A 124,439-nucleotide genomic window follows, 5' to 3' on the forward strand; every position below is an offset into this window, starting at 1 on the left:
GGTAATGGGCCTTCCAAACTCATTCCAGAAGCATGAGTTTGGGGCCAGGCTGGGTGGAAGATCTGGGGGTCATCGGTGTCCCTAGGAAGCCGCAGGAATCAATGAGGCAGCTGGGAGAGGATGGAGTGTGGGGAGAAACAGGCTGGAGACAGAATCCAAGCTCTCAAGGCATCACTCAGAGCCCACGCTCAGAAGAGCCCCGAGCTTAGTTCGATGCTATGCTGTCGCCACCCTTCTCAGAAATTCCTACCGATTTTTCAATTATTAAGAATCAGGGGCCACATTTTCGTTTTGCACTGGGCCCCGTGAACCACGTGCCCAGTCCTGCCCCCCACGCTGTCCTTCACTCCTAGGGCAGGGCTGCAACATGGTGGGCACCAGGTGCCCACGGAGACGGAAGCATGTGGTCAGATGAAAGAGGTGCCAGGAGCCAGCAGAGTGGCGGAAGTGGAGGAGAGGGTTTCAGAGGGGAGGTGCGTCTCTGGGTTCTTTGCCCTGGACCACAGTGAGGATGGCAGAGCATTTGCCCCCAAGCGTGTGGTCCTGCCAGTTGAGGCCGATGCCCACCAGCGAGTGGAGTGGCTGCTATTCTCACACTCTTTTTCCACTCAGACCCCTCCATCCTCCCACACTGAAGACAAAGCAGGGTCTCTGATGAGGGGCTGATGTTTGTTTCCACCCAGCCCGTTGACACAACTTCGGATTTTTCTTTGGGGAGCTTCTTTCTCCAGAAAGCGCTGCTGGTACTGATTACACCCTGACTGGGGGAAATGACCACCCGAAAGATATCAATCCCCGTGGACTTCCTCGCCCCTGCAGGGGAGGTCTCCAGCTGGGCCAGCTCAGGCCCCATCCTGAGTACCCCTTCCGTAGCGGGCTGGAAGCCCCAGAACTTCTCCCTGAGCCATCGCAGCCAAGGCGACAGACCTGGTTGGAAAACAGGTGCTAACAGCCCAGAATGTGTCATCAGCCTGGGCTGAGATTGTAACTTCTCCCCACGGACCCCTCCCCCATCACCATCGGCACCACCAAAGGAGGGAAAGAAAATACTCCAGAGGGACTGGATTAAGGTCTTTCAGCTCAGAAAGAGGGGGATTAGGCAGAAGCTGGTAAAGAGATGGTCTTCTGGGAATTCCCTGGCGGTCCAGTGGTTAGGACTCTGCACTTCCACTGCAGGCCTGGGTTTGATCTCTGGTAGGGGAAGTAATATCCCACAAGCCATGCAGCATGGCCAAAAAAGAGATAGTCTTCCTTTCCAAGAAGAACTGAGCCACAGGAAATGGTCTTAAACATCCACAGGGAGGATTTTGATCAGGGGTGAAAAAGAGTTTCACAACAGCACAGATCTTGAGAGGCCTACAGAGAGCACCAAATGAGAAAATGGACCTGTGCAGGAGCACAGGGGGGAGTCTGTGTATTCCACGAAGCCCCTCTCGCAGGCTTTGCATAGGTGGTTGGTAAGTAAACGCCTGAAGTTATGCGTGAAAGCTTTTCTAAGATATCCCAAGAGATACCAGCTGCATTTCCAAGAACCAGGCTCTCCAAACAAAAATCTGGGTCCAAAGTCCTCTACGTAATTTTGAAAGTAAATTTTCAGTTCTTGGATCCGGAGGCTTTGTGGCCTCATCTAAGTCTCAGATTCTGCACAGTCACAATTTCAAAAAATAATACAGTGTTCCCAGCGGAGACGCTCCGGGACTGGAGGAGGACTCTTTGTAACCCAAAACCTGTGAGGAAACTTAGTTCTGGCGCCAAAGAGAGGTTTCCACTGAAAGGGAACAAAAACAGGCAAAGAGGTTTTGCAACAGGCAAGCGCTCTGTTTAAAAAAAATGCAGGGACGTCAGGAAACTCCAAAGAACTGGCTAAAAACAAGATTTCTTTAACCTAGAACATGGGGACTTCAACAAGGCATAGGAAATTGGATGCTGGAATCCGGCCCCACCAACATTCTCAATTCTAACCTTCGTCGACCTGCTGGAAGGGAGGTGGTAGGTGAGGAAAAGGACATTTCCTTCATCTGGGATGGCATCTTCATCAGGACTGGTCTCTGGTGTTTTGCAGACAAAGCTCCATTCATGGTGCTTGGAGAAGGAACTATCAGATACTGATTCCAACGTGAGTTTCATTCATTCATTTATAAATCTTACAATTATTTGTTGACTGTCTGCTCCCTGCCAGGCACTAGGCTGTTTACTGGAGATGAGAAACACCTGCCTTCAGGTAGCTACTGTTCAGTGAAAGCACCAACAGGTGGGCTGCAGAACTGAAACATCTCCAGGACCAGAGATCCCGAGTCACCCAAGAGATGTGGGGTGCATCACAACTGCCCAAGCTACATCATCGTGTGTATTCCCAACACATGAAAACCTCAGTGTTGATTAGGCTTTGAGAGGAACCAAGTCCATCCCTTACTGTGTTACATCTGATGATTGCAAGATTTTTCCCCAGCCCAGCCTCAAGCTCCATCAATGTCGAGTCTCATTTCTCTTCGCCACCCCGTCCTCCCGTGCCCTGGAATCATCGGATGTCTTCATGTGGCAGAGACCACAGAGCGGTGGTGGGAGAAGCATCCCGGAGGCCGTTTCTCTACCAGAATGTGTGTGGATAACGTGACTGTACACGGAGTCACTGCAGCCTGCCTAAATCAGGGAGGAAATTGAGGGCAGCCGTGACCGACCGCACCTACAAATTGTCTGCAAACACGCCACGGGAGCACCTTGCGGGGACACTCCCGGGCTGTGGAGGGAGTCGCCCTACGAGGGTCCGGAAGCAGAAGCTTGAGTCTACTTTTCCCCAAGGTCAGTGCAGGTCTGGGGGAAGGTCTACATGTTCCGAGAAGTCATCTCGGTGGTCGAGATTCTCGGCCCCGCAGGTCACCTCGGGTCTGCGTCCAAGAGTCGCAAACATTTAAATCAGGCTCTTCCTAAATGCCAAGAAAAGATGTGGTGATGCCAATCCTGTGCCCTGTTTTTAGATCTAACTTCCTCTCTCCCTCCATGCCCCCCCCATCCCCTGATGCGTGGGCTTCTCTCTGCCAGACCTCTCGTGCTGTCGGTTTTCTGTTTCTGATTCTCGATGTGTTTAACTCTCTTTCGAAGCCTTCTCATCGTTTTCTTTCCATTCTTCCCTCGTTTAGACCTGTATTGCCCCGTCTTCTCTCCTCCGTCTCTTTCTCTCTCCTCCTCCCCCCTGCTGTCACCAGCATCTCTCTACTTTAAGATCTGCCCCCTCCATCCCTCCTTCCTTTTACTCTAAGCTTTCCCTCAATTACTTATGTCTCTGGTCTTCACATCCCACTCTGGACTCTCCCGCCCGCCCCCATCTTTCCCTGGAGCTTCCACTTCTTTCCAAATACAACCAACCTCCACTTCATCCTGACATATTTTTCCCCCTCTATTCAGTAGTTGTTTAAGAACTTGCTCTCGGGACACAGCCTTATTGCAGTCTGTTTTTCCTTCCTGTGGACTGAAAGCCCTGAGCAGCCTTTCCCTTCAGGCTGCAGGAGGGGAGCAAGGCCAGGAACAGCAGGAGCTGGTCTGGGGCCCCTCGCCCCTGTGTTTGCAGGCACTGCCCTAGAGGGAGGGGTTTCTTGGGATGTCCTCTGTCTCAGACATGATGGAGAAGAACATGTCGGTTAGTTGGAAATCCCTCTTAACTCTGTTTTTTCTCTAATTCCCTCTAATTCTGTTTTTGTCTGACTTTCTACGGAAACCTATACCTACATGTTCATCACTCCACTAACAGGTTCTACTAGAACACCCTCTATGAGCCATAAAGAGCAAAACAAAGTCCCTGTCCTCAAGAAATGTACAGTCCAGGGTCTATGGACACGAAACTATCACCTATAAATAGTCATCTAAGTAATAAAATGTACAGTGTTGACCATATGGGTGCAGGTCAGGGAGGGGAGAACCCAGCCTGAGCCTCAGGACTGGAGGTTCCCAAGGAGACAGTGAGAGACAGGGCAGCAGGTCCCCTGGGAGCCAGCTTAGTGTTGGGGGGGGGATTGGGAGTCACAGAGAGGCGAGGAGGAGGACCTTTAAATTAAGTGATAGTGGAGGGAACCCATTCACCCCCAGAGCTCTCGGTCCCTCCCTGACACACCTGCAGGTTCCACTCCCTTCCAGCCACTAGGAAATTGGGTTATAAAATCCAACTGATATCCTGATTCTTGGGAACTTCTTGATTACAACCACCTGCTTTGGGGATTACGGACCCAGAAGGGAGGGGAAGAGCCCGGAGGAAGGTGTATGGCAGACATCCAGGGATTTGTCTTCCCCTTTCGGGTGAATCTTTGGATTTAATATCCATATTTTCCTCACCGGAAATGAAATTACATGGTGCGGTAAGTACTCTTACACTAAAAGAACAAATTGGAACTTTCCAAAAAAATCCAAATTAGTTACCTAATAATCCCAATTATATGCAAAGGCTTCCAGAAATACCTGAAGAAGAGCAGTTTTTGCAGAACCTTACCCACGGGCACAGCACACTTCAAATGCCTTTTAATGCCATTGTCCTTCTATTTGCTCTTCAGTGAGAGAATCACGAACGCTTAAAAGCAAATCATTGTAGTGACCCAAGAGATTAAAAAGCCCAGCTCCCTCATGAGGAGAACATCACTGTAACATGTACACAGTTCTTAGCATTTGCCAAGGGCTTTAACAAATGCTGGCTCTGGCTTATTTAATACAACTTGGATATTATTATTCCCATTTTATAGATGCTGAAAATGAAGCTCAGTAAGAATAACTGAGATGGCTGGATTGCTGTGTTAAGTAAATGATAGCCCAGTTTTTTGAACCTATATCCTACACACAAGCCACTGCTCTTTTTATTAAAAAAAATAATAATAAGTTTCTGATCATAAAAGCGAGATTTTTTTAAACTTTAATTCAGAAAAAGATAAGGAAGAAAATAAAGAGCAGTCAACATTTGGTGTATAGCTTTCCAGGATTTTTCTCATGTAGATATGTGTATATTTAAAAAATAAAACTGGGATCACACTGTGCATACATTTTCTAATTTATATTTTTTATGTAACAGTGCATCCATGAGCATTTTCTTTCAAGATATAGATACCAAGATAGATCATATTCTGTGCCAGAAGACAAATCTCAACATATTCAGAAAAATCTTAACAGAATATGTTTTCCAACCATATGGAATCAAATAACAAAAAGAAATCAATAACAAAAAGATAATAGGAAAACCTCAAATCACTAAATACACATCTAAACAATCCATGGGTCAAAGAGGAAGTCTCAAAGTCAATTTTAAAGCAACGCATTGAACTGGATGAAAATGAAAACACAATACTTTGAAACTTGTGGGACACTGCTAAAGCAGCACTGCAAGGAAAATTTATAGGACTAAATGAATATATTAGAAAAGAGGAAAAACCTCAAATTAATAACCTAAGCTCCCACCTCAAGAACCTAGAAAGAGAAGAGCAACATAAATCCAAGGAAAGCAGAAATAAGGAAGTAACAAAGAGAAAAGCCAAAATAAATTAAATTAAAAACAGAAAAATAGAGAAAATCAACAAAACAAAGGGCTAGTTTTTTGGTAAGATCAATAAAATTGACAAACCTCTAGCAAGACTGACAAAGATAAAAAGAGAAGACACAAATTACAAATAGGAACAAAATAAAATAAAATACCACCACAGACCCTAGAGACATCAACAAGATATTGATGGAATGCTACAAACAATTCTCCCACATAAATTTGACAACTGGACGAAATGGACCAATTCCTTGAAAAACACAAACTACAACAACTTACCCAAAATGAAATAGATAATTTGAATAGCCCTATAACTATCAAAGAAATTGAATTTGTAATTTTGAAACTTCCCCCAAAATAAATCTCCAGATCCAGAAGATCTATACAATCTCTTACAGAGAAGAGAAGGAACATTTCCCAATTCATTTTATGGAACCAACATTACCCTAACACCAAAAGCAGTGCACAAAAAATGAGGAAACTATAGACCAATATCCTCAATGACTACAGATGCAAAATCCATTTTAAAATAGTAGCAAATAGAATTCAACAATATATAAAAAGAATTATACACTGTTACCAAGTGGGGTTTATTCCAGAAATACAAGACTGGTTCAATGTGCAAAATCCATTTTAAAATAGTAGCAAATAGAATTCAACAATATATAAAAAGAATTATACACTGTTACCAAGTGGGGTTTATTCCAGAAATACAAGACTGGTTCAATGTTCAAAATCCATTGGTGCATATAAAAAAATTAATTAATTAAATTAATTTTTTAAAAAAATTCATTGGTGTAATTCACCATATTAATAGGCAAAAGAAGAAAATTCACATGATCATATTAATTGATACAGAAAGAAAATTGACAAAATTCAACACTTATTTATAATTTTAAAACTATCAGAAAAAAAGGAGTAGAGAAGAACTTCTTCAACTTGATAAACAGCATCTGCAAAAGCCTACAGCTAACATTATACATAACAGTGAAAGACTGAGTGCTTTTCCCTAAGGTCAGGAATGTCCACTCCAGACTGGGAGAAAATATTTGCAAACCACATATTTGACAAAGGACTAGTATCTAGAATCTGTAAAGAACCCTCAAAAGTCAACAGTAAATAAAATCCAATCAGCAAATAACGGGCAAAAAACATGAGGAGACATTTCATCAAAGAGGATGCACAGGTGGCAAATAAGCACATGAAAAGATGCTTCATATTATTTATTAGGGAAATGCAAATTAAAACCACAATGAGACATCATTATGTATCTTCATGATTGAAATAAAAAAGAGTGACAACACCACATTGGCAATGATGCAGAGAAACTAGATCATATATGCATTGTAGGCAGGGATGTAAAATGGTACAGCCACTCTGGAGAACAGGTTGGCAGTTTCTTAAGAAAAAAACTAAAAACCGGGCTTCCCTGGTGGCGCAGTGGTTGAGAGTCCGCCTGCCGACGCAGGGGACACGGGTTCGTGCCCGGTCCGGGAAGATCCCGCATGCTGCGGAGCGGCTGGTCCCGTGAGCCGTGGCCACTGAGCCTGTGCGTCCGGAGCCTGTGCTCCGCAATGGGAGAGGCCACAACAGTGAGAGGCCCGCGTACCGCAAAAAAAAAAAAAAATGAAAAATAAGAAAAAAACTAAAAACCGGGCTTCCCTGGTGGCGCAGTGGTTGAGAGTCCGCCTGCCGACGCAGGGGACACGGGTTCGTGCCCGGTCCGGGAAGATCCCGCATGCTGCGGAGCGGCTGGTCCCGTGAGCCGTGGCCACTGAGCCTGTGCGTCCGGAGCCTGTGCTCCGCAATGGGAGAGGCCACAACAGTGAGAGGCCCGCGTACCGCAAAAAAAAAAAAAAACTGAAAACCTAAACATGCAACTACCATACAACCCAAGTGGTTGCACACTTGGGCATTATCCCAGAGAAATAAAAACTTATATTTTAAGTACACAAATGTTTATAGTAGCTTTGTTATGCTCTAAAACTGTAAACAGCCTGATGTCCTTCACTGGGTGAATGTGGTCCATCCACACCATGGACTATTACGTGGCACTAAAAAGGAATGAATGATTGATACATGTAACAACCTAGATGAATCTCCAGAGAATTACGCTGAGTAAAAAAAATTGAATCCCTAAAGGTTGTATACTGTACAATTCCATTTATATAACATTTTTGAAATGACAAAATTATGGATATGGAGAACAGATTAGTGATTGCCAGGAGTTAAGATGGGAATGGGGACAGAAAGTGGGCATAGCCCTTAGAGGGCATCCTGAGGGATCCTAGCAGTGATGGGAACGTTCTGTGCCTTATGTATTAATATCAGTATCCGTTGTGGTGTTGTACTATTTATAGTTTTGCAAAACATTACCATTGGGGAAAATTGGTGAAGGGTACACAGGACCTCTCTGTATTATTTCTTAAAGCTGAGTGTGAACCTACAATTATCTCAAAATAAAACATTTAATTTTTTTAAATTAGAAAAAACTGGGATCATGCTTTACATATGTTTTACATTTTATTTTTTATAATATATCATGAGCATTTTCTCTTGGTCTAAAGTAGTCTTATATTTGCTGACTGCTTATATTTCATCTATGGATATACTATAATTTTTTAATTATTTGTTTTTCCTAGGGATCTGGATTATTTTTAAATATTTTGCTATTATTTTAAAATTCTGAGAACAGCATCCTGGTGTCCATTTTTTTAAAAACAGCTCTAATGAGATACAAATAACATACCATACAAGTCACCTGTTTAGAGTGTACAGTTTAATGTTTTTTAGTATTTTCAGTGTTGTACAACCATCACCACAATCTAATTTTAGAATGTTTTTGTTCCCCCTAAAATAAGCCCTATACCCATAGCAGCCAATCTCTGTTCCTCCCCGCTCACCTGCCCCAGCCCTAATCAACCACTAATCTACTTTCTGTCTCTATCAATTTCCCTATAGAGACAAGTTCTGGACATTTCATATAGATGGAATCATACAGTATATGGTCTTTTGTGAGAGGCTTCTTTCATTTAATGTTTTCAAGGGTCATCCGTGTTGTGGGAAGTGTCAGGGCTTCATTCCCTTTATTGCTGAATAATATTCCCTTGTATGAATATGTCACATTTTATCCACTCAACAGCTGACCAACATTGGCTTGTTTTCATTTGAGTGGCAAATATAAACAGTGCTGCCATAAACATTCCCATATAACATTTTTTTTATGGACGTATGTTTTTATTTCCTAGGAGGGGAATTGCTGTGTCATATGGTAATCCTATGTCTAACTTTTTAACCTAGTATCCATTTCTGATTATTGCTTTAAGGTACATTCTTAGCCATGAAAATAACTGGTCAAATCATAGCGCATCTTTAAAGTTTCCGATGCACAGTGCCAAATTATGCTCCTAAAAATTCTGCCCTGACCACAGCAGGCGGACACTGACAGTACAAATCCGGGCTCCAGAGGTTCTTCCAGGATTGGTCCCACAGTTATCTGCTTGGAGCTGCAACAACTGCCGAGGCAGCCCACTCCTTTCCGGGACAAGGCTTAGTAGAGGGAACCAGAAGACCCGCCTTCCTCTCCCAGGCCTGCTGCTTGCTGGCCATGCAACCTCCGGCAAGGTATTTATTTCCTCTTTTGCAAAACGAAGTTAACGCTCGTCTGCCTACCCCACTCAATGTTGGCAGATCAACGTAGCAACTCGGTGTAGGAATGCTTTTCCAATGTGGACATACCCAGACACGAGTGAGTCTGGCCAAGGGATCACTTTTTGAGAAGCGCTGCTTAACTGGGTTGTCCACTGAGCCTTGATTTTGGGGTGGAACTTGGTAGTCAGGGGTCAGTGTTTGGTTGGCTCAAGATATATCTACTTTAACAGAACCTGAGGACAAAAAAAGCTTCCTTTTTTTTTTTTTTTTTACCATGGATGTGATTGCACAGCACACTTTTGATGTGTCATTAAGCTATACACACACACACACACACATCCCAGCAGTAGCTCAGTTAGGGAGGGACAGAGAGGGCCGAGATGCCAGGGAGTCCGTACCTCGATTGTAGGGTTTTCTTATTATTGATAGAAACTTCTTCCCACCATTGGGATAAAATGTGCCCTCCAGAAATTCTCACCGTTAGTCCTTACTCTGCCCTCGGTCCTGTGGCCATGGCAAGGTTGCCTTTCTGAGACTCTTCCCACAAGGCCAGGGCCTTCCTCCGTGGCCCAGTAGACAGTGGGCCTGTACATGAGCCCGAGGAGAGCTCTGTTCATTTTAACAGATGAAGAAATGGAGCTTATAATGGAGAGGGAGGAGAGCTCATAAACTCACAGGGTTGCCTCTGAGTCAAGACAGAAACTACTGAATTCTTCCTTCTCTAGCTGCCTTGGGCCTGAGAGCTCTGCCCCATCAGAGCCCCCCAGAAACACTCTCCTGTCTGCCCCCTAAGGATGGTTCCCCTGTCCACACACCCACCTCCCCCTAAGCCCAGCCTGGCTAAGAGCACAAGGGCCTCCCCAGCCAGGGTGTCTGGGACTGAGAAGCCCTTACTTCCTCGTTTCTTTCCACACGGCTGGGCCCAGTTATACTAGATCATGTGCGTTAGGAGCCCCAGTCTCAGGAGCAAAGGCATAATTTCCCCCCAAGGGCATTGTTCCACGCACGCCAGAGGGATGAATTGACACTATTGGATTAACCCTGGAAGCAGGCCCGCCCTGTTCCCTCTCACAGGTTGTGCGCTGCACAGCTTCAGGGGTGCCAGGCATACAGTGACCCGCCTAGAGGGGTTTATGATTTCATGGGAACAAACAAACCTTAATATAGATCTCTCTTTACTGTAGACAAAAGGGTCGGGAACAAGCAGACTGTCCACATCAGTTCAGAAATGACAGTGGAGGATCCCAGGCTAAGCCCGAGCTGAGTCCCAAGTGACCTGCTTCCAGCCCCAGCTCAGCCAGGGACCAGCTGGTTAACCTTAGGCAGGAGCCTTCAACAATACAAAACATGCACAAGTACTGCAGAGCTATATAATTTAATAAGTATCACGTATCATTGTTTGCAAAATTAAAATTCAGCGGGACTAAAGACCTCAGAAATCCCTGCTGGCTGGGTGGCTCTGGAGTTCTCTACGGCAGACGAAGAGGGTTAATTGGTAGAGGACTCGGGGTGGGACATGGGGAGGGAAGCCAGGTGGTTTTACCTAAACACTAAAAGCAGAGAAACAAGCACACACCCTCTCCCAATTCTGTGATTTTTTTTCACCCGTCTCAGCTGGAACAAAAAGCCTTTTGTGAGCTTAGTGGAGCCTGACTTCGCACACTTTTCTGTCTCCTTCTCCTTCTGTGTGGGAAAAAACAAGCCATTCCATTCTGGTTTGCTAGGTTCCTTTGAAGGGCTTGCGGCTTTGGTTCAGGCAAACAGGAACCTGGCCGGGCCGCCTCCGCCCTGGTGAGGGAGCTTTTTGGCAGGACTTTCTCCCGGCCTCCTCGTGCAGAGATTGCAGAGGGGGAGGGGAAGGGGAGCACGAGATGGGCGTGGGGGGAGAGCAGGGCTGTAGGTGCTGTGCCAGGCGAGGGACCTGAGTGCTGAGCAAGCAGGGCGCTGGGCCCTTTTTTTGTGTGATGGGAACCCACTGACATCCCCTCACTGAATGCTCTCCTGCTCCCAGGGAGGCGGGAACCACGGCCTGGTTCCACATCAGGAACCGAAGCTCGCAGGGCGGCCTGCCTTTGCCAGAGGCCACACGGACCAGGTGAGTCTCACCCCGTGGCCTTTGCTCCTTCATGGCCGCCGTCCGCTCCCCAGAAAGTCCCGGCCTCCCTCATCCTTCGCAAACCCAGAACCGGGGCCTCCACGGAGGCAGCGGGATAGCGGAGCCTGAAATCACGTATCAGTGACTGGAGACTGGGGTCAGTTCCCCAGCATCGGGGAGGAGAGCAGGTTCACGCTCAGACTCCAGGTGCTGTGAGCCCGGTGCACTCTGCTCACGCCCCCGCCCCGGGGCTGCTTCCACTCGGTGCCGGAGGGGGGTCGGCCCCGCGCGGCCTGCCCGTTGCATGCTCACACTCTTACGCTCACTCACACTCATATATTCACACTTATGTGCACTCGCACTCAGCCGCTCACCCACAGTCACACACACACACACCCCTCCCAGCGCACCACGGGGCGCTAACACCCAGGCACCTTCCAGGAGCGCGGAGCCTCTGTCTGCGCGTGGGGTGCGTCGCGGTCGGTGCACAGCTCAGCAGTCACGCAGGGTGACTACTGCTGGGTCAACCCGGAGGATACACGGGGGCCTCGGGGTGGAGGGATGAAGTCAGTTTCACGCAGTATCCTCTCATCGGAGTGGAGTGCCTGAACTAAGGGGGAGGGGAGGAAGGTCTGTCAGGAGCCCACATTTGGGGCAGAGGTCTGTGAGGGGCCCTTGCGGGAAATCAGGACCGCACTGGGAGATTCAGCGGCCTCATAGCGCCCATCCCTGTACACACACACACACATGCTCACACACACATGCACACTCACACAGCAGCTGCACGGCCTGGTCAGCTCCCCGAATGCTGCAGGGCTGAACAGATGAAAGAGCAGCGTTTCTGAATATCCTCATTATGACCAGCATTCACTGAACCCTCAGTAAGTGCTCGGCTTTCTGCCGCTCTTTCCATGCAAAAAAGAAATTTCCAATTAATTCGCATGACAACCCAGTAAGGTAGGCACCGTTGTCCCCATTTTCCAGATGAGGCCACTGAGGCTTAGGGCTCTGGTGACTTCTCCAAGCTCCCACCGCTGATAAGGGGCCAGAGAGCCACTTGGTAACCAGCTCACTCGTCCCTCCCCTGCGGAGCCTCTCGGGCACCGTGAAAGCCCCTGCCGGCTGAGCACCTGCACTCAGAGGGCAATGCCCAGCGCCCAGAGCCTGACTTTAAGTCGCTGCTTTTAGCCGTTCAGCATTTCTGTGCCACAGTGGATGGACTTGCAGAGCAGGACGAGGCCTTTCTTCTCACTGGCCCCCCACTGTGGAGGCCTAGTGGGGACGATGTGGAAGCAGTGGCTGGGTGGGAGGCCGGGACACCTCCTATCATTTGCTTCCCCAGCAGCCTCTGATGATTTGTAAGGAGGCATGAGTTAGGGAGCCGGAATGGAGAGGGGAGTGGGGCTGAACCACACCATACCTCCCCAAAGATGTCATGCTAATCCCCAGGCCCTGGGACTCACAAGGCAAAAGGGACTTTGCAGATATGACGAAACGAAAAGTCTTGAGCTGGGAGAATCCCTGGGTTATGCGGTTGGATTATAGCCAGTGTGACCACAGGGTCATCGCACGTGGGCCTCCGTCCTCCCTGCCCTTGGACAGCAGCTCCCCTGCTTCGGGTTTGGACTGAAACTACACCACCAGCTTTTCCTTCCAAGGGGCAGGCAGGAGGGTCAGGTCAGCAGCAGGAGCTCACGGATGGTGGAGTAGGTGAGGAAGGGGCCACGAGCCAGGGACTGCACAGCCTCTAGAAAAAGCCAAGGAAACGGATTCTCCTCGACACCTCCAGAAAGAACCAGCCCCTCAAAACCTTGGTTCTAGACTTCTGACCTCCCGGACCGTCGGAGAATGCATCTATGTTGTTTGAAGCCACTGAGTGTGTGGTAATTTGTCACACGCAGGAAACTAATACAGAGGGAAACCAGCGCAAGGAGGATTCAAATCAGCTGGAGAAGATGCTGGGGACCGGTTTAGTCCACTCCGGCTGCCATACCAGAGCACCACACGGGGGCTTAAACAACAGACAGTCACTGTCTCAGTCTGGAGTCTGGGAGTCCGAGATCAAGGTGTCAGCACAGCTGGTCTCCTCGGAGGCCTCTCTCCTTGCTGTGTAGGCAGCCACCCTCTTCACGTGGCCATCCCTCTGGGCACACGCACTCCTGGCTTCTCCCTGTGTCCTAATCTTTTCTTATAGGGACACCAGCCAGATTTTGGGCCTCATTTTAACAAATCACCTCTGTAAAGACCCTGTTTCCAAATAGTCACGTTCTGAGGTGCTGAGGGAGGGCTTCAACATGGGAATTCGGGGGCACGTAACAGGGAGCCTCCAAGCCTGCCTCATTCCTACAAGGCCCTCACTTTTCTGACAGCTTCCAGACCTCCCTAGGGCCCAACTTGAGCCCAGGCAGCCTCAGCCTGTAGAACCAGTTAGAGCTGCCAAGAGAACAGGTCGGGGCAGTCCAGGGGTGGGTGGGTTTGCAGAAGGGACCTGGAGTTCCCTGAGGACTGGTGGTCAGGACAGGACCCAGGCACCGGGCATGGAGGAACTCAGTCTCTCCCAGGCCAGACCCCAGAGCCACTCTCCCAGTCCTAACAAGGACCGCTGAAGGCACCGGGGAACAAGTGGCAGTGGTGGGTGGCAGGCAGCGGGGTCGGGAGTTAGACCTGCTCTGGTGACTTGGCTCTTTGCAGGGACATTGACACGGAAGGGCCAGAAGAGGCAGCGAAGCATGCAACACGCAGCCCCCAATGCAGCCCAGGACTGAGAGAGGAGAGGTCTCCTGATTCCTCCCTCTCCCGACACCACCCAGGCCCCTGACCACACGTGGCCCCAGAGCCTCAGGCAGCAGGAGTGACGCAGACTGCCTTCCAGACTTCCTCCTCGCTGACCTGTATCCTCCAGCCTCCACTGGGCTGCCCTCCCACCTCCTCCAGGCCGGGATGGACTCGCTCACACCCACAAACTGCAAAGGCGCAGGGCGTGTTTCAGACAGAAGACAGCCCACGCCAGGTATGCGAATGGAGAAGATTCGATACATATAGTTACATAAGGTATAAAATTGCTATGCTGGTGACTCAAAAGGTAAAGAGAACTTGACAGTATCACCCCCGAGGCTGAGCCAGCAAAGGGAACAGCTGGGATTATTAAAACGCGGAAACATGGGCCTGGGACCCCAACCTCGGAGGGAGGGGGTCTGGCGGATGCTGGCGTGTCTGAGGTGCCATGAAGTTGTTTTTACAAGTGTTGGAAAAGCCACAAAGGGATTCAGCTCCCCACCCCGACCCTCTGCCTCTGAGACGCTGAGTGTTTCTACAGCTTCTTCATAAAAACACAACTCACATCCACGCGGAGAGAATCACATCCTTCCCGAACTCTTTCCTCCTGCATCACCACCGGCCTGTCTCAGCCAAGGGTGAAAAGTCTTGGAATCTAATAGGGTGACCGTTGAACCCAACCCTGACCCTTTTTCTCTCTTGCTACTTCAGCTTGTGTGATGGTTGATTTTAGGTGTCAACCTCATGGGGCTGAATGATGCCCAGGTAGCTGGTAAAATATGATTTCTGCCTGTGGCTACGAGGGCGTTTCTAGAAGAGATTCACATTTGAATCGGTGGGTGAGGAAAGCTGACCCCCCTCCCCAAGGTGATGGACCACGTTTAATTCTTTGAGGGCCCTCGTGGAACCAAAGGTGGAGGAAGGGGGATTCACTCTCTCTGTTGAGCTGGGACGTCCAGCTTCTCCTGCCCTCAGACGTTGGTGCTTGTGGTTTTCAGGCCTTTGGACTTGGATTGAATCACACCCCAGCTCTCCTGGGCCTCTCAGATGGTGGGACTTCTGACTTCTCAGCCTCCATAATCACGTGAGTTAATTCCTAGCGTGAATCTCCTATATCTCTATATACCCTGTTGGAGAACCCTGGCTAATACGCCAGCAGTGTCTCTCTTTGCCTTGAAGACGTTCATTTTATTTTTTATTGAAGTAGAGTTGATTTACAATATTATATTAGTTTCAGGTATACAACACAGTGAGTCAATATGTTTATAGATTATACTCCACTTATAAAATAATGGCTATATTCCCTGTGCTATGCAATATATCCTTGTAGCTTATTTATTTTAGACATTAATAGTTTGTATCTCTTAACCACCTACCCCATCTCACCCCTCCCTGCTTTCTTCTCCCCAATGGTGACTACTAGTGTGTTTTCTATATCAGTGAGTCTATTTCTGTTTTGTTATGTACATTCGTTGTTTTTTACATTCCACATATAAGTGGTAACAGAGTATTTGTCTTTCTGACTTATTTCACTAAGCATAATACCCTCTAGGTCCATCCATGTTGTTGCAAATGGCAACACTTCATTCTTTTTTATGGCTGAGTAGTATTCCATTGTGTATATATAGCACACTTTCTTTATCCATTCATCTGCTGTTGGACACTTGGGTTGCTTCCATTTCTTGGCTATTGTAAATAATGCTGCTATGAACATTGGGGTGCATGTCTCTTTTCAAATTAGTGGTTTCGGTTTGGTTTTTATTTTTGGATATATACCCAGGAGTGGAATTGCTGGGTCATATGGTAGTTCTATTTTTAGGTTTTTGAGGAACCTCCATACTGTTCTCCATAGTGGCTGCACCAATTTACATTCCCACCAACAGTGTAAGAGGGTTCCCTTTTCTCCACATACTCACCAATATTTGTTGTTTGTAGACTTTTTGATGATAGCCATTTTGAAAGGTGTGAGGTGGTATATCATTGTGGTTTTGATTTGCATTTCTCTGATGACTAATGATGTTGAGCATTTTTTTATGTGCCTGTTGGCCATCTGTATGTCTTGTTTGGGAAAATGTCTATTCAGGTCTTCTGCCCATTTTTAATCAGATTGTTTGGTTGTGTGTGTGTGTGTGTGTGTGTGTGTGTGTGTGTGTGTTGAGTTGTATGAACTGTCTATGTACTTTGAGTATTAACCTCTTATCGGTCATATCATTTGCAAATATTTTCTCCCATTCAGTAGATTGTCTTTTTTGTTTTGCTTGGTTTCCTTTGCTGTACAAAAGCTTTTAATTTTAATTAGGTCCCATTTTGTTTATTTTTGCTTTCATTTCTTTTGCCTTAGATGACAGATTTTTTTTTTAAATGTTGCTTTGATTTATGTCAAAGAGTGTTCTGCCTATGTTTTCTTCTAGGAGTTTATGGTTTCAGGTCTTACAGTTAGGTCTTTAATCCATTTTGAGTTTATTTTTGTATATGATGTGAGGAAATGTTCTAATTTCATTCTTTTACATGTAGCTGTCCAGTTTTGCCAGCACCACTTATTGAAGAGACTGTGTTTCCTCCATTGATTATTCTTGCCTCCTTTGTCATAGATTAATTGACCATATAAGTGTGGGTTTATTTCTGGGCTCTCTATTCTGTTCCATTGATCTATGTGTCTGTTTTTGTGCCAGTACCATGCTGTTTTGCTTACTGTAGCTTTGTAGTATAATCTGAATTCAGGGCCTGTGATGCCTCCACCTCTGTTTTTCTTATCAAGGTTGTTTTGGCAATTTAGGGTCTTTTTGGTTCCATATAAATTTTAGGATGATTGGTTCTAGTTCTGTGAAAAATGTCATGGGTATTTTGATAGGGATTGCATTAAGTCTGTAGATTTCTTTGGGTAATACGGGCATTTTAACAATATTAAATTCTTCCAACCCATAAACACAGGATATCTTTCTATTTCTTTGCATCATCTTCAATTTCCTTCATTATTGTTTTACAGTTTTCAGAGTGTGGGTCTTTCACCTCCTTGGTTAAGTTTATTCCTAGGTATTCTTTTAATGCGATTGTAAACGGGATTATTTTCTTGCTTTTCTTTCTTATAGTTCATTATTAGTGTATAGAAAAGCAACAGATTTCTGTATATTAATCTTGTGTCCTACAACTTTACTGAATTCATTTACTAGTTCTAATAGGGTTTTTTTGGAGACTTTAGGGTTTTCTATATATAGTATTGTGTCATGCAGCAGGGTCTCTCTGGTCTGGCATCCCCCTACCTGTGGCTGGGGGGCTGGGTACACATAGGACCATGGGAGGTTTTCAGTGTAATTATCCAGGCTGGGTCCCTGGGACAAATGATTTCCAGTTAGTCGCCTGCACTCGGTGAGGGATCCCAGGAGATAGGCTGGCAATCCTGTTCTCATCCACGCCCCTGTGAACCCAGTCATGTGCCCACGTGTCCTACCCAGCACCAGTCCAGAGTGTGGGCCGTAATTCCATATAATACTGTGGCCCTGAGCCCCAGGATTTTTTTTAACTTTTCATCACTTGTTTGCTCTCCAGCACATGTGTTTGAGGAGCTTTGTTCTTAGAGCAAGACACTGTCAAACCTCACTTATAGGAAAGTCCAGAAAGGATGGTTTTCCTATTAGGATAATTTGAGGAGGGCATGATAAAGGGACTGGTTATGAAGGGTTAGAGGGTAGGTCCCTGGAGAAAATCTACCTTTCTGTAAACTATACCTCTTGGAAAATGGCATTGCTGCTCCAAGGTGACCCCAAGGGCTCTCACCCAAAAAGCCCTGATGGACACAGGACAGCCCAGAGTCCCAAGTGGAGTCCTAGGGAGACAAGGGTGGTTTTAGGGTCTGAGAATGATGTGGACCATTCTGTGGGTCCCTAGCGATCCAGACCTTGAGCTTGAGAACGAGTGGGTTTCCCTGGCGTTATCCCCTCTCTTTCCAGCACATTCTCTGTGGAACGTTGGGATTTCCATAGGCTGCTTTGATTTAAAGCCAAATCTGAGATGACCCGGTGGGACCATCCACCTACCTCGCTCTGTGTGGCTCGGTGACCCCCATGGATTTCCCTCTGAGGACCTGAGGCTCCTGCCCTCCCCCACATCAAGAGCTGCCGTAGGGAACACGGGTCCCGTAATTGATGGGGGTCAGCTCCCCGCAGGTCATTCTCCTGGAGTCACCTTCCTCTCCAGCTAGCAGTCCACACCCAGAGAGCAGCACCCCTCACCCAGGAGGGACGAGTCTGGGTGGCACTGCCCCCCGGGGCCGACATTACCCAGCACCCCTTTGCATGTCCCTCGAGGCTCCTCAAGTGCACTCGGCACTACCAGTCGAGGGCAAGCACAGGGCCACGTTTCCGCCTTCTCCGGGCCGGCATTCAGGCTGGAGCCCAACACCCATCGCTCAGCTCAAAACCAAAAACAGTCCTGCAGGAAAACTCATCAGGCTCGGCTCCAGGCCAGCCAGTTAAAAGTGGATGCTGGTCCCTCAGAGGCTCACACAGATCATTTCTGCTAATGAAACAAATATTTTTCCAGACCAGTCTCGGTTTCCGCTACCGCCGTTGGCCCCAGTTGCTGGCACGCCATTGGACCTGTGCCCTGAGGAACAGCACAGATCAGGGGACAGCCAGAGCTCTGGGGGCAACAGAAAAGACGTGTCTTCAGAGCAGAGGAGTCTGAGTCCAAGCAGAAAGAAGGGCGAGGGAGGAAGCACGGATACTCCAGCCCTGAGCCACAACCAGTTTACAAATCCCAGCTCATTCACACACACACACACACACACACACACACACACACACACACACACACAAATAAGCAATCTAGGGCACAATAATGATTCCAAATTCCGAGGCTTGAGGGCATTTTGTTTCCCCCCTGAAGGAAGCGCGAGGGCAGCTCAAGAAGTTACTTGGAGAAAGGAACTAGGAGATGAGGTTCAAGGTCTCCATGTAGCCAACATCAGTAGGGGTTTTGAACCCCTCTGGGAGTGTAATTATCACAGTCACCTCCCACTTCCCCTCACCTGACAGCCCCTGCATCCCAGAGAAATGTCCACACACATCACATTTCCGCACAAGGTCAGGAAGTGCAGGACCCTGAGGCCGGCCAAGAGCAAACCACTGATAGCAGGTCCAGAATCCCAGTGCCGGAGCGGTTGGTCCCTGAATGGGAAATGGTTTGTCCTCTTTCTGCCCCCCCCAGGACCCTGACTGGAAGCGCTCAGCTCTCCGGAGCCTCCCATTGCCATGTCCCCACAAACCTGAGCCACCCTTTACACTTGGGACCCCTGGCTTTTCTCAGAAAAAGCAGAGCTTCTCACTGCCCCATCCCCATGAAGACCTGCCAGGCCTGGCTGCACGGAAGGAGTGATGCCCGTGAACTTTTTCCCCTCTTGAACCAGGTCTGTAAAGCAGAGGTGCTCCGGTTGAAGAGGGGGGTGGGAGAAGACCCCCCACTGACTCCTAGGTCTCTGGGAAGCACAGTTAGAAAATGCTGGACTAGCAGATTCCTAAGTGCCCTGCAGCCCAGGAATGTTATGATCAGAGACCCTGGATCTAAAACACCCCCCTCCCTACCATCCCACGACCAGTCACCCATAAAACCAACACTCGCTTGACTAGTTATGCATTCCTTCTTTCCAGATCATTCCATTGTAGTGAACTGATGAACTAGCCATGCTTCAGGGTTCAGAGGGTGTTATTAGGTTAATGACCCAGTCCAGCCCCTAAGGGAGCTGCATAGTAATGGGAATCACTTTGCTCTAAGTGAGAAATGTTAAAATATATTTTTTGCATTTTTTTTTAATGTTATAAGCAACTGCTATACCATAGAAATACATTGCAAGAGAGGTGAAAACTCCCGCTCTCCTCTCCCTCCAAATCCAAGGCCTGGGATAAAGCAGTACTTAAGTGATGAGCACTTGGCAGGCCTGGCGATTCATGCCAGGAGAGCTGGGTACCTCCACCCTCCTGGGGCTCTGGCCTGTGCACGTGCTGCTGACCAGGGTTCTTGGTCCCCTTAATCAATAGAAATTGATCAGAGGCCACACAAGACATTCAGGCAAGGCTTTATTGGGGCCCCTGCTGCAGCAGGGAGGAGTGAGAACAAACAAGTTCCCTTGCTTGCTTCCCAAGGTGGGGCGCGAACCTGTTCCTTATATAGGTGAGGGTAGGGGTGTGTCCATGGGTCCGGCTGGAGGGGGGGCTTAGGTGTTCTGCCCACCCCTTTGGTGGTGTTGGGTGCAGGGGGCACGCACAGGACCCTGCTTTTGCTCCCGACACCCTGTTTTGCTCCCTGGCTCTTCGGGGGTGGCAGTTGGGTTTTTTTGGTCTCTTTGTATCTTGTCCAGAATTTGCCCAAATTCGCGAGCAGGCAGGCACGCAGTTATTTTTAGTCCCTTATAGTGTCTTTGTATTTTGTTGCTTGAGGAGACGAGGAGAGGTGTGTCCAGAGGCAAGCACTGCAGCACTGCAGGAAAGGGTCCCAGACCCCAGCCTGTCTTACAGGTGCTGCCGTGACAGCCTTTCCTGGAGGCTCATAAAACATAGGGTTGTATGAATTTCAGCCCTCACTCCCTAAACAAGTGCAACTCTGAGCCTGTCACTTGCTCCTGCTGCCTTCCTGAGATAAAGGGTTAACCTTTATCTGACCCCGCAGGGAGAAAACCAAACCATAAAAGCATCAGTCTCATGAAGACCAGACAATCGGGGCTGAATAATCATCAGCGCTTCCAAACCACCAGGGGTCTGAGGTCTCTACAGACCTACGCTTCCAGGAGCTTTGAATTTATCAGGACTGGCAAGAAGCATCGAGTCCAGCACGACACGTTGTCTTGTGCAGACTCTACTTGAACACTTCTGGTGACGGGGAGCTCTCCACCTTGCGTTGGGAGAAGGTCCTGATAATCAGGAAGCCCTCCCTCACAGGGAGCCCAGACCCTCTTCCCAGGTTGTGCACACCCCCTGGGGCATCTGCTGGGCCCCGCACGAATAGGAGCTCCCCGCGCAGTACGCTGACACCTCACAAGATAAAAAATGCCCATCTCACATCAAAGAAACTTCTCTGCATTATGAGTCACCCGGCATCTTTCAGGCTGGACATTTTCTCCCCTAATAACCAGACCTTCCTTGAGCTCAGCCAGGCCAAATGTTTCATCTCCATGCGTGTCCTGTTTGAGCACCAGGGGAAGTCGTGGGTACATCTGATCTTAGAGCTGGGAGCAAACAATACATCAAAGGCAGCTCCTTTTGAAAGTAGCGACTGCCCTGTTACAATCCAGCGACAAATTCCACCTGGCATTCCAGGAGGAAATCCCAGCTGACCTCTCCCTCCTCAAGATCCTCCGGAGCTTAACTTACTGCCCGCACCGTCCATCAGACAGTTCATCACATGCTCTTTCCAGGCGTCTTTTGTCCTGGAGAGAGTCTGAGTAGACAGAGCATTTCTCCTTCCCCAGCCCCACATTCTGATCACAAGCAAAGTGTGGGGCCGCAGAGAACTCACTGAGTTTTCTGGCTGAGGAATCACACCCCAGAGACCCTCGTGGTGCCACTGCTGCACCACAGCGCTGGGGGGTGTGGCCTGGAAGAAGACTGAACTCAGCGCCTGCCTGGGGTGGGGGGGTCTCCCCGCAGGACAAGGGGAGCCAGCTAGCACGTTCGGATGGCACTTCTGCATCGTGGCGTGGGAGGGTGGCACGAGCCTTCCCATTAGCTGAGCGGACGCGGCAGAAGGGACAGGCTAACCCGGAAGGCAGGCAGTTCCTGGGGTGCAGGGGTGCACAGCCGGAGCAGAGCTAAGGGAAGGAGACAGGAGCCCAGCTAGCGAGGGTGTCCCCCACATCGGGGAAAGCTGTTGTGCTAGGGACTCACCCCTGGAGAAGGCCAGCAATGGTGCCTGGCATGACGAGACCACTCTGGACCACAGCACCACTGCCCCCTGCATCTCTCCTCTTCATCCCGACCCCGAGGAGCCCGGAACCGAGGCAGGAGGCTCCAGCCCGAACCTGGGAGGGCAGTGGCCAACGCTGGACAGGGCTGGACCTCGCTCCTACACTTCTGGGCACACATGCCCCGACGCTGACAGGAGCCCCGGGCCCCCTCCTGGCGTGGGGAAGGACACTGTGCCCTCCAGCTGCCTGCTTCAGAAGCGGGGTCCTGGGCAGAAACAAGGGGCAAGGTGATGGTCTCCATCTGGACACAGGAAGGAGGCACCATCCTAACCATCCATCAAGGACACCACCTGTTAGGGAAGGTTTCCCCTGGGCTCCTCCCAGGGGACTTGAAACTCACTGTGTGTGGTATTGATCTCACCTTTGATTCCCAAATGCCCTGGAATGTCTGGCACAAAGAAAGTGCTTCCAAGATATTTACTGGATTGAGTTTAACAAGGAGCCCAGTGTCTGGGGACAGCTCTGGTGTTTTCAGCATCACAGATCAGCCAGCTGTCTGGTTCTATCACCCTTTACAAGTGACAAGGGCATCCTGCCTGAAATCACTGTCTTGGAGGCGGGAGAGACTTTGGAGGAAGGAAGTGTAGTTCCAAGTCAAGATCGTTACATACTTCAGTGTATTGGGGCCCAGATAAATCACAGTTGATACAATCTGAAATTCTCTCCCAAGCGTCCTTATAGGAGAGATTCATTCTACAGCCGTAACTCAGTTTTACATAGATGCACTTTTTTTGGTAAGTGCACGAACTTTTTTATGGGTCTTCCCCTCCACAGAGGATGCCTCAGCGAAGTGCTTAATAAATTGAGAGAACCGTGTCAGCACATATTTTAGAGTGTAGACCCTTGGTGCAGTTTTGCACTGACCATAGCCATGGGTGAACCTTTGATCTTTGATCAAGTGGGCTTTTTTTTTTTTTAAACTCTTCCCCAAGATCCACAATACCTCTGGGTAACCCGGACCATATAAATATTTAACCAAGTTGTTCAACGTGGGATTTTCAAGTATGAATGATGCAATCTCCCTCGTAAGAAAAATCTATGTTCCCCTGATTTGCAGTCACAACCCACCACCCCTGCAGACCCGCCCCCACCCCTCGCACACTGCCTTTTTCTTACCACACACACACTGTCTGGAGAGAGAGCCAAGGGACCTCCGGGGAGGAAACTGCGAAGAAACGGAATGTCTAAATAAAGTCAAGTCTTCTCAGAGCACCTCGCGTTCATTATTCAAAGAATATTTCACACATAACTCTCTCGCTCTGTACAAAGCACACCTTCCCCGGTGGCTCGGAAAACTCACAGGCAGCCAGGGCTAATCAGTAGACATGCACATCCATAAATATCTGGTCCTTCAAGCCAGCCTCTAATGTAACTGCAGCGTTGGGAGGAAAATGCAAAGAATATTTAAACTTTAAACAATGTCACATCACCAAAACTAACGGGCAAGGGCCAGTCGGGTTCTCATCTAAAATTAAATGTAGTGTTGTTTGCAGAATCTTTATTCAAGTCCCTTCAGATTCTTCCCCGAAATAGATTTGAGTCTTTGCCTCTCGCTCTTGGCTTTGTCTCCAGACAGCTTGCACTGATGGCAAAAGGGCGGCGTGGGTGCAGGGGGACGGGTCTTGACCATAAGGCTGGGGGTAATGGACTGATCCCATCCAAAGATTCTTTGGAAACAAGTTGGAAATGATCTTCTTAAGGATTTGGACACCTTAAGAGAAACACGTTCTATTTTATTTAAAACAGTCTTGCGAGTCAAGCAATCCATCCGTGGCTGGTTGTTGAGATTAGCAGGAACATGACCACCCAACAGTGCCTCTCAAAGAGCCGGTGATACAGTTTCCGGAGGTGAAGAGCTGAGTTTACTGGTCCGAGGCTGGGGAGAGGTCAAGGTCCAGCCCTGCCATGTACTAGAGTTTGTGCCTTGCTGGACAAGTTATTGAAGGTCAGGTTCCTCATCTGTAAAATGGGGATGAGCTTTGTTGGGAAGGTTAAGTGCAGAGGTACCCAGGGGCCTGGCACGTACCAGTTCCCTATAAAGGTGGGTTATTACTATCACCCATAAATAATGCTCCGAGGTACCAGGTGACATAGCAAGTAAGTGGCACCGTCATTAAATTCATGGAAGCTCAGTGGTGGAGAGATCGGGGTGGCACAGAGAGGAAGGAAGGTGTCCACAGAGAAAACGTTGAGCCGTGACTACAATTTCAGAGATCTGGTCACTAAACATCCCAACCATGACCCTCGCTCCTCCTTAGGCTTGGTTTATTCTACTCTTGGCCAGACGGGATGGCTGTCTTGTAAAGGGTGGGATTTGGGGCCGTCTGCTTCTGTTCTGCTGGCCTCCCCTCCCACCCTGGACACCACATCCCAGCGAGCGACTCGAGATGGAAGGGGGGCGGTCCTCAGGCTGCCCCCAGAGCGGGGCTGCAGAATGTCTTCAGTGGCCTTACTGTGAGATGACCACCAGCTTCCTTTCCCGCCCGTGAGGAGGACCCAGAAGGATGGGCGGGCAGAGTGGGGAGATCCTTCCACACTTGCAGTTAGAATCCATTTGACCCATGCATCCCCACCCTTTGACCAGCCTGGGAAAGGACCCAAGTGGACCCTGCATGTCGTATGAATCCCGGATGAAGGGCTGGCTGAGGGTCGTGGTGCACAGCCATTTGGGGAGGGTCTGGGAGAGTCTGCGTTGGGTTCATTACCTTCTTTGTGCAACCTGCTGGTTGAGCATCTGCTGACAGGTCGTCCAGTTCTGTTAGGAGATGATGGGAAAGGTGAGTCAGAGCACATGGGGGCTCGAACAGGTGCCCAGGATGCTGGACTTTACTCGGTGGACAATGTCCCTTCTGGCTTCTTACCACCGTCAGCATCCCATCAGTGATAATAGTAATGCAAATAACAACAGCAATACCTAGCACTGCCTGCAAGCTTAGCGTGAGGAGTTGTTTGAAGATTTTGCATGAATTAATCCTTCAGTCTTCAGTACACTCTATGGGGAGAGTCTTCCATTTTACAGATGAGGAAACCGAGGTGCAGGAAGGTTAATGACGCTTCCCAGAGGCAAAAGCTCCGAGTGGCAGAGCGAGGCTCCCGACTCTGCCTCTCCTAACAGTCCCCTCCCAAGTTCACATCACCTCCTCGGCCCCCTCCTTGCTCCCGATCGCGACCACTGCCCCGTGCTCTGGTCCTAACCCTCCACCCAGGTTTATCTCTACACCCAGCCCGTCTTCCCCATAGCCGCTCTCAGGGCTGGAAAGCAGTCTGACAGCCCCACCCCTGTCACAAAAGGTGGAACAACCCTTAGAGGCATCTTGTATGCTCTTTAACTATTCATCTGCTCCCATCAGCGGCAGCGCCTGCCACCTCCTTGGTCCCCCAGAGTAAACTCGGAGGCCCTGGGCTGTGTTTACTTCATATTGTGTAGCCTGGACATAGCGGGGCTCAGCACAGGCCCTGATGAGTCCTAGTATAGAGCCCGTGCCAGTGCAGTGTGCCAGCCCCAAAATGGTTTCCCTTTCTCAGGGATGTGGACATTTTCTTCTTTGAAACCCTCGAGTGACAGCAGCCAGATTCCTCTGCTCTTCCTGTACCTCTGTCCCCAGAGTCGTGTCCTCACACTTCCTCCCCACCTGGTATGTCTCCATAAAGGAATGAGGAGGCCCTGAAGGGACAGCCCCCCAGCAGCAGAAAGGCCTGTCATCGCCACCTTCGTGACCCCAGCCACTGAGGCTTCATGACCCCACAGACCAAGGCTGACCCCTGGGGAGAGAGGACATGGACATTTCAAATAACACAACTGAAATCTCAATGAAATGAACACCAAAGGCGATAGCCCAGAGTTCCCCAAAGGGAAGGAGCTTTGAAGCTGGGGAGATCTGTGTTTTTACTACGTATTTTTTGGTGCCATTTGTGTCATACATAAAGCGTGTATAATTCCTGCTGTATTCGTCCAAGGAAGTACCAGCTGCTGTAACAAGCATCCGCAAGCCATGGCGACTAACTTCTGTCTCAGGCAAAGCAGAGCGATCGTGGGGTTCTCCAGGTGGCTCTGCTCTGCCCTGCGGCACCTGCTCCTCCACCAGACCTGCTGCCTTAACCAGCTGACTGGGGGAGAGGGCAAGCTAGAGAGGAGGGGGCCTGGGGCCAGCCTGGAAGAGGCGTACGTCGCTTCAGCCACGTCCCCCATCTGGAAGTAGGGGGAGGAGGAGCAGGAAACGTGGAAAACGAAATGATTTGGAGAACGCCTGCACTGACTGCTTCTGTCTCGTCTACCTGACAGAACTGTGTTTATCAGAACAACACAAAGAGGCGATGAACAGGGTCCTGGCCCGTGGTAGATGCCAAAATAATACATTTCCTTCTTTCTTTGCCTTTGGTGGTTGATTGGGGCTGGACGGTTTCTAGAATGATGCCTGTGCGTAGATGAGCCCTAGGTCTTTTTTCTTTTTCTAAGGACCTGCTAATGAGGCTTTTTGCTGCACTAGCCACTCATCAGAGGCCCAGGGGTGTCCGGGGCGGGGGGTCACCCTGATTTTCCGGAACATTTGGAAAGCTGTGCGCTGCGGACCACGATGACATGTGCTCCCACACCTCCATCCACCCCGTCAGCCACAAACACACATCTGTCCTGCTCCGGAAGGAGACGGAGGCTCAGGTGACTGGATTCCGAATTTCCTCAGTGCAGATTAAAGAGGCTCGAGGAGTCTGTCTGTGCGGATGGGGCCAGGGAATGAGCTGTCTCTGGCTGAGAAGGTGTGACTCAGGGTAGAGTCAGCTGTTCCCTGCCGACGCTGGGAGGCTGGTGGGACGAGACACAGGGGAGGTGAGAAGCAGAGGCTCAGACTCTTCCCTCACCTCCCCTTTATCCCTTCCTGCCCTCACCTGAGGCTTGTTGATGTAGTAGGGGAGGGGATGGAGGGGGCTGTTGGCCAAGGACCCGGTGTCTTGGGGGCAGAGACAAGGTGCTGGTGAGGATGGGTAGCCTACAGGGCTTCAGACCACCTCCAGGGAGCAAACGGAGCTCAGTATCGGCAGACAATCGGCTGCACAGAAAAGGAAGAGAAGCAACTCAACACAGCTTGTGGGGGAGCCCATCCCCACCGTGGCCCATGGTTCGTTGTCTCTGAGAGTCTTCCTGCCAGGCTGAGGGAGCTTTCTGTGAGATTCACAGGTTACCGGCTTCCAGGAGGAGCCCCAGTACTTTCTCATCTTGGTTTGGGACATCCCGTTGCTATTGGTTGCAGCAGCATCCAACAGCAGCTGTTACGTGTCCCTTCCATAACCGTGTGATAGGTCCTCCTCTAGGCCTTCAGATGCTCCCCCAGCCTTCCTTTCCCACTGTCTCCCAGATCCGCTCTCTCCCTCCTTTTAAGACTCGTATTTCATCTTAAGCCAGATTTCTCTTTTCTCCATAATCATGATGACTGGCCATCACCGTGACAACCCTCTCACCCCTCCAGCCTCCTCTTAGGAATGGGCCCACAGGCAGGGGCTTGTCCTTGTCCTGTGTTAGTCAAAGTGAGTCACAGCTCAGCTTCCACCAGGATCCACGCTGAGTGCACCTCCCATTTGTTTCCTCGTAGCTAGGATGACTCCAGCACTGATGAGCTTTGGGTAGGGCAAGAAAATCCTTCCCTGGGAGCAGGAAATAGGTTATTTTCCTTTGGCGTTGGCTCATCCAGTGATAAAATGGGGCTGCTCTGGGTCCCTGCGCAGCACAAATCCCACAATGCAAGATCATAAAGCATCTTAAAATATATATATTTAAAACAAATACATATTTTAAATATATGTCTAAACATAAATAGATATATATTTTAAATATACTTAAATATAAATATATATATATACACATATACATACACACTATATATATAACAATAACTTGAAGATTTTTCTCACACACATGATCAGAAACTACTCTGACAGGTGATTTGGCTCAAAAATTAAGCTAGCCGTAAATGCACAAAAGATGGGCATGAATGGAAGTCATCTCACAAACCTTGCTGTATCTTGTGGGAAGCAAACATACTGCACACATTTGACTTCTCAAGATATTATGAAGATATTTGTGGGGCAAAAATACTCAGGTGTAGATTTAAATAAATTTTGTTAAAGTAACCATCTATAAATATTTGCCCAGTGCGAAGGGGGAATACTCCCTTGCTCAAAACTTGTATTCCTCAAGGAATCATTTTAAGAGAATCAGCTAATTAAATAATACCAGTATTTTTCATTGCGGTTGAAGGGAATAACTCTCCTTTTCCGATACCTGTGTGCATTTTGTTTTGTTTTGTGATAGGAATGATATCAAATGTATTTTATTAATTTACGGCCATGTTACTGAACCTAAATAGAAAAGCCACACCTGGATGTGGGTGTAGTAGGTGCGGTCTTCCTGACAGGTGAGGTCATTCATAATATCACTCACCAGGTAAGAGGAGGTAGGTGGCTCAGATCGAAAATGATAGAAGGATCAGAGATCATTAAACCTTGATCCAGTGCTGATTTCACAAGTGTATCCACGTGTAAAAATTCATCAACCTGTGCAGCTGTGTACACGGAACTGTGTCGCCTCACATCCCGTAGAAAAATAGAATAAGTGATCAGAGGGCGTGCCGAAGGCGAACTTCAGAGAGCATCTCAGTTCTCTTGGCTTTGACTATAGAGGCGTCAAAATACCCCCCAAACTGAAGAGAGGCTGGAAGGGAGGAGAATGGGGCCCAGGCAACACACCTGTAAAGTGTTGCAACCTGTGAGGGCTGGGAGAGGCATATCTAAGGAAGCAGTATGATATGCTAGTTTCTCTTCTCTCGGACTTTGTTAGCTAATTTGTTTTATGTGTTTTGGATTCTCTCCATTTATTTCCTTTATTTCTCACTTAGTATTAGACAAAGTACGGTTGCTTATTGTTATTCACAGTAGTGATGTTCGTTAAAATAGCCACGAACACTGAATTAGCAGACACTAAACCATCGCTCCTGGGCGTTGGGGAGAGACAGAATTAGGCTCCTACAGCTGCTGGTTAACACGCAACCTTGTTTTGTGCGTTTCTGTGTAAAGACACCTTACTTAGTGGGTATCGTTAGGGCAGAAAGGCGGCAACAGTGCGGGCAGGTATCTTTCTCCCTCCTTCCTCCTCCCTCCTTTCTTCCTGGCATTCTCTCTTCCTCTCTCCCTTTTGTTTTTCTTTCTCACTCTTCCTCTTTCCGTTTATTTATTTGTTTGGCTGCGCCGGGTCTCAGTTGCAACGTGCAGGATCTTTAGTTACGGCATGCGAGCTCTTGTTGCGGCATGTGGGATCTAGTTCCCTGACCAGGGATCGAACCCGGGATTGCATTCCCTGCATTGGGAGCAAGGAGTCTTAGCCACTGGACCACCAGGGAAGTCCCTTCCTCTTTCCTTTCTAATTACGTCTTTCCTGATTAAAGTAATTGTATCAAACACCTGGGCACATCTCACTCTGGGTAACAAGGACTTGACCTTCTGTTCTGGAAGCAGAGAGGCCCTCTGGGAGGCTACTAATGATCGACAGTGGAGATTGCAATAGGTGGTCATATTCATGACATATTTGGAAGGGAGAGCTGGCCGAATGTGCTGGAGGACTGAACGTAGGGAGAGGAAGAGCAAGGCATCAGGGTCTCTAAGTTTTCTGACCAGAACAACTGAAAGTTGGAGCTGTCGGTTACTGGGATGGGAAACACCGGTGTGAGGGAGGGTCAGGACTGCAGGGGGTGCCCAGGAGCTTGGCTTTTGATGTTAACTTTGACCTTCCTCATGGGTCTTTGGGTTCAGGTAGGATCCTAAGTAAGAACCAAATGTATTTACTCTGCCTCTGTCTGCTCAGGCAGGCCCTCAGCCTGTGAGAAATGCCACCCACCCCACCCCTCCACTGCTGAGAATTTCCAAGGGTCCACAGGGAAATGCCGAGACGAAGTCACAAAAGAGTGGGGCATGGCCACCAAATCCTGAAAGCCCTCAGGTGCCCAAGTGAGCACGTTTCCTATGTAGATGACGGGGGAACACATACACGCCTCTCTCCTGCTGTAGTAAGATTATGGGGGTGTGTGATGACATCACCAGGATGGCGACTTTGCTCCCCATCATGAGATACTGTCCTGAAATGTCTGTCTTTCTTCTGTTTCCCCTGAGTCCCTTTGCACAAGATTCTCCACCGAGTCAGAGTTGCCCACTTTGCCTCAAAGCGTGTTCAAGTTTCATACAAGAAAGCAAAAAGGAAGAAGGGCCCCGGATCCGTTTCTCACTTCCTGATAAGCCACCAGTGCCCATCCCGGAATCTTCAGCTAGGAGAGCCGGAACTTTGGATTCCAAGAGGAGGCTTGCCTCCAGAAGAGGCTCTTTGATGATCGGAGGGGGTGGCACACGAGGAAGTGGGTAGAGCTCACCCCTCACGACAGGCTGGGGAGACTCTAGAGGAAAGCCGGGGCCACTCACCTCCCGGGAGGACTGGATGACAGTCATGGTCTGAAGGATGGGGAGCGGGGTGGGCACATCCGAGGGACCTGAGATAAGGCATCATATCTGGAGAATCACATCGGTTTCCGCCAGGCAACGGTCAGAGACCAGGAAGCCTCATCAGGGCACCAGGCTGATGCCCACGTGTCCCAGTCTGTTCATGCTGGCGAGCCTCCTTGATCCCCACCGAGAGGGACACGCATTGTCCCTGTGCCGCACGCTGCACCGCCCGGTGGGTTTCCCCCAGAAGGGACACAGCCGCTGCCTCACTTTCCCAGGGACCCATCGAAAGTCCTGCCTGTGTCCCTTTCTGAACAGCTCAGAATGCCTTTCAGCTCCAAAACAGAAGGTCAGGTGTTTGTTACCCAGAGTGAGAAGATGTGCCCAGGTGGTGTCTGATACAATTCCTTTAATCAGAAAGGAAGTGATTAAAAAGGAAAGAGGAAAAGTGAGAAAGAAAGAAGAAAGAAAGAGAGATGAAGAGAGAACGCCAGGAAGAAAGGAGGGAGAAGGAGGGAGAGAGAGACACCTGCCTGCACCGTTCCCGCCTTTCTCTCCTCTCTTTCCCTTTTCTCTGGCTGAGTCAGATCAACACCTGCCAGCTAGCAGCTTAGAGCTCGGCTTGCCCAGGAAGGACACCCACTGCGGAAGTTTCGGGCCCTGAGCAGGAGAGAACGTGGCCCCCACCTGCCTGGGTGAGTCGCTCCAGGCTCCTAGAAGCAGGGTGATGAGCGGGACTTCCCTGGTGGCGCAGTGGTTAAGAATCCGCCTACCAGTGCAGGGGACACGGATTCAAGCCCTGGTCCGGGAAGATCTCACATACCGCAGAGCAACTAAGCCCGTGCACCACAGCTACGGAGCCTGTGCTCTAGAGCCCGTGAGCCACAACTACTGAAGCCCGCACACCTCGAGCCCGTGCTCCGCAACAAGAGAAGCCACCGCAATGAGACGCCTGTGCACCACAATGAAGAGTAGCCCCCGCTCACCGCAACTAGAGAAAGCCCGTGAGCAGCACAGAAGACCCAACGCAGCCAAAAATAAATAAGAAAAAAAAGCAGGGTGTTGAGGACGATTCACAGCTGTGTAGCCCCTCATTTCATTTTGCTACTGAGCGTGAGGTAAGCAAGGAAGGCCTTTGACTCTGCCTTCTGCCGAGAAATGAAAACCCCAAGGGGGGAGGTGATTTGCTCAAGGTCACACAGCTGGCAACTGTCCTCAAGTCCCAGCATGTGACCCCAAGAGCAGCTGTGCTTTTCTCTGCGGAGCCCTGTCGTCCAGAGATGTGCTTTGTAGCCTGACCACTGGCACGGACGGTGCCCACCTCCTTGTAAGTTCTACATTCAGTTGGCAACAATCTGGTGGTAAAAAGAGCTAACAGTTATCATGTACCAGGTCTTTTTCTAAGCATTTTGTATTCACTATCTCATTCAATCCACAGAACAATCCTACTGACAGGTGAGGAAACTGAGGCACAGAAAGTGAACAGCCATCTTGTGCACCTAAACGTGGACCCCAGAGTCAGGCGTGACAGTGGGACTCCAAGTCTGTGACAATTACATTGTCAGGGGCCCCTTTAGAAAGGGCCCACTTAAGGTGCCTTAAAATGGAATCTTCAAAGAATCTCAACCAATCTGAACCGACTTCAAGTAGTGCTTGAGCACAGACACCCCATCCTGAGCTCCACACCCTAACAATAGCCCTGATTCCTATCCAGTCCCACCTGGGGTCTCACCTGCCCAGGTGTGATGTTGAGCTTTGCCTTGCAGATGTCTGTGCACACAGTGGGTACTCAATCAATGTTGGGTTGCTGTTGATCAGTTGGTTGGTTGAATGAAATAACGAATATTGTAATCTCAGAAGCCCTCCTTCCCAAAGTCCCTTCTCCAGCAGCCTTAAGACCTGACATTTCCAACGTGAAGATCACCAGTTCAGAAGCTTGATGGCAAAATAAGTATTTTAATGGGATCACAAATAATTTTGCCAGGGAAGATAGAACCTGTTAAGCTAATGGTTACCCAGCACTCATTTCTCCAGTCCATCTTCCCTTTCATCCATGGCACCCATACCAAGCACAGGCACATGGTGGGTGTGCTTTGATGGAAAAGAGGGAAGAAGTCAGAAAAGGTCTGGAGCAGAGCCTCCGAATTAGCTCTAGAAAAACTGTTGTGAGGCCATCTGCCCCTCAAATGAGCTTGCTTATTCATCTTTAAAGGATGGTTATCTGCTGTAAAGGGACATCCAATCTTTAATGTGTTACCACGATCACAAATCTTCCCAAAAGGCGGGAAGTCCTCAGTGTGAGCTGGACTTCTGGGGTGGAAATGAGCATCTGCAAGCCCCCTCCCCTTTAGTCTGGGGTTAGATCGGTTCCATGTGTCTGTGGAATTATTTGCCATTATCACTAGGGGACAACCCTGTTCTGCAACCCCTCCTCTCCATGTGAACAGGGGAGCAGAGCCTGGACATTCTTGCCTCTGTCTGACCTGGGGAGGGGCCATGGGGCATCGCAGTTCTACCAGTGGTCTGGACAGTAGGGCAGAGGCTCAGCAAGTGAAGGGCTTGCACGGAGCCCGTCACTCTGTGGATAAAGTTCTGTTGACCAATAAGGACGTGGCTCACACCCCACGCGTTTATGCAAACGCGTGTTTGTGCTTGTGGGTGGGGTGCGTGCCAGGTGGGAACGTGCACCCTCCCACGTGGACACTGCCAGGCCCAGGTCCCTCCAGTACAGTGGCCCAGGGCCTTGTCGTGAGGGCTCTGTGCTCCTGAGTCACAGCCTCTGTTCTCAGGACCTCGGGGGACGTGGGTTGTGTAGCTGCCACTCCTCAAGTGGCAGGGCTGGAGGGGAGAATTCTTGCAGCAGGAGTTGTTCAGCAAGTATCTAGTAAGCACCTAATGTGTACCATGCGCGGGGGTTAGAATCCTCTTTAGGTGGATGGGGACAAGGTCAGGGAGCCAAAGTTATTGACACAAGATTATTTTTTTATAAATTTGATATCTATTCACACAACATATGGAATGCTTACTGTGTCTGGGATTTTGAAAGCAGAGGAAGAGGAAATCTAGCCGTGACCATGATTGGGGTCAAGTTTCCACCAGCCCTGTGGGATCCAGGAGCAAAGGAGAAGGGCTGCTCCTGCCTGCACACCCGTGGAGGTGGGCACACCTGCTCATACCTCTTCCACACCTGGGGCCCAGGAGTGGGGTTTGGAAGCTCTGCAGTTGGAGAAACGTAGCCTGGACAGTAGATTCTGGGTGGCGGACAGGGACAGGGGAGTGACCACAGAGCTGAAAGCAGTCCCATCTGTGTGTCCTCTTTCTCCTGCCTTGGGCCGTGGACTTAGTAAGGACAGAGCTTCGAGGTGGCCTCCCTGGATGCAGGACTCACACCTGCTGAATTGCTGCCCGGTGGCCTTGGCCTTGAGCTGGTGGGAGCTCCGAGTGTGTGCGTTGCCTCCGGGGCTCCCAGGCTTGAGAGGCCTTGTTAGCCCTCTCCCCGCCCTGTCACGGCCACCTTTGCACTTTGCAGGCCTCTGAACCAATAATCACACCTCCCTGGGTGAGCTGGGCCTCAGAAGGACCAGGATCCCAAAGCCACAAGCTCTTTGCAGCCCTGACACTGAAGAGGGTGGCTCTGGGCCTCCCTGCGGGGTTGGTTCCTTCTCCTCAGGGCACTCACAGGTTCCCCGGGCCTCCCCCTGGGTACATGCTCTTGGAGCCCTTATTCACGTGGCTTTCACACCCACAAACCCCGGACCTGGTCACCTTGACCACACTGCCTGCATTACAGCATGAGAAACCCAAAATTCAGGGAGATTAAACACATCGCCGAGGGCAAGCGGATGACTGGCGTCTGAGGCCTTACAAACATGGTTTCAACAAGGACAGAGCCTGAGGCCAGGCGCCCCCCAACAGAAATGAGACGCAGGGAGAGAGAAACCCTGCGCCGGGCAAGTGGCTAGGTTAAAAGCCAAAGAATAAGCTGAGATGCACAGCACTGCCCTGGGCCCCTCCCTGATGAGGAACGCACTCCATCTGAGACGGTTCAACACGTGATGGGTACTTTACAGAGGCCAGCCGGGGAGGGAAAGGGCTTGGAGGCCGGTGGACTACGTTGGTATATGTTTAAGTCAGCGTGGTTGGGTCTTCCGTTGGAAAGATGGGAAATTAATGAGTGTTCATTCGACCTGTCAGGACCTGTGCTAAGGGTTTTCTGTGCAGAAAATGCTCACAAGAGCCCTGGGAGACGGGGGTGGTTGAGGACTACGGGCTCCTGGTGACCGGCTTTGGGTGGTACATCTGGGCCATTCCATCGCTCCCAGCAGCACATCCAGCCTCTGCCAGGCCTCAGAGGCCCCCAACACCGTGCCCATCTCTTCCAGAACAACATCCTGCCTGCAGACTTACTGCAACGCCCAACCTGCCCCACTCAGCCCAGGCGGCTCCTCCTCCCAGGGCCGAGGCCAGCCCGCAGGAGGCTGGGGACAAAACGCAGCTGCTCCTCCTGGAGCAGGCCGCACACAGCATTCCTGGGCCTGACAAGTGTACTGGGACTTCATGATCTGACACTAACGCGCAAAACTCCTGGCTGCCTACGCCTGCTGCAGAGGAGGGGGCAGCGGGCAGGAGGCTGGGCCCGCCCGCTTGAGCGGATGCCCGGTTGAGGCCGCCAGGGAAGGCTGCTCTGGAGCGGTCCCAGCTCAGCATAAAGGACCACGGGGACTTTGGAGAAGACTGGGGTGCTCAGAGGTTGTCGGGGGTGCCATCCAGCCGGGCGAGAGTCAGAAACAAGCTGGAGTCCAGGATTCTGACCTTTGTAATGATCAGAGTGCCCAGCACTTAGAATGTTCCAGGGAACTAAGAACAACCAGGGGCCGGCGGGCCCAGCTGTTCACTCACCCACTCCCCTCAGTGGCCCTGCAAGGCCAGGCCTGCTGCCGTCCGCGTCACACACGAGGAAACGGAGGCAAGGGACGGGAGGCTGGCCCCAGGTCACACCGGCCTGGTTAGGCTCTTGCTGTCACATCCCCTGTGCCTCCCACTAGGAGGGCCGCCTGGTTAATGACCGACATGGTCTCAGGTCCAAAGTGTGCGGGCAGTGTGCCCAGCCACTAGCTCACCAGCACCTGCTGTTCTGTGGATGGTCGTAAACGTCCTGTGACCATAAAAACAATGGTTTGTAGACTCTCAAGGCACGTCCAGACACACAGCCAACCAGGTGGACGCTCAGACACTTCCTCCTGATGCCAGGCATCCCTCCACACTTCCCTGGCGGCAGGAGGCCGGCCCGCCATCAAGACAGACACCACGGGCATCCCCTTCCCACGCCTGCCTTCTGCACGACACCTGCCACGGCGGCCTCACTGGGATGACTCTGCCTCTTGAAAAGCCTTCTCTGACCCTCCATTTCCACTTCTGCGTGATTCCTCTGATCAGGATATTTTGAGAAAGACAAAGTTAACCCAAAGAACTATTACAAAATCGAGGGATTAGAAACGAGCCTGCAGGGTGGTGGGAATGAAGCAGAGAGCACCTAAAGAAGTGAGCCCTGGTTTAAACCAGGGCTCAGGCGAAGGGGCTCCATAAGACCTGGACCTACAGGGTTTTCCTCTTCCAGAAGGTAAAAGAGCTGGAGCTGGACACGCATGAAGGCTGCCTCCCGAGATACGGCTGCTCGGGATGGGCCGGAGGGGCCCAGGGAGCAAAGGAACGGCCACGTCTCTCAAGGTCTTCAAAGGGCAAAGCCCCTCTGATTCCCCAGGGAGGACACTATCGAGGGGAACTCATGGGGGTGATCCCACCGATCGCTGGTTCCAACGTTGGTGGGACTGGCCCTTCGGAGGTCGAGGTGCTAAGGCTACAGAGTGAACCTGCCCAGGTGGCCACCATCCATCCCTCCCCAGGCCTTGTTTTCATCTGAATTTAAATTTATGTCTTACTGTTTCAGTCTTCCGATGCTCATGTTCTCATACCTGGGAAAGGAGGGAAAAAGGAGTCCTAACAGAGGAAGAGAGGAGAGGACGGGACTGAAGACAGGCGGGTGGGAGGGAGGATGTGTACAAAAGGAAGGGCTCCGCAGGGCCAGGTGGACCCCTGATGTGGCAGACACTCAGGAACACCTGTCGGTGGGATGCAGCAGGGCGCTCGCTGTGGGGGGCGCTGGCCGTCCTTAGCAGGCAGAGGGACCTTCGGTTGACATTTGGGACACTTGCTCCTAAACAGTGAACCTGGGCCCGAGCCTTGGCCCTCCCCTCCCCTCCTTGACCCCTGGAGGCCAGGCCAGAGCCTCTGCTCTTTTCTGCACCCCTGGTTGCTTTGGCAACGGCTGCCGCTGGCCCCTGGCCTTCCAAAGCCCCAGCTGTAATGTGAATCTCAGGCGGGCTTGTTTGCTCCCCTGGCTTTGAAGACAATACGGGAGGGAATGCAGCAGCTCTGGTTTCAGAACCTGTCCCCGAGGACACCCCCCCAAGTGCAGGAACAGGAACTGGGAGGAAAGGTAAAGAGAGGGCCACAAAGCAGTGCAGCTGGGGGAGAAGACCGCGGGGTGGGGTGGCAGGGTGAGGACCTTTCTGAGAGCACCCTTTGGGTCAGTGAGCAGGAGGGTCCACAGGGGCCGGTCTGTAGTTGATGAAGTAATAGCAGCTGAAGAAAGTGTCTTGTCCTTAGCCCGTTCCTTTGCTGTTTAATCAGAGACCAGAATGAAATAATGCTGTTCAGATCCACAGAGGACACCAAGCTCCAAGGCAGAGCTAATGGGCTTCAGAGGACTGAACTGGTAAAGGAGACTTCATTACATTAGAATCATGGGCCCAAACCAATCATTTTAAGCAATACCTTACGGGGGAAGTTTGACTGCCCAGCAATTGCCTGGAGGGTTCTAGTCACTCACAAACCCCGTGTGAGCAGGTAGGAACAAGACATCTTGGAAAGCAGATGTGACCAGAACACACCCGTGTGCTGGCCCATCGCCTGCTCCCCTCCACTGCCTAGAAGCTGGGAATCCCTCAGGGAAGGTGTGTGGATCTTGCAAGTTAAGGTGACCGATGCCGTTTGAATGCAGGTTCCAGTATTGCATTTAGAATGTAAGTAATTGTGTAACCCAGGAGCTGTTTAATGGTGTGGTTAAACTCACTGGGTTTGGACCTTAACTCTAGTATTTATAAGCTGTGTGTCCTTGAAAAAGTTATTCAATCTCTCTGTGTGTCAGTTGCCTCATCTATAGGATGGAGATGACGTTCCTAGGATGTCATGGTGGTTTGAGCCCATCACTCCAGATAAAGCACCTAGTAAATGTTTCTAAGTGGTTGCTACTGGTGTTAGTGACTCAGCTGTGTGCTTTTAAAAGGTTGATGAGTTGCTTTTGCCTGGAGGGCCCTAGACTCTGAATGGCTGGCCAGCCTCAACGTGTTTGGACAACTCAACTTCCAAACTCCTGGTCGCCCTGATACCATTACAATAATCATATATCGAGGTTCAAGGTCCCCTGGAAGTCAAATCTTCTGCCGTCTTGGGCCTAATGGGTTCTGACCAGTTTATGTCATAACCTCACCGGCTGTGTCATTCTTTTGAAGGTCGTGCCCTGCCCCCTTCCCTCCTGTCTCATCGATGTTGATTTCGGGAGCTGTCACCCGCACTGGTGAGAGAAGTAAGTGATTTATTTACACAGTGCCTTTCAACAGTGCAGGCCTCTGGCCCAGAGACTGGCTCCCCGGCAAGGAGGCCGTGTCTTTAACTGCTTGTCAAATTCTCTGTTTGGGAACCGCCTTCCTGCCTATGTGCCTTTCCCCAAACCCAAACCAGATGCGAAGCAACTGAAACTAAGCTGCGTCTTAAAACTGGAATACCGTCTCCCCCACTACAAACCCGTTCTACAAACCCGTTCGTCGTGGCCACCTATGGCCCTTTACATAGTTGTAGGTTATTTATTTTGCCAACACTGTGAGTGTGTGATGCGGGTGCTCTTTTAAGGGCTTTGCAAACAGTGACTCCTTTAACCCTCATAACAGCTCTGTAAAGTAGATGCTTTGTCTTCATCCCCATGTGCTGGGGGCAGGGCTGGGGGGAACCTTGACCTGGAGCAGTTCCATACGTGCCTCAGGTGTACAGACAGTGAGTAGCTGAGTTAGGATTCAAACTGGGGCAGCGAGCTCCAGGGTCCCTGGTCTTGTGCTGCCTCCCATCCTGCCAAGCTTTCTGCGTTGTCCGTAAGTAGCCTGGGATCTTCTAGAAGGCGGAGACAGTGTCTTCATAAAAAGATCTTATAGTGAAGGTGGTCAGAGATGACTTGTGATAATGCTGAAAGCTGTTGACCCAGAAGTGCCATTTACCCGCCCTGCCACCCATCCACCGTTGAGCAACCACGGCCCCAGGAAGCAGGAGAAGCAGCTCCTCCCTGCGGGAGCCGCTGCCCAAATGCCCTAAGGGGCGAGGGTCCGGCCTGGGGAGGGCAGTCTCGTGATGCCCGCTCCTCCAAGGGAGGCGGCTTCCCAGCAGCACTCACTTGACCCCTCGGAGACCTGTAGCCACCACACTCCGTCCAGCTTCCCCAGCGGAAGACGGCATCTTCTCTTCCATTGTTCTTGGAGGAAGTCTTGCAGCGGGCACAGACAGCCTTCCTTCCAGGCCCCCGGGCAGGCTTGTTGGAGCCTCACCGGGCAAGAGCCCCCAGATGCCCCTGGAGTCCCCGCCGGAGCTGCAGCTCAGGGAAGGCCAGGTCTCTCTCTTTGGAGATGGAGGCTGAGCTGGGAGGGACAAGGCTGGCTCCCAGTCACAACCCCAGCAGCTCGCATGGCCTGAGCCCTGGGGCTGGGCGGCTGCCGCTGCCATGCTGGGGGAGAACTCTCACGAGTGGCACCCACCTGGTGTGAGCAGAGGCCACACCCATACCTGACCGCAGGTCTGTAGAAGAATGATGGCTCTCACCCGTGTCACATGGAGCAGGGGGCATGCCTCTCCCCAGCCCTGGTGAGGTTTACTCCCCTCCCCACTGCTGGGAGTCTCTGAGCACATGGGGAGTTTTGCTCTGGGAAGCCTGGGGTTTACAGCACGAGGTCTGCACTGAAGAGCACACAGATCGAAGCCCACTCCTACTGTGGGTGCGAGGTCTCTTCCCATGTGCCAGCAAGGTGGCAGGTGAGGACAGATGTGTGACCCAAGGGCAAGGCAGGAAGGGACATTTGCAAGCCAGTCGATCGGCTAGCAGGCTGCAGGGCGTTCCGAGTATCACCCCGTCACACGTGAGGATATGTGATCCCAGCAACCCCGCAAAGCAGATGGGCTGGGGCTTTATTACGTCCATTCCACACATGAGAAAACTCAGGGCCAGAGAAGTGATCAGTGGAATGGCACCCCCAGCTCGTACTCTTCCCTTTACCCCTCTGCTGTGGAGCATGGTACCAGGCAGGGGGGAGGGAAATGAGGTGAGGGATTGCACAGACTTGAGACTGAGCTCCTCCTTGAATTAGGGGCAGGATGCCCTGCCTGCCTCCCCCGAGTCCCAGCCCTGCAGAAAGAACCCTGTGTCCTGGAAGTAAAGGCAGGCATTGCGGCCAGGACCCAGTGATCACCAGCCCCCATTTTCCCCTTACCCTCTCCAAGGAGAGCCCACCCAGACTTAGCAAGCATTTCCTCTTTCCGGACACCGTCACCTGGTCACCCCCAGGACGCCCCTGGCCAGAGCCGCCTTTCCTTAAGAAAACCCAGGGATGGGCTTCCCTGGTGGTGCAGTGGTTGGGAGTCCGCCTGCCGATGCAGGCGACACGGGTTTGTGCCCCGGTCCGGGAAGATCCCACATGCCGCGGAGTGGCTGGGCCCGTGAGCCATGGCCGCTGAGCCTGCGCATCCGGAGCCTGTGCTCCGCAACGGGAGAGGCCACAACGGTGAGAGGCCCGCGTACCGCAAACAAACAAACAAACAAAACCCAGGGACATGCAGCCACTGGCAGCCAGATGGTGGACCTGAGGGACCTGGGAGTGTGGGTGCTGGCATGCACTGGGAGCTGCCTAATAATAGACCTGCACTCCAGTATGTTGAGTGACAGCCCCTCCACGAGCACAACTGGGACCAGGTGATGGAGGACTGGGGGACTGGGAGCCAGGGAGACTGGGTGTCCCCAGGGGGCTTAGTGAAGCTATTTTGAAGCCGGTTTATTGGGCTGCTGAGAGGGCTCCCCCAAGATGGCGTGCTGACCCGGCGGCACTGGTGCTGGGAAATGATGGGGATGATGGCTCAGGGAAGCTGTGTCAGCTGGCATGGGAGCAGAAGGAAGGGGGAGGGGCACTGGGAGGGAAGGGGGCATCCATGGGACTCCAGACTGCAGGCAAGTCCCAGATGTCCCAAGTGAGTGGCCACCGCAAGTCTGTCCTGGAGGGTCGTCAGCAGAGCTGCGGGTGGTTCCCATCCACTGGCTGAAGCCTGTGGCCGACCACACACGCCAGCCCTGCTCTGGGTTCATGGAGGTCCCTAGACACAGTAGCCACAGAGAACAGTCCAGGTATAGAGGGTCTTGTGCTGCAGCCCCCTACCCGCGACAACTCCTGCTGCCCCAGCACCCAGCCCCCCACCCTGAGATGCTTTGTGCTAATAATCCAGAGTCTACTGACTCGATTGAGAAACGATTACACAGATGTCCCGAAGTTCAATCGTATGAGACACAGTCCTTGACCAAATGGGGTTATCATCTAGTTGGATAGAATATGTGAGTAAAAAGGTGAATGACATTACAACACAACCAGTGGTAAGAACCAAAAAAGCCTCTCTACAATAAGAGTTCCAGACAGGGACACCACAGTGCCCAAGGTTGGCCAGGCTTGAGGGGGATTTGAGGTTGAACTGAACTCAGACCCCCGTCTCGGCACGGGGGTGTGGGCAGCAGGCCAGGCGGGAAAGGAGGAACACACCTTGTGGGGGGTCGAGGTCTCCTCCCAGGGGTCTTTGGAGGATCGGGCAGATGAAGGAACCTGTCTGAAAGCTGAGGGTAAGGGGCTTAGTCCTAGTCCCATGGCCGGTGGGCGACCGTCAAAGGTTTAAAAGGTGGGGGCCCAAGTGGGGTTCTCAGGTGATCAGTCTGGGTGTGGTCTGGCTGGACTGCAGGGAAGAAACAGCCTCGAGGGTCCTGAGCAGAGTGCAGGCCATGAGGCAGAGAGGCAGGGACCAGGGGAGGTGGGAGAGAGAGGCAGGAGGGGAAAATGATGACTCCACAGTCTCCAGACTAGAAAATCCAATAAAGGGACGCTTGCTAACTGCCCTCTCGATGACTTAGCAGCCTAATTAAGTGGCATCTTTGTAAGCGGTTCCATGAGGAGTGAGGCTGGTGCCCAGAATTCCAAACACAGGAGGAATAGCGTTTGCGGGGAAATTGTCCAGCTCGCCACCCTCATTTGTGACTGACTGGGGCGCTGCCTGCTGGGCTGCAGAGACCAAGGATGAAGCCAGAAGGAGCCCTCCGGATGGAAGGAGAAAGCCCCCCACCCAGCGGGCAGAACCCAGCCCCGAATCCACCCTCCCATGCCCAGCTTTTGGGCCCCCCTGCCGTGTGCGTCCATGGAAGGGGCCTGCTGACCCTCTGAGGCAGACAACCCCGGTTTGCTGGGAAGCACACGTTTCACTTCAAGTTTGACTGGTGCTATATGGAGACTTACCACCCTTCTGTGCTTTCCATCATTGTGCTCATGATCTGGGGGCCCCCCCTTCCCCAGAAGTTGTTCCCAAGTCTCCCACCTACTGTGACTCTGTTTCTCCTCATACTCACAGCTCCCCGCCACCAAAAAATAGAAGGAAAAACAGTAATGAGGTAACAAAGAGGTGACGCGTGTCTGAGCCATCAGAGCAGGGCAAGAAGGCCTTCCCTCTCAAGGAGGCGGGTGGGAGCCATGGCTGCAGGAGGACAGAACTGTAACTGGGGCTGGGATTAGATCCAACTCCTCCCAGCCCACCCCGCCCCCAGGCTTGAGGGCCCCTCCCATCTGTCACCGCCCCTCCACCTCCCTCATTAGGGTCCTGACCTTCAGTCTTCCTTGTTGGTCCTCTGTCATATTTGGCAAAGTTATCCTGATGCCCTGAAGTCTTCATCTTATAGTCTCTCAGAATTCAGACAGGATGCTAGCGGTGTGGTTCAAATACAATTGCATTTTGCTTTTCTGTCTTGAGGTTTAATATATACAATAAAGTACCCAACTAAACCATTAGGAAGAACTTAAAAGGAAGACACACGATGACCACCCACAAGTGGCCCGCTTGAAGATTTGGGGAGATGGGCAGACAGAGGGGACCTGAAACACCAGGCGCCCTGGGCCACCCCACTGGTGACAGGGGCCCAGCCTGGAGGCGGAATGCACTCTCGGACCTGCAGCCATCAGGGCCTGCACCTGTCCCTGCCTTTCACCCCACCCCTCAAGAGGCCCCGGGACAACTTCCCAGGCCCAGACGTGGGGAACTTTCGAGGCTGGGTCTGGAACGAGGTCTTTCCGGGTCACAATCGTGCAGAGAGCTGGCCTCCCAGCTTGAGCCACTCTAAGCTGGAGGTCTGCACCAGGCGAGGGGGTGAAGAGTATCACCCCGTCACACGTGAGGATATGTGATCCCAGCAACCCCGCAAAGCAGATGGGCTGGGGCTTTATTACGTCCATTCCACACATGAGAAAACTCAGGGCCAGAGAAGTGATCAGTGGAATGGCACCCCCAGCTCGTACTCTTCCCTTTACCCCTCTGCTGTGGAGCATGGTACCAGGCAGGGGGGAGGGAAATGAGGTGAGGGATTGCACAGACTTGAGACTGAGCTCCTCCTTGAATTAGGGGCAGGATGCCCTGCCTGCCTCCCCCGAGTCCCAGCCCTGCAGAAAGAACCCTGTGTCCTGGAAGTAAAGGCAGGCATTGCGGCCAGGACCCAGTGATCACCAGCCCCCATTTTCCCCTTACCCTCTCCAAGGAGAGCCCACCCAGACTTAGCAAGCATTTCCTCTTTCCGGACACCGTCACCTGGTCACCCCCAGGACGCCCCTGGCCAGAGCCGCCTTTCCTTAAGAAAACCCAGGGATGGGCTTCCCTGGTGGTGCAGTGGTTGGGAGTCCGCCTGCCGATGCAGGCGACACGGGTTTGTGCCCCGGTCCGGGAAGATCCCACATGCCGCGGAGTGGCTGGGCCCGTGAGCCATGGCCGCTGAGCCTGCGCATCCGGAGCCTGTGCTCCGCAACGGGAGAGGCCACAACGGTGAGAGGCCCGCGTACCGCAAACAAACAAACAAACAAAACCCAGGGACATGCAGCCACTGGCAGCCAGATGGTGGACCTGAGGGACCTGGGAGTGTGGGTGCTGGCATGCACTGGGAGCTGCCTAATAATAGACCTGCACTCCAGTATGTTGAGTGACAGCCCCTCCACGAGCACAACTGGGACCAGGTGATGGAGGACTGGGGGACTGGGAGCCAGGGAGACTGGGTGTCCCCAGGGGGCTTAGTGAAGCTATTTTGAAGCCGGTTTATTGGGCTGCTGAGAGGGCTCCCCCAAGATGGCGTGCTGACCCGGCGGCACTGGTGCTGGGAAATGATGGGGATGATGGCTCAGGGAAGCTGTGTCAGCTGGCATGGGAGCAGAAGGAAGGGGGAGGGGCACTGGGAGGGAAGGGGGCATCCATGGGACTCCAGACTGCAGGCAAGTCCCAGATGTCCCAAGTGAGTGGCCACCGCAAGTCTGTCCTGGAGGGTCGTCAGCAGAGCTGCGGGTGGTTCCCATCCACTGGCTGAAGCCTGTGGCCGACCACACACGCCAGCCCTGCTCTGGGTTCATGGAGGTCCCTAGACACAGTAGCCACAGAGAACAGTCCAGGTATAGAGGGTCTTGTGCTGCAGCCCCCTACCCGCGACAACTCCTGCTGCCCCAGCACCCAGCCCCCCACCCTGAGATGCTTTGTGCTAATAATCCAGAGTCTACTGACTCGATTGAGAAACGATTACACAGATGTCCCGAAGTTCAATCGTATGAGACACAGTCCTTGACCAAATGGGGTTATCATCTAGTTGGATAGAATATGTGAGTAAAAAGGTGAATGACATTACAACACAACCAGTGGTAAGAACCAAAAAAGCCTCTCTACAATAAGAGTTCCAGACAGGGACACCACAGTGCCCAAGGTTGGCCAGGCTTGAGGGGGATTTGAGGTTGAACTGAACTCAGACCCCCGTCTCGGCACGGGGGTGTGGGCAGCAGGCCAGGCGGGAAAGGAGGAACACACCTTGTGGGGGGTCGAGGTCTCCTCCCAGGGGTCTTTGGAGGATCGGGCAGATGAAGGAACCTGTCTGAAAGCTGAGGGTAAGGGGCTTAGTCCTAGTCCCATGGCCGGTGGGCGACCGTCAAAGGTTTAAAAGGTGGGGGCCCAAGTGGGGTTCTCAGGTGATCAGTCTGGGTGTGGTCTGGCTGGACTGCAGGGAAGAAACAGCCTCGAGGGTCCTGAGCAGAGTGCAGGCCATGAGGCAGAGAGGCAGGGACCAGGGGAGGTGGGAGAGAGAGGCAGGAGGGGAAAATGATGACTCCACAGTCTCCAGACTAGAAAATCCAATAAAGGGACGCTTGCTAACTGCCCTCTCGATGACTTAGCAGCCTAATTAAGTGGCATCTTTGTAAGCGGTTCCATGAGGAGTGAGGCTGGTGCCCAGAATTCCAAACACAGGAGGAATAGCGTTTGCGGGGAAATTGTCCAGCTCGCCACCCTCATTTGTGACTGACTGGGGCGCTGCCTGCTGGGCTGCAGAGACCAAGGATGAAGCCAGAAGGAGCCCTCCGGATGGAAGGAGAAAGCCCCCCACCCAGCGGGCAGAACCCAGCCCCGAATCCACCCTCCCATGCCCAGCTTTTGGGCCCCCCTGCCGTGTGCGTCCATGGAAGGGGCCTGCTGACCCTCTGAGGCAGACAACCCCGGTTTGCTGGGAAGCACACGTTTCACTTCAAGTTTGACTGGTGCTATATGGAGACTTACCACCCTTCTGTGCTTTCCATCATTGTGCTCATGATCTGGGGGCCCCCCCTTCCCCAGAAGTTGTTCCCAAGTCTCCCACCTACTGTGACTCTGTTTCTCCTCATACTCACAGCTCCCCGCCACAAAAAAATAGAAGGAAAAACAGTAATGAGGTAACAAAGAGGTGACGCGTGTCTGAGCCATCAGAGCAGGGCAAGAAGGCCTTCCCTCTCAAGGAGGCGGGTGGGAGCCATGGCTGCAGGAGGACAGAACTGTAACTGGGGCTGGGATTAGATCCAACTCCTCCCAGCCCACCCCGCCCCCAGGCTTGAGGGCCCCTCCCATCTGTCACCGCCCCTCCACCTCCCTCATTAGGGTCCTGACCTTCAGTCTTCCTTGTTGGTCCTCTGTCATATTTGGCAAAGTTATCCTGATGCCCTGAAGTCTTCATCTTATAGTCTCTCAGAATTCAGACAGGATGCTAGCGGTGTGGTTCAAATACAATTGCATTTTGCTTTTCTGTCTTGAGGTTTAATATATACAATAAAGTACCCAACTAAACCATTAGGAAGAACTTAAAAGGAAGACACACGATGACCACCCACAAGTGGCCCGCTTGAAGATTTGGGGAGATGGGCAGACAGAGGGGACCTGAAACACCAGGCGCCCTGGGCCACCCCACTGGTGACAGGGGCCCAGCCTGGAGGCGGAATGCACTCTCGGACCTGCAGCCATCAGGGCCTGCACCTGTCCCTGCCTTTCACCCCACCCCTCAAGAGGCCCCGGGACAACTTCCCAGGCCCAGACGTGGGGAACTTTCGAGGCTGGGTCTGGAACGAGGTCTTTCCGGGTCACAATCGTGCAGAGAGCTGGCCTCCCAGCTTGAGCCACTCTAAGCTGGAGGTCTGCACCAGGCGAGGGGGTGACAGGCGTAGCTAAAGTCTTCCCAGGACAATAGGCCGGGCCTGCTTTCACCTGTTGTTCTCAGCCGACAGCTGCAGGAGATGAATGAGCCGGAGATGGGCCAGTGGCGATGGGGAGGCCGTTCGGCCCCTGTGCGCCCTGTGCACGCACAGAGCACTGCAAACGTAGCCTCTGGAATGAGCCCGAGACTCAGACTGCATCCTCTCAGTGCAGGACTCACAGCCTCCAAGGCCCGATGTCACCACGGCCCGAAGCTGAGATTGTCACAGGATTTTGGGCCAAGTTTCCGCTGGGTGAACCTCGGGAAAGACACACGGCAGAGGCAGCAGGACCATGGCTGTGCTTTCCATCAGGGTCTGCTCTGGGAGCCCCTCCAGGCCACACCTGCCACAACTGCTCCTCAGCCACCCAGAAGGCAAATGCAATGACCCGTGACCACGGAGGTTTCACGGCCTTTCCTTGCATGTTTCGCCTGCTCACGGTGTCAAGCCCTGATGTTCAGAACTCATCCTCTTTCTCTGTTGCATTCGGCAAACTTCATCGGGATGCCTTGAAGTCCTTGACTTACAGATTCTCAGAATTCAGACAGGATGCTGTCAGTGTGGTTCAAACACAATTGCATTTTGCATTTATTTCTCGATGCTTAATAGATATGAAGCACCAAGCTAGGTCACTAGAAATAATGTAAGTGTTAAAATTGGAACAATCCAGAGGCAATTAACATGGCCCCTAAGCAAAGATGACACACAGATTTGTGAGGCATTCCATGTTTTTGGATGTAACTGACCTTATTGTGGTAGTGATTTTGTTATATATGCATAAAAATCACTACTTTGTACACCATAAACTTACAAAATGTTATACGTCCATTTTAGCTCAACAAAGCCAGAAAACAAAAGAAAGCAAGCAAGTAAACAAGAAAGAAAGAAAAGGAAGGAAGGAAGGAAGGAAGGAAGGGAGAGAGGGAGGAAATAAAGAGAAAGGAAGGAAGGAAAGAGAAAAAAGAGGAAGGAAGGGAGGGAGGGAGGGACAGAGGGAGGGAGGGAAGATGAAAGAAAACTTAAGAGGGAGGTGACACAATTACCACTCTCAAGGGACCTGCTCGAAGATTTGGAGAGGTGAGCTCACAAATGGACCTGAAATGCTGCAAGGACGGCATGAGAAAGAAGAGTTCAGGGCCCACAGACTGATTCAGAAGTGAAATGCTATGAAAGGAGAGAGAATCCACCCAGGCCGTGGGTGTCCCACAAGACTGGCTGTTACAGAGGATGGAGTCCCGTGACCCTATGTGAGTTGCTGATATAAGGGGAGTGTGTAGACTTGCCCAAACCCCAACCAAGAAAGAGGAAGAGTGAAGTGGTTCTGTCCCTGGGGGCGGCAGGAAGCCCATTGCTCTGGGGGTGGGGGGGCAGGACCTCCCCATCATTCTTAAATTACTGATTAAATGGGATTGAGATTTTTTTCTTGAAATACTTTATCTGTGTTTGTGGTTAAAAATATAGAAAATACAAATGAACAAGCAGAAGAAAATATAAATCACGTGTATCCTCACCCACGGTACCACTTTGTCCCACGCATCTTTCTCTACATGAGCACAGTTTTGCTAAATCGCAACTTGCCAAAAAGAGCATAGATTTGGGGCACGTTTATCTTAGTCTGTGCTATTGTTGGTTGTGTTCAAAAGGCACCCACTGACAGTGATTCTTCTTTCGTGTGCAGAGGGTTGAAAAGAGCTCCCTTTTGGGAATAATAGCCGTTATTTGTCACCCATCGACCTGGACGTCTTTGGATACATAAAGGCAAGCCCTCTACCTGCCAGGTAGGATGGCCTGTTACTGCCCATTTCACCTTCGTTTTCCATGGTGCGTGCCTGTGACACGGTGTGGGGCGTGCGGTTTATTTCAAATTCTTCTAAATAACGTCTCTGCCTCTCACTTAACCTCTTTAGTTCAAGAGTATTGAACCCACAGGGGCAAGAAGAGGTAGAGAAATAGCCATGTACACCCAGACATGGCCCCTGACCTCCAGGAAGCAGCCACCTTGGGAGAGGCGGCATGCGGATTAAAAACACCCTGGTAATACACAATTGAACACGCTCACAGGCTTGCACACTGTAAGGGCTGGAGAGGGACTGAGAAATAGCCTGGTCCCCCCACCCCAACTTTGACATTACAGATGAGAAAACTGGTTCCAGAAATGGACTTGTCCAAATGCCTCTTGCAGAGCCCCAAAATGTCTGTTTCTGAGCCCTCATGTAATTTCTTAGCAGTTTCTGTGCCTTCTGTTTGGGACACAAACACGTCAGACACATTTCTGCTGAGTTTGTAGTAAATCACTGTGACTCACACCATCTTCCTCCAAAAGGCAAAATAGCCCAGAGCAAGTCCAGGGCCTTCCTTGGCCCCAGAGCGTTGAATGGGGGCCAGTGACATAAGTGCTGATCCCACCGGTGCTGGGACAGGAAGAGAACTCGGGGGCTGCTCTTCTCCGAAAGCCCCTCCCAGTGGAGTCACTGGGGTTTTATAAACCAAATGTCTTTACAGCTAAAATGAATAGCCATGACCTCAGCCATCACACATGCAGCCTCTGCTGCTATACATTTAGCATCGCGGGGTCTGGGTGGCGTCCTGTAAATAACCCACGTCTGGGGCACATGTGGGGGAGGAGCTGCCATCAGGAAGGGTTCTCGTTGGAGGCCAGAGACCGGAGCCCGTGAGCCCCACCGTCATCTGTTAGCAATTTCTCGCTCCCATTAAAGCCAGACGCTGGATCTGTTTGCGTCGTCCAGACCGTCACAGGGGATTCATTTTTACGTCTTGGACTCGGGTCTCCGAACCACATCAGTTACAGCCCTTGGTGTTGCCAGTGGGGGTGGTGTGAGATGAAATGAGGACAGTCTTGTTGGGAACAGTTCACAGATTGTGCGGAGATGAATCCTGCGTTCATGGTGAGAACGGAGGAGGGAAAAAAATCGAGATTCTAGGCAAATCAACCCCCAAAATATGATGCCTACTCACGATCATGCATTGCAGATGCATTGCGGAGTTTAGGCTGCATTCAAACCTAACTTTATGAGGGTCGGGCAACAGACACTTAGGACCCAAATTTAAGGAGTAACTTCCAGAGTTACAGAAACAACCTGCCATTATTATTAGTTGTATTAGTATTAATTACAGCATATGAAAATTGAGTTGTTATTAACTAGCCTTATGGAAACTATAAAGCACACAGTGGACCAGCCAGAGAAGAAACCTGGGGTTTGTCCTGGGTCTTCCATGAATTTCTCGGTGACCTTGAGTATGTCACAGGCATGGAGCCTCAGTTTCCTCTTCTGTCAGATGAAGCGTTTAGATGATCCAAATTTCCCTCCATCCCTAACTAGGACTTGGATTCTAAGCACCTTTAGGAGGTGTGGAAATAAATTGTCAGCAGAAAAAGTCATGCCTGACCTGAGAAATCATCGTACCTTAGCCGCGGGCGCTGCTGGGCTGAAAGACACCAGAGCCTCTTAGACAGAAAGGCCAGTGCCTTCCCAGAGTCCACAGTCTAAAACAGCCATGATTGCAGCCACGGGAATTTGGGTCCACACCACAAAGCCCTCCACCCTGGAGGCCACTAAAGAGCTATGAGACTGCAGGCTCTCCAGCCTCTTGGCAACCATGTCCTGCCTTCCAGGGAACACCCCTCCCCCAGGAGAAGAGCCAAGGTTATGCCCTGGGACAGGTACCCTGGAAAGTATATGGAGAACAGTCTTCAGGGAACTCCCACACCTCACTGAACAGGCCTGACTTGGTCAAAAAACAACCCAGCCCCACAGGAGGATCATCAGCCACGACAATTCCACCAAATCCTGGGAGAAAAGGGACGTTTGCAACGTTTGTCTCCTCTCTTGCTCCTTCTGTTTCCTGAGAGTGACTGATGGTGCCCTGGCCAGGAAGGGCCGCCGGGGAAGTCATTTCCTTCTCAAAGGCGCTTGACTCACCTCTGATTCACCTCGAGTGAGTCTGCTCAGAACCAGACAACGCGGGCAATTTTCCTGAGCCCTGATCTGTTGTAGTTCTTGACTCGAGGCCCCCATCACCCCACGTCATGTCGCTTGTGCAGGAAGCTGGGGGCTGGGGCCTGTGGGGCTGAGTCCTAACCCTGTTTCTCTGCTCTGAACTTGGTATGGTTCAGAAGGCGTCCTGCTCATCTCCAGCTTCTGGGCCAGGGGAACAGGAGGATAAAGCTGCCAGATTCACAGGGGCTTGGGGCCCAGCCACAGTCGGGACCAGGTCCCACTTGTCCTGAGCACACAGGAGACCAGGGGCACTTGGCAGTCACCAGCCTGGTCTTACAAAGGAGTCCGACAGCAGCTCTCACCAGGCTTGACATCCACGGAGTTCACATCCTAAGAAAAAAGCAGAGGGTATTTTCCACTTAAAAAGTCTTAATTGTCCACCAACCACATTTCTTCCAGACTTACTCCCAAGGCTTGGTGGAGGGACCTGCAGCTGACAGCCTAGGAGAAAACAAGAAGACTCCATACTGTGCCATTTTTCTGAGTGTTGTGTGCCCGGGGACACACACACATGTACATGTACAACTAGTAGGGACCATGCCTTAGCAGCCCCATCAGGATGGGCAAAGGCATCAATGACCGGAATGGTTTTGGCCAAGATAGAGCTGCCCCATGGGCTCCAGCTGGTGAGAGAGGAAGTGGCAACTCCACCTGCATCCCGTAGAGGACGCTCTCAGCCTGCACGGAGGTGACCTTCCTCTGCCCATTCACACCTGCCATTCCACCAATAATCACTGACTCTACAAGATGGACCCACATGGTTGACCTGCACCATGGCAACGGCCCGGGGCTGACCACCGTCTCCGTCAGACCATGGTGGGGGGCTTCCCAGGAGGCACTGAGCTCACAGCTGACGCCACTGAAAACAGGTGGGGTGGCAGGTGGTCACCTGAAGGAGGACAGACATGCTGGAGAGGAGCAGATGTCTCTGCAGATTTGCCCGTTCCTGGGGGGGCCTGAGCACAGGCAGGATGGGTGACCCAGGGGCTCTGCAGAAGCTTCCACAGACCCCGCTGATTCTCACAATCTGTGGATGATCCAGGAGCAGGTTTCTCCATGAACAAAATACATGGTGTGATCCGAGACAGGAGAGTGGCTATGGAGGAGAAGGGGGCTGGGGGATGGTCCTCATCCTCTGCTTGGGCATCAAGGGCAGCTGGTGAAGGGGAGGACACGGTGTCATCCTCACGGGACACGTGGAAATGTGAACCCTGGAGGGTTTCTCTTCGTGAATTTTCCCCTTTCGAATTCAAACTTTGTGCCTCAATGTCCCCTGAGTAAAGGCAGCAAGAATGAGAATAGGAACATCTATTGGCTACTCCGTGTGCACCAGGCACATTTATTATTAACTCTCTTAATCCCAAGGGAGGCAGGAGGCGGGCAAGAAGCAGAAACAGCCTGCACATTTCCCTGGCTTTTTGTGGTGGTTGGGAGAGAGTCAGTGTCTCGAAGAAACTTACAGGGAGAAGAATCTGGCCTGCAAGGAAGGAACCAGGGGGGAGGAAGAAGGAATGAGAGAGAGGACTGCGGTTCCCAGGGGGGAGCCAGTGGGGCCCTGTACCCACACTCTTGGAGAGGGGCAGGTGGGAACACGAGCAAGACCCTCCTCCAGCCTCAAGCCTGACGTGGAGGTGCGGGGCCGACTGCTAAGCAGTGAATATTTCAACGGCTCCCGTGTAGACTGGGCGTCAGGCCACAGGACCGTCCCCCAGAGCTTTTGCTCTACTCAAGACCCTGGAATATGCCACAATCTTTGGATGGGGAAGCCCGGGAAGGATAGAGGTTAATTTTCCCAGCATCCTGGAGAAAGATGGACGTGAGATCAGATAATTACATCGTCAGTAGAAAGATAAAGTCGGCTGTTTCTTTTTGCACTCAGAGTCACATATGCTACCTTGTCTTTAAATTCCCAGCTCAATACTCAGCAATTCTTCAATGAATGTTTATTAAATGACTGTATGAGCCAGAGTTAAAAAGAGGGTCAAAGATGGATAGATCACAGACCAGTGGTTCTCAAAGTGTGATACAGGGAACCCTGAGGGTGTCCAGGCTCTTTTTGTAACAATCCAAAGACATTAGTTGCTAGTTTCCGTCTCAGTCTCTCACTGTGGAGTTTCCACAGGCTACATGACATGTGATATTGCAAACAATTGAGTGTAGAAGCAGATATAACAATTCCATGGTCTTCTATGAAGCCAGGCATGAAGACCATTTGCAAACTGGAGAATGATACCACTCTTTTCACTGATTTTTTTTGTTTTGGAAAACAGCTATTACTCATATGTTGTATTAATGTGCAATGAGTTTATTAATGTATTTTAATGAATTAATGCATAATATATATTTTTAATTTCTCAGCTTTAACTTTTAACATAGACACCCATCGATAGCTATAACCCAAATAAGCAAAAGCTCTTGGGGTCCTCATTAATTTTTTTAAAATTAATTAATTAATTTATTTTTGGCTGTGTTGGGTCTTCGTTTCTGTGCGCAGGCTTTCTCTAGTTGCGACGAGCGGGGGCTACTCTTCATCGCGGTGCACAGGCTTCTCATTGTCGTGGCTTCTCTTGTTGTGGAGCATGGACTCTAGACGCGCAGGCTCAGTAGTTGTGGCTCGCGGGCTTAGTTGCTCCGCGGCATGTGGGATCTTCCCAGAGCAGGGCTCGAACCCGTGTCCCCTGCATTGTCAGGCAGATTCTTAACCACTGCGCCACCAGAGAAGCCCCTCATTAATTTTTGAGAGTGAGGGTTGTCCCAAGAGCAGGTTCTTTGGGAACTGCTTTAACAGAACAGAGCAGGAGGGATGAGGTCGGGGCAGAGCTGGGGAACAGGAAGGCAGATTTGCAGCTGACTGTCGACCTCTCCAGGCTCATCCACCAAATGAAGATGCTGGACCCATAGGCTCCATCCTTAACAGTCTCTAATTTCACAGGCAGAGGCAGAGATGGAAGCTCAAAAAAGCCAACGGGGCCCTCCCCAAAATTCTGTCTCCCTCAAGTGCACCATGGAAATGCCACAGGGTGGGTTTGAGGCTAAAAATAATTGCCCCAAGACCTGGGGGTCAAAGGGCTCCTCCCAGAGCCAGAAGGGGGGATGATGTCAGTGCCCAGGAGCCGGCAGCATTCCTGGCCACTCAGGTCTGTGGGCGACTGCTCAGGAATCCACCATCCTTTTGTGTCTCCAGAATCTCCGCCTGAGCCCTGTGTGTGTGTGTGTGTGTGTGTGTGTGTGTGTGTGTGTGAAGTAATCCGATTCAGGCTCTAACAACGTCCTTTCACGGAAGCCCCGGTGGAGGAACAAAGCTCAGAGCCTTGCTTTTCAGACGGCCATGACTGCCCCCATGTTGGGGCCCCAGTGAGCAGAAGTGCTAAGGAGAGAACGGGTGGTGATTCCAGCAGCCATGACATCTTTTCCTTTCTACCCCGTCCCTCGCCAGGGCTGGAGCCCACACTCCTTTGCGGGGTTATTGGAGAAATGCTCTGAAACACTGTTAAAAATACCCACTAATAAATAAACACAAGTCATTTCTGAAATGTACCCAGGAATAGCCAACTGCCCAAATAACCAATGTTGTTCTTCAGATTCTGGGAAAAATAGAAATGTAGGCATGGTTTATTTTTCCATTGCCCAAAGCAGCAGCATTGTGCATATATGCTAATTTTAAGTTTCTGTTTCCATGCTTTTTTGTAGCTTGCAGCAAGAGAGAAGAAGGAGAGAAAGGGAGACAATGAGAAGGAAATAAGAAACAGAAGTGGAAAGGAAGATTCTACTCTTCTCTTCCAACTCTTTTGGTAACATTCAGAAAAACAACATAGTCTAGGTTTTCACGCTTCCTTCACCCTGGTAGACATGAATGATAAAGACCCAAGATGGCGGGTGAGCCATAGAAGGATGTTATCAGCTTCCAGATCCCAAAAGAATCAGAAGAAAAGAGAGAAATCTGGGAAAAGGAGAAAGGCCACGATAAAGACTGGGGTGACTTGAGGCATTAGAAAAGGAGTTTGAATGTAAGTAATATAACTAGTATTTATTAAGCACCTGTGATCTACCTGTCATGTGACGTGCGTTGTCTCATTTAATCACCAAAAAGCCTTTTCTCGTGTACAGATGAGGTAACGGCTCAAAGAGGTGGACTCATCTCTGAGTTCTCAGTGGTCTGGCTGGTGTACGGAGCCCGCGGCTTGTCCGCTCACTGCCACACCTCAGTCGTCTGCCTTTCCCGTCTGTCCCCGCTGGGCGGCAGAGAACCCCGTGAGGAGGGGACCAGGTGGCGGTCAGCCTTGCAGCTCCAGCCCCCGCACGGCGCTGACACTGAGGCACCAGCACGACAGCAGATCCCAGCCAAGCGCTGCACTTGGCAACTATGATGCGGTGCTGGGAACAAGAGGAGCCCGTGTCCTCACGTTGTCAGGGGGCTGAAGGGCCCAGCAGGGGGGCCGCCCCAAAGGGCAGAGGTGGCACAACTTGCCTACGACCACCCCGACCCCGGGGGAGAAGGAGGTCGGGGTACGGCCCTGTGTTGGGGGGCTATGGCCAGGGGCTTTTCTTCCCCAGCCCACGGGAGAGTGTGCTCCTCTCTGAGGCCAGGTGAGGCTCAAGTGAGGCTCATTCAGGTGTCCTTCCTCCAGGCAGGGCGCGGGCTTCCCCTCCCATCCGGTACCTGCTGAGCAGGGGCGGAGCATGTGGAGGTACCTAGGAGTACATGACACGGTCCCCCAGGTGTGGGGTATGCGTGAGGGCCAAGGTCTCTGGGGTAGCCAAATCAGCAGGGGCTTTAAGAGACCAGGCCCTGGAAGGAAGGAGAGGACATCCTCCCAGTTTAGTAAGGCTCTGGAAGGTCAGAAAGGCACTCAGAACCTCCCACGGCTCCCCCTGAGCAGAGGGGAAAGAGGGGAACCCGGAGCAGGGGCCCCCTGCTCAGGAAGCAGATGGGGAGTGTCTGCCTGAGGTGGGGCTGGGTGACACAGCAACTCCTTCCTCGGGGAGCCTCCAGTCGCAAAAGGAGCCTGGGACCACCACACACACACACACACGTGGGCGCACACAGTGCACACACACCCACATACAGGCACACACGTGCACACACACGCATGCACACAGCAGACCCACCATCTACACAGGACCTGCCATGTCATGAGAGGCCCCAGTGCCCACGGAACCAGACTGACGTCGGGACCCTCCACCACCAAGCACAGCCTCACTCAGGTAAGCAAACTTCTTCCTATGCCACACCTCCCCCCCGCCCCGTTTTAATTGAAGTGTAGTTGATTTACAACGTTGTGTTAGCTTCTGGTGTACAGCAAAGTGATTCAGTTTTATATATATATACTCTTTTTCATATTCTTTTCCATTATTTTATATATAGTAGCGAGTATCTGCTAATCCCAAACTCCTAATGTATCCCTCTCCCCTTCCCCTTTGTAACCCTAAATTTGCTTTCTATGTCTGTGAGTGTTTCTGTTTTGTAAATAAGTTCATTTGTATCGTATTTTAGATTCCACATATAAGTGATATCGTGTAATATTTGTCTTTCTCTTTCTGACTTACTTCACTTAGTATGATAATCTCTAGGTCCACCCATGTTCCTGCAAATGGCATTATTTCATTCTTTTTTATGGCTGAGTAATATTCCATTGTATATATGTACCACATCTTCTTTATCCATTCCTCTGCTGTTGGATGTTTAGGTTGCTTCCATGTCTTGGCTATTGTAAATAGTGCTGCAATGAACATTGGGGTGCATGTATTTTTTGAATTATGGTTTTCTCCAGATATATACCCAGGAGTTGGATTGCTGGATCATATGGTAGCTCTATTTTTAGGTTTTTAAGGAACCTCCATACTGTTCTCCAGAGTGACTGCACCAGTTTACATTCCCACCAACAGTGTAGGAGGGTTCCCTTTTCTCCACACCCTCTCCAGCATTTATTGTTTGTAGACTTTTTAATGATGGCCATTCTGACCATTGTGAGGTGATACCTCATTCTAGTTTTGACTTCTATGCCCCCCTTTTCTTAACCTTGAAAAAATTGTGGCATATAACACACATAGAGAAAAGTGTGTGAAACAGAAATGTTTGTGAATTATCACGAAGCAACTGTGTAAGCACGTGTCTGTTCAGCTGCTGGAACAGAACAGCAGGCTGGGGCTTAAACAACAGAAACTTATTCCTCACAGTGCCGGAGGCTGGGAGTCCAAGAGCAGGGGTCCAGCGTGGTCGGGGTTCTGGGGAGAGCCCGCTGCAGACTGCCTTCTGTTGTGTCCCCACATGTCTGGGAGCAGAGAGGACGCCGGCTCTCTCATGACTCTTACGGGGGCACAAACCCATCCCTGAGGCTCCACCCTCATGGCCTCATCTCATCCCAAGGCCCCACCTCCTAACACCATCACATGGGGTGGAGGGGTAGGGTTTCAACATGTGAGTTTTGGGAGGACACAAGCATCTAGTCTACAACACAAGCAGGCAGAAAGCAGAACATGGCCAGGCCCCCAGAATCCTCCTGCAGGTCCATCCCAATCTCCACCTTCCCCTCTCCCAACCCTCCCTGCTACCTGACTTCCAACTCTGCCCTGTAGCTTGGCCTGGCTTTAACTGAAACTATTTCTTAATTTTCCCTTCTCTTCCCCACCTTCACCTAGAGTTGCGTCATGGGTTGAAATATGTCTCCCCAAAATCCATATGTTGAAGTCCTCACCCCCAGTCCCTCAGAATGTAACCTTATTTGGAAATAGGGTCATTGCAGATGTAATGGGGTCATCCTAGAGCTGGGTGGGCCCTAATCCAACATGACGGTGTCCTTACAAATAGGGGAAAACACCATTGAACATGAAGGCAGAGATCAGGGTGATGCTTCTACAAGCCAGGGGACACCAAAGTTTTCCAACAAACCACCAAGAAGCGGGGAGAGAGGCCTGAACGGATCCTCCCTCAGAGCCTCAGAAGGAACCAGCCCTGCTGACACCTTGATCTTAGACTTCCGGCCCCCGGGACTGGGAGATGCCCCATTTCTGTAGTTTCTGCTGCCCAGTGTGTGGTGCTTCGTAACAATGGCCCTAGAAAACGAATACAATCCTCCCACAGACTAGGAGAGGGTATGAAAAGGAGGTGCAGAGCTTTGAATTGGCTCATATGTCATGGTTTCAAACTAGACAGACTAAATTTTAATATCAAGAGTGTGCAGAGAGCAGTGGAATCTGGTCCAGCTCCTGTTCAGGGAGAGGATTGGGGGTTGCAGGGGGGTGAGGCTGTCGTCGGGTTGGTCGAGGAGAAACACTTCCTGCGTCAACACACAGGTCGCAGCTCTTCGTGGGGTGGCTGGAGGCTGAAGGGGTTCCTCAGGGTGTCTCTGTGTGGTGAGGTGTCTGGAGGGGCCCACCCTGGGGCCGGTGGGAGAGACGTGACCCACATCTGGCTCGGTCACCCTGGGGCTGATGCCACCCATTAGTATGGCCCGTGCTCTCACCTCCAAGGGAGACTGAGTCTTCTGCCCAGCGTGACCTCGTTTCCTGTTCTGTTTCTCCCTCGTGTAATGGAAAACTCCCTCCTGCACTGGGGGCGTGAGGAGTGACAAAGGGAAATTAGTCCAAGGCTTTCGTGATATAGAAGTTGCTTTAGAAATGGTAAACAGTGAGACCACGTCGTTCCCCTCAGGAGACATTTGTCTCTTCTCTAAATCACTGGATCAAGACTTTGGTTAAACTTTAAAATTAAAAAGTAGCAGCAGTGGGCTTCCTAGGACAGCGTGCATGTGTGTGATGCATGGTTTCGGCCCTGAAAAGCATTGCTCTTCAGTGGTTTTCTGGGTGGCGAGGACAGGGCATCCTTCCCTGGGTGTCGGGGCTCCTGGGCACTGGGGCAGCTGGTCAGCACGCCCAGCGTGACATGGTGGCCGTTGGGAGGCAGCACTTTGCACGGAGGTCTCGTTGGACCCACCCTGCCTTCCCCACGTGGTCCTGTTGGGAAGCTACCAGCTGGCTCCAATGTCCAGATGACACAACTTCGTCTGGGGCCCCTCGAGGGACGTGGAACAAAAACACGGATCAGAGGGAGCCAGACACAGAGAGTGCAGGTTGCAGGCCTCTCCACGTGGGGCCCCAGAAGAGGCAGAACTGCCAAGCTGCTGGCATCCATGTGCCCCTGCCCTGGGCTTGGGGATCAGTGGAAGGGACAGCGACAGGGCCCCTGGGGGCCGACTCTGCTTTGTGTCTCCAGCTGGGGCTGACTTCACAGGTGGGCTCAGTTTATAAAATGTCAGCTAGCTGAACGCATACAGCTTGTGCATTTTTCTGTCAGTACCTTCAGTGAAAAGTGAGACAGAGAGAGACAAAGAGACCGAGAGACATAGAGACAGAGACAGAGAGACAGTGACAGACAGAGAGACAGAGACAGAGAGACACAAAGAGAGACAGAGAGGAGAGAGGGCACCAGCACAGCCAAAGTACCCTCCAAATGTTGGGGTTTCTGCAGATTTCAAGCTCTCTTGTCTTCTTCTACATGGGATGAGCTCCTTCTCGCCCTCTCCTAAAAGTGATACTGTCTAATGTTCCAAATCAGAAAGAGCCTGTTCTCCAGCCTCAGAAGGGAGAAGTTGGTCCACTTTCCTGCTCCCTACAGGAAATGGCCCCGTGAGGAACACGATGCTTGGGCTCCAGGACATCAGGCAGATGTGATGTAATTACTGATGCAGGACCTGGGGGCAGGCAGCCGCCCCAGGGGCTGCATGGACACAGGGACGCCCTCCCCACCTGTCTCAGAATTAGGCTCCCTCCCACTGGCTCTGTCTTCAGTGGTCTCCACCTGCTTCAGCCAGGATTCCTCTGGGGAAGACCTGAAGGTGAGGTGGAAACTGAGGCCTTGGGGGTGGGGGGCAGGGCTGCTGTGGGATCCACGCTCTGTTCCTGAGGCAGCTTCATTCCCAGAGCCCAGGTGAAAACAGCACATTAATTCATAGAACAGGCATCGGCCAAACTGAGTTCCACTCCTCCTAAGACCTAATAAGTAATCTCTCTCTCCACCTAAAAATATAATCTGGCTTTAAATCCAGCCCACAGGGTTATATAAGGCGCGGGGAGCAGGGAAACAGCGAGGCTGAGCTCTCACTCTTAAAAACGAAAACAAAAATCATGCTCACGGGGCTTCCCTGGTGGCGCAGTGGTTGAGAGTCCACCTGCCGATGCAGGGGACACGGGTTCGTGCCCCGGTCCAGGAAGATCCCACATGCCGCAGAGCGGCTGGGCCCGTGAGCCATGGACGCTAAGCCTGCGCGTCCGGAGCCTGTGCTCTGCGGCGGGAGAGGCCACAACGGTGAGAGGCCCGCGTACCGCAAAAAAAAAAAAAAAAAAAAAAAAAAAATCGTGCCCACGAGCACGTGCAGACCTTATGGGCAGAGGTCTTCTCGTGTGCCCTGATTTCCCCAGCGTCAGCCCTGACGGCTTCATCAGAACACGCCTCACTGACTCAAGATAAAACCTTCACTTAGCTGCTTCCCTCACACTCTGTCACCTTAAAACATCTTAAGGCCAGATTCCCCTAGGGCCACAGTGGAAAGGGACCATGATGTTTCCTCCTGTGACAATTACCTCCTGTCCACCAGCACTCGAGCTCTGAGCTCTTTACCAGAGAGTCCAATGAGTCAGGTCTCAGAATCCTGAAATCTGGACAGACCCTCCCCCTGCCTGCCTGCCCCTCGGCCATGGACCGGTGAGAATGCATCTCAACGTGATTGGAAGGCCAGGAACTGGAAGTGATAAGACTGCCCAGGCGGCTTTTACTTTTGCTTTTACCTCTTAAAAGAGCTAAGAGCGCACATTGTTCAAGCCATAAATTCTTTAAAAGGTTAAGTGGATCCAGTTACATGATGTATTTGTAGTAACAAGCCCAGAAGTGGAGATCAGGAGGCAACAGGCCCAAGAGTTCTTATTCCATCACTTTCCAGGGTTTAATTTGGGGGTAGATCTTGCCCCCTCCCTGGGCCTCCATCCCCTATATAAGCTCAAAGGAGGGCATCAGATGGTCACTAGGTCCCTTCTGGGTCTCCAGGGTCTGATTCAATTCCTCCTGGGTTTCCCACATCAGCGTTGGGCCTCCCGCAGCCATGGCGTCTCCTGGTGTCCAACAGTCAGGCCCACGGGGTCTAGCAGGTCCAACCAGTGGGTCTCACTGTTCTAAAACCCGGGGTCCACCAAACCGAATGCCCCCGAATGGTTGTTGTGTGACCCCCAACTCAGCAGCTGCGCATGCACCGCCATCTACCTAAACGGACAGGCACAGAGTATGGGCAGGTGCCGGGGTGGCCTGGACATAGAACACAGGTGCCCCGGAGCCAAGGCAGCTCCCTCACCAAGAGCATCACACACTCTCCAGCCTAGAAATGCTGTTGCCTGGACACGAGCGAAGTGAGGTGCACTGGCCATTTCCTGCCTAAAGGGAGCACAGTGGAGAGGTCACAGGTCACCACAAACAGGCAGGCAGGGCCCTTCCCGGACTTAAACACCAATACCCAATTCCGGTTTGGCCATTGAGGTTCAGGCTGGTACCTGGAAGCCCAGCTCACGGTTTCCGCTGACTCATTTCCGCATCTTCCCTGGGGAGACTGAGGCCTATAGGTGGTTTTCACCTCTTCCGTGACCACACCAAGTGGGGCTACAGTGTCACACAAAATGCTGGTTTCAAAGTGAGAAAGCAAGAGAGAGAGGTGTGCCCGGGTGAGTGATTCCATCCCGAAGGGCAGACTCGCTGATGGCTCCAGCCCAGCAGGCCCAGGACCGGCGTGCAGAGGTGCCCCTCACCCTGGACCCCGCTCCTTCCCTTCCGTAGACTAGATGTGTTCTCAGCAACCGTGCGTGGATGCAAGCCTGAGTCCAAGAGGAGAGCCTTCTAGAAGCACTGTTTCTCCTTTTTCAAAGAAGAAACGGTTCTTTCAGAGAAGCCCCCTTCCCCGTCCCCAATTAGTTCTCAGGCACATCCCTCCTGCCAGGAACAGCAGTCTCATGCCCAGAAGGAGACAGGGCTTTAACGCCCCACACGCACACAAGATCCCATCAGCTGCCCTCACCCAAGCTGCCCCTGGACGTTATTCTTTTTTTTTTTATAAATTTATTTATTTACTTATTTATTTTTGGCTGTGTTGAGTCTTCATCGCTGCATGTGGGCTCGTTGCGGTGCGCGGGCTTCTTATTGCAGTGGCTTCTCTTGGTGTAGAGCATGGGCTCTAGGCGCGTGGGCTTCAGTAGTTGTGGCATGCGGGCTCAGTAGCTGTGACTTGCAGACTCTAGTGCAAAGAAAGGCTCGGTAGTTGTGGCACACAGGCTTAGGTGCTCCACGGCAATGTGGGATCTTCCCGGACCAGGTTTCAAACCCATGTCCCCTGCATTGGCAGGCGGATTCTTAACCACTGCACCACCAGGGAAGTCCTGGACGTTATTCTTTTCTTTCTTTTTTTTTTTTTAACATCTTTATTGGAGTATAATTGCTTTACAATGGTGTGTTAATTTCTGCTTTATAACAAAGCGAATCAGTTATACATATACATATGTTATTCGTTTCTTTTTATGGCTGAGTAATATTCCATGGTATATATGTGCCACATCTTCTTTATCCATTCATCTGTTGATGGACACTTAGGTTGCTTCCATGTCCTGGCTATTGTAAATAGAGCTGCAATGAACATTCTCCAAAGAAGATATACAGATTGCCAACAAACACATGAAAGAATGCTCAACATCATTAATCATTAGAGAAATGCAAATCAAAACTACAGTGAGATATCATCTCACACCGGGCAGAATGGCCATCATCAAAAAATCTAGAAACAATAAATTCTGGAGAGGGTGTGGAGAAAAGGGAACCCTCTCGCACTGTTGGTGAGAATGTAAATTGATACAGCCACGATGGGGAACAGTATGGAAGTTCCTTATAAAACTACAAAGAGAACTACCATATGGCCCAGCAATCCCACTACTGGGCATATACCCTGAGAAAAGCATAATTCACAAAGAGTCATGGACCACAGTGTTCACTGGACGTTATTCTTGATGCGTTTTCTCAGCCTTATGCTGCTGTGGACACCAGGAGCCGCCCTCCCCCCCACCCCACATCCACTGTTTGCAGAGAACTGACAGCCCAAGCTCCAGGTGATTTTTCTCATCACAGGTGTGGTTCAGGGAAGGATGCAAAAACTCAGTCCGCGCATTCAGGGTGAAATGCAGGGTTTGTTCTCTCTTTGGGGGAAGAGGCGCTCCCTCCCACCTCCTGGAGGCGAACAGGAGAGCACATGCCCCGGGAGGTGTGGCAGCCAGGCCATCACCGTGAGGGAAGCCAGCCTGAGGACAAACCTGCCCCGCGGAGAAGGCGGGACTCAGAGAAGCACAGACAAATCGACCTCTAGTCCTGATGAGACAGAATTCCCAGAGCGAATCCCCCAGGATCTGGCCCTACCTCTGGACGTTTTCGTCATGTAAGCTGACAGGTGCTCTGCTGTTAACATCAGGTGGATATGTATTTTCTTTACTTATTTTCTTTATTTATTTTGGCCACGCCGCATGGCTTGTGGGATCTTAGTTCCCCGGCCAGGGATTGAACCCGGGCCACCACTGTGAAAGCGCTGAGTCCTAACCACTGGACCGCCAGGGAATTCCCATGATGTGGATTTTCTTGACCCATGAAGCACTCTGGTAAAACCATCTTTAGAAACCTTTGCTATTTGCATGCATCTGTTATTACACAGGAAGTAAACACATCATACTTACTATAGAGGTCACTCCAAGGCAAATCCTAATCCCTCCCTTCCAGCCAGTTGCCCCACCAAGTCCCACTGTCCAGGCACTCAGGAGCCACGGAGCAGGAACCTGTCAGACATCCCACTGTGACATCCCAACTTGTCCCTACAACATGCTGAGGTTATAGATCCTTGAGCAGAACGGGCAACGTGATGAGCGAGAGATTCTAGGAGGATTGTCTGGTGACGTGGAGAAGCAGAAGAGCCAGCGGGAGGCAGCAGCAGTGATGGGGGCGGGGAAGGGAGAAGTTTGAGAGACACGTCCAAGGAGGAAGGGCCGATGCACCAGAGGGACCAGGGGCCAGCAGGGACCTGCAGCTGTGCAGTGCCCGGCAGAGGAGGACGTGGTGGGGGTGGGGTCTGGGAAGGTGAGCTTAGCGATTTGGCGACATGAACTGCGATGTCTGCAGGAGTGGTAGCAGGAAGCACCTATTCTGGTCTTAGCTCATTTACAATTTTGTTTCTGTTTTGCTTGGCGGGGTATGTGGGAGTTCGAGTGGTGAGTGAGAGGTTTATGGGAAAGAGAGCATGAGAAATCCCTGCTCTGCTGAGAGAAGTAAAGACAGGGATGAAGGGAAACAATGTTTGCATTTCACTGTTAAAGCCTCATTGGCTGCGGGGCGGACATCACCAAGGCTGACATGCAGGAAATTCTGCTTGGTTCCTTAAAAGGTAAGTTCGGCTGAGAAGGTCCTTCCTTCTGGGAGATATTTTAGAATAAGTGGAGTAGATTCCCTCACACACACACAATGAGATAAACTCCTGTAAATCGGCCGACGTTTGCTGGGTATCTAGAGTCAGAAAGTATCCCATGAAAACAACAACATTTTACAATGAGGAAACAGCCCAGACAGATGAGCGGTGGTGCTGGACTGCAATCAGGCCTCCTGGTCCCTGCACTAGAGTCTGGGGTCCATCCAAGTCCTGCATCATTACTGCGTTCCCCCTTTCACTCTGAAAAGAGCCTGATTTGGACCATCCACTATCTGGTCCACTACCTATGGGGTGGAAGAGTCTGGATGCAGAGACACCAAGTCCTTTTCTTGGTCGCCGTGAGAGCCTGGCGGGAGACTAGGATTGAGCGGAGGTGACTCTGGGTTTGAGAACCTGAGTTTTCTGCCTGCTGCCTGGTGGGCTCTGCATGGGGGCTGGAAAAGGGGTCCCTCCTCTTCGGGGTGTGCAGTACGAACTTCTCTCTTTGAATCTGTAGTCGGTGAGTCGCCTGAATGCCTGCCCATCCAGCTCTCTCCTCCGGCCAACCTCCTGGTTCACTTCTGAGCGATCTGGCCACTGAGGCGCCGTCGCTGCGGGGACCACGGCCCGCCGAGGGTGTCTGCGTCCCTCTGCACGGTCCACATGCCGCTCGTTTGTGTTCTGAGCTCTCACAGCACAAGTTCAGCGGCCGCAATCTCCCGAGTCCTCAAGAGTTTCGGGGAACTGGCCTGGGCCAGGGGTGTCTGCTCGTGGTCACTGCTGTCTGCGCCTCGGGACGCATGGCCGAGGAGGAGGGAAGAGGCGCTAGAAGGTTGGTGTGGTTGACAGTCACAGGGATGCGGCCACAGACAGGGGACAGAGTCCCGTCGAGGCCTCGCTGTTCTTCCGGGCCGCTGTGCGGTCTGCTCACCTGTCCTCACTTCCCCGCAGACTGGTGAGAGAAGGGCATGTAGCAAGGCAGGTGCATCCTTTCCAAAGAGCAGAAAACCAGCGATTCCTCCCCAAATGGTCCATCAGGCCCAGAGCTGAAGGTCAAGCTCGACGTTCTGTGCCAGGACCTCCTCCACTGCCTGTCTCTGAAGAGGCAGCAAGACCTTGCCACGGTCTGTCCCTCTGCTCACCATCTGAATGACACTAATCTCGGCGTCCATGCCATGTGCCGTCCCAGGCAGCCTCCCGACAGCAGAATGGGGCCCGGGTCTGCATTCGGAACCTGAGTTCTCCACACGTACCCCTGTGCCTATGACCCCAGCCAGTGCAGACTGAGGGGTCTAACAGAAAATGGACAATCAACAATCTGACGGTGCTTCCCGCTAACATGCGTGGGAGTTATCAGAAGCCACCATGAAAGCTGGGTGTCAGGCCCCGTTCCAGCCACTGATCAATTCTGATTTTACTCCCAATGTACAGCTGAGGAAATGGAGGCCCAGAGATGTTAGCTCTTTTGGCCCAGGTCACACAGTTAGGCAGAGGCAGAGGTAAGATTTGAACGCAGGTACTTGGAACAGCAGTGATGCTCCACCGTTCACTGTACAGACACTACACCCTCTTAGACCTAAAGAGGCATCTCCCTGTGACCTCCAAGAAGCCATCCGCCTCCAATGGCTCTAATGTAGGTAGCAGGGCTGGGGGAATTTTAATGTCACCCCTTTGTCTTAGTGAGCTCGGCTGCTGTAACACACCACCACAAACTGGGCGGCTTATAAATAGCAAACGTTTATTTCTCACAGTTTTGGAGGCTGGAAGTCCGAGATCAAGGTGTGGCCAGGGTTTGTGTCTGCTGAGGACCCGTTTCCTGTTTCACAGACAGCTGTGTCCTCAGCTGGAGGAAGGGGCGAAGGAGCTCTCTGGGCTCCCTAATCCCATCATGACACTAATCCCATCATGGGGCCTCCACCCTCATGACCTCGTCACCTCCCAAATCCCCACCTCCTGACACCATCCCCTTGGGTTAGTGCTTCAGTGTATGAATTTGGTGGAGGACAAACATTTACTCTGCAGCACCCTTGCTCTCCTTCCTGGGGCCTTTTGGTTTGGGTACATAGAAACATTATTTGTGGGAAAACTCAAAATGGACAAGCTTTGGGGAAATGCTGGGGTACTGATGTGGGCATGGAAGGAAGCTCACATCCTGAGGGCGGGCACCGTGCCTGCCTGCTCCCTGCTGTACACGCGTACTCCGATACTCTGTACTCTGGCCCAGGGCCTGGTGCAGAGTGGTGAGAGCTCACTGATCGTTTCCTCCGTGAGTGACTGGTGATTTTTAACAGGTATAACCTATGTGACTGCCAAGCAGATCCACTGGAGTCTCTACGTCCTCAGGCTTTGTTTGCAGTCTCGCCAACATCCCATTAATTGAAATGTTTGTGGACTTACATATTCTTCGGGTCTGCTCACTACGCAGGAGCCCCCAGGTGACCAGGGTCTTTGTCCTGGTCACCTTAACAACACCAAAGAGAAGAAGCATCATGGAAAATTTCCTCTCCACCTGGTCCTACCCTTCTGGAGGCCCCAGGCTCTGCTGGACCAACGAGCTGGAGGAACTGTGGGTAGGCAAGGCTTGTAGTGTCCGCTTGGTGCAGCCAGTCCATGCCCTTGGGTGCACACACTGCATGTGTGTATCTATGAGTACGTGTCCAATACCATTTCCTGGAAGGCCACAGCTATGCCATGAAGAATGAGTGACTCACTGCCCCACGGAAGTCCTCGCCATCTCACGGGCCTGTCTGGAGCTGCCCAGGTCTCATGGTGAAGGATGCTCAGCTCACTGCGAGCCGGCGCCCCGGACCCCGCCCTCAACCATCTGTTTGGCTTTTGGCCACTGAGAAGAGAAACCTGCTAACTCTCCAGGTAATACCCTCTCTCTTTAGCTTCTAAGTAAATATTCCAGAAGGGGAATCAGTCAGGTCTCAGACAACAGCAGAAGTCTGAGAGAAAACGGGTCCCGTATCTTCCCATCCAGATCACCAATCCACCATCTCCTCTGCATTTCCCCCACCTCTGGCTCTGCAGATAACCTCTCTGTCCTTCTCCTCCTGGCATTTCCTGACTGTTACTCATCATTCACTCAACACTTTAGGAACCTACTACCGTGTTAGATTTTATGCTTGGCCCTGAGGATACAAGGATGGATCAGGCAGCATTCCTGCCCTGAAAGTAAAAACTGAGATCAGCCAGGACAAAAAGCTTGCTCTGAGTCGAGTGTTGGCAGGTGTTGTGAAGAGGAAAAGGAGAAGCTGAGTCCTGGACCACTTCTCCTTGCAGGTGAGCAGTTCAGAGAGGAAAGTCTTCACTGCTTTGGGTCATCCTTGGAAACCGGAAGGCAGGACTGGTATGGGTATCCACATTCCCACACAGTTCTGCTATGTTAACAGTATGTGGTGGCTCTTTTTCCTAACCACGCACCCCTGGTCCCCCGGAAGTACTCTCTTCAGCATAGAATCGAAGACATGGCCTGTGTGTGGTTGGTCCCGCACAACCAGACCCCCTAGAGATGGTGAAACCGGACCAGGATGGGACTGGAAAGATCTGACGCCTTTGCGCAGAAGCAGAAAGAACAAGGGGAGGTCTGGAGGCATCCTGAATCCAGTCTACCTTCGTCCTGACTCCTTTTTAAATTTCATGACCCAAACCATCTCACGGGATGACCTGTACAGTTAGGAAGCAGGGAGAAGGCCTGTGTTCACAATCCCCTTGAACCCACTGGCCAGGATAGAATTTCCTCCCAAGCAGGTCAGGTCTGGGCCGTCAGAAGGATCTGTTTGCTTGTGTGTTTTGTTTGTTCGATGGGAGGGGGAGGTGGGGCAGCCTGGAAACAATCAAGGTGACAGTTGACCTTTCACCAGTTAAGGTCCTACGGTCCCAACACCCAACGTGTGAACAGGCGCTGGAGGGCCCAGTAAGCCAGACACATGCAGACCACCTCCCCACGGCCCCACTGATCAGGGAACAAATGCAGACAAACAGGCAATCTGTGACATCCTTGAAAAACATGTCTCCAGTCCCAGCAGAGAGATGGGGGGAGGCTGGGAGAGGCTTTAATCATCCACAGGCCCCCAACCAGGAAGGTGCCTCTTCAGTGTCCGTCCCCCCTACCCCCGAGACTGAACCTGAGATCCGTCCGGTTCTGTACTCCACCTCCCTCACCCCTGCAAGCAGGACGAACAAAAGAGGCATGAACACAAGGTTGAAAGCTCTAGTCCAGGTGCTTAGGACCACAGGGTTTGCTCCATGCTAGAGCTCCAGGTGGACCCCCGGCTCTGAGAGGCTTTGTAGCTGGAGGGGATGAACCCACAGCTCCAGCCAGTCGGGACCTGGGGTGGCATCCCTGGGGATGCTGGAGAGGGATGCTGGTCCAGTCTGTGCTGGGGTCACGAGGTGCCGGGCTCACCCAGCCCAATGAGCTGCATGGGGCGGGGAAGGTGTACGGAAACCTCGGTGGTCTCTAGGGGGATCACAGGCGAATTCATCAACCTCGAAGCTGCTCCTTGTGATTATGGGGCAGAGGGCAGTGCATCCTGGTCCTGGGATCACTTTGTGGAAGTTTTTCAGGAAATCAAGGTCTGCTGGGAGCCAGGAATCTGGGTGTGTTTAGCCCCGCGCCCTGCCCTTGACAGTCATGGAATAGTCCTGAAATCCACATGCCCGACCCGCCCTAAGCTCCCTGTTTTGGTTGGGTTTGTTTTGCCCTGTCTCATCACTAACCCTGTGGTTTTCGAATGCCTCCTCCCTGCCCCTGTTCCATGAGGTCCCTCTGTCCCCACAGGGGTCTGCTGCCAGGAGCCAGAATAAATAGTGGGAGCTGGAAAAGAGGAGGGTTGAAAGTCAGCGGCTCCCACGAGTCTCTCTGTAGGGTCTACACCCCACCCAACCTGCATTTCATCTGCACACCACGGCTGGCTCCGGCACCGCCCTGGCCCCAGCTGCTGGGGCTCCTCAAGTTTCTTTAGGTTGGCAGCAAAGGGAACCGGATGCTGCTGCCCTGGAGGACGTCGTGTTCTTACATCTGCCTCAGACCACAGCCCTGTGACCACAGAGATGGAGAAATTGATTTCTTCCCTTTCCCCCAACCGTCCCCAATGTGACTACCTCTGCCCCGCAGACACCCTGGTTGCCTTGGATATGAGTTCTGCTTTCCCTTCATCCGTAGAGGATAAATGGCTGAAGTGTCACAGCTTGCAGATTTCATAGCCACGGCTCAGATGCAATCAATACCTTCTTATAACAACCCCACGCAAGATATGGGATCTTCATTAAGTCAACAAATATTTTTCACAACTGACACTCAGATAGGAGCCTGATTAGCAATTGGTTTTCATTCTTCTTGGTTGTGGTATTTTAGCTATTTCCTTCTATCTTTCTTTTTTCCTTTTCCCCTTCCTTCCTTCCTCCTTTCCTTGCTTCCTTGCTTCCTTCCTTCCTTTCTTTTATCTGTTAGCTCTAATATCCTTATTCTTCAAAGTATTTAGGTAAAGAGAGTTCCAAAAAGCCTTTGGTCATTTATTCTAGTGTCTTTCAATGACCACGGTCAGCAAGTTCTAACTTCAATCATGTTGGCAGCAAAAATAAACAGGGCTGTTTTCTCTCAAAAACGAGAATGTCTACACTAAAAAGCCTGAGTTAGGTTCCTGTATGAGTCATTCTGTGTTGACGTGGGAAGATTCGGATGATTAGCCCGAAGTTTCAGGAAGACGTCGCATCAAAGGAGGGCTGATAAAACACAATCTCAGGAGGTGAAGCCTGACTCTAAGAGGCTGTCATACACCCAGGGCTCGAGTGAAGCTCATGAAATAACAGTAATTTATTGAACAATTACTCTAGGCCAGTCCTGTGCTGAGCACGTTTATTCGTTATATTATTTAATCCTCCCAACCGCCCTCTGAAAGAAATATTGTTATTTCCATATTCCAGTCAATGCCTTCAGAGTCCATGTTCTCCCCAGGGTCAGCCACTCACAGGCAGAGCCTGGTCCAGGCGGGGCTGTCCGGCTCTGAGGCTTGGGCTCTAACTGCCGGGACCCTGGGGGTCTGGGTCTTCTTCCCTTGTTCTTTTTTTTTTTTAATTTCTTTATTTTTATTTATTTTTGGCTGCGTTGGGTCTTCCTTGCTGCTTGCGGGCTTTCTCTAGTTGCGGCAAGCGGGGGCTACTCTTCGTTGCAGTGCGCAAGCTTCTCATTGTGGTGGCTTCCCTTGTTGCGGAGCATGGGCTCTAGGCACACAGGCTTCAGTAGTTGTGGCATGCAGGCTCAGTAGTTGTGGCTTGCAGGCTCAGTAGCTGTGGCTCGCGGGCTTAGTTGCTCTGCAGCATGTGGGATCTTCCCGGACCAGGGCTCGAACCCATGTCACCTGCATTGGCAGGCGGATTCTTAAACACTGCGCCACCAGGGAAGCCCATTCCCTTGTTCTCATTCTTGGCAACTAGCGACAAATTACTTTTCTTCGGTGGCTTCAGTCTCCTTACTTTGCAATGGCATTATTGGCATTATTGTCAACCATTCACTAAAGAACATCAATGGACAGCTCCTGGCACTGCTCTAAGAGCTGTGAATGGGAATTGCAGCTATACAGCCCCCAGGGTTGTTATGGAGATTATATTATGGGATGGTGTCTAGAGATCACTTAGCACAGAGCTGGCACACAGCTGGTACCTGACAGACAAGGGCTGGCTCATAATGATGGCACATCACAAAGCCTTCCCAGAGTGCCCAGGGCCACCAAACTTCTCTTCTTCTGAGCTGACTCTGCTCCCACTGCCACACGGCCACCTGCTGATAAGGGCTCGCTCTGGCTCATGTATCCTCCAGTGTCTAGCAAAGTGCTAATGGCATAGAAGAGGCTCAGAAACATCATTTAGCTGATGCCCCAAATGCTCTCTACCCAGGCATACAAGCATCTCCATCCACACCACTGGTGTGATTGCTGAGCTAAGCGATGCCCGGTAAACATGATTTCCAGGTGTGGCTATGAGGGTATTTCTGGAAGAGATTAGCATTTGAATTGGTGGATTGAGGAAAAACCACCTTCGCCCACACAGGTGGGCACCATCCAGTCCATCAAGGGCCCAAATAGAAACACAAGCATCTCCATCCACACCACTGGTGTGACTGCTCATTTCATGTGTCACATTGGCTGAGCTAAGCGATGCCCAGTAAACATGATTTCCAGGTGTGGCTATGAGGGTATTTCTGGAAGAGATTAGCATTTGAATTGGTGGATTGAGGAAAAACCACCTTCGCCCACACAGGTGGGCACCATCCAGTCCATCAAGGGCCCAAATAGAACAAAAAGATGGAGGAAGGGGGCAGTTTGCTCGCTCTGAGCTGAGACATCCATCCCTTGGACATCGACCATTATTCCTGGTTCTTGGGCCTTCGAACTTGGACTGAATCACCCCCCACCCCCAGCTCGCTTGGGCCTCCAGCTGGTAGATGGCAGACGGTGGGGCTTCTCAGCCTCCATTATCACATGAGCCAATTTCTATCACAAATCTCCTCTGTATGTCTATATATCCGATTGATTCTGTTCCTCTAGAGAACCCTGAGCAGAGTGGCTGGCCACTCTTACCAAAGCAAATAGACAATCAGCTCCCTTGGTACAGAATGAAACAGTTCTCCTTGAATAACTGTTTTTGTTACAGTCATTTTTGTCCTGAGAGATTTCAAGTGCTTTTAAGGGCCCTTGAAGCTTGAGGAGACTTCTGTCGAATCAGCTGTGAGGGGAGTTTTCTGGTCCCTCCACTGTCAGTGAGGGAACGACGGGTTCAGGCCTCTTTGGGAGAGTCGGCAGGTGGAGTCTTCTTTGAACTCAGGCCGGGGCAGAGACCCCTGACCCCGGGTTCCCCCAGAGGCCCTGGGGGGAGGGGCAATGAGATCATGTCTGCAGAGGTCCCCAGCCACTTGGAAGGCGATACCGCTGTAATTTCTTGGAAAAGCCTTCTCCTTCCCATGGTTTCTGCTCACACCAGCTCAGTTTTCCTCACCTAACCGCCGCTCACAGCAGCCTCCTGCTCTTGCCAGATTTCCATCTGCTTGCCCTCCTGGCCTCTCCTCTGGGCTCTCCCCTCAAGGCCAGGTGCCCATCTGTCCACAGGAGCCTGAGTTTAAAATCCTGTGGTCTCCACCAGCCATTTAATCTTCTGGACCACTCTAACAAAGGGTGTTTGGGGGTTGGGGCAACACGTTTCATTTTGTTGTTTCATTTTTATGCATTCTCTCACTCTGGGTACAGGAGTCTGGGGAAGGAGGAATCCGGGGAGTAGGTTTTCGTGGTAGGAGATGCTCACCTGTTGGAAGCACAGTCATATACGTTTGGGGGGGGGTGCTCTGCCAGTCCGCAGCTTGTGTGTGATGACCCCACCCCCAATGGGCTCCTTCTCAGTGCCTGGGGTAGAGTTGGGCGGGGAGGCCATGTCCCTCCATAAACAACTCCACACAGGACACCTCGGATCTGGGTTCTGGTTCCACTTCTTGTGTTGATTTTCTTGGGGGTGGATGGAAAACCCCTCTCCATCCTGAGTTCTGACCCTCTTATCTTAGGGATGGCTGTCGCCATCCAGCATCCACAATTTTCCGTGAGAGCATGGGATGCTTAAGTGGAGACAGAGACGTGAAGGAGTTTACGGGTCAGACGGATGTGTGAGCCATGAGTGTGAGGAAGGGTACAGGTGCCACTGGGGAGGGGCGTCCAGGGAGACCCTAGAGCTGACTTCTCCACACGGGATGGAGCAGGTGGCAGGTGGGCAGGGCCTTGAATAGCACTCCAAGGAGAGTGGGCCTTGCCCTGAGGACCAAGTGTTCTTAGCAGGTGTGGGCGGAGCTTAGCAAGACCAGAGCCAGAAGATTCTGCCAACTCATCCCTCGGGCTGGGGCAGCAGGGCACCTCTCGGACACACATAGTGAGTAGAAGGCCCAGTGGAACGCAGTGACTCCAAGTCCTAAAGGAGCCTTGAGATCTCTGGACAGACTCAAGCCAGAGGAAATTTCCTGAAAGCGGCAAGCGTTGTGTGCTTCAGAGCAAGCTCCCTGCCCCACCGCTGGTTAGTCACTTTGCACACATCACCTCTTCATCCAAAAGCTGGAGGGTAGGGCTCCTCCAGCTCTGAAAGGAGATGCTAGGAGCTCTAAAAGCAGGGGAGGCTCTGGCTGACGCTTCCACACTGGAAGGTGGGACAGGGTGGTGATTACAAGTGTGGGTTCCCAGGTTGTACATTTCAAGCTTCCACTATGTCATGTCCACTATAACATAATAAAGTCGGAAAACAAAGAGCAGGGGTTCTGGGCTACAACGCCCAGGCTGGAGTCTCACCTCCACCACCAGTAGGTGTGTGACCTTGTGCACATTCCCTAAGTCCTCTGGGCATCCGCTCTTCTTTAGCAAACTAGGGATCATGGTGATATCTACCCCACAGACGTAGTCTAAGGATGTCATGGGATAATTCGTGTGAACACTTGGACTGCACCTGACACATTAGAAGACTTCCATAAAATGAGCCTTTATGAGGACTGTTTCTCCAGCATTTTGCTTTGAAACCATCCTGGGAAGATTGAATAATAAGGAGTCTTTTGGGATTCTTGGATGTAGGAACTACGAGGCTCCCCATGTTCCTAGTGAGGAAACTGAACCTCAGAAGGTTAAATACCGTGCAGCATCGCACTGCTGAAAAAGGGGCAAAGCACAGTTGGGAGGCTGTCCCCACCTCTCATCACCCAGCCTGGCCGGGAGGAGGGACACGCCAGCCTGAGCTTCACAGAGCGTCTAGTTCAGAGGCACAAAAAATTGGGGGCTGTCTGGCTTCCCTGGTGGCGCAGTGGTTAAGAATCAGCCTGCCAATGCAGGGAACACGGGTTCAATCCGTGGTCCGGGAAGATCCCACATGCCGCGGAGCAACTAAGCCCGTGTGCCACAACTACTGAGTCTGCGCTCTAGAGCCCGCGAGCCACAACTACTGAAGCCCACGCGCCTAGAGCCCGTGCCCTGCAACAAGGGAAGCCACCACAATGAGAAGCCCGTGCACCGCAACGAAGAGTAGCCTCTGCTCGCCGCAACTAGAGAAATCTCGAGCACAGCAACGAAGACCCAACGCAGACAAAAAAAAAATGTGGGCTGTCGTGTCCTGGAGGGCATCCCCCAGACAGGGCTTGGGGTTGGGGGGGAAGTGCAGGCTCAGAGGAGGCGGTGGTGGAGGCAGGACCCCAGCCGGCCACATCAACCACACAGGCCTGCACTGCTCCACGGGTCGAGGGAGGCACCCTCATCTCCTCGTCCAAGCAGGAAAGACACCTGACCCGAGGCGGCCGAGCTCTCCATGCCAGGTAATGGGTCCCAGCTGCAGCCGCTGGCCCGCCAGCCCAGGCTCAGGCCCCGGCTCCCTGTGGTTCTGCAGCCTGGCCGAGCTGTAACTCAGAGCCTGGGTCTCTTCAGCCCAACGTCTGGAACCGCCCGCCTGCGGGTCTACAGAGAGCAGAGTAGGTGCTCAGGGCTCACTGAATGCTGAGACGACGCATGCGCGGCGCGTGGGCGCATGCGTGCGTGCGTGCGTGAGCGCCTGGCGTTGTCGGTAATGCCCGCCCGGTGGCCGGGCTCCCGCCGTTAGCAGCGCGGTGCTGAGAAGAGGGGCCTGCGGGGCGGAAGGACCTGGCCCGTGGAGCCTCACGGAGCACAGCAGCAACAGCAGCAGCAGGCTGACCCCCCGGAGCGGTCTTCCGAGTGACCGCTCGCGCTTCCCCTGCGCGCCCCACGCCCGGACTCAGAGGCCCCGAGGCCCCACGCAGGGCTGGCTGCTGCCTCCGGGAAGAGGTGAGTAGAGAAGGGAGGTGAGGGGCCGGGGGCTTGGGGCTGTGCCCCCTCCCAGGGAGGGACGAAGGGGCTGAACTGCACAGGCCTGGGGCAGGAACGCTTGGAAGAGTTAACAGGAAACCCACCAGCCAGACTCTCCTCTCTGCTCCCCAAGAGGATGGGGGTCGCTGGGGGGCCGAGGAGGGGGCGCGATGAGAGAGCAGGTCTGACCACAACCCGCTTCTTCCAGACGCCCATTTCCGAGGCGGGGCGGGGTGGGGGGAACCCCCCCCCCCGAGGCAAAGCCCTCAGGCCAGACGCGGGAGCCTTGTCACTTGGCTGTTTTATGTGGTTTGGAAGTGAATCGGGTTCTGGGTTTTGAGGCCAAGATACCTTTTTTTTTTAACTCCCCCCCCTTTCCTCTTTGGTGAGCTTGTTATGACTGGTTTTGGAGCCTGGCTTACGGAGCGGGGAGAGTGTGCAGGCTGTGTGGGTGTCGGGGCCCTGACAGGGGGAGGCAGCCCGGAGGGGCCCTGCGGAGGACCGGCACCCCTGCAGGGGGCGGGGGCTGCCTCCCCAAGGGCAGGAGGAGGGGCGGTGGCGTCGTCCCACCTGGCCGGGGTTGGGGTTTAGGAGGTGGGGAGGTAGTACCCTCAGGTGCGGGTACTTTGCATCTGTGAGTTAGATTGTTCTCTGGTGCAGACATCATTTATCCGCTCAACTGTTTCTCCTGTGCGGGGCCAATCGAGGCCCACCAGGACGAGAGACGCTTCAGGCGTGCCCTCGGCCAGCCCCAGGAGGCGGCTGGTGGTGGCCCAGCTGCCCTGGGCAGGCGCGGGGGGCTGAGCGCCAGGGGTTTCAGGGGCGCCCGGCGTGCACTGCCACCAGCGTTCCACAGTGACCGCATCCCCGGAGAGGCTGAGGACGCGGTCCCAGACTAAACATGAGATGGGAAAGCCTGACTCTGAAAAATGGCTATTTTTACATCCCTCTTCCCCAAATTCCAAGGTGCTGAGATACGATTTAAAACAAAAAAACCAAAAAAAAAAAAGGATAGGGGGGAAAAAACCCCACCCACTAATGAAAGTTATTCGTTCTTTCAACATTTCTGTGGGGTGCTTTTACCCAGCAGCCCGTTGAAAGAATGCTGATTTTCGGGGGCCCACTCAGACCTACAAAATCCATCATAGGAACAGGCCTGGAACTCTGTATTTTTAACCGGCACCCAGCTGACTCTTGTGCAGCACGTCTGCTCATTGTGGGGCCTGCTGCCAGCCACTGGGCCGGGCACTGGAGACACCAGGTATTCAAATCCCAGGGAATTCACAGCCCCGTGGAGACACTTACCACGAAAAGCAACCATTTAATATCCCTCATCCCAGTGGGATCCAGGCAGAGACAGTGAAAGCTCTTGTTGGAGGATCTGGGGTTGGTTTTGCAGCCCCAGAACCAGGAGTTCCTCTGGGCCTTGGAGGTGGAAGACAGAAGGTTCTGATTTCCAGGTGTGGGGTTGCCCCCAGCAGCCTGCGTCCAGCCCCCTTGCTCTGCAATGGCCCAGCCCCCAGCCCTTTCTCAGCAGGAGAAGTCAAGGTCACCGGGGACACTCCAGACAGGCTGGTGGCCCACTGAAAGGCTCTTTCTTACAGCAAGCAAGTGCGAACCAGAGAGGGAAAGTGACTTAGCCCAGGTCGCCCAGCCAGGGTAACTGCAGAGCAGAAGCGAAACCGGCCTTGGGGCCCACAGCTGTGCTTTGGCCCAGCTGTATTTCCTGCAGAATTAAATTTTGAGAGCAGAAGTGACCTCAGAGATCTTTACAGTCCACCTTGAGTGTCTCAGTAAGGAGCCTGAGGCCAGGGAGGTGACACTCCTGCCCCAGGGCCACACAGCTCAGCAAACCTGGGCCAGAAACGGGGCAGCCAGGCTGACAGGGCTGAGATCCAGGCAGGTAGGGCCAGGCCTGGGTGCCAGGCAGCAGGCCGGACCATCGGTGCCCCCTTGTGGCCAAACACCAGAATGCCAGGCTTTCCCCCATGGCACCTTTCACCCCACAGGTCATCAGCCAGTGAGGCTAAGGGGTCTGTGTGTATGGCGACTCCTCAAGTGGTTGGCCAGAATTTTGGGGTGAATCCTTAGCTCATCCATGAGAGCTGCAGACACACGGAGGACCCCAAGCTTAAGGGAGGTTCCTGCTGAGGTTAAAAAGCTTAAGTCGGGGATCTCTCCTGGCTCAGGCTTCAGTAGTTACAGAGCCCAGGTGCCACTTCCCCCAGAGCAGCCCCTCAGCAGCCCAGTGGCTAAATCCCTGGCCTGCTCGTTATCAGGCTGACTTTTCCAGGCAGGGGTGCTGCAGTGCTTGGTCCGTGGTGCTTCTAAGAGTCCGTGAAAACATTTCAACTTGAAGTTCTTCCAAAATAAAGAAGGAAGAAAATGAATATAATAATGATGAATATATAATAATCCAGCCTGCAATATGTAATAATCCTACAAACACAATCATGAAATATAATTTGTATGTGTGTGTGTGTGTGTGTGTGTGTGTTTTAATGGGGCAGGAGACCATGAACACAAGACATGCGTGACTCGGGCCCACGACAGTCACAGTGCGGCCTGGAGCTCTTATGAAGGCAAAAAAATACATTTCCAGAGAAGGAACAAGATTAGGCCATCCTCGTTTGTTTACACAGAGTGGACTGGCTCATCTGTTCTCTGTGACATGCAGACGATCTTGAATAAATGGTTTAACCTCTCAGAACCTTCTCTCATCTGAAAAACAGAGAAGAAAGGAGTATGTCCCCAATACAGCTCCTGTGATATACAGTAGAGGCTCAAGAAATGGGAGCTTAATAATAATGTCACAGGCTGGTAGCTTATGTCCCCCCAGATTCCTGTGTTGATGCCCTAACACACACTGTGATGGTACGTGGAGGCGGGGCCTTGGAAGGTGATTAGGGGTAGATGAAGTCATGAGGGTCATGGGATTCGTTTTCTTACAAGAAGGGAGAGACCAGAGTTCCCTCCCTCCACCCTGTGAGGACACGTGGAGAAGACCGTTGTCTGCAAGCTGGGAAGCAGGCTCTCACCTGGGCCTGGCAGCGCCCAGGACAGTGAGAAACGAATGTGTATTGTTTCAGCCCCTGGCCTGTGCTGTTGTGTTGCGTTGTGACAGCCCGAGATGAGAAGAATAACCTCCATCGTTATTCTTTGCAGGACTGACTGCCAGGCGGGAGGAAAAGCAGACTCATTGGCTTCGATCCCAAGGAGAGAATGAAGGCCAGTGAGTAAGAGCTTCACCGTCATTTCAGAGCAAAGCCTGAGTTGTGCAAAGAGGGGACAGACGCCGTCTAGAAGTGGCCAGTCCCGCGTGGCCGGGCGGGTGGGTGGTTAGAGCCTCCACTAAGGGTCGGGCCCAGGCCCATGCGCCGCCGTGGGAGGTATGGTGTGTGGGGGGGAAGGAGGACATCTCCCTCTGCAGGGGAGAGAGGACCAGGCTTCGGGGGAGTCACAGAGGGCCCGGAGGGTCTACTCTGTGTCCCTCTGGGTGACAGTCTGTCGCCGACCACCAGCATGGCGGGGCTGATTGCTGAAGTGGAAGTTGCCCTGATTTATCTCTGGTTTTCACTGACTCTGGCTTGAGGATAGGGTGCTGTGGCCTCTTTCACCCTCCAGGCACTGTGGACGGGTCGTGAGGCTGGGTCGCTCTGCCAGGACACCCTGATCACTGTTGGTTCAAAGGTCAGAAACCCCAAAGGGCAGCTGAACTTGTGGCAACTGTGGAGACAAGCTGGTGTGGTCTGCGAGCTTAGGAGCCTTCTGCAGCACAGGACCATCTTAACCATTTCCCGACCGTTCCTCCCTGGCATTCTCTCTGTTCAATCTTCCGTGGAACCAGGGGTTGGCAAACTGTGGCCCATGAGCCAATTCTGGCCCACCACCTATTTTTGTAAATACAGTTTTATTGGAACACACCCATGCAATTCATCTGTGGTTGACTTTGCCCTGTAATGACAAAGTAGAGTAGTTGCAACATACATTCCAAAAAACTGAAAATGTTTACTATCTGGTTCTTTACAGAAAAAGTTTGTCAACCTCTGCTCTAAACCACAGGCAGTACCTAGCTACCCCCAGACTTATTATGTAAAAATAATGAATCCTCCTTTGTGTAAGACAAGAGGTCAGCTTTCTGTTATTCACAGCCTAATTGTTATAATAATACTTACACTTGAGGTACATAGAGTTTACACAGCTATGGGAGCATAGCATAGCAACTTTGGGGAAATTAAGAAAAAAGCACATCCCAAATTCTCCTCATTAGAAGAAGGAGCATGGTCATCCAACTGGACATAGTCCTACATAACTCCAGGAGGCTCTATTCACACCGTAGTCTGGGTGGAGTTGTGAAGTACACAGCCTGGGCAGCTGTACGTGGCAGCCCTGTAGCCCTGCCTTCATCCATTCATTCAGCCAGTATGTGTGGATTATCTCTGTGCCAGATACTGGGGAAGGTGAATATAACATGGTCCCCAAAACAGCTATACTCCAATAAAAATTAATTTTAAAAAAATGGTCTCAGATCTTTAGAATCTTACAGTACAGAGGAAGTAAACCAAATATTGATATGTTAGGGACAGAACTATATCCCCCTTACCCCCAGTTCATGTTGAATCTATAACTCCCAACATGACTGCATTTGGAGATGGGGTCTTTAACCAAGCTTTGGGGTAAGTGTCCTTGAGATGCAAACATAATTCAGCACGTAGCTTAGCTCTGAGCCTGAGGGACAAGGACATGCTGGCCTGCCAGTCTACATTCAGATGGTGAGCCATGGCTGGCACCTTCCCTAAGTTCAGGCGGGTGTACCCAACCCTGAGATTTTCCTTGACTGGTGTGCTGTTTGAGAAGCAGGAACAGACCTGGGAGATGTGAATTCAGTTGCCTGGATTTCTTTTTCTTTCTTTTTTTTTTAATGTTTATTGATTTTTATTTTTGGCTGTGTCAGGTCTTGCTTCATTGCAGTGCACAGGCTTCTCTCTAGTTGTGATGTGCAGGCTCTAGAGCACGTGGGCTCTGTAGCTTGCAGCACATGGGCTCTTAGTTGTGGCTCGAGGGCTCAGTAGTTGTGGCACGTGGGCTTAGTTGCCCCTGCAGCATGTGGGATCTTAGTTCTCTGACCAGGGATCGAACCCGCATCCCCTGCATTGCAAGGCAGATTCTTAGCCACTGGACCACCAGGGAAGTCCCAGTTGCCTGGATTTCTTCTCTCTGGTCTAAATCAAAAGGCCCTCTTCTATCTGGGGGAGTAAAATGCTGACAGGCCCTGACAGGTCTCCGGGCTCACTTAGGCCGCGTACCTGACCTGTTCCAGGTGAAGTGTGTTGGACTTTAAGGTTCCGTCTTCCTTTGAATGCTTGATTTCCTGAGAATATGCTTTTTGGAAAATAGTGTTTTCTTTCCCTCAGCTCAGATGGGAACTCTTTCTGCTGCCCCTCCTGTCTCCCCGCTCCTTAAATGTTGGCCTGAGGCCGTGTCAGAGAAAATGTGGCCTCTGCTCTGCCCAGCGGCCGGTCCTCCTACAAGTCCAGTGTCCTGCAGGGCCAGAACTGAGTCAGGTTAGGTTGTCCCAAAGGAGGACAAGAGAGCAAAGACATGACATCTGGCTCCAAGAGGGACACAGACACGCCTCGGCCCTCATGGCAGAAAGGTCCTTCTCCTCCCTCCTGTATTACGTGCACAGCAGGTGCCCAGGGAGGCTGGTCCGAGCCTTAGATGAGGATGCATCTTCTTGGCCAGCAGAGCTGGGGCAAAGTCTACAAGGAGGTTGCATTTTGCACACCTTATCCCCAAACCTGCACAGGGTCTTGCTGACGTTTCAGCCTGGTCTTGAGGGAATGCTACAGGTGGAACCAGGGTCCTAAGCTGAGTGAAGGGGGTGGTCAGCCAGCTCCATCTCTTGATCCCTTTACTGTGTGTGTGTGTGTGTGTGTGTGTGTGTGTGAGAGAGAGAGAGAGAGAGAGACTGCCGTTTTCCCAGGAACTCAGGCTTAAATTCACGAGACCACCATCCAGACTTAATGCAGTCATTCTGTCAGTCCAGTTGCTTTTACGTCTGAGCTGGAGGGCACAACCTTCCTCACTGTTGTCCCTCACTGCCACCTCTCCTTACCTCTCCCCCACTCCTCAAAGAAACTTTAACGGGCCTCGCATCTCATGCCTCCAGCCTCTGCATCTGTTTGTCTGTCTCCCAGTTCCTGTTATTCCCTAAAATCCCTCTGAAGGTCCCCTCCGCCTCCAGAATAAATCTCCCTGCCCTCCTGCCTTTCCACTGTATTTCCTGATGCCACGGCGCACATGTCCTAGGCCACAGTAGGTGGTCTTTACTGTGTTCCCTGGCGGTCCCTTTGTGGACCCCCAACACCCATTTCACCCCAGTGATTAGTCTAAGCAAATCTCCATCACTTCATTGCCAGCAATTGGTTCAGGAATGAACATTAGTCCACATCTGCCCAATGTCTGCTGAGTGGGCGGTGGGGCAGGGCTGGGGGAGCTGTGGAAAGATGAGGGATGTCTGTTAGGGAGATTTAGGGAAAGTTTCCCCCATCCTAAAAGAGAACCCCAGAAAAGAGATGATATCGCTTAGGTCCTGGAGGGGAGCTAAGATCTTTTCTTCCCCCTCCCAACACCCAGCTCAGAACCATGTATTGGACATGTAATACATTTCTACTAAATAAGGCATAGACAGATAAATGATAGACATAGATGGACGACAGATAGATACATAGACACACAGACGTGATGGATGGATGGATGGATGGCTAGGTGGAAGGAAGGGAGGGAGGGAAGAAGGAAGGGAGATGGGGGGGAAGGAGGGAACATCAATAACATGGACAGCTGTTATCTCTGGCCTTGTGGAATGCTGTTGGAGCCACGTTAAAGGTCCTGGCTAGATAAGGGATGAAGATGGTGAAGCAGAAGGACGTGCGCTCACTCCCTCTTGTGAGAATGCCAGAGTCACGGCTAGCTGCTGGACAGTCGTCGACAGGAGGACACTGGAGCTCACCAGAAAGGGTACCCCACATCCAAAGACAAAGGAGAAGCCACAATGAGACAGTAGGAGGGGTGCAGTCACAGTAAAATCAAATCCCATAACTGCTGGGTGGGTGACTCACAGACTGGAGAACACTTATACCACAGAAGTCCAACTACTGGAGTGAAGGTTCTGAGCCCCACATCAGGCTTCCCAACCTGGGGTTCCGGCAACGGGAGGAGGAATTTCTAGAGAATCAGACTTTGAAGCCTAGTGGGATTTGATTGCAGGACTTAGACAGGACTGGGGGAAACAGAGACTCCACTCTTGGAGGGCACACACAAAGTCATGTGTGCATCGGGACCCAGGGGAAGGAGCAGTGACCCCAGGGGAGACTGAGCCAGACCTATCTGCTAGTATTGGAGGGTCTCTTGCAGAGGCGGGGGGCGGCTGTGGCTCACCGTGGGGACGAGGACACTGGTGGTGGAGGTTCTGGGAAGTACTCCTTGGCATGAGCCCTCCCTGAGTCTGTAATTGGCCCCACCAAAGAGTCCAGGTAGGCTCCAGTGTTGGGTCGCCTCAGGCCAAACAACCAACAGGGAGGGAACCCAGCCCCACCCATCAGCAGTCAAGCAGATTAAAGGTTTACTGAGCTCCACCCACCAGAGCAACAGTCAGCTATACCCACCACCAGTCCCTCCCATCAGGAAACTTACACAAGCCTCTTAGATAGTCTCATCCACCAGAGGGCAGACAACAGAAGCAAGAAGAACTACAGTCCTGCAGCCTGTGGAACAAAAACTACGTTCACAGAAAGATAGACAAGATGAAAAGGCAGAGGGCTATGTACCACATGAAGGAACATGATAAAACCCCAGAAAAACAACTAAATGAAGTGGAGATAGGCAACCTTCCAGAAAAATAATTCAGAATAATGATAGTGAAGATGATCCAGGACCTCAGAAGAAGAACGGAGGCAAAGATCGAGAAGATTCAAGAAATGTTTAACAAAGACCTAGATTTAAAGAACAAACAAACAGAAATGAACAATACAATAACTGAAATGAAAACTACACTAGAAGGAATCAATAGCAGAATAACTGAGGCAGAAGAACGGATAAGTGACCTGGAAGACAGAATGGTGGAATTCACTGTTGCGGAACAGAAAAAAGAAAAAAGAATGAAAAGAAATGAAGACAGCCTAAGAGACCTCTGGGACAACATTAAATGCAACAACATTCACATTATCGAGGTCCCAGAAGGAGAAGAGAGAGAGAAAGGACCTGACAAAATAGTTGAAGAGATTATAGTCAAAAAGTATAAAAATGTAAATAAAATTAAATTAAAAAGAAAACAAAACTAGTACTAAACTTTATTTGGGTTATTTGTATGGAAATATGTGAATATAAATGTTTCAGACATTACATGAAATTCCTAAAAATCTTATATGTTCTGGTATAATGTTGTAAGTATAGTTCTAGTTATTATTTTAAAATGTATATCTCAGAAATAACTAAATTTCCTTGTCAATTGCATTATTATGAACTTTCATCAAATCTTTAACCATGGTCATTTTTAAGTCTTTTGTCATTTACAGACAGTTCTGGGTGTACTCTGATGCTTTTGCAAAAATGTTCCTATAAAAGGGTTTCATCTTCAAGGAATTCATGGAAAAGACTCTGACAAGTACAGGTTTCTGGTAACTGACTATACTGCTGAACTGAATGAATAAGCATTTTCAGAACTCTGATGGAAAACTGATGAACTCATAAAAGTGCTAACGAAAGATCAAGATGAAAAAAATTAATTACATGGGACTGAGTGAACTGATGAGAATGATTATAATTTTTGTGACTTTCTGTTTGAATTAAAAAAAAAAACTATAACAGAAAAAAAAAAAGTCCTGCCTGCACTGGGCAAGGGCTGGGTCCCCACTCTGGCTGTAGCTTCCTGAGCACCATGAGAAATACTCCTGACCCCAGGTACCTGCCTTCCTCAGTGTCCCCCCCCAGGAACCAGCCCAGGTGGGCCTTCTGATCTCCTAAGGGGACCAAATGTCCCATTTTGGGCAAAAGGACCTCCTGAGGAAATAAGGTGCAGCTGAGGGTTCAGTCTGGCAAATTCCCAGAAGGGAGAGAAGCATCCCCATCCTGCCATGCGCTCGGCTGCAGCCACTTCCCAAGTTACATTTTTATTCTGCTGTTTTCAGTGCAGAAAATGGCAGCACGCCCTCTCCTTTACTTTATGAAGTTGCTCAAGGGCCAAGCTTTACCAGGGGCCTGGATGCACTTGGAAATATAAAAAACACCAGAGGAAACTCAATCCATGGTGGCCTGCCCTCATTCACTGGTAAGACAGAGATTTATGCAACGTCTCTGGATCTCTTCCAGTCATCTGTTACTTCCTTCAGCCATTGGAAGGAACATCCTGAGGGAAATAATGATTCACACCGGGGCTGTGATCAGAGCCATCTGTCCGCACCAAGTCCATACACTTACAGTATATTCCTGAGGTTCAGACGCTTGGCTGCATCTGGAAGTCGACACAGACGGCAGCAGAGAGAAAGTGTTATTCTTTGTAGCCAGGAGCTGGGAAGCAACGTTCCAAGGACTCCAGCCTCAGAAGCCTGGCTCCCTGCGATTCCTCCAGAAAGCACGGAGCAGGGTCCACGACAGCAAATGGCCTCGGCTGTGCCTGGCATCGCGAGGCTGCATACATCTCCCTAAAGTACTAGACGTCAAGGACATTTCACTAAACGGGGCCTAGAAGCAAAAATCCGAGAGCCTGTTGAAGAGGAAACCACAGCAGGCAGAGCAGTGGTCCCCAAAGTGTGGGTCTTCCCGACACCCCTCCAGCAGCAGCCGCGTTCCCCTGGAACCTACTGGAAATGCAGATTTTTGGACCTCACCCCAGACCCACTGAATCAGGTTCTCTGGGGGTGGGGGCCCAGCAGTCTGTTTGAACAAACCTCCCAGGTGACTCAGATCCATGCAAAAGTTTGGGAACCACTGGAACAGAAGCTGAGGAAAGCCCATGACCACCTTCATCTCCTTCCTGGCAGATCAGGGTGTGGGATTGGATATTTTAGGTCCGTTTGACCCGAACCCTGGAAATCCCAGCCTAGCTGCTTTCAGGCATTACCCCCTGACGGAAGACAGTGCTTAGTAGGTAGCAGACTATGCTACATATTTTAATAAATGCCGATTTTTAAGCCACATTTTTGCTTGGCAAATGGTGTGTCCTAAGTTTATGTTCAATAGACACCACCATGTTGAATCACGACCATCAGATTTGCAAAATACTCCTTTCTTGTGTTAGTCAAGGTTCTCCCCGGAGACAGAACCAATGAGATATGCATACCCATGCAGACAGAGAGCAGGGGATTTATCACACAGAGCTCACTCGATTATGGAGGCAGAAAGTCCCACCATCTGTCTGCAAGCTGGAGACCCAGGGAGCTGGTGGTGTATTTCAGTCCAAACCTGGAGGCCTGGGGACCAGAGACACCAAAAGTGTAAGTCCCAGTCCGAGGGCAGGAGAAAGCCCACGTCCAGCCCAGCAGTCAGGCAGAGAGTAGATGTCCCCTCCTCCCCGTCTTTGTTCTCTCCCGGCCATCGAAGGATTGGATGGTGCCCGCACATTGAGGATAGTCATCTTCTTTACTCGACAGTGGTCTTCTTTACTCAGTCTACTGATTCAAATGCTCATCTCTTGCAAAGAGAACCTCACAGACACCCCAGAATAATGTTGAACCTGCTACCTGGCATCCCTTGGCCCAGTCAAGCTGACCCATAAAATTAACCATCACATTCTGCATAGAATCCCTTCCTCCCAATCCACCCCGAGGCCTCCCACCCCTGAATGTTACTCCAGGTAGTAACCAAACTCTGCTGGGACAAGTTTTCAACATCTCTTTCACCCCTAAATTGTTTCTTTCTCATCCGACTTTTGCCCAATAACTTAGAAATTTATTTTCCTCTCTCTCATTATTCGTTTTCTCTCTCCCACTCTTCTCCCATTTTGGGCACCAAACTGGACTTGCAGGTGACTCACAGGAGTCCTGGAGGCATACCTGTGACAAAAGGCACCACCTCCATTTAAAGTCACATCGGTGGGACAACCCATGTTACAAACTTCTAAAACCAGAAGTGCCTTGGGCATCTCGGTAAAGGTTTCCTCCTCCTGCTTTCTCTCAAGTTCAATATAAACCAAATGCCTTTGAAATTCTGTTTTGTTTAGTCTCGAGTGCATTCGGTCCTCATCCTTCACCATCCAGCCTTTGGACTCCGTCATGCTTCCATTTGCGGGTGACGGCCCCTCCCCGAGCAGTGTCCCCACAGCCCTGAGCAGAGCCCTCGAGTTTGCAGTCAGCTGGCTGCCTTGCTTTGGGTTTTATTCCTCTGTGACCAGGGCAGACCCTAGCAGGATGCTCTAACGATCACAGGCAATCAGTTAAAGCGATTACATGTTTCTAAAACCAAAGGAACACGTTGTTGCAGGCTGGGCTGGGAGCTTGTCATATTTGTTTCTGTAAAGCAATGTGTTCAACTAAGAACCAAAGTCCCCCGTCTGGTTCCTTGTGATTAGTTTCCTTGTGATTAGAAATGTCATTCGGTTTTATCAGGTCTCCGCGATTGTGTGGCCCTTGTTTTAGAGGCATGTGGAGTTGATCTTGGGGCTGCCTTTCAGGTGTGGCTCCCTGGGTTACAGGTGTGGATGTTGATGTCCTCCAGCCTTGCAGGTAATATTGCTCTAATCGGTGCCCTATATGTCAGAAACAGCACCCTACTGTCAGCCTGTTCTGAGAGCTTTGGCCAGTCTTCTCTTGTGAGATGCCACCAAGGGCAGTTGGTAGAACTGGTAATCCCGACAAGCAGGACCCGGTGCCCCACCCATCTTCCACTAGCTCTCTTCTTTTCCCCTCATCCGTGCCTCCACCTTCCACCCTCTCCCTGTGCTACCCTTATCCCTTTTCAGGTGGTTATTAAGTAGAACTAAATCCTATTATTGCTGTACACTCTTTGCTTTTTTAAAAGAAGCAAGGGACCTCTCTGACTCTCCAGAATAAAAAGGGGCAAAAAAAGTAATGATTAGATTCTTTGAACGTAGCTTGTGATGATTTTTTTTCCTACAGCTCAATTAATTTCAGTTTTTTTAATCACCTGTTCGTGTTCTGCATGGCATAGATCCCCAGAGGCTCATAGGCAAAATCTCTTGCTCCCTGCGTGGCCCAATCTGTCCCTTTGTAAAAGTCTCCTCCAGGTCTTTGGAAATAGTAAGCATAAGAAGGGATTAGAGTAAACGCTTCACACATGTAAAATTAAACTTCAGTCTCTTGTTTCTGTGTTTGGGAGAAAAGTATGAAACAAAAGAGAAACTGCATCAATGAGTCTTTTGCATCTCCACACTCAGTCCGGAAAAGTTCTGCCAATAATTCAAGTCCTTATAAAGTTTTGTAAACTATACAACACCATGGATATAAAAATGAATGCAATTGTATTTATTAACTCCAGACTTGAGAAACAGAAGCAAGGTCATCTCTCTCTTTCCCTCCTAAGAGTAGAGTTGGAGCTTCCTTCCTGTTTGGGGCTCATGACCCTCACCTGCCCTGTTTCCAGTTGCAGTTCCTGTGTCTGCTCCCTGAGAAGTGATCTCAGATCCTTCAGGGCCAGGATTTGTGTTTGTTTGGGGTGTTGGTTTTGGGTTTTGGTGGGGTTTTTTGGTATCCTCAGTGCCCAGCAGAGAACTGAAAATAGAATAACTGGTTAAAACAAGAAAGAAAAAAAGGATAGATGTATGTATGTGGGAAGGAAGGATGGATGAATGGATGGAGAGTTGGATGGAAGGGAGGGAGGGAGGGGTAAGTGGACCAAGGGCTGAGAGAACGTTCTGCTTCTCATCTCATCCAGTGCCCTGGCTCTACCACAGCAGAATGAGCCTCGGGATTTGGTGAACAACGAGAAGCAGTGGGAGTGTTCTCTGTGGATCATGCAGAAAGCAGAGAGCTAAGCTACTTGCACACCCAGCTCAGAGTTCAGTTGCCAATTCTCCTCTCTGAGGTCTGTGGTTCCTGAGAACTACACACCTAGAGACCAGCTGTTGGGAAGTCAAATTCTATATGGGGAAGGAACTGTGTGTGAGAGAGAGAGACTTGTCACGAATCTCTCCTCCCTTTATTTGTGGTTTTGAGACATTAGGCTTTTGGGAGGCACCCTGTTTAGATGGGGCCAACTTAGGACATATTTGCATTTAAACTGCCAGAGATCAGACTTCGACTCCAACATAACATGGGCTTAGCTGTCGATGCATATGGTACCCACACTGAGGAAAGAGGAAGCAAAATCTCCGGGATCTGGAAGTCTTTTCCAGGCCATTACAGGGAGAACAGTCAATGCTGCGGGGCTGCCGAGGGTGGGAAAGCAATCAGCCTGCTAGCACTCCTGTGGGACAGCATAGCTGTTCACAACGTGAGCTGGTGAGCTTCGTGCCGGGAGCCAGGTTTAGGCTCATTTTCCCGAATAAAGGAACTCAAATGCTTAAACGTGAGGGGTGTTACCCCCAGAAGGAAAGCAGCCCAGGAGAGGAAATGGGCTTGCAAAGGCATCCTTCGTGTCTGCAAGAACTTGTTAAAAGATAAACTGAGGAATATTAAAAATTGTAAGAGTTTATTTGAGGAAATTGAGTCAAGTCTAGCACCGTCCGTCTAGCTGTACAAAATGAGAGACTTTGATAGGCCAGGGGGAGCCAGATTAAGGAAGTTATTTTAGGCAAAAAAAGTGGGTTGGTTACTGCAAGGTCACTTTTCTTTAGGGAGTGCAGGGGTCTGTCAGGTAGATTGTGTAACTAGTGCTGGTCAGGTGGTTCCTGATTGACTGCTCTGGGTTCAGTTCTGGGAGACTGGAAACTGTAATTATGTCTCGGTTTGGTGACGTGGGGCTTAGTATAAGTGGCTTTATTGGGGTCTGTTGTCTTGCTTTTAACAAATGCCAAAGCTCATCTAGGAGTATCGATGGGTCACCCCATGTAGCATCTCTGTGCAGGCATCAGTGAGGGCAGGAGGGAGGGAGGAGACTTCACCTCCTTTGAGAGGGGGGGACACAGGCAGCCAGGAGACCCACTCTTTCCTGCCCCTCCCCTCGTTTCCACCTGCAGAGGTTGGGCAGTGCCCAGGAACCTGAGGCCAGTCTTCCTGCTGTGAAATGGTTCCTCTGGTTATAGGAACGCACTTTGATCTCTCCAACGGCTGGGATTTGAAAGCTGGGGACTTTGGAAGGTTCACAGTCATCCAGGGAGTAAGTCACACCAAAGCAGGAGAGACCAAGCAATGGAAGGGATCTTACCTGACGTTTTCCTTCCAATGAGATGCAGGCCAGCTCTGGGAGCCACACAGCGCACAGCACGCTCAGGGCCTTTAAAGCCTAGTTTATCTAAGGAAGTAGCTGCAGCCTGTTTCCTCGTCCATGAACGAGGTGGGTCAAAAAGAAGTGTTAGGGACTTCCCTGGTGGTACAGTGGTTAAGAATCTGCCTGCCAATGCAGGGGACATGGGTTTGAGCCCTGGTCCAGGAAGATCCCACGTGCCACGGAGCAACTAAGCCCATGCGCCACAACTACTGAGCCTGTGCTCTAGACCCCGCGAGCCACAACTACTGAAGCCCGCGCACCTAAAGCCCATGCTCCCCAACAAGAGAAGCCACCACAATGAGAAGCCCGCACACCACAACGAAGAGTAGCCCCCGCTCGCTGCAACTAGAGAAAACCTGTGCACAGCAATGAAGACCCAACACAGCCAAAAATAATTTTTTTAAAAAGTGTCAGCACATATTGTGGAATGAATACAAGATCTTAGAACCCAAAACACGACCTCATTGCCAATAGGAAGCTGAGAGGGGTTCTTAAACAGAATCCACTTAATAACAGTCACACAGATCTCTTTTTTTTAAGATAATTCTACCCTTTGCCCCTCCTCTGCATTAAATTTTTGTTATGAATAAAAATGCTGAAACACATGGAGAATAACACCCGTGTGTTATTACATGTGTGTTAACCCATGTGTTATTACATGTATATTAATGCCACATACATATTCACCACCCAACATGAACAAATTGCAGCATTCTGTCATATTTGCTTCATGTCTTTTTTTTTTAAAACAAATGAAACCTCACAGAGTTGAAGTTCCCTTTGTTCCCATCCCCAAGTCACATGTCCCTTCCTCACACAGAGGTAACCACTGCGTGACACTGGCATGTGGGTTCCATGATGTGTGTTCACTACACACGGGTATTCTTAGATAGACTGTTTTGTATTTCAGTTTATACAAATGGATTCATACTACATGTAAATAAGGTTGGCAACATTTTTTTGTTTGCCATATAATTTTTAGATCCATTAGTGGTAAGACATGTAACTCTTAATTCATCCTAACTGTCACGGAGTGTAAGCATTATGTGAATACATGAATATCTTGTACAACTTCTCCCCTACTGATGGGGTCTTTCACTGTGACAAACATTGCGGCACTAAACATCCCCACTCATCTCCTTTTGATACATGTGAGCGTTTCTTTAAGGTACATTCCTAAAGTAGAAATACCAGGGGGAGTTGGATGAAAGCGGTCAAAGGTACAAACTTCCAGTTACAAGTTAAATAAGTACTAGGGATGTAATGTACAATGTGATAGAGATAATTAACTGCTGTACATTGTATGCAAGTCGTGAAGAGAGTAAATCCTGAGTTTTCATCACAAGGAAAAACTTTTCTCTATTTCTTTTTTTTTTTACATCTTTATTGGAGTATAATTGCTTTACAATGGTGTGTTAGTTTCTGCTTTATAACAAAGTGAATCAGTTATACATATACATATATTCCCATATCTCTTCCCGCTTGCTTGCATCTCCCTCCCTCCCACCCTCCCTATCCCAACCCTCCAGGCGGTCACAAAGCACCGAGCTGATCTCCCTGTGCTATGCGGCTGCTTCCCACTAGCTATCTACCTTACGTTTGGTAGTGTATATATGTCCATGCCACTCTCTCGCTTTGTCACAGCTCACCCTTCCCCCTCCCCATATCCTCAAGTCCATTCTCCAGTAGGTCTGCGTCTTTATTCCTGTCTTACCCCTAGGTTCTTCATGACATTTTTTTCCCTTAAATTCCATATATATGTGTTAGCATACGGTATTTGTCTTTCTCTTTCTGACTTACTTCACTCTGTATGACAGACTCTAGGTCTATCCACCTCATTACAAATAGCTCAATTTCATTTCTTTTTATGGCTGAGTAATATTCCATTGTATATATGTGCCACATCTTTATCCATTCATCTGATGATGGACACTTAGGTTGTTTCCATCTCCGGGCTATTGTAAATAGAGCTGCAATGAACATTTTGGTACATGACTCTTTTTGAATTATGGTTTTCTCAGGGTATATGCCCAGTAGTGGGATTGCTGGGTCATATGGTAGTTCTATTTGTAGTTTTTTAAGGAACCTCCATACTGTTCTCCATAGTGGCTGTACCAATTCACATTCCCACCAGCAGTGCAAGAGTGTTCCCTTTTCTCTACACCCTCTCCAGCATTTATTGTTTCTAGATTTTTTGATGATGGCCATTCTGACTGGTGTGAGATGATATCTCATTGTAGTTTTGATTTGCATTTCTCTAATGATTAATGAAGTTGAGCGTTCTTTCATGTATTTGTTGGCAGTCTGTACATCTTCTTTGGAGAAATGTCTATTTAGGTCTTCTGCCCATTTTTGGATTGGGTTGTTTGTTTTTTTGTTATTGAGCTGCATGAGCTGCTTATAAATTTTGGAGATTAATCCTTTGTCAGTTGCTTCATTTGCAAATATTTTCTCCCATTCTGAGGGTTCTATTTCTTTAATGTAACTGTATGAGATGATGGATATTCGCTAAATCTAAGGTGGTCATCATTTCACGATGTACACCTTAAACTTATACAGTGCCGTATGTCAACTATATCTCAACAAAACTGGAAGGGAAAAAAAATTCCCCAACAAATAGAAATGCTGTGCACATATGGTATAAGCACTTTTAACAGTACCATTTAATAGCTCTCCAAAACACAAGTACCAGTTTATATCACCATTGGCAGTCTGTGAGTTCCCATTTACCCATACAATCTATCAATATTAAGTAACTGTCAGACCTTTTCATTTTCGTCAAGATATTGGTATATAACAGTATCATTTTGTTGAACTGTGTATTCACTAATTTGCATTTCTCTCATCATTAGTGACCATCCTTTCCTGTCACGGGACATCTGAGGTTTCCTCTTTTGTAAATTTCTTGTTCATCGTCTTTGCCTGTTTTTTTTACTGGGTTGTTAATCTTTTTCTGAATGATTTATAAAACATCCTTATATATTTCGATCACCATTTATATCAGTGTTGCAAATGTCTTCTCCAAATCTGTTAGCTGCGTGTTGAATTTTTTTTTAATTTTGTTGAAGTATAGTAGATTTACAGTGTTGTGTTAATTTCTGCTGTTCAGCAAGGTGACTCATTTATACACATATATATATATTCTTTTTCATATTCTTTTCCATTATGGTTTATCACAAGATATTAAATATAGTTCCCTATGTGCACACTGAGTTTTAAAATGTAAACTGCAAGGACTTCTGAACCGATTACTCCTGAAATAGGTGGTCCTATCCCAAAGTCAGAAGAGAATCATTTACATGGCTGTAAGATCTACACACATCAGCAAAGCCACAGTACAGGCATACATACAACTTTTACATTTGAGGAGCACGTCTCAGTTTTCAAGGCATCTTCTAATCACCTAATTTTGGCCTCACAAAAACATCTGAGCCTAACGGGGCCTCATTTTCTCATTGCTAAGATTCAGTGGTTGATCATCAACATCCTTTCAATGATCAAAGTCTGACCTTTGATCCCTCTCCTGCAGCTGGGAAGACCCAGGCTCAGAGGGCTGGAGAGATGTCTTCAGCCTCACCCTACGGATGGGTCTAGACTGAAGAATCTTATGTCAATTACATCTCAGTAAAGGTGGGGAGGGGTAGGTACTGGAGGCCCTAGAATCTTAGTCATCTGATCCCTTGGGCAGGGTCTCTCCGCATGTGGGTGGCATTGAGACCAGCACCAGGGACAGAGAGGCGGGAAGATGGGAATGTGAGACAGACATCACTTGACCATCTAAAACCCAGAGGAGATGACAGTGGCCCCTCTGACTCCCATAGGATGAAGCTCACACACACACACACCCACGTAAGAAAAGGGCCATGTGAACACAAGGATGGACTCTCTCCAACAACCTTTATTGAGCAGTGAGTATGGGGACCGGATTCTGCCCTGAGCACTCCGCGTGTGGAAATGTTAGCAACTGTCATGGCTAGAGGCAAGTTCCTGTTACAAAGATGAAAGGGCAGAACCCAACGCTCTTTTTAATTTTATTAGTACACGCAGATACACTGATTTACCCAGAACATGTACACCTGCAGCCAAATGGGAGGGGCTCTTATCTCCACATACGATGAAGCACCATCGTAACAACAGCCAGAACCGAGGAGCTGGAAAATACCCACGGCTGCCAGCGTGGAACTTTCCACCAGATCTGGGCTCCACCCAAGTAGACCTGCCAAGAGGTGCCTCTGGTTGTGAGCACAGCTGGCGTGACCTTGGCCCATCCCCGCTCACTCTACTCCCCACACTCCTGGGGGAGTCTGGTGAGGTCACATTTCTGGGGACGATGGCTTCAGGCTTGACCCTCAAGAGGGTTCACAAGCGGTACCTTCTCCATTTCCCCTGAAACCAAATAGACCTCAACTACTTATACAGAAGTCCTCTAGTTTAACTCCCGGGTTTTGGGTTCGTTTTTTAAACTATGATATAGAATCTTAAGCAGACAGATGCAGTCTAAACATACTACGTCATGTTACCTCCTGGTTTATCATGTAGAATTACTTGTTTCTATTACTAAAGAAACAGATTGTGAAACAGTTTCTTTCTCTGCCTTGATGGTGAGTCACATTCTTAGCCAGTTCAAAACACTGAGCCAGTGCCTGAAGCATAACAGATGTTCCTTAAGTATCCACAAAATGCATAAATCCACGGTTGACAGTACCCACCAGGTGCCAGCGACCTCTTCTGCCAATTGCAATTGCAATTGCAGAGCTTCAAGGAATGAGCAAAACTTAGGGTGGCAATAGGATTCATTTGGCAGCTGTAGAAAGAGATGAAAAACAATCTCTGAAGAGCTTCCTAACAGTGCTTCACATTGGATCACTACCCCTGGGAAGATGTGCTGAGATGCCTTCTTTTTACCTGTTGCTTTAGAGACTTGTTAACGAAACCTAAGTGTTACAGCGTATGTGTCTAAAAGTTTTTGCTTTATACACTTTTTAAAAGAATTAAGACCTCAAAGAAAAACTTCCTAAGAAACACTGAGCTTATTGTGGGGAATAAAAAGCCTGAGGCTTCCCCCACTAAGACCTGTATAAAGCCCCCTGAGCGATGGGTACACCTGGGCGCAGGTGGGTCTCGGAAAGTGCCAACTGTGGCTTCAGAAAACAGCACCCAAGTGGCAGGCTGTCCCCAAAGTGGCATCCAGGCTGCAGTCAGGACCCCCCCCTCCCAGGGCCCCACCCCTCTTCAGCACGGGTCCTCCTCTTGAACACCCAGGGCCACCTGGTGATGAAGGAATCAGAGATGGTGCCTCCTGGTCGTGTGGAATCAGCATCAGGGCCCTGGACCCCCAGCCCCGCCGGGCTCCCTTGTGCTCCTGGGAGAGTCTTTCCTGACGATCCCTCCAAGGGAGGTCTGTGAAGAGAGACAACTGCACGGCCGGGAGGATGCCAGAGTTAGACTGAAGTCCCAGGAGGGCCAGCCCAGGGCCTTCCCAGGGCCTCAGAAACACCTGCCAAGGGTCTGCAGAGAAGACAAAACAGGACGGCCCGGAGAGACTCCAGTTCTCTACAGCAACAGCATGGCTTCAGGCACCCAGGGCAGAGCGACCCTGTGGCCCAACGCTGGGCTCAGCAAGGCCAGCAGCCCGGTGTCACCGGCCTACCCTGACCCCGTGTCTGCAGCTCAGTTGTAGGAAAGGTAGTCAATGAGCCGGGGAGGGATGTTCAACCTGGCAATTTTCTCCAGCCCCCTGACGCCAGCTGCCCTCCTCAGGCTCACCCTGCAGAGCTGGGACAGGCTCAGAGGTGTCTCTGCAAAAAGGGGACAAGACGCACGTGAGGTTAGCTTAACTTAAGGAAGAAGCACAGCATCCTTCAACTTAACAAGTACCAACATGGAACTGAAAACACCTCCCTTTTCCTGAAAAGAGGCTGAACCCTGAGTACCTTCTCTGGAAGGCGACCAGGAAGGACAAATAGGGACCAAGGATGGAAGATCAGGAAATGGAATTCAGGTCATGGCCACTGGGATTTCACTTTGTGAGCTTTTGGCTTTTGGGGTTTTGTGATTTTTTTTTTTCCCCATAACGTTATAACTCAGCACACAGATTTGCCAGCAAAGCACTAATCTACAGTTAGTAGGCTTGTTTGTCAAACTTCCAGACAAATGAGGGCTGGGGGAGGGTTCGGGCGGGCAGTGCTGGCTCTGCTCTGCTCCTGATGGCTGCAGGCCACAGGGACCCACGGAGAACTGACCCACAGGGGCAGACAGTCCACAAATGCACATCCTGGTGGCAGAGGGTCAGGGCCACAGGCCTGAAGATGAAGCCTGGAGCTATAGCTCACGAGGGACGGACACCAGGGCCAAAGAAGGAAAGTGCCTGGAGGTCCCTGGCAGCTGGGCCACAGGAATGTGTACAGAGCAGAGCCTGGCCTCGAAGGCTGCCTTTAGGACCATCTGTGTTTGATCAAAGTATAAATCAACCAAAGAAAGTATTCTCAACTTATGAAACATTATGAAAGACAAAGCTCCCTGAAAGAAAAATAAACAGAATTACTAGTGACATTCATTTTCCCACTTACTTCCTCCCCCAAATTATTTGAATGCAGGAAAAGAAACACCTTCTAGGAAATGTTTCCCCAGTAGACGTGGATGGTATTTGTCTCTAAACTCACGATGGATTTTGGTTGGGTACGGTTGGCAAAATGTGGAATAAATGGGCTCTTTTTCAATTGATAAGTGTTTGAAAGCCTCTTGTGACTGTAATTCTATGTAAACTCATTTAAAAATGTGTCCCAGAGAGGAGGTCTTGTCTTAGCCAGATGGTTTGTCCTTTGTTTGCTGAAGAGTGAGGGCTGCATCTATATCATCGGCCTCATAGGGACCCAGTCTGAGTCAAGAAACGACTGACTCAGAGATGAACTGATAGGTGATCAGAACAAAGCCCTCCTGCACGAGGTTCCCCTGCAGACCTTAGTGCAGGCATCACACAAACGACACACACTCACTCTCATAGTGCTCCAGGCACTTGGCGGGGGCACTGCTGCTCCATGTGTAGTCGGATGGCTTCCGCCCCCGGTTGTCCCGGGCATAGATGTTGCCTCCAAACTGGATGAGCATCTCGATGAGGTCCACGTTCTTCACCTTGGCTGCATGGTGCAGCGCCGTCTCGTGGAGCTTTGCCGCGTTCACGTTGGCCCCTGCAGGTCCGGAGCAGGAACAAACGTCACCAAGGAGCACAGGACACAAAAGTGGCAACCCCTCCCCAGGAACAAAATCAAGACTCTGCTGCAGCCTTTTCAAAACCTTCTTCAAAATCCAGAAGCACTGATTCCTTTTATTTTTCCTTAGGAAAAGAGAGCTAAAAAAGAAGTATAACTGGAAACAACCAAAAAGAAGAAAAACAAGACAGAAACCTTCCCTGTGGGTTCAGAGGCTGCTTTAACGCCCTATGCTGTCTGTCCCCAGGTCCTGAGGCTCTGGAAGCTCAGGTGAGTTGCTCAAGCTCTCCTGCTGTCCTCCATGTGTACACACACACACACCATGGACACACACTGACACATACCAGACACACACGCACAGGCACACACATGTGCACACAGGTACACAGTTGCACACACCTCAGATACAGACATGCACTCAGGCACACACATCACGTGCACGCACACACCACGTACACAGGACAGTGGCTCTAAAAATGTGTGTTGTATTTCTTAAATATAAGAAATCTTTTACAAAAGGGAAGCTCAAAGGGAAAGTAGGGAATGTTCCCCCCAAATTCCCTGAAGTTCAGATAGAGAGGAAGTATAGTAACTGTGAATTCAGCTCTGCCATCCACCTCGCTCTCGGGATGACAGCAGACATTCAGAAAGATGCAAACAAGTAATAGCTAAACACAGCATTTTTAGACGCTTTTTAAAAATAAGAGATTTTGATAAAAATATGATTTGTGTAAACACCATTCTTAGGGCACGGCCGTCACCATTCTATACAGTGGGATCCCCTGGAGCCTCAGAATTTTCTTTTAAGAAAATATCAACTTCCTTGAGGTCTGCTCCCAAGTGGATAAGGAGGTTACAAGAGAAAGGGGATGGGAGAAAAGTATTTTCAAGAAGCCAGCAAAGAGCCCAGGATCAGTGAAGATATTCCCTCCAATAACAGATTCAAATCACAATCATAAAATATTATCAAGGTGAGGCTTAAAAAAAATCAGATCACCAGTATGTCACTGTGTAATAAGAAATTTTGAGGGTCAGAACAAGAGGAAATGAGGGGGTATAAGGCTATTAGATTTTCTAGTCCCACAGCTCAAAAATACTTGAAAACTTCTGCTCTCTGACTTAAAATCATTTTAATCCCCTAGCAGAATATAAGAACTGTGTTCCTAAAGCGGCCTGTGTGATGCTAAGAAAATAGCAAGCATGCAAGCACATAACACACGTGAAGAAAAGCTCCCATACTTCCCAGAGTCAAAACTCAGACGGCAGTTCAGGAAAAAAAATCCGTCAGTTAGGAAGCAGGATAAATTACCTAATTATTTAACTTGGCAGATATGTATTACAAAAATAATAGTAAAAATCAACCCATGAAATAAAAGAAGCATTTTCCCCACAATCTAACCAATCTACCACATCAGGGGGTTCTTCCAATATTGCTGATACGAATAAGTATTGTTATAGTGTTGCAGTCATAGTGCAAATATGAATTTGAACATTAAACTTGTAATGAAAAATAAGTTGCAAAGTCTGCAGAATCTAAAGTCCCTGTGGCTTCCTCTCAGGTCATTAATTCTCTCAATATTCTTGCCAATCGGGGAGGAAAGAGGCTGTCTCTATTTTAGGGATGGAGAAGGGTGGGTGGGGAAGCAGAGTCACTCTCAAGGTCAAGGAGAACCAGCACTGAACAGCTCTTCCCTCCCGCCCACTGTGGGTTCTCGGTACACAAGGCTTGGCGGGGTGACTGTTCCAAGGGACAAACGGGATCTGTTTAAAATGTGCCTTGGTATCACTGGATTGGGCGCAGAGAGAGGGCTGGTGATTAAGAAGGGCAGCTGGCATCTCCGCAGAAGCTGGAAACAACGGACCAGAGCTTCCTGGAGCAACACGGGTGGGTCTCGAAAATTCAGGAATGGGTGAGCAAACAGGAAGGAGAGTCAAATCTATAACAACACCATTTACCGCGATGAAAAATTCATGTCTCAACCAATAACACACAGATACTCATTAGAACAGTTGGATGGGGAGGGGGGCAGAGGAAAGAAGGGACAGAGAAGCCAGGGAGAAAGTGGCTTTATGGGACTAACGATGACATTGCCTGGAACTGAGGACAAAAGCCAGAGCCAGCAAAACACGTGACGCCACCTAGGCCTTAAAAATTCTCAATTCACGTGTCAGAGAGAAGGGATCAGTGTTTGCTTGTGATCAAAAGCCTGATTTCAAAGCAAAACAGGATTAGAGTGGATTCAGTAAAACCTCAGGGAACAAGGATGGGCTGTCACACACCCACCAAGAACCCAGCACGACACTATGGAGAACAGTATGGAGGTTCCTCAAAAAACTAAAAATAGGGCTACCATATGACCCAGCAATCCCACTCCTGGGCATATAGCCAGACAAAACTCTAATTCAAAAAGATACATGCACCCCTATGTTCATTGTAGCCCTATTTACAATAGCCAAGACATGGAAGCAACCTAAATGTCCATTGACAGATGAATGGATAAAGAAGATGTGGCACATATATACAATTGAATACTACACAGCCATGAAAAAGAATGAAATAATGCCATTTGCAGCAACATAAATGGACCTAGAGATTGTCATATTGAGTGAAGTAAGTCAGACAGACAAATATATGATATCGCATATATGTAGAATCTAAAAAAAATGATACAAATGAACTTATTTACAAAAACAGAAATAGAGTCACAGATGTAGAAAACAAACTTACGATTACCAGGGGGAAAGGAAGTGGGGAGGGATAAATTGGAAGATTGGGACTGACACATACACAATACTATATATAAAATAGATAACTAATAAGGACCTACTGTATAGCACAGGGAACTCTACTCAATACTCTGTAATGGCCTATATGGGAAAAGAATCTAAAAAAGAATGGATATATGTATATGTATAACTGATTCACTTTGCTGTACACCTGAAACATAACATTGTAAATCAACTATACTCCAATAAAAAACATTTTGAATATACATATATATAAAAATAGAACCCAGCGCAATGCCCGGGATGGGGTGGCAAGCACAGGGTCTTGGGATTCGCTCAGTGAGACAACAGCAGAGACGTGAGGGACCAGCACTGCTGGGAAGGTGGACGCCCCTTCTGAACGCTCCCAGCACAGTTAAATATTTACTGCCGGGGACCAGATTAAAAGTTACCTCACCAGAAATAACTGGACTTTCACCCCCTTGGCCGCAATCCTCTGCAAAAATAATCCACAGCTTGGCATCTTGACCTTGCTGCCAACAGAAAGCCTCTGAGTCCACCCCGGGGGGCACCACGTGGCCCCGACGGCTCTGCTCCTCCTGCGGGGCCAGGACCCTCTCCAAAATCGCGTGCAAAAGAACCTGCACGCATATTTTTCTAGAGATGTGGTCCATAGCTTTCATTAGCTGTTCCAGCAAAAAGTGACAAATCACTACTCTAAAAATAAAGCATATGCTGTCCTCTTCTCTCTACTTTTCTGTATATTTGAGATTTTCCATAGTTAAAAAGTAGTTTTCTTTAAGAAGAAAAAAAGAATGCATGTGATCTAGGAAGAGGTGTCAAGGAGACCATCTGAGATTACAACAGAATCAGGGATGAAATCTGGAGCTGGTGGTAGACACTGACACCTCAGGATCCTGCCCCAGGGGAAATCTCCTCAGCCCTCACTCCCAGGGGATGGAAACTCCCTTTGTAACCACCAGATCCCCTGCTTAAGGCCATCGTGGACATCATGGCTGCCTCCCACCCAGGAGCTGCACCCTGCGGTGTGGGGCAGGGGTCCCGGGGCAGAAGTCTTGGGGCAGGGCTGGGCCCTGATTGGGTGAATCCCTCTCCTCAACCCAGACGCCAGCCGCTCAGAATGTGGCACAATCCAGCCAAAGGGATGGGATAAGGTTTGGACACGAACTCATTTCAGGCCGATGGGACATGGAGGAGGTGTGAGGGGGGAGTTTCGCTCTTCTGAGGGGAGGAAGCCATCAGAAGCCTCAGGAGTCAAGAATCTGCATTTTAGCCAAACTCTGCTGCTGCAGCCATTTCTCCCCTACTAGGGATGCCAGGCGTGGGATAAAGGGAACGGTGAGGAAGGCAGAGATGTAAGATTCAGAGGAGGTGAGTTCTTGCTGACCTTGCTGAGCCCCCCGCGTCAGAGAGACCCTGAAATATGCTCTAGTTCTGATCCTTTCGGTTACTGAACCAGGAAACTCCATCACCCAGGGGTCGAGGGGAGCTGCTTTCCTACTTCTTACAAAGGAGTCATCACTTACACAGGGTCCTCAGGACACGGAAAGGACAGTGGGTTACACCACTCGCTTGATCTTCCCCCCTCCAACCATGAGAAAGGAACCAGAGAGAAAACAGATGAAGGTGTGCTGCACACGTGCACGCCAGGCGCCCCGCAGAGGGTGGCTGTGCTATGAAATTTTTATTTTAATAAGCTCAACAGGGCTTCCCTGGTGGCGCAGTGGTTGAGAGTCCGCCTGCCGATGCAGGGGACACGGGTTCATGCCCTGGTCCGGGAAGATCCCACATGCCGCGGAGCGGCTGGGCCCGTGAGCCACGGCCGCTGAGCCTGCGCGTCTGGAGCCTGTGCTCCGCAATGGGAGAGGCCACAACAGTGAGAGGCCCGCGTACCGAAAAAAAAAAAAAAAAAAAATCTCAACAGGAACAATAGGTAGATGCCGTTGGCAAAAACGGGATCCAACCATCCCATCATGAGCAACTCGGCTGGAAGACCCACTGTTTCTAATGTAGATATTTAATCTTTGCATAAAAAACAAAAACTACCCCAGTGACTAACCTTACACAAAATGAAGCGTGTTCACTGAAAAGACTTAAGAGTGGCATGTTAAAGTGAATAAGACTCAGTAGTAGAAAACTGTATATAACTGATGCTCAAAAGACCGTCATCCAGAAAGAATTCATCCTCTATTTCTGAACCATTTTGGTTTTTCCCTAGGTTGCCTCCAGAATGGACAAGATGGCTGAGCTAAAATGTTCCCTCAACAAAACATTTAAGTTGGGGGCTTCCCTGGTGGCACAGTGGTTAAGAATCCGCCTGACAGTGTAGGAGACACAGGTTGAAGCCCTGGTCCGGGAAGATCCCACATGCCGCAGACCAACTAAGCCCATGCGCCACAACTACTGAGCCTGTGCTCTAGAGCCCGCGAGCCACAACTACTGAAGCGCACACGCCTAGAGCCCATGCTCCGCAACAAGAGAAGCCACTGCAATGAGAAGCCTGCGCAACCACAATGAAGAGTAGACCCCGCTCGCCACAAGAAAGCCCAGGCGCAGCAACGAAGACCCAATGCAGCCAAAAGTAAGTAAATTAATTAAAGAAAAATAAGAATGCATTAGATGTGACCCTACTTTATAAAGAAAATCTTGAAAAAGAAATTTAAGTTGGGTTCATAATAACTCCTTGCCCATAGCCGCTTTGGCTACATTTTAAAACTTCTGTGGTCGACAGGTCCTGACTCTAGCTTCAGTTGGGCAGGTTGTTTGTTTGTTTTTAATAAATTAATTAAGTTAGTTTTGGCTGCGTTGAGTCTTGGTTGCTACGCGCGGGCTTTCTCTAGTTGTGGCAAGCGGGGGCTACTCTTTGTTGTGGTGCGCGGGCTTCTTATCGCACAGCCTGGGCTCTAGGTGCACGGGCTCAGTAGTTGTGGCTTGCAGGCTCTAGAGCGCAGGCTCAGTAGTTATGGTGAACAGGCTTAGTTGCTCCGTGGCATGTGGGATCTTCCCAGAACAGGGATCGCACCCGTGTCCCCTGCATTGGCAGGTGGATTCTTAACCACTGCGCCACGAGGGAAGTCTCTTGGTGGGTTCTTTTTATTTTGTTTTTGTTTTTCACCATGGGAACCTCTCTATCCTTAGGACACCTGACAGCCTCCTGGATCCTGACGCAACTGACCCGCTTCCCCTGGACCCCATCTCCTGATTCAGACCAGGCAGGCCTTGGGGACAATCCCCTGCGGCTGCCAAAAATAATCATTCGTGTTCGTTGAGCACCTACTGTGCAGCAAGTACTGTGGAAATGTTATCACGAATCCTCCCAACAGTCCTGCAAAATAAGTTTTATTTGTCCGGTTTTATAGATGCAGAAACTGAGGCCCAAGGACTCAGCTGACAAGTGGGAGAACCAGCTGCAACCCTGGGCTACCTGACTGCACCAGTCAGCTCTCTGCCAGCTCGCAGCACAGGTGAACACAACGCACCCGCAGTGAGCCGGGCAGGTATAAACATGACGCACCTGCGTTGAGCAGCATTTTGACGCAGTCCAGATGCTCCCGGGCGCAGGCCACGTGCAGAGGGGTCCCAAAGTGGCAGTCGTGCGCTTCCAGGTTGGCCCCAACGTCAATAAGAAGCCTCACACACTCAGAACTTCCTTGAAAGAAATGGAGATGGAGGAAAGGCATCGTATCACATATATTTGAAATAACAGGCTTGGCAGACACGCAGCTGCTGGAGCAGGTGAGCCCCGAGCTTGGCGGCAGCAGGAGGGAAGGGAGGTGGGCCTGCATCCTGACCAGGAGCAGTGGGTCTTGGACACGGCGCGGGTGTCCTTCCCCTGGGAGCTCAGTGGCCCCCCGAGCTCACCAGGCAGTGGGAGAAAGGAAGGGAGGGCACGGCTGGCGCCCGTGCTGGGAGAACACAAAGTTGGGCTCACCAGCTGTGGACGCAGAGAAGGCTCCTCACTGCTCTCCAGCCCTCGGGGGAAAAGGAAGGGGCTCCCCACCTCCAGCTGCCCCCCAAGCTGTGTCAGGAACGCCAAGCCGCCTGGATGAACTTCCCTAAACTTCCCCACTGCTCGGGTTCCCTGCCCCCTCCCAGCAGACGCCTTTCTGGCCTCTTTCCCGGCTCCTCTCCGGCATCTTTAACTCTGGTTTGGGGTCAGGCTTCATCCCATCCCAGACTCCATCCTCTCTCACCCCTTGATCATGCTTGGCTGTTGGCACCGACTCTCCACCTCCAGCCCTGAAACCCAGCCCCACCTCCACCACCGGGCGCTGGCCCTTCTCAGGGGGACATGCCCCCCACAACGAGGTCCTCCCCCCACTCCCCAGCCAGCCTCCTCCTCACCCTGAGTCGGTCTTGACGCTGTGCTCTCCTCTCCCTCACGTCAAATCCCATTGATTCTTCCCTCAAAGTTCGGCACATGAATCCATCCCACCTGGGCTCCAAGAGCTTTGCACTTGGGTCGCTGCGATGGCCCCCAGCTCACCTCTCCATTTCTAGGATATCGCCCCCCCTTTCATATTGAAGGGCAGCAGAATATGCCACCCCAAAATGTGCCACTTTGGCATAAGGACTGTTTGGAGCTGAAGACAAGTAAGAAGCAGCAGATACGAGAAAATCTCTCTTGTCTTCCCCCATTTGCCTAAAAGCAGGACATAAATGTATAAAGGTGTCCCCTCCCGTCTCTACTAGGAAGGACAGAAGTGAACCACCAGGGACAACTCTAGACCCTGATCAGCCCAGAGCCGGCACCAGAGGAGTCCACACCGCAAATCTTACTAACTGGCCTTTGTCTCCCAGGAGTTCCCCGCTGTATTTGCCTTCATATAACTTATCATCCCTAGAAGCTCATGGTCCTTTTCCTTGGTCTTGTGTCTGCTCGACGGAATTACTGCTCTTTGTTAAGATGCTACACAAACCCCAATTCTAACCACCCTTTGCCTGAGCTCTCCCGTGTGTATGTGCAATGCACACACTAACTTCCACTTGTTTTTCTCTTGTTAATTGGTCCCTTGTCAGTCTCATCGGCAGGGCCCCGGCCAATGAACCAAAGATAGGTGAAGGAAGAAAGATAAGCTTCCCTCCCCTATGCTGCACAGGGATGGCCACTCAACAAACCTTTCAAAGATGTGTTCTTATCATTCAGCATCTGCTCAGAAACCTTCAGAGCCGTCTGTAGCAATTCCCAGTGCCTGTGGGCGACCAAGGTGACCTAACTGTGGGATTCGGGGTGAGGGCAGCAAAGACTGGCCCTGTGTGCAGCCGTGGAAGAGCCCACACCCCGCACCCTAACAAATGCAGCGAAGACGAACGCCGCGCCGACCAAAGCACAAGACACAAGTGTGCAAACCTTGCTCAAAACAGTCGAACCCAAACTCCCTGGTCTGTCATCTGAAACACTGCCCACCAGCTGGCCTCACCCCAAATTTCCAGTTCTGCCTGTTGTAGCTCCTCTGCTGGGCACGTCTGACCCAGCGAGGCTGAAGCAGCCATATCCTCCCACCGTCTGAAATCCACCTATTCTCAGAGGGCAACCCTGAGCCTTGAGGACCAGCTCTCGGCTCCTCTGAGAGTTCCTGCCTGGGGGTGCGTCTGGGCCTCATCTCCCCACAAGATCAGGGGCCTGCAGGCCAGAACGACAGCAGCCACTAAGTGAGCGGCTGCCGAGGGCACCCATTTCCAGGGTTAGCATCTGAAAGGCACCGAATCAGCTAGAAATAGAACCCTGCCTTCAGCCCCCAGCCCTGGGTGAGGACTGTATCTCCAGGAGGAAAAGCGTCAGATTCCACGGCTGACGGACCAAGAGCCAGACCCAGCCTGGGAACCCCGCTTCACCAGCGGATGGCTTCCCCTCCTGGCTATCACCGCTACCCGACTCACCGCTCATGCAGGCCTCGTGCAGCGGGGATGCCGTGTACAGGGGCGGGTTGACCTTGGCCCCGTGGGAGAGCAGGAGCTTCACGCACTCGATGCTGCCCGAGGCACAGGCGTCACAGAGCGGGGTGCTGCCATCGATGTTGCGGGCATCCACCTTGAGGGGTGGAGGAAACGAGCATCAGAGGGCAAGGTGCAGGCCACTCGCCTTCTCATCCTGATGCACGTTCATCTTTGAAACACCACGTAGTTTTTCGAAGTTCTTAGGTTTTCTATTACGTGCTGAGGTGCCGTGCCAGGCAAGGGGGTTCAGAGATAGAAAGGAGGGCATGTCTACTGGCCGCCTGAGTACAGCGGGCGTGCAACTGGGGGCTTTTTTTTAGCTCAGCCTCACTCCGGCCACCACCCCAACACCTAATAAGCATAGGCAGGGTGTGAAAACGGGCTTTAACTCCAGCCTCAGCTAGGAGGTGTGCCTGAAACTGTTTAACATGCCTCCTCTAGTTGGAAAATCATGAGGCAGGAAAAGGCAACTCCCCAAACTGGCAGATTCTGCTTAGAATTTGTCCAAATTCAGCTGTTTACTTGGGTTCACGCTGAAGCCTGTTCCACTTCCTCTGGAACCGCCTTCATAGCCGAGTTCTGGGAAGAGTGAGCAGAACACAGCCTTCCCTTCTTCCTCACCCCGCACCGCTGTCCCAGGGCAGCTCCTACCAGCTCGCCCAACCGACTGGTAAATACCCAGCAATTCTACCAGCCGGATACCAGATACCATATGCTGGGGGCTCCACATGGGCTGTGGTGTGAGTACATAAACTAGGGGAAAGCAGCGAATCAGAATCTTGTTCTTGTTCCTTTTACCTGTCCTTCCAGAGCTAGTTTGCCAGCATCCCACTTAGTCATCCTGCTCTCTGAGCCCAAAAGGCTCCTGCCGCCAAGGCCCCGCCAGCCCGGTAGGCAGTCCGCCTCTGTCCACAGCCTGCCTGCCCACGTGCAGAGCAGAGCGTGCCATCGCTTTGCTAACCCGGCCTTCTCTTCCACCACCAGTGACCTCCCAACAGCCAGGTCCACGAGCACCCTCACCGGTCCTCTCAGGGTGTGGTTGCCATGGAGACCAGCCCTCCCTCCTCCTTCAGGCCCCACTACAGCCCACTCTGGTTTCCTCCTTCCTCTCCTTCTCAGCCTCCTGCAGTGGTTTCCTTTCTTCCCATGTGTTGCATAACACAGAACACTCTTCCCAAGCCTCTTTTTCTCTGGAGCTGGTCCCATCAGTCTGGGGACCACGCTGCAGGTGGCTTACCTGGGCCCCGGCGGCCAGCAGCAGCTGCACGCACTGCGCCTGGCCCTGCAGGCTGGCCGCGTGCAGGGGCGTGATGGAGTCCACCATGACCTGGTTGACGCAGGCCCCGCTCTCGATCAGCTGCTGCAGCTGCCGTGTCTCCCCGCGCTGGGCTGCCTCGTGCACGGGGGTGCGCTCCACCCAGAAACCTGGAAAGAAAAACATGCAGTGCTAAGAGCACGCCACTTCTTTCCAGGTCAGATGAACCCCAGGACCCTTTACGAAACCCAAGCCATTGTATACACAATGGTGTAATGGGTCCAGACACCCCTACTCAAAACCCTTGAGTGATTCCCACTGCCCAGGGGTGGAGTCCAAGTCTTTGGTGAGGCCTACAAGGTCCTTCATGATCTGCAGCTTGCTCACCTCCTTGACCCATCTGCCACCACTGCCCTACACAAGCCCACTCTCTCCAGCCACACAGCTGGCTCACTGTGGCCCCCTGCCCTTGCACACCTGCATCTCTGCATATATTCTCTCTGCCTGAGAAGCCCACCTTTGCCCCCACCCCGATCATCCATTCTGCATCTCCTGTTTAGATGTTATGTCATCCACGTGGACCCATTTGAAATAGCTCCTTCTCCGGAAGACACGTCTCCCACAACCCTGACATCTACATGCCTATAATGCAGCACTTATACTGTCCCCGCTCCTGGCCTGGGAGAGCCTTCAAAGTAGGGACTTGATTTAATTATTCAATTTTAGCAGAAATCTCAGGATTTCCTACATACAAAGTCATGTCATATGCATTTAGATAGAGGTAGCTTTGCTTCTTCCTTTCTAATCTGAATGCCTTTTCTTTTTCTTGCCTAACTGCCTTGGTTTGAACGTCTAGCCCCACGTTGACCAAAAGTGCCAAGAGGCACCTCCTGCCATGTTCCTGGTCCTGGAGCTTTGTCCTTCACCACGAACCATCATGTGAGCTGTGGGTTTTCATAAATGCCCTTTATCAGGTCAAGGAAGTTCTCTTCTATTTCTAGTTTGTTGGGTCTTTTTATCATGAAAGGGTGTTGCATTTTGTCAAGTACTTTATCTGCATCTATTGCAAAGATCAGGCTGGCTTTTTTCCCTTAATTCTGTCAAAATGCTGTATTACATTGATTGATTTTCAGATGTTAAACCAACCATGCATCCCTGGGATAAATTCCACTTGGTCATGGTGTATAATCTTTTTATACATTGCTCAGTTTGGTTGGGGCATATTTTGAGAATTTGGGGGTCTACATTCATAAGTGTCATTTTTCTTGTGATTGATGTATTTGTCTGGTTTTGGCATCAAAGTAATACTGGACTCAGAGAATGAGTTGGGAAGTACTCTCTCTTTTAATTTTTGGAAGAGTTGATGAAGAATTGGTATTAAATCTTTAAATATTTGGTCAAATTCATCTGTGAAGACATCTGGGCCTGAGCTTTCATTTATTTAAGTTTTTTTAATAATTCAGTCTCTTCATTTGTTATAAATCTATTCAGACTTTTTTTTTTTTGAGTCCACTTTGGTAGTTGGTAGTTTGTCTTTTTCAGGAATCTGTCCACTTAATGTACATTATCTAATTTGTTGGCATACAATTTGTTATGGACTGAACTGTGCCCCCTGTCACAAAATCCATGTGTTGAAGCCCTAACCCCTAATACCTCAGAATGTGACTGTATTTGGAGATGTAACTTAATTACAGAAGTAATTAAGTTAAAGTGAGGCCATTAGTGTGGGCCCTAATCCAATCTGACTGGTGCCCTTATAAGAAGAGGAGATTAGGACACACAGACACCAGGGATGAGTATGAACAGAGGAAAGACCATGTGAGGACATGCAAGAAGGCGCTGTCTGCAAGCATAGGAGAGAAGCCTCAGGAGAAATCAAGCCTGCTGGCACCTTGATCTTGGACGTCCAGCCTCCAGAACCTCAGAAATAAACGTGTTGTTTAAGCCTCCAGTCTGTGGTGTTCTGGTATGGCAGCCCAAGCAGACTAATGAACAATTGCTCATAGTATTCCCTTATAATCATTTTATGTCTGTATTGTCCATAATAACATCCCCTCTTTCATTGCTGATTTTGTAATTTGAATCTTTCCCCCCCCACACACCCTTGGTCAGTTTAACTAAAGACTTGTCAATTTTGTTGATCTTTTCAAAGAACCAACTTCTGTTTTGTTGATATTCTGCATTGTTTCTCTATTTCATTAATTTTCTCGCTAATCTTTATTATTTCTTTCCTTCTGCTTTCTTTAGGTTTAGTTTGCTTTTTTATTTCCAGTGTCTTAAGATGAAAGGTTATTAGGTTATTGATTTGAGCTCTTGCTTCTTTTTTTAATGTAAACGTTTACAGCTATAAATCTTCTCTAAGTATGGCATGAGTTGCAGCTTATAAGCTGGGTATGTTATCTCTTCATTTTCATTCATCTCAAACTATAATTATTTATTTTTGCATTCCAACCTCGTAAAATACATATTCAACAACGTGTTGATTAAGAAATAAACAAAGGCAGGACTCCTCTCCCCAAAAGGAGTAAAATTCTCTAACAGTCCCCCTTTCTTCCACAATGCCTTACCTCTCCCCCTCCCCTGCCCTCAGCTCTAGAGAACCAGGTGCACGAGATGCAGCACCCTGACCTCCCATGTTTTAGCCAAGGGTTCTCAAACTGGAGCTTCCATCAGCATCGCCTGGAGGGCTTGTGAAATCGAAGGCTGCTGAGCCCCACCCCCAGAGCTGAGTGGGTCTTGGTGGGGCCTGGGAATCTAAGTTTCTAAAAAGTGCCCAGACGATGCTGACGCAGCTGGTCTGGGGACCACACTTGAGAACCGACACCACTTCTCTCTCTGAACAAAGCCGCCTTCTCTCCCCACCTCTAGCCTCTCTATCTCACCTTCCACCCCTCCCTGTTCATCCTAGATAACGCCTACTTGTTCCTTTCCTGACTGAAGTGCAGTGGTCAGGTTTGCAGGAGGCCTTGCCCAGCCTCAGCCCCATCCGTGCTGGGTGAGCCCCTCGTCTGTGCCTCCACCAGGGCTTACTGTGCTGCGGTCCCCACCTGGTTGCCTGCCGTGCAGCAGAAGTAGACTAGTAGTATCGTGCATCCATCCCACCCAGACAAGCGGTCTAAGTTAACCACAGGATTCCCATTTCCCGTAGGACGTCTGACCCAACTCCAGTGAACGACACATGAGGGAGAGGCTGCTGAGAGCGTTCACAGTTTCGACACACCCCTCGCCCCCGATGTTGCCTAGACGCGAGCTGGGAAGTGCCGTGGCCGTCGGACCACCGGCCTAAGGTCGGCTCTGAGGATGGGAAGCACCAGGTGAGTCACTGGTCACGTGGGGCCTGCAGCCCTGACAGCCAGGCTTCCTGTGGTGTGAGGGTGATGTTTCTTTATGGTTTAAGCCAGGTGCAGACAAACGCATGCAAACTCAGAGTGTAAACTCCCCAGATGCAGAAACTACAGGATGTTTTCTCAACACCAGTCAGAGCACCTGGGGTACAGGGCAGTCTTCTAGACACTCTTTTAAAATGTCATAAATGACAACAGTGCTGGATTATGCTGACACATCCTTACTGTCAAGCCCCAACTTCGGCAGACGACCGCATTACACACCTCTTCATAATAAGCAGTTTCCTTTTATTATAACTACATTTTATTATCACATCTCCCTAGAAAACCTTCTGATCAACCACATGGTTCCCAAGTCTTATCAGAAGCACTTTCACGCACCGTATCTGGGGTGAATGTATTTCCTTGGCAGATGGATAACCTCCTGGGTTATGTGTTGATGACTGTCCCCTCTTGGAGATCCCCTCATTGCCGCCGACCTACAGCCCTACCCCACCCCCGCAGTGGAGCCGCAGAGCCAAACCGCTCAGGGCTAAAACTCAGCGCGGCCATTTATTAGCTTGTGCGAGAAATAGCTTCCCTGACTGTCAGTTTTGTCACCTGTAAATTGGGATAATAATATAGTTCATTCATCGGTGGGTTATGAAAATTAAATGAATGAAAGTAAAAGCACTTAGCATTGGGCCCAGCACAGAGTAAGTGCTCCATAAATGGAGTCTATTTGTGGTATTTTAACCCCCTCATTGTACCTAACTGTGCGACCCCACAGGGGTCATGGGGGGCCAGGGGAGTGAAGGGAGGACTGGAACGCAGAGGAAGATCTGATCCCCACAAACATAAAAGCCAAGCTTGGGGAACTTCTTACTTACTGTCCCAGGAGTAAGTAAGTAAGCCAAGCTTGAGGACCCCAGTATGTCTCCCAGTCGTGATGAATGGCCGCCTGCATGCCTGTCTTGCGGGGTGGGTAGTGGAAAGCAGCTGTGGATCACTCTCAAGTCAGTCTGGAGGGAGCAGAATCCCAAGGGCAGACTGAGTAAAAAGAGGAGAGCAGGGCGAGTCCTGGGTCCTGCAGGAAGGTGGAAAGTGCAGCTCAGGAAGGCGGTGCAGGGAAGGCCTGAGCATCCCTCAGCAGCCCGTGCAGGTAGATGCAGCCTCTCCCACCGCGTTGCACAGAGACGGATGGACATGGCAATCAGCAGGTCACGGTCATGGGCTGGGGAGTGTGGGGAAACAATTCAAAACAACAGGACAGGACGACTGCGATAGTGGTGGAACAGGTCACGCTACGGGAACTTAGAAGCAAGACAGCCCATCAGGAAAGCATCACCGAAGAGGCGGGGCTGCAGTGAGCCTGCTGGGCATCACTGGCTTGGCTCTATTCCCAGCACCTGGCACAGTGTGAGGCCCAAAACAGATGCTCACGACACTAGCTTGTTGAGTGCATAAGGGACGAATGAATAGAAGGAATTACTAATGTGAATGATAAAGTGTGGACATAAAATTTTTTAAAGAAAATCTAATTCTATCTCCTTATGACCAGTCTATAGAGGAAGTGCAACTTACTGGGAACCATATTTTCTAGTGAATAAACATCAGCTGCAGTTGTCTTAGCAGCAACTGAGGGCAGAGATCAGAAGCAGCAGGTGTGATAACACAGGAGAGCACTGTGTGCATCAAAGAGCACAGTCAACAGTGAAAAGGCACCTATAGGATAGGGAGGAATATTTGTAAACCATGTATATCAGAATATATAAAGAATGCCTACAACTCAATAACATAAATAACCCAATTAAAAAATTAACAAAGGACTTAAATAGGTATTTCCCTAAAAAAGATATACAAATGGTCAACAGGCACAAGAAAAGGTATTCAACATCACCAGTTATCAGAGAAATGCAAATTAAAACCACAGTGAGATACCACCTCACACCAATTAGGATGGCTACTATCAAAAAACAAAAAATAAATGTTGCCAAAGATGTGGAGAAATTGGAACGCTTGTGCATTGTTGATGGAAATGTAAAGTGGTGCAAGGACTCTGGACAAGAGTATTCTGGTTCCTCAAAAATTCAAACAGAACTACCATACGATCCAGCAGTTTTTATCCTAAGAAAATGCAAACACTAACTCGATAAGATATGTGCACCCCTATTCACTGCTGTATTATTTACAATAGGCATGACATGGAAACAACCTAAGTGTCCATGGAGGGATGAAAGGATAAAGAAGATGTGATATATACACACAATGGAATATTTATTACTCAGCCTTAAAAACGAAAGAGATTCTGTCACAGGCTACAACGTACATGAACCTTGAGGACATGATGCTCAGTAAAATAAGCAAGTCACAAAAGACAAATACCGTACAATTCCACTTATATGAGGTTCCTAGAATCAAAGTCGTAGACAGAAAACGGAATAGTGGCTGCCGGGGGTGGGGAAGGGGAGAAATGGGAAGGTGAATAGGTGCAGAGTTTCCTGTGTTATAAGATGAAAAAATTCTGGAGCTCTGTTGTACCAAAATGTACATGTAGTTAATACTGCTGAACTGCACACTTAAAATTTACCATCTTGACCATTTCTTTGTTTTTGGCCACAATGAAAACTTTAAAAATTATGTTCTTTAAAGGTCACGTTTTTAATTAATTTATTTATTTATTTTTATTTTTGGCTGCGTTGGGTCTTCGATGCTACACGTGGGTTTTCTCTAGTTGTGGCGAGTGGGGGCTACTCTTCGTTGCGGTGCGCGGGCTTCTCATTGCAGTGGCTTCTCGTGTTGCAGAGCACAGGCTCTAGGCGCGTGGGCTCCTGTAGTTGTGGCACGCGGGCTCTGTAGTTGTGGCTCACAGGCTCTAGAGCACAGGCTCAGTAGTTGTGGCGCACGGGCTTAGTTGCTCCGCGGCATGTGGGATCTTCCTGGACCAGGGCTCAAACCCATGTCCCCTGCATTGGCAGGTGGATTCTTAACCACTGCACCACCAGGGAAGTCTGGAGCATGCGCTTTAGGCACGCGGGCTTCAGTAGCTGTGGCTCACAGGCTCTAGAGCACAGGCTCAGTAGTTGTGGCACACGGGCTTAGTTGCTCCACAGCATGTGGGATCTTCCCAGACCAGGGCTCGAACCCGTGTCCCCTGCATTGGCAGGCAGATTCTTAACCACTGCGCCACCAGGGAAGCCCTAAAAATTATTGTTAAGAAGTAACAAAGATGGAGGAGGCCCTGGAGATGGGGGAGGCTGTCACCGACAGCCGGTACCAACCACAGGATGTCATTGGGGGGACACCTTTACAGTGGGAGGTGGGGGTCAGGGGGAGGTGGTAGCCTCAATGGCCTCTGGACACCCCGAGAAGCACAGGGGGAGGGGAGAGCCACCCCAGAGATAAAGAACACGGGGTGCCTGGTGGCCCACGGGGCTGCAGCTGCATGAAGGAGCGCTGGTCCTCAGTGGGAAGCTCAGAGGCATCCACCCCCGACGCCCTCCCACGACCCCCCACCAGAGAGAAGACGGGGGACGGCTGACATGTACTTATCAACTTTAAAGCAAAAAGACAACTGCTAGCAGGGAACAGAGGCAGGAAAACGCTGTACGTTAGCCAACCCACTGACCTCAGGCTTTGTTTCTGGCCCTGTGCCTGGACCCCACTTGTGACCAGATGCCCCCAACCCTGTACCATCCCCCTGGGAGAGGGGCCACCCTGGAAACCTGAGACCCTCCCTCTGGCAAGTTCCCTCGGGGATGAGCCTTCCCCTAAATCCCAGCCCTGCCACATAAGTGGTCCCCTAGCACCCCCTTCCCGTCACCCTCCCTCCCTTCATCCTGTCAACAGCCCCCTCTGGTGCTCCCCTGCCCCAGCACCCCCTCCCCTCGCCTCCTCCCTAATGCAGCTAGGTCATCAGCGGGTCATGGGGGGCCTGCTCAGGACCCTTAGATTGCTCCTGATTCCAGAAAAACATCCACACTCCTTTGCAAGCCAGGCAAACTGACCCTCCAGGATGGAGTCCCAGCCCCATTTTCCAGTCTCCCCCCACACCCTCCCATCACCACCCTCACACACACACACCCTTGTCTCCAATTACACTGAGCTTCATGTAGCTGACATAGGGTCGGGTGGTCCAGGGCCTGTGCCTTTGGGGGTGCTGTGCCCCACTCAGCCCCCCACTCTCCATCCTCCCCACCGAGACTGAGTCTTAGCGCCTTCAGGAAGCCTTCCAGCCTGCAGCCTGCCCACCCATGCCCTCCTGTAAGCCACCTCTGTACACACAGCTGCACCTGATTTCACGCCTCTTCTGTCCTTCCATGAGCATCTTTAGGACAGGACCGCAGCCGCCGACCTCCTGTTCCAGCACAGCGCCTGACACACAGGTATCAAATAAATAGACTCTCCAGAAGCCTGTTCTACTTGCTGGAAAACTTCTACTGCAGTTGGGTCTGCCCCCGCCAGAGTACACCCCACTACCGGCCCCTTACAGGCCTGCCCAGCCCTGACACTGACCTGGGCCACACCTTGGCCTTGCCCACTCCGGCCATGCCAGGGGCCAGGGCATCAATTAAACAGGAGTTTGTTGTAGCAGAGCCCAGGCTGCAGTCCCCAGAAGACAGAGCACCAGGGCGCTGGTGCTGCAGGGCAGACAGCAGCGCCCAGGCCCCTCCTGCCTCCTGCCCATGCTTCGGTTCAAGGTCACGGAGATACCTGTGTCACTCCTTCTGCTGAGTGGCTGCTGGCAAGCCAAGCTCACGAAGGACTAAGTGAAAACCGTCATCTGCAAAACTAGAGTCTCACCGACACCACCTACAGGATCTTCTACCGGACAAGTGCAAGGTCACCCCGAGAAGGAATGACAGACGCTTGAGAACATTTCTGCCACTTTTCTGCACCCCTGCCTGACCTGACTGATCCAGGCTGAGCACCAGATGTGCACCTGCTGACTCCCAACCCGACACCCCTGTGTACCTTGGCCGGGCCCTGACACTCTCACATCTGAGGGCTGGCCCTGCCCGGCCCAGGCCCAGCCTTCGGGAATCAAGAAACCCCAGCTGAACACTTCAAGTGGTTCAGCGTCAGCCTTCCCTTGGGAGCGGGATACATGGTGAGGAGCCTCAGGAACCACCCAGCTCATGAGTCCAACGTCTGTCTGTCCTTTAGCCCTGTGACCTGGGGCACATCACTTATCCTCTCAAAGCCTCAGTTTTCAATTACACATCAATTTTTTTTAAGCCTCAGCTTTCTCTCATATAAAATGGCGATGTTTTTGCCTAGTCCCCTGGGGTGGCGGTAATGACAGTGAAATCCTGCTGGGCATGACTGGCACGGTGCCAGGCAAGTGTACGACGACAGCACACACTATGACCATGATGGGATTGTTAGCATCATTCTATTTCTGCTGGTCCTGTTTGGGTCCCAGCCTCCAGTTCTACTGCCTGTCATGTTCCAAAGCCCCACCTGGGACTCCGGCTCCAGCATCTGGATCCCGCATGAGTCCCCTGCATGGAGTCCCAGCCCCTTGGCCCTGGCACCCGCCTTCACTACGCGTGTCCAGCAGTGGGTGTTCCAGACCAGCTCCCCTGGCCGACTGTTCAATATTCAGCAATTCCGCCAGGCGGAAACTGGGAGCTGAAATCAGCGTGGGGTGAGTATTTACACCAGGGAAAGCAGAAAATCAGATCAGGTTTCCTTTTTTTTTTTTTTTTCCCCTTTTTTCTCCAGAGAGCCAATTTACCAGCATCCTGCTTAGTCATCCAGAGCCCAGAATCCTGCTCTTTGAGCCCAAACCGCAGCTCTCAGCCAAGGCCCCACCGGCCCTCCTGGAGAGCCTGGCCTTGCGACGTGCAGGGCCTGCCGGGCTCCCATTCCACATGCAGAGCGGAGCACTCATCGGCCCTACTCTGTCCAGAGTCTAGAACCCGACCCCTGTGCAGACCCTGACCCTGACCGCTCCTCCCCCAGCCAGGGGCCCCTCCACACAGCAGCCCCGCTCAAACAAAGAGTGTTTTCCAGACGCCACGGAGAACACCTACACCGTAAGTGGATCCAACGTGCTCAGTATCCACCAGGCACCCTTCAATGCTGCTTGGGCCAGGAATCTTGCTCCAGGTATGTCATGAAGGAGGGCCCAGGGCCCTCGCTGCAGACATGTCCTTCTCGGCCACAGCTGCAGCTCTGAAATAAGCCCTTCTCCCCAAATACCCCAGTAAATAAATATTCTTGAAATGATGATGGATAGCCTCCCCATACCCCATCCATGCCCGTGGGGCACCTGTGTGCAGATGTAGCCACCAGGAGCGGCTGCTGAAGCCACAGTGGAGCTGGTGTTTTGAGGACTGCTCTCAGCGGGCTAAACTCAGCTTTCGGGAAAGTCAGGGGTCCCGAGTGACTTGTCCCCCAAGGTCCCAGAAGGCCAAGGATTTGTGTGTACAAAGCAAAAACAAATTGAAGAGCTAAAAGGATCTAGAAATCATGGCAAAGTGCACCCATCCATCTGACAGTAAAGAGTGAAAAAACAAAATAGGGGCAAAAACCCACAAGGACAAAGAAACCAGCACCTAAGAATGACAGACCTGCTCCAGAGGATGCTGCAAGGACCAAAGACACAATACATGCAAAGTGCCTGGCACAGGTGGTGCTTAATAAATGCTTTGTGGTGACCACCCATCTTTAACGTGCTGTCCGAATTAAAGTTCAGTGAGCTTGATATTACCAGTCACCTTGATTCTCAGGGAAAATGGAAATCATTTTTATATGTAGAAACACTTATTTAGAAACTGGGGCTGAGAATTTTGTTACTCTTGAAGAGATTTTTCAACAAGTTCTATTTCAGTGTTTTAATTATGAATACCCCAAATACTGTTTGTCAGTAAACTTGAGGTTGGCATACGTGGTTTTAAGATCTGTTAAATGTGATAAAAATTAAAGAGAAAAGGTTTACTTTCCTACAAGGACAAGACAGTCAAAACTCAGTTAGGAGAGGCAAAAGGAAAGTGAAAGAGAACAAGTGAAAGCAAAAGAGAAAAGTGGGAAGAGGTTACCGAAGCAGCAGACAGCCAGGGAAAAGGAAAGAAAGATCTTCCTAAACATGCTTAATGAGAAACGCCCAAATCCAACTTTCGCCCTCACTCAGCAGCCCCTACTAACCACTTATCCAATTCTCTGCCACCCAACCCCTCCCCTTGCCTCCCTCCCACCCCACGGTGCTGATGACCAGGGCAGGAGGGTTATACCAAAAAAATCAAAACTCACTTGTACTGCCATAGTCGGCAGCCACTCCTGGCCGCAGTGACTACCCGGAATCGCAGCTGGTGTTAAAATCAGCCTAATTTCCTTCAAACGGTGTTATTAGCAGTGTAATATAGTGCCCAGAGGCTTCTCCACTAAAGGACACATCTAGACACTTCTAGAATGCAGCTTTCACTAAGGCAGAAACAGAAGCACGATTTGAGAAGATTTTAAGGAAGTTGACCTCCCAGCCAGGGCACTGATTATCTAGATCTCTCAAAGTACTTTCCATACAATTCTATGTTTAAAAAATCAAATTCCGGAATTCCGTGGCAGTCCAGTGGATAGGACTCCTTGCTCTCACTGCCAGGGCCCCAGGTTCCATCCCTGGTCGGGGAACTAGGATCCCGCAAGCCACGCAGCGCAGCAAAAAAAAAAAAAAAAAAAAAAATGAACTTGGATATAGGTTCCCGGGCCCAGGGACTCAGATCAGTCTACCATCCTGATTGTGGACCCCTGGAGGCAAAGACATTTCTCAGAGCCCAAAAGGTGCTATAGTACAGAGATGATGGCTGGTAGCAGTGCTCCCCAGTCCCCTGAGAACCCACAGCGGACATGGTTCATCCATCCCAGTCACAAAACCAGCTCAGCGCTCCAGGCAGCCCTACAAATTGATTACAGATGAACCTATCTGATAGGAAGGACAAAAGCATTTTTAACATAAAACAAGCAAAACAAAAAGAAACGAAACAAAAAAGAACCACCTGTGTTAAAACCTCAGCTTTGTGACTCCCTAGCTATGCGAACTCAGTTTCACCTCTAAGTTAATCGATAATGATGACTGTCCTGCAACTGTCACAGGGCTCGGTGGCCAGCGCCTGGCCCACAGCAAAGCAGCTCAGTGGCTCTCATCACGGTCCCAGGGGCTACCTCTCCTTTTCTCTCTCCATCCCATCTTCCCAACACCCCAGAGGCCAATGAACTGGTTAGACTTCTTGGCTGAGGATAACTGAAGAACACCAGCAGCTCACCTTGCTTAGAGCCCAGATCCCTAAGGCACCCTTTCATCTTCTGCCAACCTCTTGCTTCCAAGTCAGAAGCCCTTGAGCACAGATGCTGAATACGACGAGAGTCACGTTTTCAACTTTACAAATAGACACAACCTAGGGTCAATAATGATATGAATTACATTTGCTAAGTAACAAACACTGATTCACTTTAGGGTGTGACTTGCCCTAAATTCTTGGTTCTTATTGATAAGGCCATATTATAAGACTGCAACATTTACCTCTGTGAGGTGTTATATTAAAAATAAAGCTACAGGGCTTCCCTGGTGGCGCAGTGGTTAAGAATCCGCCTGCCAATGCAGGGGACACGGGTTCGAGCCCTGGTCCGGGAAGATCCCACATGCCGCAGAGCACCTAAGCCCATGCACCACAACTACTGAGCCTGCGCTCTAGAGCCCACGAGCCACAACTACTGAAGCCTGTGCACCTAGAGCCCGTACTCCGCGACAAGAGAAGCCACCGCAGTGAGAAGCCCACGTACCACAACGAAGAGTAGCCCCCGCTTACTGCAACTAAAGAAAGCCCGCACGCAGCAACGAAGACCCAACGCAGCCAAAAAAAATTAAATAAAATAAATAAATTCATTAAAAAATAATAATAAAACTACGGAGAACCTACTATATAGCACAGGGAACTCTACTCAGTGTTCTGTGGTGACCAAATTGGAAGGAAATCCAAAAAAGGGTATATATGTATACGTATAGCTGATTCACTTTTGCTGTACAGTAGAAACTAACACAACATTGTAAAGCACCTATACTCCAATAAAAAAATTTTTTAATTAAAAAAAATAAAGCTACACGGTTTGGTTAGAGTATACCACATGTATAGAATTTGAGATCAGAATGATAAAATGCGTTAAAGTTCCTATGATGGGCCTCTACTTCTGCTGGGATAGCAGTGTAGCTCTGGATTCAACACATTGAGCTTATTCATTAGTGTTGAGAATAAAACTGTCAGCAGGATGTATTTTGAGAGAAATATATGAAATTAAACAATGACAATGTCAAAAGTAGCCACGAACCCCAGAAACTGTGCGTCCATTAGTTTAGAATATGTTTTTCTTCTAAAGATACATTCCTTAAACTATACAAAAAACATACTCGGAAGTGATGCTATGCTATTGAACCTTGTACATGAACAAAAATATTAAAATGTGTTTAAAAGGCTTCCATGGTGAACCAACCAAACACAGCACACACTGGCAGGGTCAAAGCCCTGTGCCTGCCTGGGGTGGAATGCCAAGTAAAAACAGAGATGCTTATTAAATGGCTTTGATCCTGTGGCAGGTGGCTGTTTTGCAAAATCAACTAAAATAGCTTTGCTAGGACTGCACTTCGTCTTAAGCTAAATTAACCCATAAGACTTCTCACTTTCATTCGCACTACATTTTTTTTATCAGTGTAAAAACACTTTATAGATTATTTTTTTCTTTGCAGGCTTTGGAAGTGTTTTCACTGCTCATCTGCCCTAGAATTACTCCGTAGGCGGGAAAGTTTGCTTCCCCAAAGAATGGCCTTTTGCCCTCGAATCCATTTTATTCTCGGGTTGCCCAAACGGTAAAGAAGGTTCAGTTAAGAACCGAGGTCGCATGTCTCACACAGTGCGACAAGGGCACATGCTCCTTCTGGATTGGATTCCTGGGTGTATCCGTTGCATGCGAACGACCCTGCGCACGACCTTCCCACAGGGCGCCTGGAAGACGGTCCAGCTCCCACCCGGGGCCCGTGCCAGGGCTGCCCTACGAGTGGTCCCGCGTGGGCATTTCCTAGGTTCCCCTCGGAACCTGGCAATGACCACGCACACTCCCGCATCCTCCCCAGGGTGCGCAGCGCTCCGGTGGGTCTCCGGTTCTGAAGTCACAAGGATGACCCGGCCGGCAGGGGACCAGGAGCCGGACGCAGAAACCAAGTCTGAGCTGCATGGGACCCCCGGACCTGCTCCTTTAAAGACACGGCCCTCCGACCCGGGCCCAGCCAGACGCCCCTGACGACCCCTCGGAGCGGGTTCGTCCCTGCTCGAGGCGAATGTAAGCAGATGCAGCTCTCGGTTCACGAAGGCGGCCCCGCGCTCCCGGCAACCCGCACGTACCCAAGTCGCCCAGGAAGCTGCCGTCTGCGGCACGGGTCTCCATGCCACCGGCTCCCCGCGTCCCGGCTCTGCGGCCCCGCCACTAGCACCGCCCGCTGGGCGGGGCCAATCGGCGTCGCCGAGCGTCCAGGAGAGGCGGCCGCGCGCGCTGGGAGTTGTAGTTCCAGGCCCGGCCGGCGCGGTTTCCCCCAGCTCAGGACCTGCGTCTGACTCCGCGCTCGCCGCTGGTGTTTGCTAGGCAAACGTGTTCATGTGCAAAATATTTGTTCTTGGGCAAACCGTGCCGTGTGTCCATGTGCAGAGGGTGTCAGTGTGCAAAACGTGTCCATACGTCCCTCTGCAAAACACGTGTCCAGGTGCAAAATATGTCCACATGCAAAACGTGCCCGTATGTCCATGTGCACAACGCGTCCGTGTCAGTGTGCAAAACGTGTCTAAGTGCAGAACAAGTGTCCGTGTGCAAAACATTTCCACATGTCCAAGTATCCACGGGCAAAATCAGCGTCCGTGTGCAAAATATGTATGTGCATGCAAATTGCGCCCATATGTCCACGTGCAGAACATGTCCTGTGTCCGTGTGTAAAACGTGTCCACGTGTCTAAGTGTCCGTGTGCAAAAGTGTCCAGCTGCTACAACTCACTACCTTCCTTTGTATTGAATCGACCTCAGCAAAGCTCCAGAGCCTCCCCGCCCCTCCCCCCATACTTTCATTTTAACTACATACTTCCAACCCGAGTTGGCATACCCCTGTTTCTTTCATCTTTCCAGAGAAATCATAAATTCCAAATTGTTCAGGTTCGTTAAAACGCACGCATACACCACGCCTTTTGAAGTCTCATGACAGAAATGAAGACTCTGTTTACAAATGATTCCAAGTGGGCAATTGAGTAATCGATTGCAGCCACATCACGGGACCTGTACTGAGCCTAAATGCAGAAGTTAGTTTGAGCTGAAAAGTAAAAATATCAGGAATGATCCCATCTGGAAACACATAAGGACTAGCAGAGATCAGACCCAGGAGAGGTCTCCCCTAAGACTGAGTCTTTACCACCAGTCCGGCGCTGTACCCACAAGGGTTTGAACCCCGTCTATCCGAATCCCAAGTGCGGGGAAATTCATCGCCCCAGGCCTGGAAGTGACATTTCAAGCCTATTAGCAATATGTGTTTATAACCTTTTTGCCACTTGTCTACCAAAATTAGGCTCTTGCATTTTTCTTGCAAGTTTCTTGCATTTTTTACTAAGTGCAGTACATTTTTTAATGAATATATTTGCCTAGGGGATGTTATGTTTTTCCCTATGACAATGCCGTGTGTTTGTATGTTTGTATTTTCTTCAATATTTCTTCCTTAACAAAGGATCATCTAGATCTGAGTATAGACTATATTTTAAAATTTATATTTATATATGTATATACCATATATTTATATACTTATGTATAGATGTATTTATATCTATATCTGTATGCATATATACACACATATATGTGTGTATGCAAGTATTTACTAAATATATTAGAAAGCAAACATTTCCTTATTATTAGCTTACTATGTTATAATTTTTCTCCACTCTGTTGCTTGATTTCAACATTTTCTTATAGAAAAGCTTTTTTAAGTTTTTATATATTCAGAAATATATTCTCTTAGAGTATTTCTTTTATCTTCAATATTCTGAATGTATTTACCCACCAAGAGCCAGAATATGTATATTATTCTGTTTTGTTCTGTTCTGTTAAGTCTTTAACCCATCTGGAATTTGTTGCTATGTGTAGAATCTAAGGTAATTTTTTCCTGAACTTTAAAAGAATTGTTCCCAAAATACTTATTATGTAGTAATTCATTTATCTATTTTTTTTGTTAATCTCTAAGGCTACTATTTTTTTTGCTAACCTACTAAGGCAAGGCTTTCAGGGGTTTCTCCTGAATGCCCCAGGTGTTCAGCAAGGTCTTTCTTTCCTCTCTGGCAGGTCATAACTCAAATGTCTTCCAAGGCTGTGTGAGCTCTGGTACTTGGTAATTCTACAGCTCCCCAGGAGTCTTTTTCTGGGAGTTCTTTTCCTGACCTCTTGGAGTCTCTCGCTATACATGTGAAACTTAGTATTCAGTCAGACTTTAGTGAACCCCTATGCAAATTTCTGGAGTTCTTCACATATCTTTCTCCTCCTTGTGTACTGTCCCAAAAATTCAAACCACCTTAGTTTCTTGAAACTCAAATTTCTGTTTCCTTAGCTCAACAATACCATCATTCTATGTGGGGTTCTCCCTTCCCACCCATGGTGCAATACATGCATCCAGTCAGAAAGCTTGTTTGTTCACTTTCTTTCAGTTCAGGGATCAAAGTGCTGGGCTATCTCTTGTTCAAAGTCTGAAAATAGTTGTTGTAAATGTTTTTCCCAGTTTGTCCAGCAGCTACAACTCACTACCTTCCTTTGTATTGAATCGACCTCAGCAGTAGCCTTAGAGATTAAATAGTAGCCTTAGAGATTAAAAAGGATTTGAGATAGAACTGTGTGAATATATTTATGATTCTTTAGAAAAAGTAGCAATATTGATTATATCATTCATTATGTCAAGAGGGGAGAATTAAATTGGGATTCAGGAGACCAGGATTCTAGTGCAGACCTACCACTAACTTGTTGAGACCTTAGGGTGATAATGTTGTTGACTGCCTTCCCAGTAATCACCTCCCTTTTTCTTCCCTTCCCCCAAACCACAATTTTGTCTAGCTTTTGGGGTGATCCCATGCTTCAGGAGCAGCTTGGGCGGGTGAGAGTGGGGGGCTGTGTGACTATTAGTTACTCTAAGCTCATTATGGTAATTCCACTCTCTTTGGTTAGTGATTGTTTTAGGAATAAACGTGTGACTCAGTTCTGGCCAATGAGGTGAGAATGGGGTGCCTGCAGAGAGAATTCTGGGAAAGCTTTCTCACCAAGGACAAAGGAAAAGATGCACTCTCCCTGCCTTCATCTTATTCTAGCTCTGAAGATGTGTTTGAGCCCAGTGTACGGATGCAACAGAGCAGTTTTCAGGCTTAAGGGCTCCCTCCTCTGCTCCTGAAGCTGAGGATTGTTTTTAAAAATATGGTGCCTTTGTTGCTACTCCTTTTCTAAGTTGCAAGTGTAATCTGGTTTGGGAGGGTCTTTACTTCCAGCTCTGCTTTCCTCTTTGAGACCACTGTCACCAGGAGATACAGCCCTTGCTTTCCAAAGGTCACACGCTCACTCTAGGAGTATTTTGTGAGCACATTCTAAGATCTCCAGGCCACCCGGACACTTTCATCATAGAGCCTTTTTCTCGTTTGTCTTGATAAAATCCAGGGTATAGCATAGTACTAGATACGTAATAGTCATCACTAATAGTTTTGTTTAATGAAGGGTGAATCAAATATTACTTATTTAGGGGTGGGGAGAGGTTTTATTTGTGTTCTATTTGATTTTATTATTTCCAGCCAGTAGAACATGGGTGTGGTTCTATAATCTGTGCATTTTGAAAGTTTTTTTTCAATGAGGCAAAATTGATTCCTGTTTATCTCTGTGAAGAAAATTTTCTTTAGAAATTAAAGAATTGGGGGAAAACCACTTCAATTTATGTGTGTTACTACTTCTTATACAGCAAATTTAGCCTTTAGCTCTGGAGACTTGACAAAGAAGGGAAACATTACAAAATTGTACCTAATGCAAACTAGATGCTCAGTAAACATTTATTTATATAGTAGATATGCCTGAAATAGAACTATTCACTTTATGATTTAATTTTTTCTCTTTTCATTTTAGCATTTATGACATTAGCAGAGAACAGGACTATGTCAAGAATTCTGGGGGTATACTTGGTGAAAATGAATTAAGACCACCCTCCCAGCTACATTCCCTGGTAGAGGAGACCGAGACAAGGTTCATATCAGAGAAGAGTGGGTATTAAACTAAATGCTCTAAGCTATTACTAATGAATCCAAAGTTGCACAGTACAGTTTTCTAGATTTTAATTTAGATCATGTAAAATGAAAGGACTTTTTTAAAAATTATAACTTCCAGTAGCTACAGATTTCTTATAATTATTAGTCCAAAATTGATAGGTGATTAAGTTTGCAAATTGCGTCAGAAAAGGTGTGTGTGTTCAAGAGAAATTGTCACACTCCTCTATTTGTATTTCTTTGAAATTATGATTTATTTTACTTGATTTTAAATTGAGATATTTTAAATAGTAGAAGTAATACATACTATGTAAGAAAAATCTAAATTGTAGTGATATATATAAGGCAAAAGTATAAGTTCTCCTTTTTGTCCACTCCCCAATCACCATTGGTGTATATACTGTTAACGGTTGGATTGCCCATCTTTCTACATCTTTTTCTGTATACTTCCAAACACATAATTTTTTATGGTTTTTTTTACCAAAATGACAGATAATACATATTATTCACTCAGTAGTATACAATAGATATCTTTGTACATCAGTATATACAGATTTACTTTGTTTTTATTTAGTGATTGCAAGGTGTTTC

At 50.2% G+C, this 124,439-nt stretch overlaps 1 protein-coding gene, 1 long non-coding RNA gene and 1 other non-coding gene across 6 annotated transcripts; 2 read left to right on the forward strand and 1 right to left on the reverse strand.

Moving 5' to 3' along the window:
- The first annotated feature begins 47,002 nt into the window (after positions 1 to 47,002).
- On the forward strand, positions 47,003 to 47,106 carry LOC112407563 (U6 spliceosomal RNA). The gene has a single exon (XR_003004796.1). It is a non-coding gene; the product is annotated as a U6 spliceosomal RNA (small nuclear RNA).
- A 27,418-nt stretch (positions 47,107 to 74,524) lies between these two features.
- Positions 74,525 to 101,378, forward strand: LOC112407557 (uncharacterized). Its single transcript, XR_003004793.1, has 4 exons — positions 74,525 to 74,675; positions 77,862 to 77,928; positions 96,417 to 96,556; positions 101,253 to 101,378. It is a non-coding gene; the product is annotated as an uncharacterized LOC112407557 (long non-coding RNA).
- ASB13 (ankyrin repeat and SOCS box containing 13) lies at positions 92,957 to 120,018 on the reverse strand. 4 transcript variants are annotated; one of them, XM_024756891.1, is made up of 8 exons: positions 119,941 to 120,010; positions 106,209 to 106,396; positions 104,915 to 105,065; positions 102,549 to 102,683; positions 96,074 to 96,265; positions 94,845 to 94,876; positions 94,347 to 94,494; positions 92,957 to 93,882 (listed from the first exon to the last, which is right to left on the reverse strand). In XM_024756891.1, the coding sequence occupies exons 1-8, from the start codon at positions 119,981 to 119,983 to the stop codon at positions 93,872 to 93,874; spliced, it is 900 nt and encodes a 299-aa protein (XP_024612659.1). In that variant the 5' UTR covers positions 119,984 to 120,010; the 3' UTR covers positions 92,957 to 93,871. The 4 variants fall into 4 exon arrangements, with proteins under 4 accessions (XP_024612659.1, XP_024612658.1, XP_024612660.1 ...); XM_024756890.1 differs by having other exon boundaries at positions 92,957 to 94,494; XM_024756892.1 differs by lacking the exon at positions 119,941 to 120,010 and adding an exon at positions 116,807 to 116,990 and having other exon boundaries at positions 92,957 to 94,494.
- Between the last annotated feature and the right edge of the window lie 4,421 nt (positions 120,019 to 124,439).

This window comes from Neophocaena asiaeorientalis, unplaced genomic scaffold, assembly GCF_003031525.2.
Source record: "Neophocaena asiaeorientalis asiaeorientalis breed wild unplaced genomic scaffold, Neophocaena_asiaeorientalis_V1.1 scaffold278, whole genome shotgun sequence".
In the NCBI taxonomy this organism is placed as follows: Eukaryota; Metazoa; Chordata; class Mammalia; order Artiodactyla; family Phocoenidae; genus Neophocaena; species Neophocaena asiaeorientalis.

Bases quoted from the DNA above. Each gene is read 5' to 3' on its own strand.
- ASB13 (XM_024756890.1), bottom strand. From the start codon at position 119,983: ATGGAGACCCGTGCCGCAGACGGCAGCTTCCTGGGCGACTTGG. The intron at 106,397-119,940 runs GTACGTGCGGGT...TTTTCTTTCCAG, and splicing joins CAGCTTCCTGGGCGACTTGG to GTTTCTGGGTGGAGCGCACC. The intron at 94,495-94,844 runs GTGAGCCTGAGG...CCGGCCGTGCAG, and splicing joins GCCTGTCCCAGCTCTGCAGG to TTGTCTCTCTTCACAGACCT.